Source organism: Chenopodium quinoa, unplaced genomic scaffold (assembly GCF_001683475.1).
Source record: "Chenopodium quinoa cultivar QQ74 unplaced genomic scaffold, ASM168347v1, whole genome shotgun sequence".
In the NCBI taxonomy this organism is placed as follows: Eukaryota; Viridiplantae; Streptophyta; class Magnoliopsida; order Caryophyllales; family Amaranthaceae; genus Chenopodium; species Chenopodium quinoa.
The window spans coordinates 1,548,607-1,688,276 of NW_018744835.1; the positions used below are offsets into that span (position 1 = coordinate 1,548,607).

Consider the following 139,670-nt stretch of genomic DNA (forward strand, 5'->3'; position numbering starts at 1 on the left):
ATTGCTGTTAGTGAGCCTAATACCAGACGAGCTTCTTTATGACACCGTTGCTTTTAGACTATCCATAATTGAATCATCCCAATATTGTAATTGAGAATTATTCTGATTGACAGTAGTCGATATTTTTCTACTTTTTTGTGGGATTCGTGTGGTGCTAGGGTTGATGGGTATTTTGGCTTGTTTTGAACAGTGCTGGTTAAGAGTGTTGAGCTTATGCTACGGGGATTTTCTGTTTCTTTCCAAATCAATTAAATAAGTTTCATGAACATAACGTTAATTCTTGTTTTTCTGTATAGCTCCTTACATACGACACGGTCAATAAGTACTTGTCAGCAAAGCAAGGAGAACAAGCTAAAGTCCCTATCCCACCTTCTCTCATTGCCGGGGCCTGTGCTGGGGTCTCCTCTACTATATTGACATACCCTCTTGAGTTGGTGAAGACCCGCTTAACCATACAGGTGCTTCCATTTTCTTACCACTATTGTTCTTCCAGATTATTATACACCCACGATTGATAACATGATTTGTATCATCTTTTGAGCAAAATTTACAGAGGGGTGTCTACAATGGTATAATTGACGCTTTTGTGAAGATCATACGTGAGGAAGGTGCCTCTGAGTTATACAGAGGCCTTGCCCCAAGCTTAATTGGAGTGATTCCATACGCTGCAACCAACTATTGTGCTTATGACACGCTGCGGAAAGCATATCGCAGAGTCTTCAAGCAAGAGAAGATTGGCAATATAGAAACCCTACTGATTGGCTCTTTGGCAGGTGCCATTTCCAGTACGGCGACTTTCCCTCTTGAGGTGGCCAGGAAGCATATGCAAGCAGGGGCTGTGAGTGGAAAGGCATACAATAACGTGTTGCATGCGTTGGCTATTATCCTCGAACAGGAAGGGGTACAAGGTCTTTATAGAGGTCTCGGCCCTAGTTGTGTGAAATTGATGCCAGCTGCTGGGATTTCTTTTATGTGCTACGAAGCGTGCAAGAGGATACTGGTGGAAGACGAAGATGAGGCATAGGAGAGTTTACCTACGGAATTTATTGACACATAAAGCTTTGCAGCGACTTACCTTCTGCAACTTTTGTCACAAGGCCTTTGTTTCGGGCAACTCAAATGGCCACTCGATAGGAGCTTATACTTTTTCTAGAGATATCACAGTTCCCCCCCCCCCCCTCTCTCTTTTGTTATCTTTTTCTATTATGATTGAAGTGGAATAATATGCTGAAGGTTTAATCTTGTGGTTTACTTAGTGAAATTTTGAGTAGTTACATAATTGGCAATTTAGGCTCCTGCATTAAAATGTGTAATGGTGACTTGCATCGCTCAAAATTCATTTTGCCACGATGTACATAACAGTGTCATTAAAAGCTCCCCCTAATTGTATCCCAAACAATACCACGATGACTTAAATTTTCGCTTTTTCTGGGCAAGTTCATGTTTTATAACGTCACATTGGGTTTTAAGAGTAAGCCATTTGGTAGAAGCCAACACCAACACAAAAACAACCCTCCCTCTTTCTTTTGGCGAGGGATACTGAGCCAATTTGCAAATTGTATTATACAACTAACGAGCTTGCCATGTGATAATATGAACCAAAAAAAAAATGTAGCATTATGTATAGTGAGCAGCTGAGCGCAGCAATCAATCAATATTCCTATAAGCCCATAAAGAATTGATCACAATTTGCAATGTAAGAAACCAGAAATAGAACTGTTTGTTGTTACAAAATTGATAGGGAAAGCCTTTGTAGCTTAATCCGTTAGTACAATTTACTTTATAGAAAAGACAACCCTTGAGTCCCTTACAAACCAGTGGCAAACAGAAAAATAGAGACTGAAATGACTGATAGAGCACTACAGTTTGGATATCCTATGCCTGCTCCTCTTCTTCGGCAGCCTCAGCTGCAGCAGCAGCCATCAACTCATCGAATTTCTCTGACTTCTCGAGCACAATTTCAATCTAAAGAAGAAATTAAATCAGAATTAAAACTCTAAGCCTACATTCAAAATTAATACTTTGTGTAAATTTCCTAACATGTTTTTGCTTAGTAAAATGATGCCTTTTTCTTACGAGTAATTAAACATGCAAGGACCATGTGGCAACTAATTCTAGACAACTAGAGTACTAGTGTTAACTCACTAAGACAACTCCCTTATCTGGTTCCATTCATGTTGGTCGGTAGAGAAAAAGGAACAAATGCCCACAATCCACAATAAATAAAATGCAGCTACCGAATTGTGTAAAGCCAGATACCTTAGCTTTCTCGATAGGTCGCCCCCCTGATTCATTGATGTCAACTGTTGAAGTAGCTATTTCTATCAAAAGAAATAAAAAATAGAGCATTAACATCCAAAGGCTCCAAAAAACAACCGCAACTTAGAAAAAAAAGTAAGAGAAATGAAAGACAAAGAAAAACTAACTCTTCTCAACAGCAAATCCATTGTTCTTCAAAATTTCAGCGATTGTGACAACTGTTGCAATGGCTGCAGACATTACCAGCAAATAAATGTTAGAAATAGATAATTAGAGGGAAAAAAAAATTTAGGTACAAAGGTTTGATAGAGAAGTAGCCAACAAAGTTACTATATAACTTTATAAGCAACAAATGAACAACACCAAGTAGGCAAGTACCAACAAGGAGTTAATCAGGGTTCAACATTATAATAAAGTTGATGCACTAAGCAACCTAAGCCAAAGAAAATAAAAAAACTTGCAGACAATTTTATGCTGACATATACAGTATAAATTTCAATTAACTTGAGATGCATTATAATAACAATATCTGACTCCAGCGATGCCAGGTTAAAAGCAAACTACCAAGTACCAAGTGCTTCAAGAAATCTGAGCAATCCTAAATCCCATTTTTCTGCAGGCAATTTTTTCTTTGTACTTCTAAAACACGGGAAAATCAAGACACAAGTGTTCAACATATTAAAGAGCCTTTGAAATCATTTAATTATACAAGCTCTAACAAGTACAGCAACTATCATCACACTCATCTTTCACCGTTCACCAACACAACCCTTTCCCAAAAGGCAAACCAAAAACTTAAAACTATGGAAAACACCAATAAGAGTTTGTAAATGGAAGTGGAATTTTATATCAAGAGGGGCACCATAAAAAATGAAAGCAGCCACGCACATCTGTAATTTATCAAGGAAATGGAAACCAACCAAACAGAACCAGTAAATTAGGAAAGTTGACCTATTTTCATCATATCTAGTCTGGATAAACTAGGCTTAATATGGTATCTGTGCTGAAGGAAACACTATAGCTAGCTAATTTTAATCTAGCAGACAGTCCTCCATCTGGAAGCCATTAATTAAAAATGAAAAACAATAAGGCTAACACAGGTCAAAGTTTGATTTGCGAAGAAGTCCAAAACATTCCAAAGCAAAATATAGTCACTGTTATGGATCCAAGTACGGGTCAACGGATTCAAGTGTACACTCGGCGTCCAAGGCAACAAACCATGGACCAGCAACAAAGCAGAGGGCAGCAGCAACCTTTTAGCAGTAGTGCAGGCAGCAACATCACAAGATATTAAGCAACAACATTCAAGGAACAGAGCTACTTTTTGGAAGAACCCATTTTGAGCAAGACAACAAAGGAAGCAGTTATTTCACTAATTTGGAAAGAAGACCTTGGGCTCTCCTTTTATTACTTTTGTTTTATTTCTTTTGGGAAGGTATGAGAAATTGAAGGGTAGTACTTAATCTTAAGCTAGGGGGGCAGGGGAGGATATCCAGAAATTTGTAAGGAAACACAGAGAGTGGTGGCCTAAAGCTACTCAGAGACTCATGGCCTCAAGTCATGTTTTGTAATCTGTCCTCAGTACCATTCGCACTGATTAATCAAGCCCGGTTCAGCACAACTTTACAACATAATCAATCTCAATTACTTAGCTAATTAGCTGAAGTTTTCATCATTACATTGTCATTGATACCTACAGGGGAAGAAGGCAACGTAGAAGTCGCTGGGCTTGGTCAGTAGGGTCAGTCCCTGCTAGTCACCAAAGAATGCCTGATAATACATGCAAAGAAACTTGAATGGCTATAATCAATGAGACATACGGGAGATTTGCAGGCTTTGGTCAAATCTCAAACTCATAGAGATGATTTTGTTGACATTTTTATAATGGTTGTCCCAAATCATTGGCTTGAACAGACTACTTGAGGAGATTCAAACCAGACCAAAAAGGAAAGATTCAGACCAAATCTTAAAAAATTCTACTCGTAACACCTTAAATAAGAAGAGAACATAACCTTAATAAATGCATAACCATCTAAACAGCTTTCCTTTCAACTAAATAAACAAACTATAGGTAATGCAACCATAGTTGCTACCAAGCAATATAGCTAATTAATCAGAAGATCCTTTCACAATATCCAGTTTGGATAAGCTAAACTGGCCTTGGTAGCTCAGCTGAGGGAAACCATATACTGATAAACCTGTAAGTCTAGCGACTAAACCTTCTATTTAAGTCATTTAGTACAGCTGAACAAAATTAAGGTTTACAACAGTAACATATTATTTTGCTCATCAATCCTGGGTTTCATTAAATACAAGCCACCACCATCATGAGGCTAACCAACTTTGAATCAAGACAAGCAAATAGATAGATGTTACCAAGCAACATTCTCATTGTTCTCTTCCCTTTATCCTTTCAATTTTTTCTAGGGGAGAAGTAGGGCTAGATAAGGCACCACTAGGCAACATACATTGTTTAAGATCAAATACGGAGTATAAAATTGAAGCTTAAGATTACGAAAGACCTACCCATTCCAAGAGCAGAGAGCTCCAGTTCATTGTGTTGTTGCATATACCTCTACAAAAAACATTATCAACTACATTACTTCCACTACTTAAGAAAATCAAAGCAAAGGTCAACTAACCTGACACATAGCCACATAAATCCACACCAAACAAGCTCAAATATACTATGAGCATCGAATTCACAAACACTACATAAGCAAAAACAAATTCCCTTCACTCGGATACGAAAATGCCATCCACCATTGAATACATCATCATAATTAACATAAATCATCACTACAGCCCCAAAAACTATAATAATGTTAGTGTCACATTGCAAAAACCGAATTCCAAATTAAGGCTAATCTACACACAAATAATTAATCATAGCAATAAAATCAAAATTCATCTCATACAACATTGTTCCTACAATAAATTTCCTGAGCAATTATTATAACTATACCCATTTACAATGTCGTACCAATGTTTACCCCATTTCTATAATTACATTCACCAACACTCTGGGGGGAAAAAAAAAAAAAAAGAAAAAAAAAGAGCAATAAAAGTATTCCCTTTTTTCATTGAACAATTAACAAAATTGTACTTAAAAATTAACAAAAACCCAGATAAAATTCCATCAAAAAGTCCAATAAATAGCAAAATTAACAGAAAACGTCATAAAAAAAAAACAAAAAGAAAACCCCATTAAAATTATTCTTAAGAAAATACCTTGGCAAGATTGACGTAAAAAAAGAGAGGTTTTTTGGTGTTGGAAACTTGAATACGGTTTTTCTTGTTGTTGAAATTGTTGTGGTTGTTGTTGTCATTGTTGTTGGATGAATCTGTAATGCTAAGATTGTTAACGCCCTCTGCAACTTGCTCCATTTTTAGTTTTTCTTCTTCTAGAAAACTGGTTGTTGTTGTTAAGTTGTTCAAACACCGAAAACCCTTGACTTCTTCTATTTTCTGTTTCTCTCTCCAAATTTTGGGAAGAGGATTGTGCTCGCCCACCAAGGATATCTTGAAAGTGTTTTTAACATGGGCTTCATACGGCGTCGTTTTCGCGCTAAACACTAGTTGATAGCCTTCGTATTTTTATACTTCCTCCGTGTTTAAATAAATGAAGGGGATTATTCTGTGTGGCTACACCGTGTGACTGGGGTTTCTCGAGTTATATGGTCAGGAATTACTCGGATCGAATAACTTCTCAAGTAACCCTTGACTGAATAACCCCTCGAATAACCCCTGACCGAGTAACCCTTTAAGTAACCCCTGACCGAGTAACCTTTTAAGTAACCCCTGACCGAGTAACCCCTGATCGAGCCCCTTAATTAACCCCTAACCAAGTAATTCGAGTAACTTAACCCCTAACCGAGTAACCCTTCAAGTAGCCCTTGACTTAGTAACCCTTCAAGTAACCCCTAACCGAGTAACTCGAGTAACCCCTAATCGAGTAATTCGAGTAACCCCGCATACACGGTGTTCCAAAACTTTTCTATCTTCCTTTTACATTGAATCAGCAACTTTTCTTGATAGATGAAACCAAATAAACCATGTAAGAGGTGATATTCACCTGGTTTGGTGTGAGTGTGTGACCCAACTTTTATAAGCCCATTGTTTGGTAGAGTATTTGTGCCTATTTTAAAAGTTTTCAGAAAAATCAAGCAAAGTTTTAAAGAGTCCTTGACATTGCAAGCAACAAGAAATAAATATAATTCTTGAACATTCATCTTCAACTATATATATATAGGTCATGACAATCAATCAAGAAATACACACACAAGGAACCATACTTATACATAAGTCTTATTATCTATCACCCTCCTTGTAAATTATTTACCTTCTATCTACAAATTCACTACTTTTTTTTTTCACCACTCCTTTATGAGTTTCAATAGTGAGAATTCGCTTGTACTACTCACTCTTTTAAGGGTTCTTATACTCCTCTATTTTCATAAAAGCGGGTTATTTCACATGCTCGTTGTTTTTGAGAATTTTGCATGTATTGAGGATTTATCTCACGTTAAATATTGTGTACTCATTCCTTTACTCCCTCTGTATATTTTTAATGTTATATTAAGATAAGAGGTAGATGGGTAGTAGTATTAAAAAATTGTAAAAGAAAGATAGTGGGGTTAATAATTTATTAAAAAGTAATGAATGTGATATAAAAGAAATAATAAAAAAAATGGTATTGGGTTTGAGTGAAATCATGAGATAAGAAAAATATTTTATTAAAATGTAGCTTTCCCAAAAAAAGAAGTATAACACCTAAATAAACACGGACTCATTTGATTATACGGGAGGTGATACACATACAACTGTCGTATGTGGACCACACATACAATACCAATAGAAAATTGACAACTCATCATTAGTTAAAAAAAATGAGGGGGGAAAATGAGTGGTGTTTTGGGGTTTTCTGATGTCCTGCGGGAGAGCTACAATTCCGAGACTGGAACCGGACGCCTGTACCTGCAAAATAACGGAGACTCCTGAGAGCTCCGCCTCCAACGGTCAAGTTAGTACCTGATTAAGGAGTAATTAATACAGAAATTAAAGTAATAAGGTCTCTCTAGGTGAGAGTATTTAATGTAGGTAATCTGCTTTGCTAGCGAGATCAGCCGGTTATTAGTGTGTTCCGTAATGTTTCTCCTCCGTTCCGTTAATTATTCGGTCCCTTGATTAATGAGGATTAATCGAGTATTTATAGCCTTGGGAAGCGTGCAACTCTCTAGGTTTAAGGTAAACCTAGGGCCGAACGGGCTTCTAGACTGAAATGGGCCTTGATGGCCGGTTGTCCCATTTGGCATGGGTGGACACGTGGCGTGTCTTAAGTGGTCCGTGGAGGACGCGTGGCGGAACCTGGTTGGTCCACTTGTCAAACGGCGCTTGGTGGATAAAAATCCCCTAATCATTTGCCCCTCACAGGTGGCACGCGACTGGTCACGTGTCGCCTGTGACAGGTGTCGCACGGTGACAGGCGACGGCCCGTTACAGGTGTCACCTTGCAGACGGCCGGGAGACTCTCCCGCCCAAATTTGAATTCGGAAGCGACCCTTCGCCTTCTCATTTTGCCTATAAAAGGAAGTGCTGACTTCGGTCATTTTCACATTTGAGAATTTTTGCGAGAACATTCGGACCCCTGAACTTGATCTGACATTTTCGGACTTTTTCTGCCTACCGCCTGTTCTGACAAGCCGACTGACCCGAACTTTCAGGACTTCATCAACTGTCATCCGTTCAGGTAACTCAGTTCTCTTACTCTTAATTTCCTTTTTATTTTATTTTTTTTGAAATGGCACCATGGAAGCACACGACACGCCCTAAGTTAGTGATCAGCCGGTCATTTAATCAATCGGTATTCGAACTCTTTATTCAATTTGACCAAGTAAATAGAATTACCAAGTAGCCAAGGAATTTAAGTAGGAAAACAAGCGGCGGGTACCGGTTGTTTCCCTTTATTGCCAATGTTGGCCTCTAATTTGTTATTTGTTAACCTAGCAAGAGTATTGGTTGAGAGCCTTTGTTTATTAAAAACAAGTGGACGACTCGTACCTTTTAGGCTCAGTACTAAGTTTGAGTGACTATTAAGTTAACATAGGAGTTACTTAGTCTTCGTCACAATCTTGATTGAGTAGTAAAGGTATCAGGCGGCGTAGGCCGGCTAGACCCCTTGATTCACCAATGTTTGTTGGCTATTTACTCAATAGGTTATCCAGTAGGAATAGGGGTTCGAGTGCCCTTGTTTGTATAAAACAGGCGGACGACTCAAACTTTTTAGGTTCCATACCAAATTTGAAGGAGTGACTATGAGTTAACTTTGGAGTTACTCAGTCTCCGTCACTTTTGTTTGAGAAGTAGAGGTACCAGGCGGCGTAGACCGGCTAGACCCCTTGATTCGCCAATGTTTGTTGGCTATTAACTCAATAGGTACCCCCTGCATTTATCCCAAGTAATACAGGCGGTCATCTGACTCAGATGTCAACTGCTACCACTGGTTTGGTTAGTGATAGAGTTATCCTTATCTCAAAAACGGCTACGTGGTTGCCCTTTGGGACAGTCGTATAGGTGCCGTGTAATTAGTTTATAGAACAATGTTCCACCCAAAAGGGAGCTGCTCTCTGCGACGAATTTCATCCGAATGGATGCCGCCGGACGCCTGCTATAATGTTGGGACAGGTCGGATTAGTTTTTAAAAGTTAGATCAGTTGACTAGGCGCCTGGTCTGATCATTCGGCCAGTGGCCTTGGTATGTTCTTGGTGAACGTATGTGCTAAGTAAAAGAAGGGTAGCCGCCTGTTAGTTACAGGATCGGCCAGGCCCTAAACTTTTTAGCTAAGTATTGTGAGTAAAATACTCGAGGGAGAGTAGCCGACTGTAATGGAACAGACGGCATGCCCCTGTAAAGATAAAGAATGGAGAGTAGCCGACTGTAAAGGTACAGACGGCATGCCCCTCGTAATACAAAATTGAATAGTAAGTGCCAACTTTATTAAGTAGCTCTTTATTTTACATCATTCAAAAGAAATATTTCTTAAGGTTATCTACATTCCAAGTTCGAGGCAACGGTTGTCCGTCTGGTGTTTCCAGACGGTAGGTACCGTCCCTGACTTCCGCATAGATTCGGTAGGGTCCTTCCCAGTTGGGAGTTAGTTTGCCAGACTCGTTAGCCCTACCAACTGCTTCCATTTTTCTAAGTACAAAGTCCCCTACTTTGAGTGGACGCCTGTGCACTTTTTTGTTGTATGATCTAGTCATTCTCAGGCGGTAGATTTCATGGCGCAAAACAGCATTGCCCCTCTTTTCAGGAAGTGAGTCTAATGCCAGGCGCATAGCTTCCCAGTTTGCCTCTTCGTCATATAGCATTACTCGAAGAGTCGGCTCGTAGTGTTCTATTGGAAGAACAGCTTCTGCACCATAAGTTAGGAGGAATGGAGTTTCTCCAGTCGCCCCTTTTTCAGTCGTCCTAATGGCCCAAAGAACATGTGGTAGTTCATCTGCCCATAGGCCGCCTGCTCGTTCAATTTTTTTCTTGAGACCGTCTGAGATGATTTTATTAAAGGCTTCTACCTGGCCGTTTGCTTGTGGACGGCCGACAGATGCAAAGTAATGTCCAATTCCTTGGTCTCCCAACCAGCTTTTGAGAACAGGCGTCTCAAATTGGGGACCATTATCAAAAACCATAGACATGGGAACCCCGAACCGAGTGATGACGTTTTTCCAAATGAATGAAATTACATCTTTCGTCTTGATTCCCTTTACAGCCTCCGCCTCTGCCCATTTAGTGAAGTAGTCAACGGCAACAAGTATATACCTTCTGCCGCCTGTAGCAGGCGTATATGGACCCAGAATGTCCATGCCCCACTTAGCAAACGGTAGTGGGCTGTGAATGGTAGTGAGGTCAGTAGCCGGACGGTGAATTAATTTGCCAAACCTTTGGCACTTGTCACATTTTTTCACCATCTCCATTGCCTCTGCTTCCAAAGTAGGCCAAAAGTAGCCCTGCCGCCTATATGGGAAGCACAGAAACCAGAGTGAAGATCATCTAGTATCTCTCGTCCCTTTTCAGGAGTAACACACTTTAAGAAGGGTTGAAGGTGCCCCCTCTTGTGCAGTTCCCCCTGTATCATTTCAAAACAGGAGGCTCGTTTTTTCAGTGATGCCGCCTGTTGAGGATCATCCGGCAGTGTACCGTTTGTCAGATATGCCCTGATTGAATCCATCCAGGTTGAGCTTCTGTCTAGAATTCCAATAGGATTTTCCTCGATGCTTCTCTTCTCCATTACTTCCCAAAACACAGTTCGAGGAGTATCGGAGGAGGCGGATGATGCTAATTTCGAGAGTGCATCTGCCTGGTTGTTTTCTGATCTCGGTACTTGGATCAGATGGAAATCCTCAAGGGAGCCGACTGCTTGTCGGACCGCCTGTAAATATTTGATCATGGCCGGATGTGTTGCTTCGTATTCGCCATTGTACTGACTCACTATCAGTTGTGAATCAGAACAGGCGTCTATTTTCCTTGCCCCGGCCGCCTTACACATGCGGATTCCGGCTAGTAAAGCTTCATATTCTGCCTCATTGTTTGAAGCCTGGAAACTGAAGCGTAGAGCATACTCGAACCTGTCGCCCTCTGGAGATTGACATACGACGCCTGCTCCACAACCATTTGAAGTAGAGCTTCCGTCCACATATACCTTCCAGACTTGGTCTGGAACTTGAGAGTCAGGAGGACGAGTCATCTCTACAATAAAGTCAGCAAAGGCTTGCCCCTTCACTGCTTTTCTAGGCTCGAAAGTAACTTCGAGACTCTGCATTTCTATGGCCCATTTGATCATTCGTCCGGAGGACTCCATGGTGGTAAGGGGCCGTTTGATCGGTTGGTCGGTATACACGACGACTGCATGTGCCAGAAAGTAGGGCTTCAATTTTTTAACAGCCATGAAGAGTGCAAGACCAAATTTCTCCACTAGGGGATACCTCAACTCGGCATTTTTCAGTACGTGACTGACAAAGTAGACCGGAAGTTGACAGCCGTCCCTTTCAGCAAGGAGCACCGCGCTTAACGCATGATCAGAGACGGCCAGGTACATGTAGAGATTTTCTTTGGGCAAAGGGCTGACCAGCCTTGGCAAGGAATGCAAGTGAACCTTTAATTTCTGGAAGGCGGCCTCAGCATCCGGCCCCCATTCAAACCTTGCCTTTTTCTTAATTGCCTGGAAAAAGTATAGGCATTTGTCGCCTGATCGGCTTAGAAATCTTCCCAAGGCCGCCAGACAACCTGTTAACTTCTGAACCTCTCGGACGGTACGAGGCGACTGCATGTCAATGACCGCCTGTACCTTCTCAGGGTTCGCCTCTATTCCTCTCTGGTTGATAAGGAATCCGAGAAATTTCCCAGACTCAACTCCAAATACACATTTCTTGGGATTGAGCATGACATGGTGCCGCCTGAGTGTGGCGAAAGTTTCTCGGAGGTCCGTCAGATGATCTTTCTGAAGTTTAGTCTTAACAATCATATCATCAATGTATGCCTCGACGTTTCTCCCAATCTGATCAAAGAACACTGTGTTTATCATTCGTTGGAATGTAGCCGGGGCATTCTTAAGACCAAACGGCATGACCGTATAACAGTATAATCCCTGATCAGTGACGAAGGCCGTCTTCTCTTGATCTTTCTTCCACAAAGGAATTTGATGAAAACCAGAATAGGCGTCCATAAAACTCATCAAGGCATGGCCGGCTGTTGAGTCGACCAGGTTATCAATTTTGGGCAGAGGGTAACTGTCTTTGGGGCACGCCTTGTTCAAGTCTGTGTAGTCTACACACATTCGCCAGGTGCCATTCGGCTTTTTAACAAGTACCACATTTGCAACCCAATCTGGGAAGTAACATTGCCGAATGAACCCTGCATCAAGTAATTTTTTGACTTCGGCGGCGGCCGCCTGACCTCTTTCTTCACCATGGTTCCGCTTCTTTTGCCGTACCGGCTTCTTTTTCGGATCCACAGCGAGTTTGTGTACTGCCAGATCAGGACTAATGCCTGGCATTTCATGGACTTCAAATGCAAAGATGTCCTTGTATTCTTTCAACAGGTTGTGAAAGTCATCACCAAGGTTTCTCAGAGCAGTCGTCCCAACTTTGACTGTTCGGTCAGGGCGGGAGTCGTCTAATATCAGGTCCGTATGCTCACCAGCCGGCTGAGGGCGGAACTCATCCGGCCGGTCCTCTGCCAATGATTTGCCTTTCTGGCGGACTCTGTCTGGGACGCCTTTCTTTTTCTGTCGCCTGTTTCTTGAACAGGCGCACTTTCCTTGACATTGTCAAGGTCTGTTTTTTCTCCACTTGACCTAGTGGCCTTAGCAGTGGGTTTGACATCCGAGAGATAGCACTCTCGGGCCATCCTCTGATCTCCCCTTAGGGAGCCGACTGTTCCATTGTCCCTTTCAAACTTAAGCAGCATAAGTGACGGGATTATAACAGCCTTGGCACTATTCAGGGTTGGGCGACCCAGAATCATGTTGTAGGCAGAGAGTTCCTCTACAACTAGGAATCGGACTACCATGTGTCGTCCTTCCCCTTTTTCGCCCAGGCGGACGGGTAGATCAACTCGTCCCAGTGGGTGGACGACTCCTCCTCCAAACCCTATTAAAGGGTGGGAGGCCGGATGTATGCAGTCCGTCTGATATTTCAGTTTTGACAGACATTTGCTGCTGATGAGATCTGAAGAGCTCCCAGTATCTATGAGGATTCGACCAACTCTCTGGTTGGCCACTTTACATTCAATAACGAGAGGGTCGTCATGCGGCCCCCTTATTCCTCCTAGATCCTCTTCAGTGATGACAATCTCAGGAAATGTATATTTGGACGGTCGTTCTTGGTGAACGGAATTTACATCTAACCGCCTTATATTATCTTTGTTGCCCCTAATAGTGGGGCCGCCTCCTGAGAAGCCGCCTGCAATGGTGTAGACGACTGCATCATCTGTATCGGAACTGTCGGCCTGTTGATTCTTTTTGGCCGACTGCTTTTTTGAGGAAGTATTCCCCGTAGATTTCTTGACATAAGTGTCAAGATCACCTTGATCAGCCAAGCGGTCTAGGTACCGCATGAGACTAATGCAGTCGTTGGTGTGATGACCAATGTCATCATGATAAGCACAGATTTTGTCTTGGTTCCGGTTGCTCGCAGAACCCTTCATGGGGAGCGGTTTCTCAATTGAGAGCCGTCCCCTTATTTCTTTTAGGATAAACTGGTTATCCTTGTTAAACACATACTTTGGGGAGTATGGTTTGAATTCCTTTTTCTTCTTGGCCGGCTGTTTAGAGGAATCAGCCGCCCAGACCCCTTTTCTTTTTTCATCTTTGTTGGACGACTGTTTCTGTCGTCCTTCTCTATTGTCGAACCTCTTCCCGTCCGACTGTTTCATTGTACACAGATCAGTCGCCTGTATATAGGCTTCTGCTTCAATCAAGGCCTCTTGAAGAGTCGCCACCCTTTTTCGAACTAAATCAAATTTGAAGGTAGACCCGTCTTTGAGACCTCTAAAAAAGTCAGTATAAGCTACCTCATCCGGTAACCCTTGAATCTGTATTCTCATCAGGTTGAACCGCCTGATGTAGGAACGAAGCCCCTCCTTTTCACCCTGCTGAATTGTTCCCAAATCAAGGGTCGTTTTCTTCGCAGGGATGTTCATTGCAAAGTTGGAGGCAAATAAGTAAGCAAGCGTCCTGAAACTGTTTACACAACCAGTCGGCAGGTTGCCGAACCATTGCTGTGCAATTCCCTTGAGAGTTGCTGGGAAACACTTGCACCAAGTGGGATCATCCAACCCTTGAAGGTACATCAGGTTGGTGAATGCCATCAGATGGTCTTCCGGGTTAGTAGTGCCATCATAGGCGCCTACTAAAACATTTTTTACTTTGGCCGGCTGAGCGGCTTTAGTAATTTCCTTGGAGAAGGCCGACGGCTGTTCACCAAGTCTAAGCAGCCGTAGCTGCCAGTCCATAGGTTGGACGTTTTTTGCTGCAGGTCCACCAAATGGAGGTGGCTGCATAAAATATTGTTGTTGCGGCACAAATGGCAAATTTGGTACCGCCTGCGCACTATGAAAGCCAGACTGTCGGGAGGTGCCGCCTGACTGACTCTCATGGTACGACTGAGTTGGCCTCATCGAGGCATTTCGCAAACTGTCCTGAAAATTTGAAGTAGAAGCCGACTCTGATAATCGGTCACTCTTCTTCTGCTCTAGCAGGTGCCGAGCATCTGTGAACGTTTGCTTTGACCCATCCGCCTGAATATGACGAACCGGTTTCCTATTTCCCGTAGGATAACGGAATTTTGTGAAATCAAGAGCAGACGGCTCCCGCTTCTTAGATTTAGGATGGGGAGTCGCCTCTCGCCCTTGAACTGGCTTCCTCTTCAGTGAAGTGGAAGGTTTTTTGGCCGCCTGCTCTTTGACTGAAGCAGGCGGTTTTTTGTTGATCAACTCTTGGATCTCTCCCTTGAATCCCCTCATGAAGGTCATGAGTTCGTTCCTTGTGATGGGAGCAGACCCATCAGTCGGCTGTTGCCGAGCAAGCGGTGCGCCTGCTGGCTCGCTTCCTGTTTGAAGATACTCCCGTTCCCTTATTTCAGTATGACGGGTACGGCGGGCCCTTAGGATCCCGTCTGGAGCTGTATGAGTTTCAACTTCAAATTCACTTTCGGTATCATGGTCCGACTGAACTTGAGGGTCGTCTAGGGGACGCCTCTCTTCTGGGGTCGGTACAGACTTGGATGCCATCTCTGAAGTACTCTCCCCACAGACGGCGCCAAATGTTTTGGGGTTTTCTGATGTCCTGCGGGAGAGCTACAATTCCGAGACTGGAACCGGACGCCTGTACCTGCAAAATAACGGAGACTCCTGAGAGCTCCGCCTCCAACGGTCAAGTTAGTACCTGATTAAGGAGTAATTAATACAGAAATTAAAGTAATAAGGTCTCTCTAGGTGAGAGTATTTAATGTAGGTAATCTGCTTTGCTAGCGAGATCAGCCGGTTATTAGTGTGTTCCGTAATGTTTCTCCTCCGTTCCGTTAATTATTCGGTCCCTTGATTAATGAGGATTAATCGAGTATTTATAGCCTTGGGAAGCGTGCAACTCTCTAGGTTTAAGGTAAACCTAGGGCCGAACGGGCTTCTAGACTGAAATGGGCCTTGATGGCCGGTTGTCCCATTTGGCATGGGTGGACACGTGGCGTGTCTTAAGTGGTCCGTGGAGGACGCGTGGCGGAACCTGGTTGGTCCACTTGTCAAACGGCGCTTGGTGGATAAAAATCCCCTAATCAAGTGGGAAAAAAATTTATTTTTAGGTGCCATTTATCAGAAATAGGAGGGAAGAATTTCATTGGCGCCTAATAACAATCTTGTTACTAAAAAAATATTTTACGTTACTAAAAAATACAAATTTGTTACTAGAGATAATAGCGTCCTAGTCAGCATCATTAATGAAGAGAGATGTTATTATAAGAACCGAATAACATGGATGTCTCTTCATTAATGATGCTGACTAGGACATCCATATTACAAACTACAAATCAAAAAATTATTATAAAAAAACCAATAAAATTACTTTTTAAAGATCTTTCTATAGACATCCATATCGATATATTTTCAAAAAAATTATAAAGTTGGACAATTTTAACCTTACTATAGTTTGTGATCTTATTGATAAATGTTAGTAATTAGCTAGTCGTTATGATTACTACAAAAATTTCAAACATACAGAAAATATACAGATTAAAATTTTATTACATTAAAGTAACCATATAAAAATAAATAAGTGTTAGATACAATTATAAAATTATCAAGTGGTGTACGGATTAATTCATACTTCGTACATTGGAGGATTTAATTCATGTGTTGAAGGGTTTAAATTAAATAATTGAGAATTAAAGTGAAATCACGAAAGGTTACCCATTAAAATTATGAAGGGCAAAATTGTAATTTTGGTACTTATAATTAAATATGATAATCAAGGTTAAATTTAACTTGGGTTTGAATAAAATAATTGAGAGTTAAATTGAAAAAATCAATTTATTGCTAAATAGTTGTTACTAGAAAAGTGTTATTTTTAATTTATAAGTTAATTATAACATATTTTAGGATATTGTATTTGTTGCTTTTGTTATTATATAATTTATGTTCAAATAAGAAAATTTATACAAGGGCGGTAACATATTTTTCTTGAAAAAGGGATGAATTATGCACTTGTAAGGGAGCAAACTCGGAACAATGTAACATTAGTGCTATTTTATGTTCAGCATTAGTAACAAGGATTACAAGATAAATGAAAGAAAATATACTTTGTAATATTCTTAATTGTTATGTCGGTTTAAGATATTTGCTTACCAAAGTTAATTCTTTGTATTACTTAATAATTTACAAATTAAAGTGTTCGACGTTTTTAGGGGTTATTGTGCATTTTCTACATCCTTAAGTGTGAAACTTTTTTTCCAGCCATTATTGATGTCCATTGACTCTCCAATTCATTGTAAGGGTAAATAAAAAAAATTTTGATATAGGGAAAATTATGTGCTTGCGATGAATCAAATTCGAAACAATTTAACATCAATGCAATTTTATGCTCAGCGAAAATGACTAAGATTCCGGGATAAACACCATGTCAACACATGTATGTTTAAGATATGTGCTTACCAAACATAACAGCTTGTGTTACTAAATAATTTGCAAATTAAATTGTTTGAAATTATTGGGGGGTTTTCTGCCATTTTTACGACTTTAAACCATTTTCAGCCATTAGTGAGGTCCTTCAAATCTCCAATTTACCTTCCGTATCTTACCATGTAGAAAAAAAAAAAAAAATGCCTTTGGATACTTTTGTCCCTTTAATAATTATTGTATTTCAACCCAAAATTCAAATTCAATAGAAAACGGCAGGAAGAACAAGAAGAGAAGACCCATTTCAATACTTTAATACTACGGTATATAAATAGTGGAAGAAGACCCATTTCAATACTTTTCATTGTTTTATTAACAAAATCCCAATATAATTTAACAAAAACAAAATTCATATTTATTTTTTGACAACAAAACATGAGCAAATTTATTTAAGCAACATCAACGAATTATATATTTAAGCAACATCAGCTATAACAACATGTATGTATTACAACACTTGGGGCTTCTTGCAGCCATACATTAAGAGTTCCAAGGGATAGACTAAGCTTAGCTAGAATAGATTTATTCCCATTTCTCCTAATGAAAGCAAAAGAAATAGCATTACTCTGATTCACCAATCTCCTTATATCATGTCGAAAGTCGAAATTTCTTTCTATCTCCTGCGCAATGGAGGACCACGCAGTCCAATTTCACCACAAAAGCAATGAAAACCAGCCTCCATTGCTACCTTAATTAATATGGACGAAATTTTTGAATAGGATGAAAAGTATAATTTAACAACAACAAAATTCTTGTGTTTTTTCAACCTCCATGGCCCTTGCTTTGGAAGGTTTACTGTTCATGGTGGTGAAGAAATGAACAATTTTTTTTTTCTTCATAAATTAAATATGTGCATTGGAAATGAAAAATTGTTTGAATTTCAAATATTAAATTAATCAAAAATCTCATTCGAATTTTAAATAAAATTTCAAAGTTAATGGAGTTTGGGGTCTAATTGAACAACCAATTAAAAGCTTCCATGTCAAATTGTATGAGGGGACTACATATATTGGTTGTATGTGTAGCCTTTTGCTAAACATATAATGAAGAAGATCTATATTTGATTAATTTGCTTTTGTTATGCGCACTCACCAACTCTAATACACGTATTTTTTTTTTCCTAAATATCATCTAGGTTAAGTAATGCAATATGAAATTCGAAATTTTCGATTGTATAAGGGGATAAATCGACTTTTGTATAAATGAGAGAAACTGGTCTAAATTTGTTATCGCACATCATCAGAGGCGTTGGGAATGAAAGTGAGATAAATTTAACAAATTTTGTTTTGGTGCATAGATAAATTCAAATAAATAAATATGTTAATTTCTCAATTTTTTTAATAAATTTTCTCAATATATCTTTCCGTAGGATTCTTAGTACTCTTTTAGTCCTAAAGTCAAAGAACAACTTTGGCGTACATATGTATCATACTATCATTGTATGGTATTACTACTGTGTATAATGACATACAATGATACATAAAGTAAAAAAAAAAACTCTTTACTCTTTCTTCTTTGTCTATAAACCATATTCATTTGTGGAGTACGTTTCTGTTTGGAACAATATGAGAGCCTTGCATGTTACCAGATTTGGAGGTGGAGTTTATAAGAGACATCAAAGGCTCAGTCACACTTTTTTTTTTTTTTTTTGAAAGGCAAGGCTCAGTCACACTAGTTTATTTGAGTTTTGATTTTATTTTATTTTTTTAAATCCAATCCTAACACGTTATGATTTTGATTTTAAGAAATTTTTTCAAGTGATAACGTTTACCTGTCATAAGATAATGTCATTACGGTTATAGATGACTGGTTTTTATAAGACAAATTTCTTGGAAAATAAGTAACATAATCTATAACAAATACAAAGTACTTTGTATGATTTTTTATTTTATATTGTGGTAATTTTAATTTTAATAGGAGTTACAATAATCATGGTACAAAAGATAATATTGTACAAAAGTTTGTTTTGTTTTTAATATGATTATCCAAGACTTGCTTCACTAATACAAATATTAGAATATACGATCATTTGATGCACAAATACGTGCATACATGTACGTATTATATAATAATGGTTCAAAAAGAATAGTACATTTTAAGTATGTTTTCTTTACAAATCATAATTAAAAAAAATTAAAGCTAATCGTACATAAATAACAACAAACTGAGACATGAATTTCACTTTCACAATCTCACAGATGCATTTGTAACTGTTGTAAGACCAAAGTGTCACTATCAAAAAATACAAGCAACTCAGAGCTACACTAAAACATCGTGAAGCTACTTAACAAAGATGCACTTTGGTCCCTTTGATTTCCCTTTAACTAGCACAATGAACAACATTGTCACGTCTTTTCGTGCTTTAATCCGAAGGTCGGCATTATGTCTTGGTATTTACACAAAAGCTGAGATTTTGAACCAAAAAGCGGTTGTCTATGTGAACCTTATAACTTAGAAGCAATCTAGCAATTAATACCACATTGATTACCAGCAGCAGCTTTCTCCGCATCAGTGGTGAAAGGATTGATCCGAACCCAGAGCAAGGAGAAGATGGAAGCAAGAAGAACGGACCAAACGATAACAATGGTAGGTGTCCTGTTTTGACGACCCAACAGACCCTTGAGGAAGGGATACAAATGGGCAATCACCCAGAAGGAGAAGAAGAGTTTCCCAAAGAGAGGACCCCATGATTGGTAACCACTGTTGATGGCATAAGAAACACCCGCCACAACACCAACCAAGTTCACGATCAGGACAGTGGTGGGAGGAATGAGAAGCGATGTCCATTTAAATATGTAAAGTTCTGCAAAATCACCATCTTCATCGGCTGCCTTGGAAGTAACGGTAAAGTTGGTATCAATACCAGCAAGCACCTTCAGCAAACCCTGGAAGACGGCAAACAGATGGGCTGATGTGCCTCCAATAACCCAGAACTGCTCGTTTCTCCACCAGTCTTCGATGGAAACTCCACTCCATCTAAGCTCAAGAATACCGGTAGCAGCAATGGACATAAAAAGCATGATAAACAGCACACTAGCAAAGTTGCTTAGCTGCAAGAAAACACAAGAAATTATTTCAGAATCAACCTTTCTGGAAACAAAAGACTAAGTAAACATTTTGACATGTTCTACTTCGTATAATTATTGACAGAATTCCAATTTATTTAGTCCAATAAGTCGAAAAACAATACTTACCGTGGGAATGATAAATTTATTTGTCAAAAGACAGATAGCTGGCAAAATACAGTAGGCAATAAGTGGAATAGACGTCAGTGGATAGACGACAGTGTTGATGTATGCCAATCTCTCCAAGAACCTCAACCTCCCCTTGTAACCGTACCATACAGGACAATGCCTGCTAAGCATAATCTCAATAGACCCCAGAGCCCATCGAAGGACTTGATTCAAACGATCAGAAAGATTGAGGGGAGCAGAACCCTTAAAGGCTGGTCTGGGAGGCATGCAGTAGATAGAAATCCAGCCACGAGCATGCATCTTAAATCCAGTCAAAATATCTTCTGTGACGGAACCATAAATCCACCCAATCTGGATAATAAACATTATTATGCAACATAAGCTTCTCAGTTATTTTAAACCCAAAAAAAAAAAAAAAAAAAAAAAAAACTTTTTCAAATAATGAAATCGATCATGTAGAAAAATCTTGTCAAATTTAACAAAATAGTTCTTTGTCCTCAAGCTTCACTAGATAAAACATATGTTCAATTGTCAACAAACAACCGATCTTTTATTTTTTAATCGAAAGGCTTAATTGATTCCCATATGAGTGAATGACAAAGATGAACTTACAAAATGACTGGGGATTCAAAAACATACTACCTTTTCATTTTTAATAAATAAACAGTTTGCGGGATCTTAATATCTTATACCATCAAAGAGTCAGGAAAATAAAATAAGGTGGATAAACCGTGACAAGGGGTAATTTTGTAAATATCGGCATAAACAAGGGGCTGTTATAGACAGATTTCCTGAAAAGCGTAAATTTTCAAATTTTTTCCTATTGGAATGAAGGTTTCTACTTTGCTCACCTCTTTACCCCATTCTGATTTGTCCTCGTATCCACAACTAATAACATGGATGGCTTCTTTCAGCAGTGTTGCAGGATTTGTTGTAGGAGGGATACCCCCCATTTCCATGAAGGTGGCTGCAATGAACACAGGTGACTGACCAAATCGCTTCTCTAATCTCTTCTGAGACATGAGCAGAGATTTCTCATCCTCATAGCCTGTCCAACAAAAAAATCAGGAATTATTTACCTCTTTAGACCCACAATGGCAGTAGCACCACCCAACACTAATTTTTACTCTTTAGCCCTTACTATTTAGCCACAAGACAATAAAGAGTAAAAAAAATGTTTATCATCTGTACCTTCAACACCCTCTTCAATGTCTTCCATGTTGAAAATTGGTATGGAAGATTCACTTCTTTTGGGTCCCCTCTTCTTATCCGTGTACTTTTTATTACCACTCTTCCCCTTCTTTCTTGATCCAAAACAGTTTTTGATGATGAAATTTGGTTCCAAATCCTCTTCACTTAATACTGGATCATACCCATACAGTGCTTGTCTGTTGAAACAACATCCAGTACCCACATACACTGGCCCTTGGATACCATCCTGCCCTTTCATGTTGATCTGCATAATACAAGGACAACAATTATTCAAGCTTTGATACAACTAGGAGACAGGTCTAAAACAATATTTTCAATATTAGAGAATGGACACTTACATCAAAAAATACTATATTTCTGTTAGCATATCGATCATGCAAATCTATGCCATCAAATCTTTGAGGGAATTGCACATAGCAGACTTTCTTCCCAAGAGCAGGATCCATCATGAAACACATAGCTTCTTTAAGACATTTGCTGTTGTTGAAGTAGTGATCACAATCGACATTCAGTAGGTATGCGCCATTGGTCAGTACTGCAGAAACACGAATCTGCAGAATCCAGTAAACTTTTAGTTTAACTCAAATAGTCGCTAATAAGTAAAAATAGAGAAATTATAACTTTTCCAAAAATAATGATGAAGCAAATATGATAAGCACAAGTGCAAGCTAAGACATCAGGCATCACAGAATAGAAGTTTAGGAAACCACATCAAATGTGATGAATGTGTCAAATAATACATGAGTACTAAAGAGTAAAGACTGCACATTATTTAAAAAAAGAAAAAGGTGGGAAGATTGAAGCGTATACGAACCAAAGCATTCATGGCACCAGCTTTCTTGTGATGCTGGAAGCCAGGTCTCTTCTCACGGGAAACATAAACTAAACGTGGCAGTTCATTTCCATCCATGTCAAGGCCTCCACTGTGGCCTAAAAACACCTGTATAGCCAAGGATTGTTAGATCATGAAGGGAGGCAAAATAACGAGAGATTAAATTACAGTAACTAAAGATAATGATTTTACCTGAATCATTCCTGGATGGTCCCTGGGGTTATTTCCAGGCCAGGCAGTTCCATCTTGCATTGTCCATCCTTCTTCAGGTACCTTCTGTGCTTTTGCAACAAGGGCGTTGATTCGGACCTTAAATTCTTCATACTCTCTCTGCATTTAAAAGGGCATCAATCATTACTCTCCAGAGATTGAACAGTAATGGACAGTAGGCTATTTCAAAACCTTACAGGCAAGGGGAAAATGGGCCCAGGCTTGGACCACTTGCCGAAAGAAGGATTATTTTATAGAGTATTATTAATTTAAAAAAATATTGCTCAAAAAGGTCATTTGGTCCTTAAATGGGCTGGTTTACAAAGCCGTATCTTTTAGACTAAGTCCATTGACCCAACAGTTCAAGCCGAGCCTCAACGGAGTACTACACAAATATATCTTAAATAAACACAAAATATATATGATTGTTACCTTCATTGATCTACGCTCCTTGACAAAAGATGGCTGAATTTTGTCTTTTAAGTAATCGATCTTCTGTTGAAAGTAAAATTCTGGAGCCCTTGGCTCAATATTGAACTTCTTACAGAATGGAACCCATTTCCTGGCAAACTCAGCAGTCTCAGAAAGACCTTCAAATGTCAGCATAGCAGACCCATCATCTGAAACGTAGCAAGAAACTTTGTCGACTGGGTAGTCCACTGCTAGAATAGACAGCACAGTGTTAGCTGTAATGATAGGCGGTTCTTTCAGAGGATCCACAGTACTGACAAACACATCAATAGGAGCCAACTGTGATGGCTCTCCTTCGCGGTCATGCCTAGCAAAGTACGCATAATTTTCAAGATCAGTCTTGTCCTAATGACCACAAAAATAACAATAATTTGCCAATCCAAAAATCAATAAACATATATAGTTCAAAATGCTCACAAGTGACGACACTAACAACACATACAGGAGAGAGTAAGATAGCAATGCAAACTGACCTGAATGCGAGCCTGTCAAGGTATGTCTCACGATTGATAGGATACCATTTTGGAAACTGATCCAAAATCCATGACATTGCGAACCAGATCTCACAGATAACTGATGTGAGCCACAGAGGATATGCATCCTTCACAGGATGGGTTATACGATATTGCAAGAAGAAGGCTAAGATGATCAGCCGAAGAACAATCACAGCTCGATAAGGAGTGAGATGCGATGAAGGGATAGGGACAATGCGACTCATTGGTTGACGCACATCATCAGCCCTGCAAAAGAAAAAATAAGGTTTCATTTCCCATGTTCCAACTCAAAACAAGCATGATCTAGGACCAAGCCTTTGTCACCACTTGGTGTAAGTAGAGCGTAAAATTAGAGCAAATGGGATCTCAGGAAAACATTTTAATGCAAACCTCATAACCACCCTCCTCCCCTCCCCGCCCCCCAAAAAAGATAAAAATAAATATAAAAATAAAAAAGAGAGCAGAAAAGCACAGGACAGATGCTCACATCTGGAGTTCTTCACCATTTGAACCAGAGCCTTCCATGTCACCACCTCCTTTTCCTTCTGAATATCGATTCCCCATGTGAGTCATATTTTTCTCCTGCTTGAGTTTCCAACTTTCAACTCTTTCCTTCCAGTCTACACTACCAAGCCCATATGAATTCAAGTCCTTTGAAGGGTCCACAATTCTCACAGGAACTGCCACGACATAATTTATGGCATTAGCATCAAATATAACATACAAAATGAAAATTACTGACATTCGTACCAATACAACAGCATGATTAACCAAGATTACCTGGTTGGGATGGATCAATATAAGGAAGTGAGTGGTTACCACGCTTCTCAGGACCTATAGGACCTGATGTGCTTCTCACAGATTGATTGTCAGGTGTGGCACTCGGGATCTCCCCGGACACCTGAGACAAAAAGAAAAATGAAGTAAGCAGCTAGCTTTCCAGCCATAAACAGTAACCAAAATTCACCCAGCAGATAACTAGGGTGGAAACTGGAAATACCCTATAAGTACATTGTCGAGCACATCCAATATGAATGGAAAAAGGTCCTATGGCTGATGGTGACCAAAAGGACAATCTCATTTATATTCAGAAGCAAGTAACAAACTAAATAGAATATATAACTCAAAATTTGGTTCAAACTACTTCCAAGTCAAGAAGAGAATCAACATAGATAAATCACATCACCTGACAGTGAAACATCAAAAGTCACTGAAACCCCATATTATTACCGGAATAACATTGAAAAATACACAATAGCTAATAAGTAATTGCATTTCACATAGCAATTATCAAACTAAATATCTGCACAATCAATTTGTAGCAAAGAATCACTAATTTCTCATAGACCAGTAGATTAAAGCTTCCAAGGTGCCCTGATACGGAAGACTGAATATGAGCTCATTTCCCAACCACAGTATAGCAACACAGACCATTTGGGAGACCAAACCATAATTTACAAGACGCATATAACAAGAATTATCCATCAATTAAAAAAGGAAAGAGCTGGAAGAGAAATTGCATTTGTCACTTACCACTTGACCATTGGTAAGGAGAGGAATTGGCTGAGATCCGTGTCTAGAAGATGAGGAGAGGTCTACATCTTCTCCCTGCCATTCATTTCTAGCCTTGTTGGTTCCCCTAGTATAATTGAATTCATTCTCCAAATCATCAACATCATCCTCCTCATCATCTCCTTCCACTCGAGGACTCCCTGATGCAAAACTCATGTTAAAAATTATTCTCCGGTGCTAAACAGGCAAAATTTAATAAAATAAATGAAGAATTATTGATAGTCAAAAAGATATAAAGTATATAAGCTAAAACAAGCAAACCTTTTTGTCTCTTGTATCGAGTCTTGCACTGGGGGCAACACTGATTTCCATCTTTTCTTTCATACTCATAACAAGGCCTACAAACTGGAAATGCACATTCGTTGCAAGCAACAAAGACACCACCATTTGAAGTAACTCCCACAGTATCCCCACAGATCTGACAGATTTGGCCATCCAAATTCTTCAAAGGTTTGGACTGCAATTTTCACAAAATAAAAAACCGACACTCGTCAAATGGCTATAAATTACAAAGAAGACTGCTGATCACAATGCACAAGGCTCACATCAACAGCTAGAAATTGAAATAATTGACTAGACAATAGAATATAATGACACGTCTGCAATGGAAACAATCTCAAATAAATCCTTCAACATGCATCTTGCTCCGATTCAAACAACATTTTGAATCAATCTACACCATCTTACATGACACTCATCAATTCTAAGTAATACAAAGCAACATAGATAAAGACACAAACTTTCTAATCCAATTGTTATTGACATGATCATGAACGAAATTTATAATCCACTATCCCATGAAGAAGATTATCATCTAATTAACCCGAACAATCAAGCATCAGAACTCTGATCACTCGCTGCAGCACAAAATCACACAGAACAATCATCTAATTAACCCGAACAATCAAGCATCAGAACTCTAATCACTCGCTGCAGCACGAAGTCACACACAACAATCGATCAAAACACAAATCCCACTCAAACTACCCAATTACTTTCATGAATTATCAATATAAACAACCAAAATCACTTAATTGAAGTTCAAACTTAAGTATCAAAAGTCTAGCTCATTTGATCCCATAATCAGAATTGAGCTATGAACAGTAAATTACTACTGTATCACTCGTCATAAACACTAATTAATCTCAATTTCGGTCAATTTCAGACATCATAAACTCACTATTACATCAATCATCAATTAATCTGAATTACCAATAAACAATTCACAACGTTCAATAATCAAAACAGATCAAACTACTGATTCAATCAATCACATCATAGATCTAATAATTATAATAAAACACAAATGTAAATCTAAATTATAATAATAAAAAATTAAAAAGATGCAAAATCTTGAACAAATCAAATCAAGATTAAATTTTGACTAAGAAAACTCACCCCACTATCAGTACTATCATGCCGAATCCTAACAAGTTCATTTCTATTGTAAGATCCAGCCACCATACCAGAAGTCGCCTCCATTGTTAAGCTTCAAAATTTTCAGCAAAATCAACCCAAAATGAAGCAGATTTTTTGTGGTTCAGGGGTATTTTGGGAGATCTGAAATGGGTAATTTGCTCAATTTGTAAGAAAACCCAAGCAAATGAAAAGGGTAATATCAAATCATATCGATATCCCCTGTTTCTTCGCCTCCCTTTCTATTTTCTCTCTCCTCCCCTACTCTCTCTAAGTACACAACACTTTCTCTATTAAGTGGGCTTTTATTAGTTTAATGTGTCTGCTCCTAATGCATTACTTAATTCAATTATGATTGTAATTGTAATAATGCAATATCATTACTTAATTGTATTTTGACTTGAGTGATTTTTAAGATTGAAATCAAGTATTTGTCGGTGTAGTTTTGTTTATAAAGGTCACAAGTTCAACTTCTAGTAATTTTTTTTTTTTTTTTATCTACTAATTTAAGTTATGCTCCGTAATAAATTAATACTAAGTAATTAATTTATTTTACCAAATATTATAAACTATTAAATAATATTATAACGAGATTCGATCCTATATCAAGCACTAGTTTAAAACTTCGGCTAAGTAAGGTTGTTGCATCTACAATAACATTACAATGTTACACTTCACAAAATTGAACATCATTTTAATTTAATAAGCTAGAATTGCTAACTCTGAGTTTTTTAAAATCCAAAAAGTAATATTGCTTTTGTTTTAGTTTTACGTGTATTGATTTTTGTAAATTGATCAACATCTAAATATGTATTCCATTCATTACATAAATAGCGCAACATTTTTCATTTACGTTTTTTTTATAATAATTACAACAATTTCTATTTGACAAGGATTCACCATTATAATTATTTTTCTCTCCGACAAACTCTAATTTTTTTTAATTATATATATGTATTTTACTAACAATTAAATAAATTCACACTAACTATACTTTATATTATAAAATATCAATATCGATCATCACCACATAATTGTCCTAAATTTTATGTAAAACCTAGTGTTCAAAATATTACTTTGTATGAAACAAAACTAGTAAAACTTTTACTATGTAGAAACGAATAGTCCATAATTAATTTTATTTATATTTTTAGGAAAGTTGTCCGTAATTTATTTAGACATGAGAATGTAAATGTGATACTCCTATTAAAAAGGATAATAAAATGAATGCAATTTGTGATACTTGTATTTTCCATGTTTATGGAAAATAAAAAAATGTTGGAGACAGTCTGTACTTGTGAAAATGTAGTGTCGGTAGAGTCTAGTAATATGAAAGCCCAAAAGACAAAAATGCCCTGTCGGTGGAACTCGCTTGTTTGGTGGACTCGAACATTTTTTGGCTACTTAAGATCTATCTTAATTTACAATATTGCCCTTGTAAAAGTTAAATGTTTTATCTTTGAAAACTCGGATGTCGCTGTCAAATAGCTGTTTCCAGTGAGGGTAATTTCGTCTGCAATGACTAATTTAAGTAGTTGGGTTGGATAGATACTTCCAACTGACGCTAACGTAGTAAGTAGCGTATGTCAAAATGGGAGCATCACTACAACACTCTTTTACTTTCCTTTTTTTTTTTTTTTTTTTTTTTTTTTTTTTTTTTTCACATAAATAAAACCTGTTCTTCATTTTTTTAAAAAGGTTATGTTCAGTTTATTTTTTTATTTTTTTTTTAATGTTCAATATTTTTAAAAACATATTCATAATTTTTTTTTAATCAGTGTTTAGTTATTCTTATATGAAGTATATCATTAATTCAATAATTAAAAAATTATGAAAACTACATAATACATATTTAGTTTGTATGAGTTGCTTGTAAGTGGCATCTCATTGATAGTTTCTTACCTTAAAGATTAGCGTACAAATTAAATAAGAAGGGCAAAGTGTAGTTAATTATGAAAATCAGATTAGATCAGAAAAGTTCAGATTAGATAAACAAAATTTAGTATAATTTATTAAACGTCACACATAACACTTGAGATTACGAGAATAGGGGGATGTAAGAGAATATCCTACTAGTCTACTACTCCGTACTAACCACAAGTAGATGTTGAGATTCGGAAGTTGAGGACTGAGGTACACACTATCTCTTCAACCAAGCTCGCTTGATTGGATGAAACTTAAACGTCTCACTTACGTCACTGTAGGCATGGAAAATTTGTCTTTGTGCCACATTGGATGTTGTACGGTTCAATAGTCAAATTATTTACTCGTTACTTATTAAATGTTTAATTTAAATTAATTAATTTGGGTGAAATATTTTAAATTAGTCCATTTTAATTATTAAAATCAAACATGTGTATTTTGATGGTCAAAACACAATATGATGGGTTAAGCTATGACAAATGGGTCATGATTCTTAAACCCAACTTTGAAGTTCAATGCACATCATATCGGGGTGGATCACTTTATAATTAAAGGCTTAAAGCTCTCTCTAGTTCATTTGGAAGAGGAGGACAAAATGGAGACATTCAAAAAACACAAAGTCTCAAAACCTACAACTTTTCAAGTCAAACATCTAAAGATTACATATTTACAGTAGTTTTAGGAGAGTTTGACCATTGTTCCATTCACTTGGTATTTCATAAGTTTAAAATTTAAATTATTTTTACTAAATTTTAAAATATTTTGGTTTACTAAATTTTAAAATATTTTGGTTAAATTTAAATTATTTTTACTCATTTAATATTGTATTTGCTCTTTAAATTTTCTAAAATTTATTGATTAGAAGTTGAGAACTCATTTTTAGTGAGCTTAACATATTTTTATTCCTCAAAAAAATAACTGAACTAACTATTAATAGAGTACGTATTGCTTTTGGTGTCCCTTCACAATTGTGTATTGTTTTTATTTTCTAATAGTACTCCTATATAAATTAGCCTCACAATATGAATTTCAAAAATCATAAACCAACATTGGAAGTCAATTTGCCAAAAAAAAGACTGAAAAACGTTGAAACTGCCTCATAGTACGTGTAGACAGTAGACTACTAAGAATTTGAAACTACAACTGAAAGTCACATACTTCAAGTTTACTGAAATGTAGTACATGATAATATATATGATATGCTTTGAACATGCTAAAATGCTGCCATAACAAGTCGCATCAGTTGCTTCGCACATTGAACATACTAAAAATGTTGGACGACGTCCATTGCTAATACTGCTGCTCCTTCTTGGCAGACTCTATGTCCTTCAGCATAAACATCTTCTCAATACAAACTTCAACGATCATAGCATCATCTACCAAGTAACCCTTCGGCGAATCATGTAGATCACTGAGAGAAGAAAGGCTGGGTACCCCCAACTATCATCACTTGCAGAAAACCAGTTATAACCTGCAAGATCAAATAAGGAGACTAAATTAAGTATTTCAAATTGAGGACTGTAACTAAAATTAGACATTGTATTTTCTCACAGTATAATGATCTTACAGAGTTTTTTGTGATTTTCTCCTTCGCGTTGGTTTTCCAAGTTAAGAAAATATTCAACATACAGTTTGTTACCATGAGTTAGCTCAGTGATATTGTCTAACTGCAGAAACAATGAGGTATTCTCCATTCACGTTGCGGTTCCCTTTCTTGCATACAGCCAGTTTCCTGGTAAAAGTACAGGGAAGATGCATGAATCAGAAGTTTACAATTTTAGAGTGAAAATTTCCTGTTCTATGGTAATTAAGCTAAACTAGTAATTCTTGCAATGGTCTTTTCTACAAATTTTTTTTTCATAAAGTGAGATTTGAACAACCTTCTTGTCACGCTACCTCTTAATATCATGTTTATAGGACCAACTTAGCCAAAAGGTTATGTTAAGTTGAAGTCGTCTATATTTGATTTTATATTACAAATTTACAATCCATCAAAATCGATTTCTGTTAATAAAAACACCACACTCGTGGTTAAACTTTTATTAGTATGCATGAGTAAATGGAAATGATAAATACATACCATGACCATCATATCCATTCAAACAGAACACAGGAGAAGATAACGGATCACTCGACAATGAGAAATTTTCAATTCTTCAGGTATAGCTCTTGACAAACTCCGCTTCCACAATCGACATAGTAGATATCTTTGTGGTAACTCATCATTCAGCTGTGTCTTCAGATTACTAATATACTCTTCATCATCACCTGTGATGAGCAAGTCATCAACATACACCAAGACAATAGTCTGCTTTCCAGATTTCACCCTTGTGAACATGCTGTAATCTCGAGTAGACTGAGAAAAGTCTCTTTCCTTAAGAAACTTTGTAAGTTCCTTATTCCATTGTCTCGAGGCTTGCTTAAGCCCATATAAGCTCTTCTTAAGCTTGCACACTTTCCCATTAGGAACCTTTGTATAACCTTGAGGAGGATTCAAATATATTTCTTCATCAAGGAACCCATGTAAGAAGGCGTTGTCGATATCAAGTTGGTGCAATTTTCAATTCTGGATTGTTGCAAGACCTATGAGGATTCTTACAGTAGCAAATTTTGCAACTGGAGAAAACGTATGCTTGTAGTCTTTACCTTTCAATTTTGACTTTAAAAACTAATCAACAAGAACAACATTACAACAACAACAAATGTCAGAGTCAATTTAAATGACATCCAATTAGAGGTATAATTGCATAAATTGCAAGAGGGCAATCAAATGAAAGCAACATATGAAAATGAAAGTAAATTCAATAAAAAAAAAATAAAAACAACCCTAAATCAAAGAAAACAATAAAAATTAATAGAAATCAGAAAATAAAATATAAAGATGGTAAAAATTGTGACCTGATGAATTTGAGACATTAACAAGAACAGGAGGATCAGTAAGTTTGGAAAGTGAGGTTTCGGGAACAAAAGAATGTGTAGAAGATGATGATTTATGGAGTTTTGTCGGAGGAGTAGGTGTATCGTCAATATAGACAACCTCAAGGAGGTTTAGTGGTTTGGAAACTGGAGTTTTTGAATTATTTTTATCGTTGTCGTCGTCGGAGGCGATGCACTAGATTGGTTCAGGTAACATCTTTGATCTTTTGTTGAGTGAGTGAGGTGATGTGATGGTGGTTTCTTTAGTTTTGTTCAAATGTGGGTGTTAATGGCGGGATTCATATACTCTGTATTAATAAGGTGGTGTAGAGTCTTTTGACTTCCTTATTCCTTAGTTAAAGTTGTTCATTTATTATAATTAAAATATTATTAAAAAAAAACAATTAATAAAATTTTTGGATATCTAAAAAACACTAGATATTCAATCCAATTAAAAGTAATTTATTTTAAAGTGAAAGAAAAGTTCCTAAAAAACTCCCTCGAAAGAAAGGGTTTGCTCCTTCGAAATTCGAACTCCGTTCTTGACGGTGGCTCTCCGGCTATGACTGACGATCTCGTAGAAAACTACTCTGCTTTGAATCTGGAAGAAGATGAGAATGACCTGGTGGATTTAGGAGGATCGAAAGACTCAGATTCCCATGAACAATTGGAGTTGATGCTGGTTAGAAAACTCTTGACTAATCGACCCGTTGAGGCGTTTAAGAGGACTATGACCAGAGTTTGGGCTCTGGCGAACGGTATGTTGATTCGTGTAATTGGCCCTAATCTTTGCGCTTTTCAATTCTTTCACTTGAAGGACAAAGAAAAGGTTTTGAAGGGGCGACCATCACAACTAGAAATAGGCCGATTTCTGACAGACGGTTTCCGACTGTCACGTATTTCCGTCGGAAAAATCAGAAATTCCGACGGATTTTTATTCCGTAGGAAAATTCCGACAGAGTATAAATCCGTCGGAATATATGGGCTTTCCGACGGAATATTCCGTCGGAATAAAAATTTCCAACAGAATATTCCGTCGGAAAACCCATATACTACGACGAATTTATATTTCGTTGGAATATTTGTACTTTCTGACGGAATATTCCGTCGGAAAAGGTCAAATTCCGTCGGAATATAACTTAAAAAAAAAAAGAAAAAAAAATGAAATTTGTTTAACAAACCCTAACCCTTTTCTCTCTCCTGCGCCCCTTTTCTTTTTTCCCTCCTTTCTCTCTCCTGCCCTTCTTTCCTCTCCTGTGCCCCTCCTCTCTTCTCTTTCTCTCTCCTGCGCCCCTCCTTCTTTCCTCTCTTCCTCTATTTTCTTCTCTTCTGTCCGCCTCTTTCTTCTCCTTCTTTCCTCTATTTTCTTTACCTTCTTTCTTATCTTCTCTGTCCGCCATCACCAACCACCAATTTTCATTGACAACAACAACAACAACAACGACTGACAACCACCGTCAACAACAACAACCACAACCATCGTTGACAACCACAACTACCGTCAACAACAACAACCACAACCATCGTTGACAACCACAACGACCGACAACCAACATCAACACCAACAATAACGGTGTAACAACCACCGTCACCCACTCTCAAGGTTTTTGTTTTGTAGATCTTGTTTTAATTTAGGTTAGATTGTAGATCTAGTAAATTTTTTATGTAATTGTAATGTTAATTATAAATTTGATTAGATAATTGTATTTCCTTTAATTTTTGTTGTTTAATTATCGTTTTTTTTATAATTGTTTTATGAAATTCCAATTAAATATGTAGATCTACTGATTTTGATATGAATTTGTGGTACTTTTTGATTTTGTTGTGTTAATTTTCGTATTTTTGGCCAAATTTATGTTTTTTTGGGGTTAATTTTCGATTTTTTGGGGTAAAATTTTGGTGTGGTGGTGTCGGTGGTGGTGTGTGAGGGTGGGATAGGGGCTGGTGTGGGTGGTGTCGTCCGTGGTGGTTGGTGGATTTGGTTTAATTTTCGATTAGGCTTACGGTTGGTGGTTTCTTGTGGGTTAGAGTTAGGTGGGTTAAGGGTTACGGTGGTGGGTCTGGTGGGTTAGGTTTGGTGGGTTACGGTGGTGTGTCTGGTGGGTTAGGGTGAGGTGGGTTTTTTTTAATTTTTTTTTTTAGCATTTTCCGACGAAAATTTTCGTCGGAAACCTCTCCAAGTCCGACAAAAATTTCCGTCGGAAAATTGCGACGGAATTTCAATTAAAGTAAAAAAAAAACGCGAACAGAAATAAATCCGTCGGAAACTAGCCTTCCGTCCGAAAAGGTCGAATTTCCTACAAAGGGTTTTGCGACAGACTGATTCCGACGGAAGACCATTTTCCGACGGAATTTCCGATGTTTCCTACGGATTTTTTTCGTCGGAATCAAGCTGTTTTCTTGTAGTGCATGGTGTTGGGAGAATAATCTGTTAGTACTAAAAGAAGTTGCGGGAGATGAATAGCCTGAGAATGTTTGTCTCGATTTTTCCCCTTTCTGGATTAGGGTTTGCAAATTACCATTCAATTGCAGATCTGATGATGATATTAAAGCCCTAACTGTGAATATGGGGGAATTTATGGAGTTGGAGAGTGACGTTTTGGGACTTGACATATATCGTCGCGTGAGAATTATGGTGGATATTCGAAAACCGATTCGACGGTATCAATGGATGAAAGATAAAGCTGGAAATAAAATCAAGATTGAGTTCAAATATGAGCGTCTTCCGTATTTCTGCTTTGCTTGTGGTGTGATGGGGCATTCGGAGAAAGATTGTGATACGGTGCCGGAAGAAGATAAGCAAAAGAAGATGGGGTGGGGCTTGTTTCTACGAGCATCACCAAGAAGAGGCTATTCTAAGGAGGTGGAGGAAGTGGTGTTGATCACTTCATCGAGGAAGCAACTTTTTGTTACAAGAGAGAAGGATGATGTGAGTAGAATTGTAGAAAAGTTGCAGTGAGAGGAGGGGGATCATGTAGTTTGTTTGAAAGAGAAGGAGGTTGAAGGAGACGAAAAAAGAACAGAGGATGAGCAAGGATTGGAAGAGCAGGGCAACCAATCTGAACTTGCTATTGTTATGGGGACTACTAGTGGTCCCATAGACAAACCTGACGTTGGGAAGGGTAGTGAAATAGGGGAAGTGGAAGGTGTGCAAGCTACTGCTCCGAATTTTACTTTTGGCTCGCAATTAGTGAAGGGGGTTAGGAAGACTTGGAAGAGGCAAGAGAGATCGCTGCCACAGAGTATGGATATGGATGATGATGGTGTAGGGGGGAGGCTGGAGGGGAAGAAGAGAAGTGGGAAGGTCTATGAGTTAAAGGAGGTGGATGGAGAGAAAGAGGAGTAAGACTAAACTTCGTGCTCTAGTGGCGCAATCTGTAATGACGGAAGTTGGTGGAGACCAACCCCGTCAATCATCATGAGTTTATTATGCTGGAACTGTCGGGGGTTGGGCAACCCCGAGACAGTTCGTAGGCTCCGTAAATGGAGCAATTTGATTGCCCCTGATCTAGTTTTTGTCTCGGAAACTATGATCAGTAAGGTTACGGTGGAAAAGATCAAAGATAGAATTGGTTACTCCAATGCTTTCGGGGTGGTAAGCCGAGGTAAATCTGGGGGTTTGTGTGTGTTTTGGAGTCAGAATACTGTTGATTTCACGTTAGTTTCTTTTTCCCAAAACCATATTTGCGGGGATGTGAAGAAAGATGTTGTAGTGTGGAGATTTGTTGGATTATATGGGTGGCCGGATGCGGGAAATAAATATCGGACTTGGAGTTTGATCGAGCACCTATGCGGAGAAGCTCCAACAGGGTCGATTATTTTTGGTGGTGATTTTAACGAGTTGCTTTCTTATGAAGAGAAGGAGGGAGGTGTGGATCGTGAAAGGGGGGAGATAGCTAAGTTTCGAGAAACTCTGGATGTTTGTGAGCTTCGTGACTTGGGTTTTGAGGGTAGATGGTGGACGTGGGAGAAGGGGAATAATGTTGAAACCCGAGTAAGAGAACAGCTGGACAGATTTTTAGCTTCTCCGTCTTGGGTACACTTGTATCCTCAAGCTCATGTTGAGGCATTTGTTGAGGTACACTTCAGACTACTCCCCTATAGTGGTTCGTTTGCAGCCAGAACCAAAGAAGAAGAGCTAGTAGCAAAAGAAGTTTAAGTTCGAAACGGCCTGGTTACTTGATGGGTCTTGCGAGGAGGTAATTAGGAAGTCTTGGGTAGTAGCAAGTTCTTTTGATATGGTGGGAAAGTTGAGGATGATGGGGAGGGATTTGATGGTATGGAGCAAGAAGAAGTTTGATGATCTCAGGCAAAAAATTGAGAAAGCTAAGGCTAGTCTTCATGAGGTTTAGCAGCAACCTATCACCCACGACACTTGTGTCAGATGCACAGAATTGGAAAAGACTCTAGACGACCTCCATTCGAAGCATGAAGCATATTGGTACTTGCGCTCCCGCGTGCTAGAAGTGAGGGATGGTGATCGTAACACTTTAACTTCCATCACAAGGCTTCACAAAGAAAAAAGAAAAATAGAATAAAAGGGTTATTTGATGCAGAAGGTGAATGGAAGGTGGATGAGAAAGATCTTGAGAAAATAGTTTCCTAGTACTACTCAACTCTTTTTACTTCTTCGAAACCCGAGGAGTTAGATATTCATGAAGTGCTACAAAACTTGAAGTCTGTAATCTCAAAGACAAATAATAGGGAGCTGCTCCGCCCTTATACTAAAGACGAAATTTTCTCAGCGCTTCAGCAAATGCACCCTTGCAAGGCTCCGGGCCCGGACGGTATGCATGCCATTTTTTATCAGAAATTTTGGCACATAGTAGGAGATGATGTTTTTTCTTATGTGAGTAGTATTTTACATGGTTTGATTTCTCCGAGCTCTGTAAATAATACCAATATTTCACTGATCCCGAAAGTGAATTCTCCTACTCTGATGACAGAATTTAGGCCTATTAGCTTGTGCAATGTTTTGTATAAGCTGGTGTCCAAGGCCATTGTGTTGAGATTGAAGCATATTTTACCTTGGAAATGCTCTTATTGCCCTGGAAATTTTGTGCCGAGGAGATTAATCACTGATAATGCTCTTATTGCCCTGGAAATTTTTCATACTATGAAACAGAGGAGCCGGAGTAGAAGGGGTACTATTTCTTTGAAACTTGACATGAGTAAAGCTTATGATCGAGTTGAGTGGGGATTTTTGCGAAAACTTCTTCTTACGATGGGGTTTGATGGTAGGTGGGTGAATTTGATCAGGGAATGTGTGATGACTGTGTCGTACTTTTTTATTGTGAATGGAACTATGGAAGAGTATGTGGTTCGGTGACCCCTTCTCGGGGATTACGGCAGGGGGATCCTCTATCCCCCTATCTTTTCATTCTAGTAGCGGATGCTTTTTCTCACATGCTTAATAAGAAATTTATAGAGAAGGAAATTCATGGAGCACGAGCTAGTATAAGTGGGCCTGTCATTTCTCATCTTTTGTGCGCAGACGATAGTCTGCTATTTGCTAGAGCCAACCGGCGAGAGTGCGAAGTTATAGTTGATATTCTCAACAAATATGAAGTAGCATCAGGGTAGAAAATAAATTATGAAAAATCAGAGGTTTCCTTTAGCAAGGGTGTTAGCATTGAGCAGAAGGGGGGTTCTAATGGGTGTGTTGAACATGAGACAAGTGGATAGGTACGAAAAGTACTTAGGGATTCCAACTGTTGCAGGGAGGTCAAAAAAGGCTATTTTCATTGCTCTCACTGATCGTATTTGGAAAAAGTTGCAGGGGTGGAAGGAAAAGTTGCTTTCTAGGACTGGGAAAGAGGTTCTCCTCAAGTCTGTTATTCAAGCCATTCCGACGTATCTTACGGGGGTTTATAAATTCTCGATTTCTGTGATCCAAAATATTAGATCGCTTGTGGCTCGTTTCTTTTGGGGACAGAAAGAACTTCAACGAAAGATTCATTGGAAATCCCGGGACACTATGTGTGCTCCTAAGTGTTTAGGGGGTATGGGATTCAAAGATCTTGAGATTTTCAATGATGCTCTATTAGGGAAGCAAGCATGGCGGTTGATTCACAAAGAAGAGTCACTTTTGAGTAGAGTTATGAAAGCAAAGTACTACCCAAAAATCGTCATTCTTGGACTCCTATTTGGGATTTGGAGGAAGTTATTCTTGGGGGAGAGTTTGGAGTAATAAATCCTTAGTTAAGGAGGGTATAATATGGCATGTTGGTGACGGTATGAAGGTCAATATTTGGAGTGATCCATGGGTTGCCGATGAAGAAGGGTGCTTCATAACTAGTGCTAGAGTTCGTGGCTTTTCTCAGGTGTGCGACTTAATTGATATGCAGCGAATGGAGTGGAAGGAGGAGGTGTTAGCTTCTGTTTTTAATGAGCGCGATCAAAATTGTATTTTTTCTATCCCGCTGAGTTCAAGAGTGCCTCAAGATATGCTCACTTGGGCGTTTTCGAAGGATGGTTTATATTCAACAAAAACAGCCTATATGTTGGGGAAGGGCTATAATTTTGATAATTTTCACCAAGCGTGGGTGGAAATCTGGATTATGGAAGCTTCCCCAAAAGTGCGGCATTTCTTTTGGAGGTTATGTAATCACACACTACCAACGAAAGCCTTACTCAAGCAAAGACACTTACTTGAGGTGGCTGACTGCCCGTGGTGTGGGTATGAAGATGAGACAAGTGCAGACGCTATTTTTTTATTGTGAAAGGGTGCGGAGCTGTGGGAGGAGAGTGGGTGTGAGGCCTCATTGAGAGACATAAGTGGCAGTTTCTATGACCCGCTGGAGCGATGGAAGAGCAAGGATGCAAAGCTAGTCCAACGGGCAGTGTATCTAGCGTGGATTATATGGTCAGAAAGGAATCGAAAGGTATTTGACGTACTGATCACTCCAAACAAAATACTTGTTGATAGAATAAGAAGGCTGGTGGATGAGTTTAGAGCTTATAGCAAGAAGATTTACGGGGTTACAGGCAAGAAAGAGAGCAGCAACCTGAATAGATGGATAGCACCAAGAACAGGCTTTGTGAAGCTAAATTCTGATGCGAGCTTGGTGGAGGAGGGTTGGGTGGGTCTTGGGGTCGTGGCTCGAAATAGCAAGGGTGAGGTGTTATTATATGTTGTGCGAAGGGTGCGAGCGAGATGGCCCCCTGAGATTGCTGAGGCCAAGGCTTTAGCCATGGTTGTCAAGCTTGCGAAAGCTTATGGGTTTGCTGATGTTGTGCTTGAGTCGGATTGCCAAGTCCTCGTCAATCGTTTATCAAAGGCTGCAGTTTACTTCTCAGATCTTGATGGAGTGATTGAAGATATTTTAAACTTGAGTGGTGCTTTTAATTCCTTTTCTTGGTCTCATGTAAAACGTGGTTGGAACATTGTTGCCCATCACTTAGCTAGACTTTTGCCTTTTGGGGTAGAACAAGTTTGGATTAATCATTGTCCAAATGAGGTTGCTCCCTATGTACTCTCGGACATGTTGTCCATTGATTAATAAATTTGCTTGATGCATTTCACTCAAAAGTTATTCAATCCAATTTTTAAAATTCGGATATCGGGCGGATGGTTATCCATCATGTGTTCTCGTGCTAATGCACGAGATTTATGTTATGTTTTAAAAAATAGTAAAAAAGAAAATTATAAATTCTTTTTTGTTAGTCGATTCGGAGGGGTAATGGAAGTTATCTAGAGGTTATCTACAAAAAAACACAAAATTAAAATATTGAAGTTTTGGAAACTTGTAGTGAAAAGTTAGGGAAAAAAAAAGCACTTAAATTACTGTAAAACTGTAACGTACTCGTACTAATGCAAAGGATATATTATTTAAAGAAAATATATTATAAATGATGGAGTCCCTAAAAAAAAATTACTCGTAAAATTGGGAAGTTAGTAGGATTAGACTTGGTTATTGGGTGGGTTGGGTCAAATTCGGTGCGGGTTGATTGTGGGTCAGACCAAAGAGGGTCATATTTTATAAGGCCAATAGCAGGTCAAGCCAATAATGCACGTCGCAGATTAATAATGAGCGGGCCAACAATATATCAATTAGTGTGACTGTGTGAGTAGTGAACCCAAATTTATCTATGTAATTATTTTAACATCTCTATTTTCTTTATCAATCAAATTGAAAAAATATTTTGGCCATATATTGACCCTAACTGTTGAAAAAAAAAAAAAAAAACTGTAATTATTATATAGGTTTGCTAGTATGGAACTTTTTAAAAATCTTTTATCGCAAATGTTGCGAATAAAAGACCTTTAAAGAGTTTGCAGACCTTGGCCAAGTTTCTCTTATGCTTGTTTATTTACGCGACTCTTCTTCTCCTAATCCCTCGAACATACACTTCTTTCTAGTAGAAATTAATCACTTCAACCTTAAGTATTCTTTGAAATTACTTCCTCCTAAGATTACACATTACTAAACACTACTCACACTGATTGATCAAATCATCCGTAATCCCTGACGACCTAGTCGTCGAAAAGACTACTAAGGATTTGACACAACTATTTAAAGTCATACATCAAGTTCCCTGGAATGTTGTACATGATATGCTTAAATGCTTACCATAACTAGAAACATCAGTTGCTTTTGCACATTGAACTATTAACTATTAAGCCTTTCTCATAGTATTCAGACAAGGAAATCACAGAATTGCTTGTTATTGGACATCCGGCCATGACGTGTCTTACTCTTCCTTTAATGAATCCATGTCTTTCAGCATGAACATCTTCTTAATACAAACTTCAACGATTATAGTGTCGCCTAATAGGTAGCCATTTGAAGAATCATGTGGACTTTCAAGAGAAAAAAAGGCATGGTAGCCCCAAGCTTCATTACTTGCAGTGAGCCATTTAGCAACTGTAATATAATTAAGGAAACTAAATTATGTATTTAGAGGACACTTAACTACAAGTTTAACAGAAAACTCGTAAATTGATCTTACCAAACTTTTGGTGATCTTTTCCATCGCATTGATTCTTCAAGTAAAGAATAAATTTAACATACAGTTTGTTACCATGAGTTAGCTTAGTGTCTAGGTGCAGATACAATGAGAGGCTTTTCCCCTTCTCCTCTTTGTTTCCTCTTGCATATAAGTTCAATTTCCTAAAAATAGTACAAAAAAACAACAATTCTTATGTGTCGTAAATAAACTTCTATGTAAGTAGTAAGAAGTATTTTCATGCGCAATGTTGTCTGAAATGAGTAAGAGGAAACAATAAATTCATGACACAGTTCAAAAGAATTAGAGCATCAGTTTAATAGTTGAACTATGCACATACCAATTTTGACTTAATTTTATACTATTATGTTGTAATGGAGTATATAAGTTACTACGTATTAGGAATGGATGAGAGCTTTGGACTGATGGCGTATTGCTTTTGACATATACTGTTACATTTTTCTGGTGCTATGCTTATATGATTAGTCACGCAATATGAATTTCAGAAATGATCACATACCAAAATTGTACTTTAATTGTCAATTTGCCAAATAATTTACGAAAAAAAAGATACCCAGGAGTGTCGAAACTGCTGCCTCGTAGCACAAGAAGACTACTAAGGATTCAAAATAACAATCTAAAGACATACATTAAGTTGCTTGGAACACACTAAATGCTACCATAACAAGATGCATCAATTGCTTTGCACATTGCACTATTAAACCTTTTCTCATAGAATTTAAGAACAAAGAAATTCCATGCCAGAACTGTACTTCATTGGACGTCTTTAACGCTCCTTACTCCTGTTTGACAGAAGCCATATTATCTTTCAGCAAAATCATCTTCTGAATATGAACTTCAGTGATTATGGTATCGTCTACTTGGTAGCTTTTCGAATTATCATGTAGGTCACAGAGAGAAAGAAAGGTTGAGAAGCCCCAACTGTCTGAGCTTGCAGAATACCAGTTACGACCTGCAATATAATGAAATGCATTCCGGAGCACATTGAGTAAAAGTTAAACCAACACCTTAAACCGGAAAATAGATGTTATATCTTTAGGTAAAGCAACCAGTAAAAGTTATCTTACCAAGTCTGTAGTGGTCTTCTTCTTTGCGTTGATTCTTTAAGTAAAGAAAATATTCAACATACAGTTTGTTACCATGAGTTAGACCAGAATTATTGTCTAGCCGCAGAAATAATGATAGGTGTTTTCCCTTTGCATTAGACTGCCCTCTTGGATGTAAAACCAATTTCCTGGATATATATAGTACAAAGGTGAGGAATGAAAGTATGCAATTTTAATCACGTACACTACTACAGTGAAACTAGTACGGAGTATGTTTTTTTTTTTTTTTTTTGGTTCATATGAGCCACTTAGGGCGGGGATGAGAATTGATCTCAAGATCACCTGAAATCGGGAGGAAAACTCTTACCAACTGAGCTATCCCTCACTCTCCTAGTACGGAGTATGTAGTATATGTCTTGGAATGATGTTGTCTATCATTATAATTCATCCAATAAGTTATTAATTGATCGAAAGCAACCCTACGTGTGCATTGCATTCTTATTTGCAAGGTTGTTTAAAATGAAGATATTAAAGAGAATACATACCATGACCATCCATTAAAACAAAATCTTGGAGAACTTAACCGTTTACTCAATGATTGGAAGCTCTCAATTCTCCAAGTATAGCTCTTGACCGATTTCTCTTCAACAATCGACATAGTAGATATCTTAACCTGCTGGTTGTTTATGACAAGAACCTCGGCACCAAATACACAGCAATCATCAACCAAAAATCCATAATCCGCATCATTGAATGTGGAAATTGGAACAAATTTGGGAACTCCCCATTTATCTTTCAAAGCATGGAATCGCCTCTCTCTTACATCTACATCAAGTTAACAATGCAACTTATTAAGCAGCACACTAAGATACAAGTACTAAGGGGTAGACTCCTTGATTTCTAAGATATTTTCCAGGACTCAAAATATATACATTGAATTGGCTTACTTTAGAAAGAATGTGACAATTAAACTATATAAAATGAGAGAGTCCAAACCTAAGACAGAGAGATAGGCATCCCTTAGGTGATCATGAACAAAAAATCGAAGCACCACATCGACAAGGCTACCAGGTTCGAGTTTATCAACCAATGTCACATAAACTGAGAGATGTTCATCTCCTTGTTCTGGCTCGTTCCGTTTGGGACACACAGATAACATCCTGAGTCAAACGAACATTAACTAGAAACATTCAAACATATCTTATAAAAATTACAAAGGACAATTATTGAGATGTATCACTCACCATGTAAAACCCCCCACGCTAAATTCTGTTGATTCAAGATAGTCTTTGTTCTTTCTAGACACATACGCATCTTGAAGTTCAGAGAATGAATCAATTTTTAGAATGCAATGTGCTGGCGCTTTTTCTGACAGTAATCTCACAACTTCTGCAAAAGAGCATAAGTACATCATTTTACAGGCACTAAGCTAATACTCTGAACAAGTGTCTACATTTTTTAGCCTCAACCTGGCCCGGCCAATGATCACCTCTACTCCAAGAGCATCCCAGGCCTATGTACAATGATTGGTGCTTATATGTATTCAAGGCCCTGTTTTCCATGCACCAAAGAAAGCTAATACTATGATTTTTCAAATAGCCTCAGTTTCACTAAAGCTACTCATGACCGACATCCATAACTTCTTACTCGATTGCAATTTCCGGACATATTTTCATAAACCATTACAAGTTCCTATTAATCTAAAAGTGATCTTACCGAGTTTGTAGTGATCTTCTTCTCCGCGTTGGTTCTTTAAGTAAAGAAATTATTAAACATACAGTTTGCTACCATCAGTTAGCCCAGAACTGGAAAATCAAGTCCGGACCAAAACTAAAATTAAACCTGGTAAACTTTTTTTTTTTCTATGGTAATTGATATTATCGTTTAGCAAAACAACTCCAAAACAGTTCATACTTTCATTTGTAAAAACTAAAACCCTAGCCGACTAGCCGCATCTTTTCACTTCAAGCACTCCTCACTTCCCCTCACTCCCTTAGGCCTCATCCAACCGGAATAATCCCCTCAACAACAGTGCCTAACTATCTCTGATTGCCATTAATAATAATAATAATAATAATAATAATAATAATAATAATAATAATAATAATAATAATAATAATAATAATAATAATAATAATAATAATAATAATAATAATAATAATAATAAAACAAATAATGTTGAATCTGCCTCATAAGACGAGTAGACTACAAATTCAAAAACAATTAAAAGACATGTCAAGTTCCATAGAATACATGCTTGGAACATACTAAAAACATAACAAGACACATCAGTTTCTTAAATTGTAAAATTGCACTACTAAATCTTGTACTCTTGCACAACCAAATCTTGAAACTACAAAATCTTGAAAAACTCCTGCTTCACAGACTCCACATCTTTCAGCAAAATCATCTTCTGAATACAATGAAGAATGATCATAGTATCGTCTACTAAGTAGCCCTTCGAAGAATCATGTAGATCATTGAGAGAAATAAAGTCTTCGTAACCCCAACTGTCAGCACTTGCAGTGGACCAGGACTTGCCTGAAAAATATTTGTAAACTAAATTATTATGTATGTATTTCAGACACTAGCTATAATTTTAACAAGAAATTTATTTATTTGTGATAGAGTCGTGAGAAAGAGTGTGATGGAAAGCTTAATTATATTAATAAATATAGTACAAGATTAAGATTAAAACGTTGAACATATCAAACTATGACTAGATACGATATATGGCTAGGTACGTTAGCTAATTATAAGGGATATACTTTGACTATCAAGTTAAGGAGTAAATCAAGGAATTTACATATTCTAAAATAACTAATAACGATAATCATGATATAATCATCTTTATCCTTTATAATTTGTAAGTTGATCTTACCAGATACTTTGTGTTCTTTTCCTTGGCGTTGATTCTTCAAGCAAAGAAAATCTGTAACAAACAGTTTGTTACCTTGAGTTAGCCTAGAGGTATTGTCTAGTCGCAGATACAATGAGAGGCTTTTCCCCTTCTCCTTCTTATGTCCTCTTGCATACAAAAACAATTGCCTAAAAGCAGTACAGAAAAGATGCATAAGAGAAAAATACAGAGTTACAGTATGGCAGGAGTAAATCAACCAAGTTAGCTTTAATTAGAATGACATGTTTCTGATTTTTTTTAAAAACGTATTTTGGTGTTGTCAAACTTCTTATTAGCATTTTTTGTTGACATTATATTACAATAATTAAAAGGATGACGCTCCCATTACTCAATGTGAGAAACGTTTTTGTTTTCACAGTGACAAATTTGTAAATATTTACAAAATGGATGATAAAATTGTACTACTTTAGTCACGGCGGTATATTTTATTTACGAAACTGTCACTGTGAGAAACAAAAACGTTTCTCACAGTGAGTAACGGAGATTTACTGAATTAAAAGTACTCATAGCAACATATATATATTGCGGAACTACACTAAATTGAAAGTATGATTTTTTGTAAATTTTATGTCTCACATATAATACCTTTTATCGCAAAATTTTCAAGCTTGATATTGTCTAAAATGTGTAAGGGGAAACAATAGATCTATGAGGCAGATCAAAAGCTAAGCTTTTTATATATATATATATACTTCCTCCATTCCTTAATAGATGACACGTTTTTTTTATCACGTTTGTCAACGCAGAATTTATACGAGTTATATCTTCCATTATAAACATTGTAAAATTATAAAAAGTGGATATTAATAAAATAAACATTAAGACGATTCAAACAAGATCCCACGTGATTATGTTTTATCGTAGTTACAAATCACAAAAGCTAATCAAAGTGTTGTTTGTAAATAGTGCAAAAGTCAAACCGTGTCATCTATTAAGAAACGGAGGAAGTATATACATACAACATACAACATACCATGACCATCCATCAAAGCAATATAAAGGAGAATACAATTCCTCATTCAAAGTCGAGAAATTCTCAATTCTCCAGGTATAGCTTCGGGCACAATTTTCTTGCACAATGGACATAGTAGATATCTTAAAATGGTTGTTTATGACAAGAACCTCAGCACCAAATACACAGCAATCATCGACCAAAAAACCATAATCCGCATCACTGAATGTGGAAATCAAAAGGAATTTAGGGACTCCCCAAGTATCTTTCAATACATGGAATCGCCTCTCCCTTACATCTACATCAAGATTAACATCGACAAAGAAATGTGATCAATGTGCTTAATGAAGCAAAAAAATTAGAATACATAATATGAATCTTTGAGTTAAAAGGAAAAACAGTCCAAACCTAAGACAGAGAGATAGGCATCCCTGAGGTGATCATAAAGGAAAAACCGAAGCACCGCATCAACAAAGCTAGCAGGGTTGAGTTTATCAACCAATGTCACATAAACTGAGAGGTGATCTTCTCCTTGTTCTTGCTTGTTCCCTTTGGGATATACTGAGAGAACCCTGAGGCAAACATCGACACAACAATAATCAGGAGCCACATATAACTTGAACCCCCTAACAAGCTTCTCGTAGGAGACGATTCCGATCCAAAGGTCTGAAAGAGGAAATTCCCTGTTTCTCATAGTGAAGTGAGAAACAAATTCATAGAAGCATTTTCGTGAATAAATCAACAACTTTTTTATTCTTGTAGGCTCACAATTGAATAAAGTTGAATAAAATTGCTGGTATATTTACAAAAATGTTATTTCGAGAAACTTGGGCTCCCTCGTATGAAAGCATTCAGTTTTTACTCATATACATTACAAAGTACAATAACGGACAAAATTGGGGTATACCACTCACCATGTATAACCCCCTGCGCTAAATTCTGTTGATATAAGGCAATCTTTGTTAGATCTAGACTCATATAATGCATCTTGAACCTCAGAGAATGATTCAATTTTGAGAATGCAATGTGCTGGTGGTTTTTCTGTCCTGAGTCTCACTACTTCTGCAAATGAAAGTATTTAACATCTGTTTGGGTACTAAAATGGTCATACCCATTTTATTCTTGGGTAACTCTACCCATATAAGCCCAAAGGCCATAAAAAAGGTATAAAAGGCCCCAAATAAGTCAAATAAATATGGCCTTCAACGGCCCACATGTGTAATTTTAGGGCTCATAAACCCACTTATGTACTCATATAAATACCCCTCAAAGGGCATAAGGTAAAAGAAGGTCACTCTTATCATCTAAGAGGACCATACTCCTCCACTCTCTCCCCTAAACTCCTCTCAAAATATGCATTGTTTGGCAACTAACTTGGGCGTCGGAGGCTCCGCCCCGGGTTCAACCCCCGGGGCTCGGGGTTCATTTTGCAGGTCCATTCAAGGCCCAAATTCGAGGTTCTCAGACACCCCTTCAAGGCCCGGTTAGCTCATTTTTTGCCGAAACAACATCATTAAACAGTCACTAGTGCAAAGAACAGTACCGAAAGTTGAAATAAAAGTAAATAACAAAATACAAACATCACAAAGTGTAAGAGCAGTATGATATGTACCCCCATCTTCGTCCATAAGAAGTTTGCTATGCTTCAGAGGGAGGAGTTTATCTTCCATTGAAATATGATATTATAAATTGAATGAATGAAAGCAGGGTTCTCTTATTCCATAACTAAGATGATGCTAATATAATATGAATACTTCGAAGTATAAATAGAGGATTTGTTTCTTAGAAAAAAGTAAAAGTGTACGTTATGTTATAATTCATCATTAACCCCTCCAATTTAATAGTTTTAAGCAGATAGAATCAATAATTCATTAAAGTGTAAAAGTGATTGTTTGTGTCGCAAGTTTAGAATTAGTAATAATAGTACTCTATGTCTCCATATAAATAGTATCAATTTCTAGCCTTACATTTTTCCTGGTTTCATATTAGTTGATACCTTTTATTTAATTGCATTTGTCAATATATAACTTCAAACAATATAACATCTTTAATTACAAAAAATTATGAACTTTGATGTTTAGAAAATAAATGTCGGAATGAATAAAAAAAATCACTCAACTATGTTTTTTCTTAAAAATAAATCGCAAAATGAAGTCAAACTAACTTTGTATGTGAGTAGTGGTGAAAGTTAAAATGGTAAACTAAATTGAGATGAAGTATAGCTGTAAAGCTGTATAGTAGTTAAAAAATAAATTGCTTATGAGTTGTCTTGATAAATAAAGGTCATAAACTAGTTATTATTTGGTAAATGGAAAAAATAAATAAATAAACCATATGACCACGTGTGTAAGTCAATATCTATATATCTATATTACGAGTACTATATAAATACTGATACTTCACATAGTTGTAAACTACTGAAGTCACATAATTATCACGATCTCAAAGGAGAATCGATCTCCATACCATGATTAATTTGAGTACAAGAGTACAAGACATGTCTTCAAAACAATTGAACCGTCCTTATCATGTCAGGATACGAATTGAGCATCTCACACTCTCACAATATGAATTTCAACAATCACACACCAACATATTATAGTAATTTAAATAAAATGAACTCGAAAATGTTGAAACTGCTTCATCATACGTGAAGAATACTAACTGAGAATTCAAAACAGCAATCTAATACGTCAAGTTTCATGAAATGTTGTACCCTTGTGATATGCTTGCGTCAGTTGCTTTGCACATTTAAAATCACAGAATTGTTTTTTATTGGACATCACTTCTGCTAGACAGAAGCTATATTATCTTTCAACAAAATCAACTTCTGAATACGAACTTCAATGATTATGGTATCGTCTACTAGGTAGCTTTTTGAAGTATCATGTAGGTCACTGAGAGAATGAAAGTATGGGAACCCCCAATCGACTGAACTTGCATAAAACCAGGTACGCGCTGCCAAAAAAAAATAAAAAATTATAAATTCCAGAGGACACTAGCTAATTTTTTAAATAAGAAATAAGATGTTACATGTTAAAAGTTACGGCAATTTCATGAAATGCCACTTAGCACTTAAAAAATTCATGAAATGCCATCGTGTTTTCCAGAATCATTAATGGCATGGCATGACATTTTATTGTTTGTCAGTGACATTTGGTGAATTCTGGAAAACACGATGACATTTCATGAATTTTTTAAGTGCTCAATGGCATTTCATGAAATTGCCGTAAAAGTTATCTTACCTAGTCCATAGTAGTCTTTTCCTTGGCGTTGATTCTTCAAGTAAAGAATAAATTCAACATACAGTTTGTTACCATGAGTTAGCCCAGAACTATTTGTCTAGGTACAGAAATAATGAGAGGTATTTACCATCATCAGACTCTCCTCTAGGAAATAAGTGCAATTTCCTGAAATATTACAAATCAGAGAAAGTAATAAGCATTTTTATTTGAGTGAAATTTTCCACTTCTTATTTAAAGTAAGACTTAAATAAGTACAACATACCAAGACCATCCATCAAACCGAAATACAGGAGAATACAATCCAACATTCAAAGTCGAGAATTTCTCAATACTCCAGGTATATCTTCTGTCATCATTTTCTTCAACAATCGACATAGTAGATATCTTGAGTTGGTTGTTTAGGACAAGAACCTCGACACCAAATACACATACATCATTGACCAAATACCCATTTTTCGCATCATTGAATGTGGATATTGGAATAAATTTTAGGGACTCCCCATCTATCTTTCAAAGCATGAAATCGCCTCTCTTTTACATCTACATCAATATTAACATTGCAACTTATCAAGCACTAAAATTTAACTACTTAATTTAACAATAGTGTGATGATAATAAAGGGTACCTACCTAGACACCTTGTTTTCAAAGATTAACAATAGTGTGATTAATTGTTCTAAAAGAATTAATACCTCCGTTTCATATTCAAAATAGTGTGAGTGAAAATTGTATAATCGTTGCAAATAATATATATATAAAAGGAAGCTGTAAGCCTGTAAATACATAATATGAATATTTAATTCAGAAGAAAAGAGTCTGAACCTAAGACAGACAGATAGGTATCCCTTAGCTGATCATAAAGGTAAAAACGAAGCACCGCATCTACAAAGCTACCAGGTGTGAGTTTATCAACCAATGTCACATAAACAGAGAGGTGATCTTCTTCTTTTTCTTGCTTGTTCCCTTTAGAACGACTTACTGACAACACCCTGAGGCAAATGTCGACAGTCGACACCATGATAATCAGGCCTACAAGTTTTCAGTTAATGATAAAATCATACATGTACAACAATTGCATTGCGAATTGAGATATACATACCATGTATAGCCCCCAACGCTAAATTCCGTTGATTTAAAGTAATGATCTTTGTTAGAACCAAATCCAATCACATCTTGAAGCACAGAGAATGAATTGATTTTCAGAATGCAATGTGCTGGCGGTTTATCTGTCATTACTCTCACAACTTCTGCAGAAGACTTTACAGAACAAGTATTCATATGATATTTATACCCGAGATAAAAGATAAAAATACACATAAAAACAGAGTAGATGAGCAGTTTCAGAGGTCTGCTTCGCTTCAAAGGAAGTTGATTGACTTTATTCTCTTCCATCTTGGTTGCAGTACAACACAACAATTTCGAAAGTATGAATTTTATAATAATAGTAGCACAACTTCGACGAGATAGATAAGAATTTATATACGGAGGTATATGTTATACCTTAGATTTCGCGAAAAACTCTTATAGATTTAAGATATATAAAAATATATCATAAATCTGTGACTAATGTTATCTTGCTTTAATATTTATCACACCGTAGTCTTATCGGAAAAAAGGTTATACGTGTATATAAAAAGAACACGCTCCCTCAAAAAAAAAAAAAAAAAATAAGAACACGTAGAACCCTAATGTGACCCAAACAACCTTTTCTCCAACGAAGTATACTATTGCTAGGAATACTGTACTAGTGCTATTGGAGTAGTGTGTCCTTCGAATTTTTACATTGTTGTAGTGTGTCCCTCAAATTTTTACTTTGTTGTTTGAAACGAATGTCATATTTAGGCTCCGTTTGTTTTGAAGCCCATTTTTCGTTGTTTGGTTAGTAAATGATGGACGAAAAAAAATTCTCCTAAAGGTGGAAAATTAGTTCTTCACAATGCTTCATATGTGACCATGCATGTTTTATCAAGTCTATTATCCTAAATACTTCATTCTTCTCCATTACAGCTTTATAAGATACATTAACAACGACAAATCTCTGGTTATTTGGCACTGACATTTACACTAACAAATATCGAATTGAAGCATGTTGATACTTCTTCACATTGTTACAAACTACTGATGTCACATAGTATTCGTGTTCTCAAAGGAGAATCTCCATACTAGGCTATCATATTTAGGCTCCGTTTGTTCTGAAACCCATTGGAAAACAATTCTCAAAGGTGGAAAATCTTTACAATGCTTCATGCATGTATTAAGTAGTCTATTATCCTAAATGCTTCATTCTTCTCCATTACGGCTTTATAAGATACATTAACAAAGACAAATCGTTGGTTATTTGGCATTGACATTTACACTAACAAATATCGAAGCTTGTTGATACTTCTTCACATTGTTACAAACTACTGATGTCACATAGTATTCGTGATCTCAAAGGAGAATTGCCATATCAGGCTATGATAAATTTTGAGTACAGCACATGCCTTTATCATATCGGTTAGAAAATGAGCATCTCGCACACTTCAATCAATTAATCAAAGCCTTAATCCCATAAGTGGGGCTTCTAATATGAATTTCAAAAATCACATAACAACTTTGTAATTAACTGTATTTGTTTATAAATTAAAATAGTAAATAAAAAGGAAAGATATTGAAACACCTATGTTAATGTTGTAATGCTACCATTACATCAAGACGCATCAGTTGCTTTGCAAATTGCACTATTGAACCATTTCACATGGTATTAAGAACAATGAAATTAAATCGCGGAATTGTTTCTAGCTTGTTGGACATGCTTAAAGCTCTCCTTACTCCTATCTAGTTGACATCAGACTCCAGATCTCTCAGCAAAATCATCTTCTAAATATGAAGTTCAATAACTATAGTCTCGTCTGCTAAGTAGCCCTCTCAAGGATCATTTAGAACTATGAGAGAAAGAAAGCTTCTAAACCCCCAGTCGAAACAACTTGCAGAAAACCATTTATCAACTGCAATACAAAGAAACTAATAAATTATGTATGAATTAGATATTATGCCCTGAGGTAGAGCAGCCAGTAATAATTATCTTACCGGGTTGTTGGCAGTCTTGTCCTTGGCGTTGATTTTTTACGCGAAGAACATATTCAACATACAGTTTGTTACCATGAGTCAGTTTAGAGCTATTTTCAAGCTGCAGATACAATGAGAGTATTCTCCCTTCACATAAGAGTCCCCTTTTGGACGTAAATCCAATTTCCTGAAAATATACCGTACAAAGATGGCGAATCAAATCAAGAAAGTTGTTATCTGAATTAAAACACCCCTACTATAACGACGAAATTAACAATGAATACATACCATGACCAGCCATTAAAACGAATCTCTGGAGACATTAACCGTTCACTCAATGATTGGAAGCTTCAATTCTCCAAGTATAAACGAAACTTGCAGGAACAAAAATAATAAGAACAATGTTAAAAAAAAAAAAAAAAAAAAAATCATTATCAACGTCCCTTCGTAGCAATATAGGAAAAGACCAAATGTTGCATGAATATAGGAAAAGACCAAATGTTGCATGTTGTACGCTTATAGTTAACCTCATTGGTAACTTCATAATTTCATATAGAAAAATATCATTCGTAACCTCATTATATCTAATTTTGATTGGTAAACTATAATATGAAAATTAAAAATTAAAAAAATAAAAATAAAATAAAACAATATCAACCAACCACATGACCATGCATGTATTATTATCCTAAATGCTTCATTCTTCTCCATTACAGCTTTATAAAATACATTAACAAGGGCAAACCTTGGGTTTACACTAACAAATTTTGAAGCTTCTTGTTGATACTTCTTCACACTGTTACAAACTACTGATGTCACATAATATTTATATCTCAAAGGAGAATCTCCATACCATGATTAATTTTCAGTACAACACATGCCTTCAGAACAATGGCACTGCCCTTATCATGTCGAATTAGAAATTGACCATCTTTCGGATCCTGCCCTTTAAGCCTTCGTGTTTCTGGGTGCTCGTGTATTTTCGCCACCAAGAGCATCCCAAGCCTATGTACAACACGGTTGGTGTTTATATTTTAACTCACATTTAATATTCAAGGCATTGTTTGGCATACACCAAAGAAAGTTAACAAGCCTCCTAATTCCAAAAGCGGCCATTCATGATCTTTCAAGTAGCCCCAAGCTTCGCAAAAGCTACTCATGACCGATGACCATAAACAGCTACGTACTCCAACAAGGTAGCTTTTGTGTGTGCCAAACATAGCCTAATTCAGTATCTTCATTTGTTGTATGTGCTAAAACGCTATCCGAAATCTGAATCCCTGCGTAAGGGTAACTTTAATGGAAAGGTTGTATTGTTTCGTAATGTCACAGGGATGCATCACCATTAGATCCACCTCCTCTACGGCCTGCCGTTGTGTTCTTCAGTATCTGCATTTCACAACCACAAAAGCATATGAAAATCTCCATGTGAAAGAAGTTTGGTCCATCTGATACTGATAAGAAGCAAACATAGACAGTCATATTTACTGGCTTTACATCCAAAAAACAGGATAAAGATAATCTGATTGTTCTCTTTTGTCTTTATACCCCAAAAAACACTGGATCACATGTGGCTGTATTTTTTTGTACTTGTATACAAAAAAAGCAAGCTAAGAAAGTTTATCACAGTTTGCTCTTTTTAGCTATAAAAATATACGTAATAACTCTAATGAGGACCAGCAAGTTCAGATAAGATCAACTTAGCCACGAGGAGTTGTAGGAAGAGCTCAAGTGCCACTAAGGAGAAAATACAAGATTATCACTTATCAAACGACAAAAATGGAAATTAATTAATAACTTTTCATTAAACATAGGCCCCAGATGTATTGATACACTTACAATTTTGCCACTTAACTGGGGCTTCCTCGCTGCTAAGTTCAAATAATGGTTTTAAGATGATAAAGAACAGCTAAATGGTTCATATTCTCACTATTCATAATCCTCATCATAAATAATCTAAATACAGTTATATCAAAGCCATTATATCTCATATATTCAACAAATTCTTGCAAATGAGTGAAATGACATTTATCTCTTACGCAGTCCTCAAAAATAACAGTTAACAGCATCAGTGTTTGGGTTATTTACAAATACAGTATACACATGCAAAGCTTTACTACTGAAGTGAGAATAACTGAAATCACAGTAGGCAAAGAATTATATAAAATGCCACATGTACACAGCTAAGGCCTTGCTCTCTTTGAATTATTTAGACAGACTTCAGGCAAAATGTATACAGATAAGTTCAGAAGTATAAGTTTAAAGTTTTGTAACACAATCACATGTTTAGCAAATTTCAGATGAATCAGATCAATAAGTTAATTTTAGACAATTAGTCAAATACAATAGTCCCTAATGTGCACAAACCTCCCATTATAGCACATACTAGCCTATGTAAGTCACTTAGTCATATTAATTGCTTATTAGCAAATTAAAATGCATAAATTAGCATACAGACGTGGAAAGCTACTAAGTAAATCCTGGTTCATGATCATTTACATTATCCTGGTTCATGACTTCATGATCATACACTGCCAAAGTGCATTGGATAGCCAAATACCTTAAGACCATCCCTCCACCCCACGGTCCCACCACAAGCAGAACAAAGAAAGCAAATTGCACATTATGCAAAACTGAGCCAACCCAACATGTTATTTCATTGAATCCATGTGATGCATCTACACAATAATGGCGGCCAAAGCTAAAATAGATGATAATGGAGATAGTGGCAGTGGGCCCCATGAATGAATATATCATATCATGAATGACATCCATATCCTTAAATGTTAAAAATGGGCCTTTTGTCTTAATTTATCATCCCTACAGGAGCATTCGGCTCAATGGACCATTTCATATATCCTTGACATATGTAACTATGTAAGGGTGTTTTGAGATTATCTTGACCTGGTTTGATTCTATTATGAGTTAATGAGTTATTATCTAGTCTCCGAGATAGGTTAGGTTTCACTCCTCGGCCCAAAGCAGGTTACCGGTCCTTACCATTCTCAATCTGACGCTATTGGAATGCCAAAACTGTCCCTAACAATAAAGATATATGGCATAGGTTTGTAACCACCATATAACATCAATATCACACCACCATATAACATCAATATCACATATATTCTTTGAGGGGGGTAATGAGATGATGCTGACCATATTCTGTTAGATGACAATAACTGCAAATATGCAACTTACAGATTGTGACAACGACTCACCCTATTTCGAAACAAATGTTCAAAAGGTATCATTTACACACAATTACGTAAGTGACCGATAAAGACAATATTGTTGCATCATAATTTAGCCCAAGCAATTAATACTACATTGATATTAAACACAACAAGTGTTATGACAGCAAAAGGTGATTAAAAAGTAACACGGTGTACCAATAATTTTAGACACAATATTAGCCAAAAAACATGTATTGCAAGTAATCGAACTTACATGTCTAAGCATCTGATTCTCATTTTGCAAAGTAGATAATCTCTCTTCCAACTCAGAGTTTTTGTTCTCCAAGTCTTTAACCCTTGTTTCTAAATCACTCAAATATGCCTTCTTTCTTTCTCTTGCTTGCTGAGCTGAAACTCTATTCCTCAACAACCTGCCCATATCAAATAAATCACCACTTTAACCCCGTAATCCTCAACAGTAAATCATCAATTAACCTCAATACCTCATATTTTTACCATTAGAATTTCCAAAATGTCCTAATTTACCAAATTGAAAAGCAATTGAAAGGATATAAAAAATTAAAAATTGCAACTTTAGTTTTACCTCTTCAAACGTTTGCTTTCTTTGTCAGCAGGGCTTCTACCCCTCTTCCTTTGGCTCTGTCCTGATGCTTGAACCCGGTCTGGACCGGCTGCAGAACTGGTGTCGCGGCCAGAAGCTGAATTTACTCCTGGTTCACCTCCCATCTCTGGTACTCTCCGGATTTCATCATCACTCTCCACACCTAACATCAAAACAAACACCAAAAACAGTGAAAATTTTGAACTCCAAAATTTTTTTTTTATAAAAAAAAAAAAATGCTCCAATTCCCAAGATATTATAGCCTGCCCTGGAAATTCTAATCGATCCAATTGAGAAGCTCTCAAAACTTCTTCAATTTTCTACTAGTACACTTCCAAATTCTTAATACTCACTCTTTTATATATTTTCATTTATTCTAGTATTACTTTTATAAATATTTCTGCAAGAAAAAACATAAGCATATCGGGTCTAATTATGATCCTAGTTTTAAATTATGAACTTGTTTATAATTTTTATTAATACATGATCAAAGATATCGATATGTGAATAAAAAATCAACTAAATCACATTGTTAAAACCATGAATTTCTTCAATTCCACATTAATTAAATAAGAAAGTTCACAACTTTATCTTAAATCTGCCACCTTGGACAATTCCAACAGAGAATTCAATTAAACATGTAACAATAAACTAACAAGACATGTGATCGAATCCCGTCTACATCATTACCCTTTTCAGCTCTTCTACCAAAAAAATTTTAATTAAAAAACAAATTTCACACCTAAAACAACAGCTATAACTTATTCAAAAATCAAAATTCACATTAAATTTCATGAACAAAAATCAATTGGGTAGTCAATTTTCCTCTACCCAAAATCTCAACTTTTTTAAAATTCCCAAATAAAATAAACTTGAATTTCACCAATTAAATCAAATGGGTATTCAAATATATTAAAAAAAAAAAATTCGATGCCAAAATTCTAGAAATAAAAAATTAAATTTGAAATTAAAAACAAATAAATAAAACTAACCTTCTTTATGATCAAGTTGAAGGGCAGAGCCAGAAGATCTCTCACTACTAGAAGGCAAAGAATTAGCAGCAGCAGAAGTAGCACTTGTTGTAGCCTGTTCTTGCATATTTTCCAACGTTTTTAATAATACAAATTTATTAATTCTAATTTTAATTATAATAAAATGATGTAATCAAATTAAATTAAATTAATAAAATAAAAAGTGTTTTTGTTATCCTCTGATTTTCCTTCTTCTTTCTTGACTTCATCTGTATTTTTTGGAAAGAGAAAAGGCGGGATATTTCCAGAGTTTACTCAAAAGAGTAATAACATTTGGGAAGATGGAGGAGATACTGAATCTGAGCCGTTGGATGAGGGTGTTCTTGATCAACGGTGGAGAAAGAAGGAACGTGGAGGTTATATAGCCATACACACATTTAAGTAATCAAAGGTTTGAAGAAGAGGATCGTGGATGTTTTAGAACCGTTGATTTGGAGAGAGGAAGGGAGGAAATCAAGGGTTGTGATTGATTTGTGAATATTATTATTTTTATTTTTTTTGAGATGTGGAATAATAATAATGGGATGATTTTCTGACGTGGACATGTGCTGGTTGAAAAGGGTATGAAGCCATGGAGGACAGAATACAAATTGACTTTGGGTTTTTTTGGGACATGTTGTTTATGAAATTACAAAATTAACCTTATTAAATTGTGATGAATTTGGTTGTTGAATGTTGAGGGACAAGGGCAAACTCATTGGAACTTTTATTCTTGGATGATGACAATAACTAGACATACCATGAGTCCATGAGCAATTGAGCATGAAAAATGAGAAGAAATTAATAAAATTTATTTTAAAAAAATGAAAATATTGAGAAAGAAAATAATTTTTTTTACTCTTTACGGAGATTTTTGTTTTTTTTTTTTTTTTGGAGGTAAGATAAAGGATCCTATCAGACCGACACTTCACATGAGTCAACCCGACCCCATTTAGCGGATTAGACAATTTGGGAAAGTGGGGGGAAGGTAAGAGAATCTCATCCTCAAAATTATCTGTAACGCCTCAACTTCTCGTACCTTAATTGGCGTTACTGGACCATACTTAACTCGTCATTCGCAGCGGAATTTATCATAATCATAATCTTATAACCTGTGGGTTATGGACCCACAAATAAACATACTCCTTAATCAGAAACATTCCTTTAAAATAATATAACTTCTAGAAATAAAATTAATCTATCTCTCGATAGAACATTATCCATGATACATAAACTCTTGGCTCTGGTTGTGTAATTCCTCAATAATATAAATTCCCTTAATCCCTTTGCCTTTGACTAACTTGAGCTCCATCATCATCATACATCATACCTGTGTATGTCCATAAAAATAGAAAACAGAGAAAACACAGGAAAATTCCAAAAATGAGTGGAAAACTCAATAACATTACTCTACCCCGTAAAACAGTTTATTTTTCAAAATCATTTGAGCACATATCATATATAGATATTTGTTCATAAATAACTTAATATCATTATCTTTAAACTTGTGTTAGCAAGGATCATTCCCTTTACATAGGACTATTGGTAAGTACAGGTTTTAGACATAACATAACTTTCATTCGTGAGGGATTAATTCCCCATTTCATTAACGTACTTTCCTCCACCTGTAACTCACCCATTTACCACATTCAGTTCATTTTTCAATGCCGACAAAAATAACATCATATCATATTAAATCATTTCTGAACAACTTTATACCTCATTTAAATACATAAGCACATTTCATAATCATTCATTCATAACAACATTTCATAATCATCATGATCGTTAAACATTTAACAAAGGTAGGACGTCTCCTACTATAGGGGGAGCCAGTGCTCCTTACAGGGGAAGCCATTGCTTAATCATATCATATTATATTTACAATTCCTTATTAAAGATCATATATCATATCATTTGCACATAACATACTTTTAAATCATAATTTACCAAACATATACGAGCATACACACGGCCACATACTCATAATTGCTAGACATAATTGGGGATTGAACTTTAAAAGGCGTTCTCTTTTCCACTAGATCAAGCTTAGCTTGGTAATCTTTTACAGAGCATTAAAGGAGGACTTATTGTATGTTGTTGCATTGCTTGAATGTTTATTTGAATTTGTATGTTTAATAACTTTAATTAACTTGTTATAATCAAATGGTTAAATAGGTTCTAAGGGTGCCAATCAGAAATGTTGCAAATTTGGACAATTAATTTTGCTCAAGTGTATTCGTGTTAACGAACGGGATATATGTAACATGCCCGTTTAAAAAAAAAGTTGTATAAGACAAAATACAAGTAGGTCTCAAGATGTATACAATTGGTCTAACATACTATACCCACCTAATTCTCTACCGACTACCTTAGAGGTACTCATGGATTAAACCAACATAGATAGGAATTGGGCCAAGGTCATATGATCAAACATTTTAAGTATCATCGTCTTCCATTTCCTCATATTCTTAATAATCTGGAAACCTTAAATTTCAAAGAATTCTTATTTCAAGAACCTTTAATAACATTATGCTGAGACAACTTAAAAGATCTCGAAAATACTCTATTTCACTCTCATTTCTAGTTCAAATTATGTATCAGTTCTTGTGGACTCTTCACAAGTCACAACCATTGCATCATTTCAAACCAGTACCCGATTGTGAAGCAGCAGCAAATCGGGAAGTTGAGATTTATAATTATACTCGTATCTGACTATGAAACCAAAATTTGCAACATTGACAGGATTGGGAGCCAAATATCAAGCATTACAAACGCTGTAATATGTTCACCCTATAGTACTAGTATTTATCACCAAGTAATTCATAGTGATACAGATATCATGTTCACATATCAGTTCTTCCTGCATTTGATCTGATCTCAATAAGCAAACTGGAGAGCGCCTCCCGTTGCACATCTTATCAAGCTAACATGGTCACTCTCCCAAAGTTGCAGGAGAACTGAGCGCATAAGCTCACTCCAAAAAAGGGTCTTGCTCCGCCATATAAGTATTGTGGCTCAGGTCCATATGAATAGTGTTCAATCTGTAACAAGCATTATAAACAACCATGATATCATTTTTTTTTTCCTTTTTCTTACTAGGCAGATAATAATGGCAACGGTAAAGGGTATATGTTGTAGCAGAAAATCTGTTTGGTGTTTAGGTCATCATTACAGTATCAATTCATTTAGATCTCAACTAAGCCTGATACGAGTATATTCAATAAACACTAAGATCAGAAAAAACAGCATGACATATACCTGTCTGAAAGGACTGAAACAAAACATACATTGCAGTTTCTGAGCAAGGTTGAAGTTAAAAATGCTATGCATCTTCATCAATAAGAATGATTGATTCATTTCCAACTCCAACATCAAGCAAGGAATCCATTTCATTATCAAGAAGTATTGGTAACGGTGAGCCCTGCAAGGGAAGCACATGCATGTGGTAAGAAATTTTAACTGTCACAGAAGTAAACATTGCAGATGTCTAGATAGAGAACAACTAGATGGTGGATAAAAATAATCAGCTAGCTACTAGCCAAGTTAAAAGGGAATTTGTGCAAATTTTCTTTTCAGATCATACATCACAAGTTATGGACTAACATGCAGCAACTAAATGTGATGAAATTCAGCTAAAAATACTTTGGTGTCTAAAACTCCTTTCTCTTGATCACTTGCATTAACAACATAGTTCATTGGAAAGTGTCATTAAACTATTTTATGCGAATTTGCCTTAGTAGTATCTTACATTCACGTTTTACATACAACAATAGCAATCACATGACCGCTTAATATGGATCCTGCAGCTGGCAGGTTCAGGTGAATATAAGATATATGCTAACATGCGTCATGATGCAGAACTAGTACAATTACATTGGTACATAGATGAGCTATCACCTACAATATTTAAAAGAGGTTATTTTCAAACTTAAGCAGATTACATCTATCAACGACCAAAAAGAAACAAATAGGGCATCACTTAACCCTCTAAATTCTGTCCAAGGGATTAACTTTTCAATTTTTAAAATTTTAAAGTCGAACATTGCTATCAAATCCACAATATCTGTGAGGTGAAAGCGTATAGAGCTTGAAGACCATTTAGTACCTCTTCTTGCAAAAACAGCTTTAACTTGATGGACTTCAACTTGAAGAATGTCTCACAAAGAATTTTCAGCTTGCCAACCTTGCAATAGCAAAACGAATGAGAAGTTATGTCAACTGTCAATGTTACCTATAGAATGAACCAAAACAAAGAGAATGGTAATCCTCTGTACGCTGCAACTGAAATCCAACACATGGATCTGCATTCAACTCTTTGACAAGGAGAAAGAAGGAAGGTCACCAGTTCATCAAAAAAATAAAGGTGAAACAAATTACAGTAGTAGTAGCTGGCAACTTTTTAGTCAATGGTGGCTTCTCTCCCATTGATGCCCCAACACACTTCAGAGTGACACCTGCCAAGTTAAAATGTGTGTAAGTGACAAGAAAGGCATCTAAATAGCATACTTCAAACCAATAGATCACAAGTTCATATACATACTAAGAAGTCCAGAGCTCATTTTTTGAGGTCCTTTTGCTCCATTAGACGGCCTCTCATCTTCTAATCCGTGCAAACGTTTGAGTTCATGAAAGCTGTAATATATATAATAAAAGAAGTTTTATCAGATTATACATCCAAAACTATCGTTCTCATAGCAGCATCTACAAATCCTTACGTGTTCTGCATATCTCAATTTTAAAAACATAAATGATAGATTAGAGAGCACTATCATCAAAGAAACCAGGAGTCGAGCAACAACAACAAAAAAATACAATTATTTTAATTGAACCCAATTAAAATTTACAAACTCATTTTTAGCCAAATAACTGCAAAGAAACTTCACTGCATACTTTGTTTTACTCATTGTCATAGTGAAAGGAGCCACTTTGCTAATAGAAGCAAAAGGAGAGGATTAAAGTATTAAACAAGAACTTACTAGACCAAGAGATGGAAGTAGTCTAAGAAACAGTGGCAAAAAGGGAAATACTCGATCAAAGAAACAAATGTAAAACCTCCAAATCTTGAAAGGCATAATCTAGCAGAACATGGAAGAAAATAGACTGAGTCATGGAATCAGAAATTCACAAATTTGTTCATTTCCTTACAGTTTGGCCAACAGAGTTACTATCCAGGCTTTCATGTGTAAACTTCTGGTGCTGTGGCCAGAGTGGAATGATAGGATAATCGACAATAGCCGCACAGGGAGTGTGTTTTAAGTCAGAGCTTCACCCTGTCAAGGATGTAATGAAATGTGTTCTGATTGGAATAACAATTATCTTTTGTGATTTTGTAAAAACATTATTACAAGATGCAGAGTAGTATAAAGGCATTGTTTTTCCTGTAGCCCAAATGGGCGACGCCCTCTTGGTCTCTTATCACCAAGTTAACATCTTTCATCTCAAAAAAGATGTCTCCATAGACTTTTGACAAAGTTGAAAATTAACTAATCTTGTTGATGTATTATGCCAATGTTAGAGATATACTGAATCATGTTTCATTTCAATCATTAATCTAGGAAAACAGCAAGGGTTGTATACTTGTATGAGAAGTTGACCAAAATAAGCAATGACTTTAATCTATCGGCTCTTAGCTAAGTGGACATGTTATGAGGACATTTCAAATAGGAATAGTAGGCATTTTGTGAGTTGAGAAGAGCACACGTGCGTGCACACACACATTAACTTGTTGTTAGTTTAAGAAAAGATTGTTCATGGACCTTCCAATCTTCCATGGTCCTCTCAAATGTAAATTATTTCTCAAGTACTTTGAGCATAAGATAAATATAGAATAAACATATAACATAGGATGCATCACTAGAATAACATGACAACATGACCATGGTGGATGTATGGTAGTCTTTATTTTCTTTGGACAGCAGGCCCATCACCTGTACTGTCCTTCCTTGGACTAATCAATTATGGTAAACAAATTATCAAAGCTTCAAATGATTCAAACAAAAGAAAAATTACCGGGGGTGGGAACGCTTAATTTCCTCTTGATTATCATGCAGCTTTGACATAACTAAGCGTACATACCTGCAACAAAGATGATGACTCTCATATATCAGCAGGAAAAGTCAATGATATGCAGAAAGAGTCTTGGTTATTAACAAACAACTCTGTATTTTGCAAGGTTATCGATATATATACTATCTGGAAGCATGACATTCATTATAGTAATCCTAATCTTGTTGATATAATTTTTCTAGGAATCATTTTCATACAAAAGAGAGAAATTAAAAATATAAAAATTTTAGTACATGACTAGCAGTCCTTTCACAATGCATCCTGTGGATGATATTTCAATTCAGCAAAATCATACATCATGCCAATAATGCAAGTCTTCATTGGGTAGCACAAAACAGCCAACAAAAGCAAGCGCATTTATTCCCTAGTAGGGGCATAAAATTTGAATACTGCTAAGAGCCAAAAGTGGCAGCCAACAAGTACTATTGGCTAAAATGAAACACTCTCTTACGAATAAAAAGATGTGCTCTGTATTTGGATTCACCATGAAAGCTATGCAATTTTTTAGAGCACAAAAGAATAATATGTATCCAAACCAGATGTGTTTAGCTATACAAAAACCTCAAAAGAAAAAGAAAAAAAAAAGAACTTGAAACTTGACAAGGGACAGATAATCCATTGGTTTCTTTCTTCTTAACTGGACCACGACATTGGCAACCTTTCTTCATCCATATTTCTATGCTTCAAGAACATCTTTAAGTAACAAGGTTGGACACAGTTCATCCCTAAAAAGGCTAGCCCTAGGGCAGAAGAGTAAGAAGATGATGAACAGAAACTACCTCCTTTAGACACAAACTACAATGACTTGCAATGAAACTCATCTCAGGATTGCACAACTATATGCATCATACTATCACGAGGACATACTTAGACTTCATATCAATATCCTTCCTTTTTTTAGTCACAAAGAGCTCAGAATCACAATAATCTTCTGGCCCTGAAACACCCTTGTCCTTACTTCTTTATACTAGTTAAAACAAACTCCATTTTGAAGTTAATTTATCTGCTCTTATGATTATACTCCTGTTAATACATTCTATCTCAAATACTGACCTACCTGAAATCTTCCCCCTTTGAAGTCTTTATAACAATTGTTAAATTGAGATTGCCAAAGAAAACAATCAAACCCGGAATTTTTTTTTATACCATCAAACATTCTTCCCACTTCGGAAAAATTGACACTGGTTAAGAGTTTCCCAATTAGTTATTATTTCCTCACCATAAAATTGACCAAAATTATTAGTATTCCAACATAGCTTAACATAATGACGAACAAACTTTGATGTTCTTCAAAGTACCAGTTACACCACAAATGAAACATTGCTTTAAATCCAATTTGGTGAATATAACAATAATGTTTAAGAAACAGGTTAACCTTCAGAGAATCAGAATTCCATATAGAAGTATATTATCATAGAAAAGCAAATTAGATTAAAGAGCATATCAAGAAAAAATGTCTTAATATGAGCAATAATCATAGTATGCACACCAATGAATCAACGAGTGAAAGTAATTAGGGAAATTTTACCGGATCTCAGACTCTTTTCTTTCACGATAGCTCACCTGCCATGATATAAATATAAATTACTCATCTAATCTTAAACTCATTCTACATGAATAAAATATCTAGTAGACGAGAAATTTTTGAAACTCACCTCACTTCCATTTAGTACTTCAACTTTTGCTAATCGGGCAATCAGAACAAATCTGGGTATTCCACCTCGTCCTGGATCAGCAATGGGATTCTCAGAGAGCCTAACATCCTACATAAATCCATACAGAAACAAAGACATAATTACTACTGACAGGAACAGTATAGTGTGCTTAAAGGAAAGAATGTCGATATATTCATTTACTCCTGAGTCCTTAAAGCAGTGATGCTTTCAACTACAAATAATTTTTTTTTACAAAATTCAGAGTCTACCTCCACTATTTGATGTCAACCATACAAAAGCAAATGCAACAAGATAACAAATATTTCAGCCTTTTTTCATTGATAATTTAGTCTTGAACTAAGCAGACTGGATGTCAAAATAGTAACTGGTAACTTGTAAGTAGGACCATGATATAAACAAGGCTATGTCAAATTGACAACCCCCAAACTCAACAAACGGCACAGTGCAATGACTTCTTGAACCCTGCTAGGCCCCCCATGAGTCCATGACCACCAAAAGAGAGACACTATACAGAGGCATTTCACAACAGTATCTACAGGGATCACATGATAGTTTAATGTTCGATAATGGCAACCACAAGCATATCACTACTCCTCACCAAACTCTAAATACTTTGATTTAATTTGAGAAACTGTGTGAACATGAGCATTGAGGGTCGGGAAGGGATTGAAAGACATAGCAAGTTGCACAAGAGGTACATTCCATAATTGTGCAACACCAATAATTCATCAGTTGTTTCAGGGATTCCTGCAGGTCCTAATATCATTGTTTGATTAATTCGGGATAAAATCGACTTCTTCCATCACAAGTTTACAACCTTATTTTATTTTTCTGTTTTTTCACCACCTTCATAAAATTCTTGACTGAGTGCTAGGTATGTCAGGATCTTCATTTCCATCTACTTCTCCATCAAGTCAATCTTCTGTTGTGATGCTGAATCTTGCGGTGAAATGGTTAAATCTTAGGTGTGTTTCACTATCTTCCTGTACGTTTTAGAGGTTATCATCATAATCATTATGGTTCCCTAACAGAGTCTATACTACTCAGCAATATTGGAGAAAATAATGGTATCATGTTGGAATTTCTGATTGTGATACGGTATCATATGCAGCCTTTCAATCCAGAAAATTTACCCCTTGTTCAAAATATCAGCAAGCATGTAATGGAAACATGTGCATCTAAAGCTCAACTAAATTCAACAATTCAGCTGTGGAAGAATTTAGCAGAAGCAATTTCAATCAAGTTGGCATTAAACATACGAGTGACAATTAGCAGCCTGTGTATTGATTTATAGAAAGTAGAAACCATCCTGTGTCACATACTGCTTCATGTTCTACCTAAGATATATAATTCAATCCCATCAATTGAGCTTTGATATCTAGCCTTCTTCTAACTATATCTTGAAAAGTGAGAGATATTAAAAAGGAATGCTAGACAAACATGAATGCAGCAATGACGCTCCCTGGCAAAGCAAACTGTACCTTCTTTCAACCATTCAATCTTCTTGAAAATTGTGAGATAACAAGCTCTCAAATTGTCTCTGAGTGTGGATTGCCTCCAAGAGGAAACCCCAAAAAAGCTAAACGGCCAATTCTAAATCTCATACCCCACCACAGTAGAAACCCCCAAGATCATCCCAGATAAGTTAAATTCCTTCTAAACTACAACTTGAAAGGTATTTGCTAGCTAAGATCAGATAATATAAACTAAAGAAGAGAAAAAAAACACCTAGAATTTCTGAATACAACACACACTTTCTTAGAATTTTGTTTCAAACCTCTAAGTGACAAGCATGTTTGACGAAACAACTTTGGATATGTTCTAGAGAAATCTCATCTTATCTTGCTCGCTATACAGGAATAGTCAGTAATGGAAATAAGCTATATCCAACAAACAAACACTCAATAACAAAGCATGCAGTACTCTATAGGTAGAATATACAAGATTGACAAAACCCCACTCTTAGGGTTTCACTAAACGCTCTTGCAAACCCATTCTTTTCATGTCATTTTGATTACCTCCATCCAAGTCATCTTAAGACTCCTTCCACAGCCAATCCTCCAAAAACTGACTTTTACGCACATCAAGCTCTGTCTGGCCATTGGAAACAATACAGGAAATCTAGGATACAAATTTTCATGGGCTAGAAAAGAAGTCTGAAACCTTACAAGCATAAGGAGTCTAGCTCAAAAGAGAATCAGCATGACGACTTTCCTACTAAGAGATGTTTTTAGACCAAAGATTCACAAGAGCCAAGCCTTACTCCTGGTTGGGTATGTGAATGCGGAGACTAGATAACACGGCAAACAAGAGAGGCAAACAAATTAAGGGTAGAAAGTTCCTAATTGATCCATGAGATACTAGAATTGCCTATACTAATCCTCAACCCTGGAAATATATAGAATACTTGCATGATAGTAAAGAGCATTCTTGCACCCGATCACATCAACCAAAAGGAAAAATGTAGTATTATCCACAAATTAGAGATAGTGGAAAAAAGGATACCATCCCCTGTACCCTTAAGGCCTAACGCCCTTGACATAACCCAAAGCCTTCTCTAATAAGAAAATGTCAAACAATCAACAACCAAAGTGAAAAGGACAAGGAACCACCCTGTCACATACCCCTGGAAGTCCCTATTTGTTGTTTAATGTTATTATTAGGATTTCTAGTGATAAAACATGCAATTATTAATCATATAAACATTTATTATAAGATCTAGTTTCCACATCTATATTAAAATAGTTTTACAAAGTTCAAGCAGTTTATAACCAATAAAGGCAAATCATGCCACAGTATTTCCATAGTATGTTTTGATTATTAATGACTACATTTGCAGAGTTATTTTAAGGTTTTACCTCTCTTTACGTTTTCTTCTACCCTGTCAGCATGCATTAGAGGAGTAAAGTCAAACTAAGCATGAGAGATAGTCGAGTGGGGCATTGAGCAAGAGTCTCTTGTCCCGAAAGCTCCTACCTTTCCTTAAATCCTGTGTCCTGGCCTTTCTGGGTGATTCTAATCAGTATATACATGCACATTATTGACTGTGCAGATGATTAAACCCAATAAAGACAAAGATTTCAGAGCACAACAATAAACAAACTACAAGGACCAACATTATAAATATAATCAATCATAAGTAATAGCATGTAATCATGTATCACCACACATCAGCACCATTTGCTACACAATACTATATTTAATCAGTGATCACCATAAGCATGTAAAATAAGTAAAGGCACAAAGACATACTGTTAGGCTTGGGAAATAATTTAATGAATCAACAGAATCTAGATCTGAAATGCAGTTAGCACCTGCAAGATACAAAAAGGCATCATATAAAGTTCAGTTTATATGAAAGCGGAATTCAACATAGACAAATATTCTACAGAATTGCTCACACATTACCTAAGAGAAGGCAACGCAAATTTTGAAAGGCTTCAATGTGGGTGGATTTATCCATAGAGTTTGTAAATGGGTAAAATACTTGGCTTATGTTGTTCTTGCTTAAATGAAGCTGCTCTAGACTGGAAAAAAAAAAATGCATTTACTTCAGACCTAGTCCTCTTGAACATATAGCAGGTAAGAAACAAGCTTCCAGTTCCAGATACTGCAGCAGACCCATCTATTCCCTCTCATTCCCCTTCATTTGCAAACAAAAAAGCATACATATAACTTGAAAGCAAAATGTTGTCCACCAATGACTTCATGGAGAACATTAATACCTAGTTAGCTCTGATAACTTCAAAACCTCACCCCACTCAGATATACAATTTTCTTCCAAATTCAGAATGCGCAGAGAACCAAAACTTTGAGCAGTGGTTGACGTGGGCTGCAAGGAACATATAAAAATGTAGCTTTAGACAGAGATAAACTTGAAAATGTATACCCAGCGAGCTGAAAGTTAATAAAAAGAAAATTAAGTCATTGGTTAATGTTCAAATCAAAGATAAGACTCATAATAGTAAATTAATTCAGCTAGAGCACCACGTGATAATTAGCACAGGCATCCAATCCCAGTTTTTAAGCACTAAGCCTGGAGCTGAAATTCTTTTTCTTTTTGTTTCTTTTTTGTTGGGGGAGGGGGGGGGGGGACCAAAAAAGCTCAACGAGTTCCCCGCTCATTTCCAAACTAGCTTAACGGACAAATGACCCTTTTTCTTCATAGATGAAAACTTATAATCAAACAGGAAAAAAAGCAACAAGAAAATTTTGTGCAATGCTAAAGTTTCCACTATAGTTATAGGCAAAGAGACATACAGCCCAAAGGTATCTCATCATCCTAGAATATGAAAAATAAAGGACGAGGACTCACTAGCATGAATATGTCAGACAATACAAAAGAGCATGCCTATCTCGTGATAATTCTATATAACGAATCCCAAAAAGGCACCCAAACCTGGTGCAGAGTCCTCACAGAAGCAAAGGAAGACAGCATGATCCCAAGGTAAACATGACTCCTGAATATATTATTGTATCACATAATCATTCAGTCCCTCCTCTCACCAAATAATTTTGTTCCGTTATAAAATAATTAAGATATAATTCATTCAATAACAATAGAAATGAGTAGACTCCAGTGTCCAGAAGTCCACCAAGAAAAACACTTTAATCTCGCTGTACATCAGAAAGGGCCCCATTGAGAATCATCATTCATAAGCCCCCACAAAGTAACCATATACCCCGACCATGTTAAAAATATCCATTTTTTATCGTCTCTTTGTGCAGACAATTTTTAGTTTCCAAGAATAGTGCTACTGTGAGAAAGCATTTAAATTCCCAAAAGAAACTTCTGCTTATTCGCTTATATTCATGTTTCCCAATAATTGTCAACATAATTAGGATAGAGGGAATAGCGTATTTCTTTCGATTACACCATCCTTAGAGCTGCAGAGCAAGGAGGGGGGAAATTATATTCAACAGGACTCACATGCAGTATCACAAGGAGACAATATAAAGAAAATTAAATATAAAGCAAAGAAGAATGCAGAAGCATCAACGGCATACCGTAATTGCACTGATTTTATTCCCCATCAGATGTAATTCTTCTATAGATGGTAAGAAATTTTTGAGAAACTCAACCTGTGGAAGTCATAAATAAATAAATAAATAAATAAATAGCTCAGCTTCAGTTGACATATGCAAAACTGGAGGGGGGAAAAAAATCAAAACTACAATAAATCAGGATCCATATTACTGTATGTCACTAATACAGTAATACATGCACCCCTCACTCATCAGACTTGTGATTAATGAAAGGTTACTCCCAGGTTAAACCCCACAAGAGATGATCTAAACAAAAGAGCGCACCTGTGTCCATTTTATACCACTATAATTCAGCACCAAAACACGGATGTTTCTTAGAATCGGTAGGCATGTCACATCCTGCGACATCATATTGTTCGACAAATTTAATGCTGAAAGAAGTGGTAGCTCTTGACAGACAGCGGCAATATCCTGAAAAATTACAGATTGACCAGCATTGGTTTATTGTTCTTCACAAAGCATTAAACCTAAAAAAATTCCAGAATCGATGAGCATAGTATTGGATAAATTTTCATGTTTCACAACGATAGAATCTCCTGGTCTGCATTACTACTGGATCACTAACCATTTAGCTAACAATAAAGGAACATACATTAAATAAAAAAAATTCTGATATTGCAAAAATTTCTACTGAAAAAATAGAAATTTTCTATAGCTACAAAACTAAGCATGCCTAGGCATTATGTACTTTATTACGGGTGACATACATAAACAAAATATAGACCCTCCATTCCAAATTAGTCAAAATGTTTTTTCAAGGTCAAAATTCACAAACTTAGACCATATATTTTCACCTATACATGAAAAAACAGTCATGAGATGTCTAATTATCAAAATTTGTAATTTTTCTCAATATGAAAGTATAGATATTAATTGTCAAAATAGTGTCTTAGATATCGTGAATAAGTGTTTGTGGCAACTAACTTGGGACGAGGGAATTAATAGATTGATAAGTCACATTTCCGAACCATATGGCCACCAATTGGAAATGATGTCCGTGGCTGTAACCTAAAGCATCCAAATAACTTCATCTCAACGACAGGTATATTATGGTTTGTGAAAAAAAATTTAAGTTATGGAAAACTGACCTTCCAGTCTGAAAGCAGGTTTCCAGTTAAATCAAGCTCCTTCAGGTCTGTACAAAACAGAGAAGTATCAAGAAGAAATTCTAGATATAGGTTCCTTCAATATGTAATATAAAATCAAGTAATTCAAACATTATGGACTGAACTTTCATAGGTGAGTAATAATCCACTTTCAGCATCCATGCCATCCAAGGCATGACAGATCAACTCTCAAGGAACTAAATATCATGCAGCATTTTAAACAAACGTGTACTGATCATCCTATACATGCGTGCTGCATTACACTCTACTTTCAGTATGTCCTAAACAACAGCCACACAGACCAAATTGAGGCAAATCCATAATATATTCGGTTTATTTTATTTCATTTTGCAGTGTGCTGCATTACACACTACTTAACTTTTACCACTTTGCTGATTCAATTTTTTCTAACGTCTAGAGCACTATATTTCAACATTCACACCTTCTTCCCATATCTTTAACATTATACTTTTCCTAAGAGTAATTTTTTCAATCTGAATTTCTTTAGCATTTTCATACAGAAAATCATTTCGCCTATCACATTCATATAACCATTTAAAGGAATAGCATTTCTTTTGCATGGCATCCAAGACTTCATGTGAAAGAAGAAAATAATATGAAAGGAGAAATTGTAGAAAATTAAAATGAATAAGAAGAGTCCGTACTGGATCTAATCAGAATATAATCTTTATACTGCGTTTCATTTCTGACTAGTAATTCACTAACTACTAAAAATTTTCTCTAACAAAGGCAATCAAACATATTTTTCAGCTTTTTTTTTAGGCCACCAGAAAACAGCCTTCAAACAGAATCAAGATACTGGAGACAGTTTTCTCAAGAAATTTCTTTCTTTGGTGTTCACATAAAGCTACCAAGGAAAATTACGTTCATGGAACATGCTAAAACGGAGCTATGAAAATTCAAAGTTGAATCATCATAAGCAAAAACCAACATAACATAAGCATGGAAATTTGGCAATGGCATAACTTAAATAAATTTTTAGAAATTACATAGAAAACAGAGCACGCTTTGTAAACACATTAACTCCTAATTAGGCAATTAGCTACCAAAAGAGAAGGTATCCCATTGCAAAAAGAATTGGTAAAAGAAGATGACGACTTACTGGGTACAATTGAACTGACTTGAGATGGAGGTCCAGCAGAGCTAACCCCAAGATAAGCTAACGAGGCACCGCATAGCTCTTCAAATTGACTTAGCTTATTTTGAATTTTGTCTTTCCCAACAAGTTCAATAGAAACTTTTTTGTTGCTTGCTGAAAGGACATACATTTCCTCTGCATGGGGAAAGACCAGCATATAAATTTGAGAACTACTAAACTAGGGACAGTAAGATGCAACCTTAACATACACATAGGCAACAAGAAACAAAACCACCCTCAAAGAATCATCAAACATTATAGTACATGTAATGGGTTTAACCGTTTAAGTCAATTCGATGCAAGTTTGGTCTATCATCTGGTTACCTCAACTTTAATTCCCATTCAAATCATAGTCACATTTGCTTAAATTTCTGCAGGTTTCCATAGCTTCACATTTTATCATAATTCCACATAAATTGGTTCCCAAACATGGACCCATTTAGAATGTGATAAACCACAGTTGATAAGTTCTACTTGCATTATTTTGTTTAACAAAATCAAATTAGTGAATTGCCATACTTTACACTTTGCCCAACTTCGCCGAAAAGCAATCAGAATTACCACATTATAGAAAACACAAATAAAACAGTATTCAATTTTCATCATTTCCATTAAATAAAAGCTCATAACAAACACAGTAATACCAAAATCAATTGATTCTCAATCAACTCATATAACAACAACAACAACAAACATAAGTAAAAATAATAATCTAGTATACCTTCCTCTTCCTTGGTGGTTTCGCCTCGATATCGAATCATAAGGGCTTCCAACAATGTAATACCAGAAGACAGAAGATGGGGTCGAACAAAAGAAGCTGATTTCTCAAATTTAGCTTGAAAATATCGAACTCCATTAATAGAACCATCATTTTTACCATCACCATTATCCCAATCGACACCAACCCAGTCCCCAGAATAACCTTCTACTGGTCCAACATACTTCACCGTTCCAATTCTTCGAGTATCTCCAATTGAATGAACTCTTTGCTCGATTTTAAACATGGGTTTTGATTCACCCATTTCTTTCTTTCTTCCTAATGATTTGAATGAAAATTGCTTAAATTATATCCAAATTTCCATTTATAGAATATTTCTTTCGAGATTTTTGGGTGGATCGTGGATGAACCAAGAAATATTAGTGTATCTGTGTATGTCTGTATTACTGTGTGATTTTGATTTGCCAGGTATTGGTTTATAGTCCCTCCATTTTGCAAAAATGATGTCGTAAATACGGTATATTTATGTACATCTTTAATTTTAATACAACTCCGTACTATTTAATGGAATATTAAAATATCATTAATCATGTTGAGTTTCGTTCAAAAAAAAAATTAATGTTGAATTCCACCATCACTCTTTACTCCGTTCTTAACTACTTGCAACACAATATTGTGAGTCTTGTGACACGCTATGAATCTCGTGACGCGCACTTTGAGGTCAAGATTATATGAACTATGAATTATAATGTATACGGACTAAATATTCAAATTAATTTTTACACATAATACCTAATCCTACTCTAATCCTCATGTTAAAATTATTTAATAAAATTACTCATTTACCTTCACTAATCAATTCCTAAAAACTACGTGCCTAAAGGAGTAGTGCAATTAAAAAATATATATAGAGAGAGGAAGTATTTATTAGTGGTAGATAGGTTACCCCGATATACAAAGTTTTTCCTACCAGTAAAAATGTTGAGCAAACAAAATGCCAAGTATATAACGCCAAGTAATGATTTGATAATGTGATTGATAATTTAGTGACAATATTTCGGTAAAAGATTTCAAACTCTAACCTTGACATCTAAAGTTTCGAAATAAAAAAATAAAAAAAACCTTGACATCTAAAGTGTAACCATTTTGCGAATACAATTTTTAAATTTAATACAATTTTATTAGTGTATAATAGTAATTTTTAGTTTTTTACTACTCCATATATTACCTCCTCGGTATAATAGTAATTTTTTTTTATAAATTCTAATGTATAATACGGAGTAGCCTTTTTTTTTTCTTTCAGTACTCCATACATTACCAAATACAGTACTACCTCCTCGGTTCCTCTTGGCCGAACAGGCACAAAGTACATAAGGTTATTTATCAATTTTAGATATAACCATACATGAAGCTATTTCACAAAATAAACTACAAGTCACTAGGATGACAAAATTATTGGGTAAACACAGATTCAGAAGATGAGCGTCGATAGGGGCGTTGCTGTGCACTTGCAGGGTCTGCAGGCACACCTTCATCGGCACGTTTGTCTTCAAACCATTTCAATATTCTCCTGCGAGGAAGGTTTGTCACATGGGCAATGCTGCTGATCATCGTGTTCTGCACATTTTAAGATCCAGTCTCAGTCTTTCTAACAAACAACTAACTAGTACAGGAACTTTACCACAAAATGTCGAAAGAGAAGTAAGAGAATGACCAAGGAAATATTTTTTGTATAAAGTTAAATCAAAGCTTAGCTTTTTATTGACTAGATGCTTTTTATCCAAAAAAAATTGCATGTTAAACACACTGCATACTAGTTAAAGGAAATATTGCGAGATCAAATGAACTAGATGCTTATTATCCAAAAATACGGAATCTGATGATAAACACACAGCATACTAGTTTCAGATGTATACTAAAATTAAAAACAATCTTCAACATTCAGGCTTTGTTCTCTTTACTTGAAAGCTCTTATATTAACTTAAATGTTATTGACCCTCTATTAAATTCATCCTAGTTGTAAATTAGACTTCAGTATAACTTGTCTTAACTAATAGGCACTTATCCAAACTATTTTTTCCTTAAAACTTACTTGTTAAAGGTTAAATGAATAAATTGTCAATAACAGGTTGCGTCAATGATTATTGATGATATAAAAGATGAGCAGCATATAAGCTCTGGTTCTGGTTCTTTGCAGAATGCAGAAAGCAGTGCAAAGAACAGAATCCAAACAGATAAATACTAGAAGGACATAAACTTACTGTAGGACGCTTCGTACGCCTGTAGACATTTTCTAGAGTTTCAACTTGCACTTTCTTCAATCTCTTTCGCGCAGACCAGCTGCCTTGCAGGACATGGATGGGAGTTTCAACCTTGGGTTCAGGTTTTTCAGAATCAGCAATCACCTCAGAATCAGCAATCACCTCAGAAGGAACAGATGGCGTGTCTTCAGAGTCTGGAATTGTGACAACAGGCTTTGGTTTATCAGGTAAAGAAGCGCTCATCATTAACAGATTAGGTGGTGGCTCCCGCAGCAATTCTAAAACAACAGCCCTATCAAGACATAACTCAGCTGCGAGATTTTTTATCTGCGAGGCAAAAGGTAACTTTGGTCAATGGTGAAACCATAATAGTTTAGCAACAAAGATAGAAAATTATTTATCATGAGCTGGGAATATCGTAAAAAGCAACGTCCCCTTGACAAATTAACACCAAAAACTACTTTGAACTAATACCATAATACGTACATTGGTGCATGATAAGTCACTTTTCTTTCATACACCCTTAACCTAAACCTTTTGAAAGGAGCTTGTTTCGAACTGATTGTCTTGTTTCCCATATTTATGAAACGATTTCACAATACACAACACAATGTGTGAACACATCAGTACATGTGCCTAATGGAAGTATATCAGCGTACTCCAAAGGCAAGCCTTTAACTAAGCACTTTTGGACAACATAGAAATGAATGTCACAATAACAAAGGCCCAGTTAATTGCTCATTTCAAAATGATGGCAACCACAACTTTATATCAGTCGATTTCAAATTGCAAAGACAGTCAATCCCTACCCATTTTAATTTTTGCACTGAAATGGCTTTCAAAGTATGTTTCACCATATCTCCTGCTCACTACAATCTCCATTCTCACTCAACATTTTCTGCTCCAAATTCATCTACAAGTATAAATTTCATCCATATCTTAAAAGATTTTCTAACACAAAGGTCTCGGACACTGACTATGACTCAAGTACAAATGGTTTTGATAACAAAGAGTGCATGACTTACACTAGTTTTACGGCGGCCAACCTTCAGCGCTTGTGCCAATCGACGAAGTTGCCAACCTTTCAGTTGTACTGGTTCCTCTTCCTCGTCATCGTCCTCTTCTTCATCATCACCAGCATTATCTTCTCCAACTTCCACTTCCTCTTCCATTTCTTCTTTTGCACTTTTTCCTTCGGCAGCATCATTTGTCATCACACTCAACAACGCCGACATATTTTCATCTTCTGCAAGTGCTTCTTCTAGCTCCCGTTCGAGCATGGCAAGCTCTTCTTCAGAAATCTCATCCTCGCCATCATCTAAAAACTCCTCATCTCGCTTGAGATCTTCTTCAAGCTGCTTAAAAAGAGCCTCAAAACCATCCTCATCTATATCATCATCTTTATTAGAGTCTTCTTTTTTGGGACTCTGCAAGCAACAAGAAGAAATCATGCTGCTTCATTGTATAATGTAGTTCTTACCATTATCTATAAACGAAAATAAAATGCAACAGCAAAGGCAATCAAAGGAGATGAAACACACACAGCAGTCTTATGTCAATGAGACTGATTCTCCCTCATCATATAAGGCACAATTATTAGCAAACCACAATAATTGCAGAATAATGCAAGAAAATTTTGTGCCAAGGTGCTACAATCCTATTACTTCAAGAGGTTGCAAAAGCATTCTCACATCATAACTCACAAGGCACATTGCATGATTGATGGTGCCACAACTGCCACCCAGCAATCCAGCATTTAGCTTATCTGTTCTCACTTCAATTCAACTACCATTTCCACTATACCGCTTTCTCAGAAAATCATCAATATATAAGACCGCAGATTAAAACTTGACTTGAACTCACCTTACCAGGAGTAAATCATAAACCTGGCAGGCAATAGCCAATACCGACTAAAACTTGACTCGAACTCAGCTTACCAGGAGTGACTTAGTGAGTACCCAATAACAAAAAACTCACCCCACATCTATAGACTATTAACATACTAAACACTTAAAATCACATCCAAAATTGTTGGCAAACCTATGTTACTTGAACTCGGTTATAACTCCTATAAGTGTCAAACAAAACTTCCTCACGGAAATTTAGCATGATTTTGGTCCAAAATGAAGTGTCATATAATCATATCTATATCCAATTGTCAAGTATCCGACACGGTTATTCGAGGAAAAATGAATTGTTGGAGTAATGGATTAACATAGGCTGCTAAAAGAGGAAAATGCAACAAACCTAAGTAAAATACAGTCCCAATTGACTCAACAACACACTCATCCAAGTTCAATTCACTAGTTAATTCCATACTGTTGATATTAAATACCTTCACAATAATCCCAGAAATTTTTTTTTACAAATTTCCCATTATCCACAAATTCATGGGAAAAGGAAAACTAAACAAAAACTTACAATTATCATATATAAATGGGAAAAAATCAAAATTAAGATTATAAATAAGAAAAAAAAAAAAAAAAAAAACCTTGTTTTTCTTGGAGGAGGAAACGGGGCGGCCGGAGTTGCTGCGACGGTGGGCAAGGCAGAGGACGGAGCGGGAGAAAGGGACACGTGGAAGAGAGAGATTGGATGGTTTGGGGTAGTGAGATAAGTTGTAATTGTTGTAGGATTGTGAGGAAGAAGATGAAGAAGAAGAGGAAGGTAAGGATGAAAGAGTAATGGAGGATGAATTATTATGTATTGAAGTGAAGTTCATCTTTTTCTCTTTGTTTTTCTAAACACTATTCTACTATTGAGGGGTTTTGATTTTTGAGAGATTGTGAAAAGAAAGGATTATCCTTTGCATTTGAAGCATGGACTGGACTTGAAAGAGCTGCCTAGTTTTAGCTAGGCTCTCACTTTCTTTTTCGTTTTGGTCCCTTGTTCATTAGAGGCTCGAGCTCTGACTTAGCCCATGGGCAAGCGCTAGGGCATGAGTGCACAACCTTCGTAGGAGAATATAGGATGATAGGTGGGTATACTATTGTAGAGTTCACATTCAACTCGTCTTAAACTTTATTGGAACAAGTTTGAGTATATAATTTAAGTGGGTGGTGTATAGTTGACTAATGAGCTGCATATATTTATGACTTATCAATTGGTTATTAGAGGTGGGTGGGAGAGAGATTTGAAAGTATACTCACCTACATTGTCTCATTTTAGCTCGTTGTCAATTATTCCCCATACATTTTTATACATAACAATTTTGAAATTCATGTGCTTTTTTAAATAAGCATGTTGTTGATATCCAATTGAGTGGTAAAGCAAATGCAAATTTAGATTTCAATGTTGAATTTGTATCTAATGATGCATAGGTGGTTGATATAACCTGTGATTGTACGAGGTTTTAGTTTGAGTTAATTTGTATAACTACTTTTAGAAAATATGAAATGGGCCTAGGCAACTTGAATGAGGAGGAGAAGAGTTTAGTCCACAAACAAGACTAAAGAGATTCCATACTAAACTAATTGACAACAATAGGAGTAACTACTCTACCTTATAAAGTGAAACCATCTTTCCTCTTTCTCCAATGCAGGACACTCACAAGTGAGCTACAGTAGGTTTCTACAGTTTAAGATACTTGTTTAACATGTGTTGATTTGTGTGTCTTGCTAATTAGTTTTAGCTTTGAATTATTGTATTATTCTCTCTGACTTTTAATTCTTCATTTGTATTTTAGCGGGGTTTCCAAAAAATTTCAGAGTTGTGATACTAGTTTGCGAAGCAAACACCCCCTAAATCCTCCATTAACAATTATGGCATCCTCATTGATGTCAGTGTCCTACGATCATCTTCCTTAATCTTTGATTTGCCGCCTGTTCTTGGTGTCTTTGTTCAGTGACGGATCTTGAAACCTTTTCTTTCATGGGCCAATTCAAAAATATAATATGAATGAAAACAAGAAACTAACTTTAAGATACATTCATTAGTGACTAATTTGTTAATTATCAATGCATTACAATTCACAAATCACAAGTGTAAATCAAAAGTTAGAAATTATTTATCAATCAATTGATAAATATTAATAGAGAAATAATGAACGACATACTGAAGGTAAAAGTGCTCATGTGGTAAAGATCTTTCACTCTCAAAGTCTCAAGTGCCGCAATTGGAAAGGGTTACAATTCTAACAATATAATGATGTACTATATGGATACATATACGGAGTACCGTACATTCAACGCCAACGTTGACTAAAGCCGAGTTAAGAAATCGAGATCAAATTTTCTCTCTCCTCTCTCGGCCTGAGATTGCCAAGTGAAGCAGCAGCAGCATAACAATGGCGATTTTATCGAGCAAGGGTTGGACCAGCACCAGAATTTCCACCATTGCTTCTCGCGTCTTCTTCTTTGTCATCTTCCTTCAGATCCCTCTCTTCAAGTTCGTTACTCTCTCTCTCTCCTCCAATTTTCTTCTGCTAATTTCTCAATTCGCTAAATCTGCCATTAATTTTTTCCGATTTTACACAATTTTGAACCAAATCAGTTGTCAAATTTAATGAAACATTTTAAGATCTTGTTCTTCGTTGATTTGCATTTTGTGTTGAATTATTAATGCTTGCAATCGATTCAATTTAAAGAATGTATTTCTGAGCTGTAATTATTGACGTAATTTGCATAAATTTTGCTTCCGGAAAACTTGCTGCATTTAGTGCTGAATTCTAGTTGTCGACCTCGTTGTTACAGATAATAATTACTCTAATCAGGAAATTTCATGAGTTTTATTGATTCATAGTATTGCACTCCGTAGTTTCATTGGTTTGAGTGTATATTTTGTTTGCCATGAACTGCTAGAAATAACGGCGCAAAGAAAATCTGTGATGATTGGATTTGCTTAGCAGTGCTATGATTTAAGATAGTTTGATTAATTGGCCATCGTTATGGTGTCGAAATGGTTGGATGTCAGGATATTGTTGCATCATACACGGTCTTCAGTTCTCGTTGGACTTGACGTTTGTGAGATAGACTCTTGAACATGATTATTGTGCTGTTGTATGGTTTTTGTAGCTGTATATGTTTGGTTCTTAACTTGCACAATGTTTTGCAGTTGCTACCGATGGTGGCATTTATTGCTCCTTTGTTTCTTATCCATGAATTTAGAGAGTTAGATTTGAATTCGTCATGCATGGAAAGCGTGGCTGAGTTGTTCACACTGGACTTGACTGTTGTGCAATGATTTCATGCTGTATGTTTTAATAATAGTTATAGTTTGGTTCTTTACTTCCGATAAAATGTTGTGCAGCTGCAATCCATGGTGGCTATTATTCCTATGTTTTCTGCTTTTTGTAATTCATATTTATTCATCAGTATGGTAAATTTTATTTCGTAGGAGAATATTTAAATAGATCATAGCCTGCATGCTGTAATTTAATTTCCGTCCGATTGCTTCTATTGATCCTCATAATCATACTTACTACTCCATATGCTCTTAATTGATTGCAACATATCTTTCTAATGGACTCCAATGCAAACTTTGGCCATTAATGTCTATAACTATGTTTTAAAGATTATATAAAGTCAATCTTTATACCTTAAACCGAATCTAACAAGTCTTATTGATAATAGAGGTTTTACGGTCGAAGTGTGTAAAATTTGAACACCATAATATGTTGTAATTAGTCAAGGGCGGACGAGGTATCTTCATTCTTATGATCATTTCCTACATGCATTTCCTTATGTTACAAATTACAACATTGTTGGTGCCAAACTATTTGAAGTTGTTGGTCTTAGCTTGAATTCTTGCTCTTATGAAATATTATTTGTAGTTGTTTATATCGAAAAAGGAAGGTATTCAAATGTTATTACTTTCATGTATATGTGTCAGAATTGTTAATTTAAATTTAGTTACTTGAAAAGGAGAACTTATTGAATGGAGACTTGCAAAATAATGTTGGTGAAACCATTTAGAGCAGTACGTTATTGGATCACTGTAACTATTATGTTACTTGTTTTCTAGGAATATCAATGTCTCAGCTGTCCTTAACTTTTCGTTTATATATTTGTAGAGTACCATGCAGATCTGGTATGTGCACAACCCCAATTCACGTGACATCTTCTCAATTAATTGCCAGTGATATCATTCCTGTACCGGTTGTAAAAACCCTTCTTTTTCCTGGAGCTGTGGTACATGGACTTGTCAAAAATTTGACAATCCCTAGCTGGAACAATCTTGTGGATATCTACAATCTAACTAGCGTCAAAGATGCCCCTGTTGCACTTGATTTGAAGCGCTTAGAGGTACAAATTAATAATCTATCTTCTATTTGTCAATTATAACCTGAGAAATTTTAAGATGTTATATGTGCTAGATTGTTCTCAGATATCAGTTGCTGAAGTGATAGTCAAGGCTATTTTCTCGAATATTGTAACTGTTGGTTTTTGTTAGCTGTCCTTTGAATCTTGGGCTTTGTTCATTTATTGGTCTATCTGAAACTTGGGTACAAATGCCCAGAAAATTCCTTCATGATCTTCAGTTTAGGATTCTATGGTTTATCCACATGCTCCTTTCTTGTTTAAATAGTTATTTCTACATAGAGTAGATTTCAACCATATGAAAAGTTCCCTTTTAGTCCCATTTCTCAATTTTCTGCTTAAAAAAAATTAGTTGCTGCTACACCTAGTCCATATATTTGGCACCTTTTAATATGTTTTCAATTTCTACATGTCTAAACATCGTAGTAATGGAAAAAAGGTGATTGGTATGTCAGATGAGTACTTTACAGAGTTTGCACCATATGCAATCTGGTGATTCGATGGTACTAAATTACAAAATCATGCAATTTTGATGCATACGTGAGAACAGTTTTGCAACTGTGCTTTGTTCAGTACATTAGAATTGAGTAATCTTGATTCATTAAGGGTAAGGTTGCCTACATCTTGACTCAATAAACCCTGCAGTGCTTCAGACTTTTTTTTTTTTTTTTTTTTTTTTTTTTTTTTTTTTTGGGGGGGGGGGGGGGGGGGTTGTGTTGAATTTGTGCAACTGGAAAAACTCAAGACATTGTTTCCTTGTGCTAATTGGCAAACATCTATCTATGGAAGTTTCTTTTATAGAAGGGTTTGCATGGATGTCAACTGTTAATTGCAATGCCATACATACCTCTGATGAGCAGTTTATGTTATCATTGTCTTCATTACTTTGCCCATTGCAAGAGTTTAGCTTTATAAATTCCCTTCTGGATTCAGTTGAGTACTAAGCACTCTGTAATAAGGCCATCAAATTTTGTTTTAGCTGCATTAATCTCCCCCTTCCCCCCCCCCCCCCTTCATGTGTCGTGGACTCGTGGCCATACCTGACTATATGTAAAGACATTGTCTGCTCCTTGATTGTAAGCTATGTATGTTGGTGAGTCAGTCAACACAATTTTAAGATTCTGCCAACACGTTTTTATGATAATAGAGTAGGCTCGTAGTAATTTTTTTGTTGAATTTCTTATCAGAGTCTGGTTGTCTCTTTGCTAGTCTTCTTGGACACAACCCTCTTGCTTTTCTACTAAGGATCTTGGAACATATACTTTGACTTAGGCAACTGTTTGTGCATGATTGAAAACTTGTTCATGTCAGCACTCAGCACTGTGATTTGTAGAAATCTGAATACACTTATGCACATCAGAGCTTCCCCCATATCGCTATTCACTCTGTGAGAGAGATTAGATGCAGCATTATATTCATTGATTTTTTTACTATTTTTTTTCATATGCTCTACATACTTATAAACTTGTGTCTAGAATTACTGCAATGACATTACTTGCCTGACTTAGCTTTCTTGGGCTGTTTTTTTCGTAATTCTCAAGCTAATTTGCTTTCTGTATTGTGTATTCAAATGCTATCTTAGTGATCTATGCCTTTAGAGAATTGATAGTTTTCGGCAATGTCAATAACTCAATATTAAGATGATTATGGTTGTCGCCTGTACTTTTCTTGATGATATTAATGGTGTGCAGTTTGTGCTTTTGTAAAATACTGAACTTCTGGTTCTCTTTTGTGCCTTAATTTTCCTTCAAATTATAAAAATCTGGAACTTGTTTTAATGATCTATTTTCATGAACTCCTCAGGTTTTGGCAGGCAGCTACTTCTGTGTGGCAGGTGCTCTTATCGGCATCCTGAAACCGGGAAGAATGAGCATGTTTGGCACACTCCTGATTGTTTGGGGTCTGGTCAAGGAAGGAATTCTTGCACGACCAGCAAACACAGATCCTACACAATCTATCTATGTCTATCCTACGATGCTGCTTGCCCTTGTATGTGCTTTCGCATCTGTCAAGTATGATATTAAGAAGGCCATGAGAAAACCTGCTCCTAGACCCACTGCAAAACCTCTTCAGAGCTCTTCAAAGTCCAAGCTGAAATGAGCTACACTGTAAACCCACATTACCCCGTTTCCTCTTGCTTCCTGTCTTATGAGCACGAACTTGCTTTTTCAACTTTCTACTGTTCTTCATTCAGCGGATTCTTTGTTTTGACGGGAGAGTTGGATCCAGAATAGAGTAGTTGAACAGATACAAGGTGTTCATTTTCCCGCATCATGTTGAAAGAAGATTGGAAGAAACAGACCACTCGTGATGCTGCAATTTATTTCCGCAGCCCTAAGCAAACTTTCACTTGAATATTGTTGGCTTCTTATGTCAAAACATTTGGGGTGGTGGTCCTTGGAAAATAGCGTGTTTATAATTTCATTTCGTTACTTGATTCTTTGAATGGACTCAAGTTTGATGAGTTGAAGTTTGTTCTTGGCATTTTGCTGCTGCTCGTAAAACATACCTATGCAGGCCAACATGCTATTTTTAAAATTGCAGGACCTATAAGTACTTTCAAATTACAAGGCCTACCAGTATTTTGAAGATTAATTAACTATTTTTTTTGTTTTAAATAGTAACATTAATTCACCAAGCAAACTTTGGTGGAGTTGGTGGGGAACTCACCTTGTGACCTTAAGGTCACGAGTTCGAACCTCAATAACTACAAAATGCTTCGAGTTGGGGGATTCCCTTACCTCCCCCTTTACTCTAGGAAAAATAAATGTTGAGCTAAGATGGTTAAAAAGCCAACTTTGTTATAAGTGGGTTGGGTGTTTTTATAGACGCCTTTTAATATATTAGTAATTAGTATAGATAGATGCATTACTATTTAAGAATTTATTACCTTTTAAGTACAATTCTTAGCTATTTGGCGTTGCTTTATTACCCCTTACTTTGTATGAAAGTTCCCTTGAAGTTGGCTGGTACTTGGAAGGAAATGGTGCCTTCGAATCTAACTTTTTTGTTGTTAAGGTTATAAATAACTGCTTCTTACAAATTCCATGAAGTCACAGGTGGTGTTTTAAGTAGCAAATGATTCAACTTCATTTCAACCCAACATCAATTTTGGTAAGTTTATATTCTCCTGCAATTATTCATATGAAATAGCATTGATGTTTGATATGTGTTCTTTTCTCTTGATGAGCCCTTATTCAAACTCATCGGAAATCATCTGAACTTATTACTGTAGAATTTATAATATATTGTATTCTTTTTTTTTTGTTTTTTTTTTTTTGTAAATGACATTTTGATGCAAGTATTGAAGTATTGGTAGAGTGAATGGAGTACTGAAGTATTGGAATTGTTCATCCTTTTTAAAATTAAATTAGGGGATTAGTTTTACCTAATTTGCTTGTATGAGATTTAGTACGAGTTCACTATTCGCTACCTAATTTGTTAATTGGGTTGAATTTTACCAATTTGCTAGTATACTTTGCTATCTAATTTGTTAGATGGACTGAGTGTCTGGGTTCCATTGTGTGTATCAGTATATTGATGGATTGAGTCAATTGGGTGGAAATCCAGCTAAATACATGTAAAACAGTAGAAATATATTTAGATTCCGTACTGTCACAATCTCCTGTTTATTGGTGATTGATTTCCTTATAAATTACAAGTATGGAGTAGTAAATCATGGAGTAATTAAGTGGCTAATTGTCACGGACCAACTTTAATTTTTTTGTTGAGATAGTTGTTTATTTGATTAGTTTTTCTTAAAGATAAGTTGAGAATCTTTTAGCTAGTGCAGATGGTTTAAACTTTCCGTGGTGGAGTTAAAGGCTCATTCAGAAAAGGGGCTGGGGGGTTTGGATGCACTACGGCAGGGATACAGGGTGTTATTATATCTAACCTTTTCCGTGGTCTTGAGTTAAAGGCTCATTCGGGAAAGGGGCAGGGGGGTTTGGATGCACCATGGCAGGGATACAGGGTGTTATTGTATTTAATGTTAAGTGGTAGTGAGTAGATTATTTAGTGTTCGAAAGCAAACTGGAAGAAAGAAACCAGCTTGGTAATATCAGAGTAGAATACTCACTTTGGTGAATTTTAGTCCCCTTTTACTTTTGATCAAGTTCTACATTTGTAAATTAGAGAATAATGATTAAAAAGAAGAACAAATTTGATAGGAGATGTGAATATATCAGTTAAAATGCAGATTATTAGTATAGTATAATACCTGTCTTTCTATGTTTGTTGTTTTCTGATCATAAGCTTGGGCAGCCAGGCCTCATCAAGAAACTACGCTTAAAGTGAGAATTAAATGTGATTTTTTGTTGAGCTTTATATGAAGGTAATTATAATTTGATAGTGAACAACTCAGTAAGCCTTTAAACAAATCAAAAAGTAAGAACCAAAAAAAAAAAAAAAGAAAAAGAAAAAAGGAGTATATTTGAGCTTGATCTGGAGAACTTTACTTGTCTCACTGCCTCTTTTCCTTTTGCTAGGAGAAAAATAAAATAAAGTAAAGCATGGCTGATACCAAATGGGTGGCTAATTCAATACTGCACAAGATTGCATCATTGCCAACAGATTCCTCAAATTGTTGCATCTACAAAGTCCCTGAAAATCTTCGAAAGGTAAATGAGGAGGCTTATCGACCTTTGCTTGTGTCAATTGGTCCAGCCTACTATGGTGATCCAAAGCTGATAGTTATGGAAGTACAAAAATTGAGGTACTTGAAATCTTTTCTTCAACGATCCACTTCTTACAAGTTAGATAATTATGTCGAAGTTGTAAGAGGATGGGAAGAGGTAGTTCGCCAAAGTTATGTTGAGACAATAAACCTACCTAGTGAACTTTTTATTGAAATGCTGCTCCTTGATGCTATGTTTATCATTGATCTCTTCCTGAGGAGTTGTTTCCATGAGTTTATAGATGAAAATGATCGTATATTCAACAAACCAAGGATGATCTTACTAGTCACTCGAGATATAAGGGTAGAAGAAAACCAACTACCATTTTTCGTTCTGAAGGGCCTTTACGACCTTGCCTTCAGGCCCTCTTCCCAAAATAACCAACTTCCTTTCCTTGATATTACTTATAAATTCTTCATGGGAAAAGATGAAGTTGTTCCTCCAAGGATAGCAAGTGCGGATGTAAAACATCTGGTTGATTTTTTGAGAATATGTTACCTTCCTTCTGCCTTGCGGGATCAATTACCTAATACCAAGAAGAACTTTGAGTTTACTTAAAGTGTAAGTGAACTAAATGAAGCAGGAGTCAAACTTGTGACGAGCCAAAGTAAGAATTTACTTGACATGCGATTTGTAAAAGGGGTTTTGGAGATTCCAAGGATTGTGGTGACAGATGATACAGAATCGTTGTTTCGGAACATCATGGTATTCGAGCAATGTCATTATTACTTTGACTCTTACATCATTGACTACTTTGCGTTCTTGGATAGTTTGATCAACACCCCAAAGGATGTGGCCATACTTGTTCAAAGTGGGGTAATTAAAAACTGGTTAGGGAATAATGAAGAAGTGGCAAATCTTTTTAGCAACATATTCAAGCAGACGGGGCTTAAAACTTCAAAGTTCTATTACTCAGGTATATGTAAGGATCTCAACGCATATGCTGGTACTCATTGGAATAGATGGAGGGCCATACTCAAGCATGACTACTTCAGCCATCCTTGGGCTGCTATTTCTGTAGTGTATGCAATTGTAATGTTGATTCTTACCGTTCTACAAGTTGTAACTGGCTTCAAATAAGTACTTAGCTTGTGATTGTTGCAATTGGAAAGTTGGAGACTTGAATAATTAGCTTGTGATCATTTGCAATTGTGATTTTGATTCTGTCTTTGGTTTTTATTATAACTAAACGCCTAAAAGAGATGCAATGCTATGATCCATATACACAGGCTCCAAAAATTATCCTTGCCCATTAACTTCACAATTTACAATGAGATTCTTTACAACAGAAGTGGGTGCAATATGATTAAGTGTTGCAGAAGCATTGCCAGCATATAATTCCCCTCAATAGAGGAGCTAAACCCTGTACAGAGTAATACTCTGCCTTTCTAACTCACTGTTATCAGGTGACAGCAGATCCTGTCAAAAGAATCAGTACAGTAGTTGTCTAGACGGAAAGCTACTGAGAGAATTGGTACATCTGGCTTATACTTGATATATAGCAATCTATTTGGTCATTATCCTCACAAAGTGATCACAACAATGAGCTTCGCCTTACATAAGTTCGAAGTCTTCGAACAGTTAAAGATGCAAGACTCTCCAGTGAGCTCATAGGCAAAGCCGAAAAGGAGTAGCTCTTATCATCTTTTATAGATAGGAACAGCTCCATATTCAAGGGACAATAGAGTCTGCCTCATTCTTGCCCATTTACAATACGATTCTTTTCAACAGAAGTGGGTAAAATACGATGTAAGTGTTGCAGCAACATCACCAGCATATAATTTTAATATGACTTTTAAGAATAGATAAATAAAGTATATACTATGTACATTTTATATACAAGTATATTACTAAAGTTATTTTGTTTTTTAATTGAAATAAAATTTTTGCCAAAATATTGAAGTAGTAGAAAAAAAAAAAAATTGAATTATAATATTATTATCTGTTGTAATTTTGGATAATAATAATATTCATTCTAATATAGTATATGTTACATATGTTAGTAATTTTTTTTGGAAGAAAATTAAGTAAAGATACTTTTCATAGATAAGCAGTTAATAAAAAAATATATAGAGAATGATTTTTTATTTTTTTATTTTTTTGACAAGAAGAAAAAGAAATTTCATTACGGAGTAATAAAATATAACCAAACGGCACTTACATATAATTCCTAACAAAACAAGAATTTCAACACAAGTACACACCTTAAAATTAAATACATCGTAGATTTGATTAACAATCGCCCCAATAAAAAATTTCATCTGAAGCAATACAATCTGTGAGTTCGCATGGATTTGGCTTGAAATCCACTGATGCGTAGTTGTTTGAGTGAAAATACTCATGTGGTCCTCCGGATTCCTATAGAGATTATAAAACCCTAGATTTTCAATTTTTGCCATACAAACATAAAAAGAAAATAAACTCAAGATAAAAATCATCATCTCAAGGATGAGATTTATATATTGAAAGCAATTAAAATGTTTTTTAGGGGCTTACCATCGGTAAGAACACCAATGGAAGCCCCTACAAATATTCACTAGAGAATGAAAATAATAATATAGCGATTGTATATTTTTTTTTCATATGTAAAGGGCTTTAGCTGAAATTTTTTGAATAGAAAATGACATATGTCATTTTTGATTTTTGATCTATGCTTTATTATTGTTATATACTCCGTATATGGATAAATAATAATTATACTTATTGAAGTATGACTTTTGTCTTTTTAGCATCATTTTGATCTAAACTATTATGATTGTAAATGTAATAAGAAAAAAAAAAAAGTCAAGCATTGATAAAAATTCTATGATTGGTGTGTCAAAATTTTTACATACATTTAATATGCTAATTTAACAAAAATTATAGAGTTGTTTTATAATTTATGCTTTTAAAACTATTTGATCCTATCAAAATATAGGTAAAAATATGTTCTATGTATTTTTTGTTAGTAAAAGTCATTTTATATCCTTGGAAATAAAACTTTCCATGCTTTATGTTAATTTATACGGAGTACAATACTAAGTAAATAAGCTTACCATAAATCAAATCCGTTTGATTGAAATATTTTAGAAAATTATTTTAAGTTAGTACTATTAATATTACAGTAGTACTAAGCATCTTTTATTGATAAAATATTCGTAAAGTCTATAAAGGAAAATAGAAAGAAAATAAAGTGGAAATACTTTTTTGGAAATGGGTTTTGGTGGGAAAAAATACACCAAAGTTCAAATCTTGTATAAATCGTATAGGAAGCCAAGAGAGTACCACATGACATGGACTTAATTCAGATTTCCATTTAATATATACAAATTGAATCCATTATTCAAAACTCCATCTAATATATACAAGTAGATTATAGATTATAGACTGAATCCACAGTTTCCTATAACTGATTACGTTATGTGGTTGATTTTTTTTATTTTACAACGTTAATTATTATTAATTGAAAATAAAATTATGTCTATGGGTTGACTAAAATTATTGTTTCATTGCTAAACTGATTTTTTTTTAGTCATTGAATGATTAATGAATGGTCTATGAATTGTTATGATTGGTTTACATTTAACTTTCATTTTAATTGTTACTTGTGTGCTGATGTAAGTATGCAAGTGTAAATTTTCTTATGAGTTATGACTATGAATTTGTGAGAAAGAATTTCTTATTGAAAAATCGTTCAATTTGAAGTTTTGAATAAATATGATAGGACGAATGGTACACCTAAATCAAAGAAATATATTCAAGGGAACTGAATACAACTTGATCTTCGACAATTGATTTTCAAGAAGTTGACATCTTAAGGGATTGCTATTATGTAATTTACGATGTGACATTCCTCCAATAGTTTGTTGGGCGGCTTGATGTTCTTAATTAATTAATATGGAGTAATAACCTAATAATTATGGAAGTCATTCTCTCAAATTCATCATTCGCCACTTATTTAATTTCTTCTTCTTTCATTCACAAATCATAAAAGCTCTAAAGTCTAGCATATTCAAGTATCCAATTTTCCCATTGTTCAAAAAAAAAAAAAAAAAAAAAATCTAATTTCCCAAAGGTTGTGGTCAAATTTTGCACATATTTGGTTTCCATCAATTAAGGTAAAAACATATTAAGGATTTTGTTTTTTCATTTTTATGTTTGTAAGTAGTCTAATTTGCTTGAAAGTATAGACTTAATTAAGTATAAGAATAATTTTAGATACATATTTTCAATGTTTCTATGATTTTTGGATATGATAAATAATTATAAGGAAATTTTCACTTTTGCTACCACTACAACACCCCTATTTCACTTTTGCTACCCCTCTAAAATTTTATTTTATTTTGTTACCACCTAAAATCACATGATTTATATTTCACTACCACTTAACGGAATTCCGTAGGGTTCCGTTAAGTTTATTCAAAAAATTAAAAAAAAAAATTAAAAAAAAAAACCCAGCCACCCTCAATTGCCCCCCTTCCCGTCAGTCAGCCTCCCCCCTGCCTGCGGCCGGCATCCAAAGCTTGGGCCAACGCCGGCGACCCCACCCCAATCCTTTTCCCCCACCTACGCAGCCACCCCCCTCCCTTTTCCCCTTCTTGCGCCTCGACCCCCACCCCGAACCGGAAACCACCCCCCCTCCCCATTCGCCCCACCAGAGTCGGCCCCCTCCCCATCCACCCACCAAAATCGACCCCCCCTCCCCTTCCCCTACCCTTTTCGGCCACCCTAACTCTAAACCTTTTCGATCTCCGGCGACCCCCTCGAAACCCCAACTACCCCACCCTCGAAACTCTCACCGTCGCCGGAGTTGGGGTTATGGGGTAGTTTTGCATCGATTTTGGGGAGCGGCAGAGGAAGGGGAGATGCGGGCCACGTGGCTGGGGGGTGGAGGGTGAGTGGCAGGGGAAGGGGATTGGTGGCTGGGGAAGGAGGAGAGAGAGAGGCAGGGTTGAAGTGGGGCCTACAAACGGCAATAGTAACAAATTCCGTCAACTGGTAGCAAATTTTAATAAATGTGATTTTAGGTGGTAGCAAAATAAAATAAAATTTTAGAGGGGTAGCAAAAGTGAAACACATGTGTTTTAGTGGTAGCAAAAGTGAAAATCTCCTAATTATAATAATAAGGTGAACTAGAAGTAAATTATGATGGTATGTAATAGAGTATATATAAGCAGTATGTATTGTATTTTGTATATAATATGTCATTAGTAATTAAAAATTACAGCATTGCAGAATGGCAGCTGAGACCAAGGTTGTGGAATCTTCAATACAGAAACAACTTGAATCCTTACCCGAATCCTCCTCCAATCGTAGTATTTATAAGGTACCTGAATATATCCGCGAGGTAAAAAGAGAATGTTATCAGCCTTCAATAATTTCCATTGGTCCCATGCACTATAATACTCCATCCCTGAAACCTTGTTTAAATTTAAAATTGAATCATCTCAAATGCTTCCTAGAACTTGCAACTCATACGAATGGCAATCGAGCTTTAAGCTTAAGCCAGTACATTGTCATGATAAAAGACTGGGAGGAGGAAGCCCGTTCCTATTACGAAGAAAAAATAAGTCTCACTAGCAATGAGTTCATTGAGATGATGATGGTTGATGCTGCATTCATTATTTACTTGTTTATGTGTTATACAAATAACCAATTTAATATCCAAGAAGTTCCTATTAAGGAAAAGATTACATGGATGGTGAAAGTAAAACAAGATATATTTGTTGAACACAATCAACTCCCCTTTTTTGTTCTCAATAATTTATATTGTAGTTTTATATCCGGCAGTTCTTTACTAGGAAGAGAGGTTGGACGTATCAAACTAGGTAAGGAGAATGTAGAGAAGATCTCAGGAATCAAACACCTTGTGGATTTTTTGAGGGCCTGCCACTTACCTTCCCAACTCCGAGACGGTAAAAGAATAGAAATTACTTTACCCCCTAGTGCAAAAAATTGGAGGCTGCTGGAGTAAAGTTTAAGGCAAGAGAGGGTAACAATTTACTAGATATTGAATTCTCTGACGGAGTATTAGAGATTCCAGTATTGACAATTTCAGATACCACAGAAGGTTTAATTCGCAACATCATATTTTTCGAGAGGGAGCCCCATTTCCTCATTATGAGAAATACTTTTGTTTCTCATAATGACATTTTGGAAAATAATGTGATGTTTTTCACTGGTGGGGACCACATATGTGTCATGAATGAGAGTCCCAGATCTTGACACATACCCCATGAGAAACAGAGAATTACCCATTTTTCAAACAATGCCACCGTTATTATTATGAAAAAATTCTTACTTTGTGGATTACGTATCCTTCCTTGATGCTTTGATCGACACTCACGAAGATGTGCAAATACTAGTTCAACATGGCATAATCGAGAATTGGCTTGGGAGTGATGCCGAGGTAGCAACTGTTGTGAACCAACTCACTAAATACACAATGGTCCGTCCTAATTTCTACTATTTTGATATTATTAGTAAAAAATTGAAAGCGCATGCCAACACCAGGAGGAACAAATGGATAGCTGTATTAAGGAAAGACTACTTCAATCACCCATGGTCAATCATTTCTGTGGTTTATTTAGTGATACTTCTTATTCTCACCGCGTTACAAGTTTATACTGGTTTTAAGTAATAGTTCGTTACTACAAGCTGCTATATAGTATTACTTTTTATTTTGGCTTATTGTACGATCACTCTTTTTAATTTACTGGTTTGTAATTAGTATACAAGTAATAAGACAATTAAGTATTACTTTTGCTGCTTTAAATTTGTAATGCTAATCGCAATTTTTTAAAATGGATGGCTAAGATTATTTATTTATTTTTAATAATTTTAATTAAAAATCATTTTAAATATATTTTAATATCCAGAAATTATTTTATGATATTTCAATTTTTTTTCTTTTATAATTTAACTACTGTTTATTATTTATCAAAATTTACATTAAATAAAAAAAAATTAAAATTAAAAATTTGTTCATGATGTTCTTCATTGTTCAACCAAAATTAGAAATCCGCGATTAGTAATCATAATACACATTAATTCGTTTCGTTTACAACGTGTTTCTTTTATTAATCGCTGCTCATCTGTCATAGATCTAATGGTTTGTTGGGTTTTTGCAATATAGGGTTCCAATTCAATTATACAACAAGTATATGAATTCTTAGATTGACAAAAACAAAGATAAATCCGTGATTGTACGTTAGCTTATAATGTTAGTCGACAGGTATAACGAGTTAGCTTTTTACGTCTACACAAAACATCTTCCAATAATTGAAACTGCTATAAATTAAACCACTAGAGTAACTAGGCCCCCTTAATCCCTTATGTACTTGAATCTCCACAATTGGAGATTTGGAGCACACTTTTTGGACTTTATTATATGGCCTCAGCTCCAATTTCTTTGATTCACATTAATTTGATGTGACATTCCTCCATTCCATTATTTTTGTCGGCCCATATCCTTGCTCATTTATACTCTCAAATTCACAACCATCACTCATAACTTATCCTTTCACTCACAAGATCGAGTCACAACTCACAAGTCTACATCCTTTAGTTTTACTTTCAAAACATATCAGATTTCTTCATTTCCTTAAGGTTAGCTGGCTCAATTCAATCGATGCATATGGAGCATTTGATTTCCATTAATTGAAGAAATTTTTTGGAGAAAAGACATACCTTTCTTCCTTATGTATCTTAATGTCCGAAAACAGAAATTGAGGTAAAAATTATTCTTCTTTCTTTTTTTTTTTTTTTTATTTTTTTATTTTTTTATTTTTTTAAAAATATTTTTATTTATTAATGTGCCATTTGCTTAAAAGTTTATGAATTTCAGAACAAGATAGTTTAGATTCTTTTTAATGAGTGTTTTAATTTAATTTATAATGAGATGAATTTTCTTTATAGAGACTTTTATGGGGGGTAATTGGTGCCATTTGCTTGACACTAGATTTTTTATTAGTTCTTAAATTTATAATTAAAAATCGGTTTATAGAGTTGTAAATTTACAAAAAAGTCATACACGGGAAGCATAATAATTGTTCAATTATAATAATTTAATAGTCCAGATTGGTTCTACGTTCTCATTTTAGAGTATATTATCATTATAACATCAACTTCATTAATTTTTATTATGATAAATCAAACCCAAAATGTGGAATCTTCAATAAAACACAAGCTTAGTTCTATACCTAATCATTTCTCTAATCATTCCATTTATAAAGTGCCTGAACATATTCGCAAGGTAAATGAACAATGTTACCAGCCTTGGATTGTTTCAATAGGTCCTATCTACTATAAAAATCCATCCTTGACATTTTCACAAGAGTTAAAATTGAGCCATCTCCAATGCTTCCTTGAGTATAGCACCCATGTAAATGGCAACCAATCTTGTTATAGCGTAGCCAAGCTCATAGACAATATAAAAGAACGCGAGGAGGAAGCCCGTTCCTACTACGAAGAAAAAACTAGCCTGTCTAGCAATGAGTTCATTGAGATGATGTTGGTAGATGCTGCATTCATCATCTACTATTTTATGTGCTACGATGGTAATCCGGTACCACTCCGAAGAGATCCAATGGTAAATAAAATAGCATGGATGATGAGAGTTGAACAAGATTTATTTATAGAGGATAATCAACTACCATTTTTTGTTCTTAATGATCTGTACAATGCAACATTTGGTTCAACTTACGGCGATACATCTTTCAAGGATGTTATTTGTAGATTTATAAGTAACACTTATATTCCTGGAAGAGAGGTTGCACGTACAATAATAGGCAGAGAGAAGGTAAAGGAGGCGTCTAATATCAAGCATCTTGTGGATTTTTTAAGGGTATGTTGCCTACCTCACAAACTTCGAGATCAACTCAACCTTGAAGACTCTCACATAGTATTTCCCTCAAGCGTCAAAGAGATCAAGGCAGCTGGTGTTAAATTTATTGCAATTGAAAGTGAGAGTATACTCGACATTGAATTTTCGAAGGGAATCTTACGAATACCTACATTAGTAATTCAAGAAAACACGGAGGCTGTAATTCGGAGCATAGTATTTTTCGAGCAATGCCACCATCACTACAACTCTTATTTCATCGACTATTTATTCTTCCTCGATGCTTTGATTGATACTTCTGAAGATGTTCGAGTACTAGTTCAACATGGAATAATCAAACATTGTCTAGGAAGTAATGAGGAGGTGGCAAATTTGGTGAACCAAATCACCAAATGCATATTGATTTACAATCCCAATTTCTACTATGCTGGTATTAGTCGAGATTTGAATGCGTATACTGCTATGAGGTGGAATAAATGGAAAGCCATATTGAGGAGAAATTACTTTAATCATCCATGGTCAATCATTTCTGTGATCTATTTGGTGTTCCTACTTATTCTCACAGTGTTACAGGTTTATACTGGTTTTAGGGGATAGATATTGTACTTTACAATTCGTGTTTCATGTGCCCTCACTTACTAATTTATTGTAATAGATTCAATTTCAAATCTTGAGTATCACCTTTTTACACATTACTACTAGGGTCATATTTTTTCTGTAGATCCGATTTGAGGTCAAAATTGACAAAAATATTATCGAAAATGTCTCATTTTACATGTGTCACACAAATCGAGGTATTTTTTAGTACGTAAAACAAGGCATTTCCAATCATTTTTTTGTAAATTTTGACCTCAAATCGGACTCATAGAACAAAAATGGCCCCCAAAATCTTTAAAGAGCTTGTTTTTGGTATGAAAATTGAAGAAATTTCTATAAAACGTTAGATTAATAGTGGTGAAATCTGAATTTTTTTATTATTTATTTATTTTTTTTAATTTTTTTTTGTCTTTTTTGAGTGGTATTTTAAAATAATATTTTTTATGGATGATAATTTCAAAAAGTCGGTTATTTGTGAGTTGTAAAATCCAAATTTTCCTTAGATTGGGCTAATATCTTAGCTCTATATTGATGTTGTCTAGTAAATGCCAAATTTATTAATGATCATGTTCAATGAAAAACTTTTAAAGTCTAGTATCCACAGATTAATCCAATGTTTTCCTATATCTATGTTCTTCAATCTCCGCACTAGGAGACTATTTTGACCTAATCTTATTCTTTGATTGACATTAACTTGATGTGATATCCGTCCAATCCATACTCATTAATAACTCCCAAGTTACAACCATCACTCATAACTCATCTCTTCCTCACTCACAAAAGTCACAACCATCACTCATAACTCATCTCTTCCTCACTCACAAAAGTCACAATCACAAGTCTACATTATCTGTTTTTGTACTACCCTTTAATATTACTTTCAAATTAAACTAGCTCTTGCTTAAATTAAATCACCCTCTTTACTCTATACTCTCGTACATTACACAACCTACTGTTTGTTGGATTTTGAAAATTGCAATCATATGATATCAGGTTACTTAAGTTCCTAAAGGTTATTGGCTCAATTGATGCATACGGCCATACGGGAGCATGCATTTGGTTCTTATTAATTGAAGTAAAAACACTGTCTTGAGAGAAGTCATACCTTTTTTTGATAGTGTATCTTAACTTCAAACAACGAAAATTGAGGTGAATAGTCTTTCTTTTATTTATTATTTTCTTTACTTCAAATTTTCAATGTTCTTCTTTAGATATGTATTACTTTGGTATCCTTTTATCTACAATTTTCTGAGTTTATTATACTATTCGCATACTTCACTAACTTTGACCGATTTTAGTGATTTATAGTTAACGAAAAATATGATTAAGTAGAATCTTGTTAAATTTGTCTCAATCATTTTTCCATAATATATATATCAATTTTTAGATTTATATATACTTTTTGATAATTAAAAATATTTTTTATTCAAATAATATACTGGCAAATGTGAAATAGATTGTGCTGCAAATAAATAGAAATAAAGGAAGTATCAATAACTATATACTAAAAGACAAACCAGCAATGACACGTGTCATCTCCTGGTGTGTCCTTAGTATTTTTTTTTTGAAAAAAAAATCAATTATAGTATAAAATAATAAAATAATCTTATACAAAAATAATTTTTTATATATGTTAATAACAAAGATAATTACTTGAAATAAATAAGGTTTGATATACCTTTCAACACAAACATTTATGACTATAATAAAAAAAAAATATTAACATGATTTGCGACATATTTTGATTTACTTCAAGAAAGTATTCATATTTATTCCCTAATAAAAAATAGTTGTTTATTTATTGATTAGAATTCACATCAAACTAGTGTGCATATTTTTTTAATATTTTAAAGATTTTTTTAACTTTTTAACATGAAAAGTTGATAGTAGCTTTTTAAAATTACCGTGTATGGCACGGGACCTAAACTAGTATATTATAATAGGTTAGATGAAAGGAAAATAAATGACGGTTAAAATAATGATGATGATTTACTTTAATATTATAATATGCTTCCTAAAAAATTTATATACATCTTGTTACACTTGTAATATCTACTCATTATTGGCAAATGAGCAAAAAAAACCACTCTTAGTTGGGTGCACCTACCTCTATGTGCATCTAAATTTTCTCCGTTCTTTCAAAATTGCACCATATTAGCTTTCACTCTTGCCAACGCACAACTTTGAGCGTTATTATGCTGAATTTTTTAATAAATAAAATTTATTAAAAAAATGTTATTTTGAAAGTACAAGTCAAGACGTTCCAAAAAATCTCATTACATATAAGTCACGATAGTTAGTCAAAAGAGAGTATATAAATAGTGTAAAAGTCAAAGTGGTGCAACATTCATTAAAATAACATATAAAATATAATGTATTCCATATATAACATGTTATCTATAATTTGAAATTACAGAATGACAGCCAAGGAAGTGGAATCTTCAATACAAAACAAGCTTAGTTCCTTACCCAATATTTCCTCCAAATGCTGCATTTATCGGCCTTCGATTGTTTCAATTGGTCCAACGCACTACGATAATCCAATCCTAAAATCTTCGTTAGAGTTAAAATTAAATCATCTCAAATGGTTTTTAGAACTTGCAGCCCATACCAATGGCAACAAAGCTAGTAGCTTAAGGAAATGCATTGACTTTTTAAAAGGTTTCGAGGATGAGGCTCGTTCCTATTACGAAGAAAAAATAAGTCTCTCCAGCAACGTTTTTACTGAGATGATGATGATCGATGCTGCATTCATCATTTACTTGTTTATTTGCTATAGTGAAAAATTTCAAATTCAAAAGACTCCTATTAATGAAAAGATTACTTGGATTATGAAGGTAAACAAGATATATTTGTAGAAGATAATCAACTCCCATTTTTTGTTCTCAACGAGTTATACAGCATAACATTTGGTGGAGCTTACCGCGGGATTTCCTTCGAGGATCTTACTTGTAATTATATATCTAACAATTCTGTTTTTGGACGTACCAATCCAGCTATTCGTAAAGAGAATGTTGTGAGAAACACATCGGAAGTTAAGCATCTTTTGGATTTTTTGAGGGTTTGGCACTTACCTTCCAAACTCCGAGCCGGTAAATCAATGACTGAACTTACTTTACCCCCAAGTGTTGAAAAATTGGAGGTTGCCGGAGTAAAATTCAAGGCAAGTGAGTAAAAATCTATTGGATATTGAATTTTCAGATGGTGTTTTAGAGATTCCAAGATTGACTATGGAAGACAGTACGGAAGGTCTTCTTCGCAATATTATATTTTTTGAGCAATGCTGTCATCATTTCTATGACAAATCTTACTTTGTTGACTATGTATCGTTCATTGATGCATTGATTAACACTCGTGAAGACGTGCAAATATTAGTTCAATATGGTGTAATCAAGAATTTGCTTGGGAGTGATGATGAGGTAGCTAATGTCGTCAATCATCTCTGCAAAAATATAATGATTAATCCTAATTTCTACTATTCTGATATTGCTGAAAAATTGAATGCACATGCCAACACTAAGAGGAACAAATGGATGGCTATATTAAGGAAAGACTACTTCAATCATCCTTGGTCAATCATTTCCGTTGTCTATTTGATGATTCTTCTTATCCTCACCGTGTTACAAGTTTATATTGGTTTTAAGCACTAATTGTTCTTTGTTCATCTACAAGCAATGAATTAGCTTCTACATACAGATTCCATATTCCAGTTTATTGTTGTACAAGACAATTAGGAATTTGATGCGTATTCAAGGCATCAATATCATCATTTTATTAGTTGTATTTATTTTTATAGTCGTCTATTAATCATGAGATTGAGTGGCGTCAATCCTAAAGTTATGCGTGATTAATCGAATTAGAGTTGGGGTAGAATTAATAATTTGATAAGATATTATTTTCTAATATTATAAGAAGATAATTTTTGTTATTTAGAATTAGTATTTAGTATTTATATCTTATATATTCTATTTTATCTTTTAGTTATCCTAACGGCATGGGATGTTTGCCTATACATATTCTTTATTTTCATTAATGAAGGGAGATAAGTTTTGAGTTACAATTGATCAATTCGTATGAATTGTTTTTAGCAAGAGAATTGCATATGATATTTTGCTGAGAAAGCTACCAATTTAGTTCTTATTTAGTCTTGGTTAGATTAAATAGCTCCATATCCTAGTTACAATTTGATCTTGCTTAGATTTAATTGTTCCATAGATTTAGTCCCTTTATCCCAAAATTGTGCAAAGTCTAAAACTACAATCCATCTAAGGTCGGAATTTTAGTGGAGCCCATCAAAATACGGATCAAATTGGTGTGGTTGCTGGGATTTTTATGCGTATTTTTATGGGCTCCAATTTGATTAATCACGCGTAACTTTAGGATTGATGCCACTCAACCTCATGATTAATAGACGACTATAAAAATAAATAAAACTAATAAAATGATGATATTGATGCCTTGGATACGCATCAGAATTTTTTTTGATGCTTGTTTAATGCTAGAATTTGTTACATTAATGATATGTTGATTGAACTTTTGTATATGTGAGCTAGTACAAGGGAAAATCCAAATAAAATAGCTAGGGGGTGCAAAATTAGGCTCAATCTAATATATATAAATAAAGTAGGCATTTTTGGAGAGCATTCGGAGCGCCACGTAAGAAATATACTTATTTTGACCAATAAGAAGAAAGATTTGTATTTTATTTTTGAATTAAAAAACTATGTCGCCACCTAGATAAAAGTAACGAATTAGATTTGATATATCTAAAATTTTAATCCCACGTAAATTATAATCCACGAATTAAATTATTTTAATGAAAAATAATAAAGTAAAAATATAGGAAAAGATAAATTTATTAATTCAATACTACGAGTATAAGAAATCCAAAAAAAATATACTAAAAAATATTTAAATGATAAACGCTTATAATAAAATCTGATACCTATCATTATAAGATAAATTTTGATAGTATTTATGATAAGAAATACAAATTGTTCGTTAATATAATTAAATTAAAATTTGTAATACCTGCCATTATAAATTGACACATCATACAACACAAAACAAAATTTTGTATCAAAAAATAACCCCATCAAGTGAATTTTTTGTGTTAGTAATTTTGTGTTAATTTTTGGTCATCAATGGTCGGGTAATTTTTAGCCTAATTTTTTAAATCCTATGTTTAAATTAGTATTACTAATTATTACTTACATTGTATTAATTTGGGATACTCAATGATTAAATGTTTATGTTTTATTTACTAAATATTTTTTTTACATGCAAATCTAACACATCATACGACACAAATCAAATTTCGTATCAATACAAAACCCCCATCAAGCGAATTTTGTGTTAGTAATTTTGTGTTAGTTTTAGTTCATGAATGTCCGGGTAATTTTTAAGATCTTATGTTTAAATTTATATTTGTAATTATTAGTTACATTGTATTTATTTAGGATACTTAATGATTATTTGTATATGTAATGGCATACGATTAGATGTTGTGTACTTAATATGTGGATGGCTTTGGTTATTTTTGGAGATGATGAAAAAATTCCAATGCATAGATTTGATTTTATGTCGCAACAATTTTTCATTTATTGGTAAATATATTGATTTATTTTATATAAATGTAAAGATTTAATTTATATCAATTTCAGTTTGGCTAACTTTTCACGGTTCAATTTATCCATTGATGTAGTAGGTTAGTTGTGGACGAGGTTGGTGATTCTATCGAAATAAAAGATATGGTAAAACAATGAATAATGATTTAAGATTTAAATTATTAAAAATTTATCATTGCACATTAAAGATTTTATATAACGGAAAAATTAACATATTTACAATTTATTCATATTTAATAAATTCATTATAAATTATAGTAAAAAAATAAATATTAAACTTTTGTAATTTTGTCTGAAATTATTAAGTACAATAAATCAAATAATTAAAAAATCTTAGATGAAAAAACCATACATCGCACGAGCTTCCATCTAGTTTAAAAAGAAAAAAGAAGGAATAATATGTGGAGTTCTATCATTTAATTTTTTGCCGACTTGAATTTTGGTTTTTATTTAGATGCCTTCTAGATCCACCACTGGACAAAAGTCAACTAACGTTTGGAGATTGGCCCAATGAAGATCCGCCTTTATTATACGTCCCTCATATAACAAATAGCCCATTACCCACTAGACATTGCACTTGAAAATTTTACCCTACACCCTAGTGTAGGGTGTGTTCCCTACACCCCCCCTATGCTACGTCGTTTTGTAGCTGGTATTGAGTTCTCATGTGCAGCTTCTTTCCTTTTGCGATTCTTTCCTTTTTTTTTTTTTTTTTTTTCCTTTTTTTCTTTTTTTCTTTTCTTCCTCTTTTTTCCTTTTTCCTTTGATTCTTATTATTCAATTTATGTATATATATGATTTTAAACCCTATTTTTTCTCTCTCTTCAATTGATCAACCAACCTCCATTTTTGATCTACATTTTTCTCTCGCTAATTCATCTTCTTCATTTGATTTTTTGAACGAATTCGTTAATTGTTACCGATCATCAATGGCGAATTCTGCATCTGGAGATTGCGTTGATTTTGATCGCGATTGCGAGCGTGTGTTTCCTTCTGGACTTCGTTTCGTTGATTCGTTTGTGCAACAATGTGAGTAATTGTGATCATAATTTTTCAATTTTTAATTATCCCTAATTTGTTCTGTTATAATGCTCTGTTAATTTGAACTTAATTGATGTATTATTATTCACTTTCGATTTTTGAATTTACTACTTTGATTACATTATGATGAACGTTTTTGGATTGTTGTACTTTGTATGAACATTTTGTTGCTTCATTTGTTGTTTCATTTGTTGTTTTCTCTGTGTTTTAGAATTGTGTGTTTTTGTCGTATATTTTGTAGATTATACTTTCAATTAATCGTTTATGTTTTCTTATTCATTGTTACTAATGTGTTTATGTTCAGTCTTAAAGTCATTTTTGATCATTTATTTTTACATTTTTATATCGATATTATGTGTAGTGGTAAATAATGAAAATATTGTTCAAAATATTATGTGCTGAAATTCTTTTTGCAATTGATCATGTGCTGTTTTGATATTGAACATTTTACTTATTTGTTATTGTTCATTCATGAAACTCTTTATGATCATTTATAATTGTATATTGTGCAGTGGAAAAAAATGATGATATTATGTATTTAGAAGCAGAACAGTCTGAATTAAAGGATAAAGAATTTAAATCTGAAGATGAAGCTTTCGAAGCGTATAATGAATATGCTTTTAGGAAAGGTTTTGGAATTCGAATTGGGAAGAGTAAGAGAAGAAGAGATGATTCTTTTTTGATGAAAAGATTTGTTTGTTGTAATGAGGGATTCAAAGATAATAAGTGTAAGAATAAAAGGATTTATGAGAAGTTGGATCATCGAACTGGTTGTTTAGCTTTTGTGCAGTTTCATATTGATCATTTAGGGGTCTATACATGTACAAGACATGAAATGGTTCATAATCATGCTATGATTCCTCCTGAAAAAAGGCATTTGATAAGGTCTCAAAGAGATGTGAATAAAGAGCAGCTTCTTTTCATTTCAACAATGAAATTGAGTGGAGTCAAAGTTACTGATTCTTTGAGGGTTCTAAAGAAGGAGGTTGGGGGATCTCCTAATCTTTGTTTTACTGCTTCTGATGCTTATAATGCATTGTCATCTGAAAAAGCTGCCCAAATTGAAGGATGTGATGGTAACCAATTGATTAAATATTTTGCCAAGAGACATGTGGATGAGACAGATTTTTATTATGATTTTGAACAAGATGATAGTGGTGCTTTAGTTAGTTTTTTTTGGCGTGATGGTAGGATGATGAGAGATTATCATTACTTTGGAGATTTGTTGGTTTTTGATACAACTTATAGAACTAATAAATATGGAATGATATGTGCTCCATTTGTTGGGATGAACCATCATGGTAACAATGTCATGTTTGGTATGGGTTTTATTCTTAATGAGCGCACCGAGTCTTTTGATTGGTTGTTTGATACATTTTTGCACTCAATGGGGAGGAAAAGTCCCATTACAATTATGACTGATCAAGCACAAGCGATTGCAGCGGGTATAAGAAACATTTTTCCTTCAACTGTTCATCATCGTTTATGTGTATGGCATCTTGAACAAAATTCTAAGAAACACATTGGAGCATTGAGAGCTTTGGAAGGCTTTACAGATTTGTTTGGATATCTTTTGAAGTATTGTGAAACTCCTGCTGAATTTGAATATTTCTGGAAAAGGTAAATTATTGTTTTTTATATTTATTTTTTATTTTTATTATGTGATATATTTGATTATTATGTGATATATATATGAACATTTAGTGTTTTACATATGATCATACAATTTACTTTGTTATGTATGTTATCATAATATTATTAGTGTCCATATTGTTTATGATCATTATTCTTTACACAAATGTACATATTTTAATTTATATTTTGTTCATTTTTAAATTAATATATGATCATTTCTGTTATACAGGATGTGTGATAAATACAAATGTGAAAATGATGATTGGTTATGTGATTTGTATAAAATAAAGGAAATGTGGTGTCCTGCTTATTCTAAGAAGTATTGGTCTGGTGGTATATTGTCTTCTCAACGTAGTGAAACTACTAATAAGTCAGTTTCACAACGTCTTAATAAGACTCAAGGTTTATGTGATTTTTATCATGTTTTTCTTGATGTCATTTCTGAGTGGAGAAGTAAGGAAGGTGCAAGAGATTACAATACTCTGAGGGGTAATAGGCACCTAGCTTTTGCTAATATTGGTATATTAGTTCATGCAAGATCATTGTACACTATTCAAGCTTATGTTCTTTTTGAAGAGGAGTTCATTAGGGGGACAGCTTATGATCATGTTGATAATGGTTTGCGTTTTCCAGAATATTCATATCTTCTTTGGAGGCCTGGGAAGGATATAATTAAGCATGAAGTTGTTTTTAATAAGGAAACACATGCAATTTGTTGCACATGCATGTACTTTAGTGAGACTGGTTTACTTTGTTCTCATTCTCTTCGAGTATATCATTTGCATTGTGTGCGTAATATTCCACAAGAGTATATAATGAAACGATGGACAAAGGCTGCCATGTGTAGTCATGGTATTGAAGAACCTACTTTGAGGACAAATGTTGTGGCTACTAGTGTTTGGAGGTCACAAACAATCAGAAAGTTTGTTAAGTTGATAACAAGTTGTCAGAATTCTTTGAATGCAAGGGCAGAGGTTGAGTGTTATTTCAATCTGTTAAAAGAAAAGGTTGAGAGTGTATCAGGTGTAATTGACTTTAGTGAACCTGTTAAAGAGGTTGAAATTGTTGATCTTGAGATCAAGAATCCTCCAAAAGCTAGGCCTAAAGGTGAGAGGAATGTAAGGCCTAAGAGTACCTTGGAGAAGCAGTGTAACAAGGCAAAGGGTAATTTCAAGAGGAAAAAGTCTCTGTACACTCCTTACAAAAGGGGTATAGGGCAAGCAGTTGTACAGGTATATGATCATTTCATATTTTCAAATTGATCATTTCAGTTTTCGTAAATGATCATTTATGTTTTTTTTTTAAATAGGAACTTGATGAGAACGGTTGTGCTGTTACTTATGCTAATTCTATTAGTGATCCCATTGAATTGATTGTTTTGAGCAATAAACGGGCTCAGGTAAATTCAAATGTGCCAAAAAAAAACATTTTATTTATATTTTATTAATATTGATTTTTATAATTTAAAAATATAGGTCGGCTTAAAATCAGCTGTTGTAGAAGAAATTCCTTCTAGTTCTAAGGAATCAAATCATAGTATTTCCAATGATTTTGATCAGGTATATGAACATTTATGATCTATATTATAATTTTTTTTTATTTAATTTTTTATTTTTTATATTTTTTTTTGGTTTTTTTGTAGGCTACTGGTGAAAGCTCTCTTTCATCTATCATATCTATTGATGTTGATATTTCATCTATTGCTAAGGTTTTTTTTTTTCCATATTTGTTTGTATAAGTGTTTGTAACTGATCATATACTGGTTTATTAATGATCAATTTAATTTTTTTAAAGGCGAAGGATTTAAATCTTGAAGGTGTTTCTGCTGTTCAACCTTGTTCTAATTTTGGTGCAAATGAAGGTGCTTCTGGTGTTAAAACTTACTCTCAAATTAATCCAAGAGTTCCAATTCATACTAGTGCGTCAACAAAATCTCCTGTTGTTATTCAACCTACTGTTCCCAGGAATGTTCAAAATCAAACTCAGAATTGTTCAAACACCAATCCAGAAATGATCATATCCAACTCCAGGAATGTTCAATCAACAAATGTTCAAGTTATTTCTCCTACGGTTCAAATAAATGATCAAGGATTTCCTGTTCAGAATGTTCAAGTTACTCCTCCCACAGTTCAAAGAAATGATCAAGGTGCTCGTGTTCCAATTCTTCAATCAAGAAATGTTCAATTAGGTTCTAAAAAGATTTCTTCTAAATATGATAGGTTGTTAGCCTTTTTTGATACAAGTGTAGCTAAACGTTTGGCTAATAAAGATAAATAATTAGTATTCCAGAACTTTATAAACATTAGACTTTTTTGTAATGTTGATTTAATTACTATTTTGTAATTTTGAATTTTCGATCTATTATATAAAAAACTTTCATTCAAAGATTAAAATGAAATATCAATTACAATAATATTAAAATAAAATCCATAAGTCTACTTCTAAAAAAAAAAAATAGTCATATATAAGAAATGAACATATACATAGTTGTAAATGAACATTTGAAACTACAAAGTTGCAAATTTTCTAGCTTTCCTTCTATTTGCTCTTGATTCAGTGTTTTCTTCAAATAACATCAGTTCTGCTGTGTATTGGAGCCTTAGATTTCTAATTTGTTCCACCTGTTGAACAAAATGAATTGTCAAATTTTAATTAAACAATCTTTACTGTTTCATAAATGAATATTATATCTTAAATAATTGATCATTTATAACTCTTACATTGTTTGGTTTTAAATCACAAATCCAGCTCTCATTAGGATCAGCAGTGAAGGTTTCCATATGCTTCATAATGTAAACTCCACAGTTTGTATAGTCATTGTTGCTACGCCATTTCATCTTTTCCAAAACAACTGTGTAGTCTTCAATTCTTTTTGCATCTTGATATCCAAGGTGTTTCATGTACTCTGCCAATCCTTTTAACTGATAGAAAAAAGAGTAAAAATTGTTTAGAAGTTTGTATTGTGATGAAGACATGAACAATTAATAAAATATAATTGATCATGTAGTCAACTATAAATGAACACATTATCTCACCATCATTTTTGGTTGTTCTTCATATTTTGCTTGGACTGATACCTTTTTTGGTAGTTTTCTATTGTCAATTATATGAATTTTGTCTTCTATATGATTGACGCACAACAGAAAAAAATGTTGAGAAGTTGATACTGGGAAGAAGACCTGAACAAATTATATAATGTTATTGGACAATATATTGAAGGTAATTGAACATTTGTATTAAACAAGAATTAATACCTGTTTATATCCAACAATGCTGTCAATTTTATTCAACTTCAGTTCATTGTCAATTCTTTCTATGAAGGCATTAATTCTTGTCTTCATTGATGATCCTTCTTGACAAACTTTATTTGTGCACATAATGTGCTGTTGAAATACAAACAAACATATAGAAGTTAAATGAATTTTTAGCAATTATTTATCATAGGAAAATAGAATCAATAATATAAAAAAAGAAGAAAGACTAACATGAAGCACTGTTGAGAAATAAATCTTGTTTCTCGGCTTTTTATGATTAAGAAACCTTGCCCATCCATCTATGACACAATTTGTCACTTCAACATCATCTCCAAGAGTTTTCATTTCATTTCTATTGATGAGATTCAAGCCATCATAGTATAAGAGTGCACTGCATTATGAACATTTAATAATATGAATGTGAACATATTTTTATAAAAGATATTAAACCTTAAGTTTAATTAGTGTAAGTAATTACCTTTCATCTTTTCCACCAAGAGCAAAGTCTACTGCAATTTGGTTCATGGCTTTCTCATCTTTAAACAGATCCTTGTACTTGACCAAGTAAGGAGATCGGAAAGCAGGAGGAAGTGTTTTCTTTTCGCGTTTTGGTCTTGTTGTTCAATATAAAATATTGTTAAATTAAGAAAATTATGAGGAACATAAATGAACATTTGAGTGTATATAAATAAATTTGAAATTATACCTTTCAACCTTTTCCTTTTCAGTTTTTTTCTTCTTTTCTGCAATTGACTTTTTCTTATCATCATTCCTGGTCATATTACATAACACAAATGTACATTTAGGTATATGAAAATGTTCATTATTATTTTTGAACATTTACTTAATATAAATAATGTACCTTTTTGTGACTTTTGAGGATGAAGCAACAATCTTCTTGTTTTCACTGAAAAGTGAAACAATGTCAGTACATATTAATAAAATAAAAGCTTCTTATGTAACACCCTGAATCATTTTCAATTCATAAAATGAAAGATATTGATTTAACATAAACCTATTGATTTAACATAAACCACACATTCATATTACATATTCAACAAAATAATGTTCACACATACAATAGTTTGAGAAACACCAGTTTCAAGTTACAACACGATAGTAACATAAGTTAAATTGTTCCATCTAGATATTTTATCCTACACCATTACATAACCCTAATAGTAAGACATGTCTTCAGGATTTTACCCCTCCACTTTTTCATCATTTTTTGTTTTTTCAAAAACATCTTCCTTGTTTTGTTTTCCACCTCCAACTGTGTTTTTTGGATCATCAATTTTTTCACCACCATCTGACCTAGGGTCAGCATCAACCACTGAACCAGATCCTGCATCTAAGAAAAAATTTAATTAGATATAATATAATTTCTTTGTAAATGAACATTTGAGTATTTATAATTGAACATTATACCTGTTCTAGGCAATCCTTCATTATCTGACCTAGTGTCAGCATCAAGTTTTGAACCAGTTGCTGCGTCTAACAAAATAATACAATTAATAATGAATATTTCTTGTTTGTAAATGAACATTTTACACTTTTTAATTGAACATTATACCAGTTCTAGAAAATTCTTCAATTCTTTGTTCTGAAGCTGCTGAAGTTTTACCCACATCCTTTTCTCCAGCTGTATTATAAATCATCATTTTGGAGATACACTAAGTTAATAGTATTTACACATAATAATTAGAAATGAACATTTCTACTTAAGTTTATGTACATTATTATTAAATATATGAACATATTACCATTTGTTGAAATTATTGGTTATTCAATTATATCACCAAGTGTTGAAAAGGTGGGCCCTGTTTCTGTTTAGGACAATTTAGACCACAAATTTAGAATTTTTCATATAAAAATTAGGATATATAGTCTCTTTTAGTTAGAATTTACCAATGGCTGGAGAAGGTGGAGTCAACCCCAAGCTGAAAGCTTTTCTGATGTCATATTCTTGTTCTTTTTCCTTTCCCTTTTTGGTTAATTTCTTCCCAGTCATTTGCTTCTCAGTTGTTTGCTTTTCAGACCCTTGCATCAGATTCTTCTCAGCTTGTGCAAGTGCATTTAGGAAATCCTCACTGCCAAAGAATTCTTCATCTTGGCTTAGAATTGATGGTTCCCTAGCTACCACCTTTCCTAAAACTTCATCAACTTTTTTCACCAAGTCATTTCCAGGGAAGATATCCTTTGCCTTCACCAATTTTGAAGAAAGCTTTGACAGGTTTGAACAAGTTGTTTTTACCAGGGAAACAAAATCATCCATAAAAACCTATATGAATGAATATTAAAAATTATGCAGTTGAACATTTCAGATTATACAAATGAACATTTATGTTAACAAAAGTGATCATTTTATAACCTTAGGACTTTCTTCAACTTCTGCAGCAATCCTTGGTAGAATTTTCCCTCTCCCAAATCCCAATTCTAATTCAATCTTCAACCTCTCAAGAACCATGTCTCTATTCCATGCAGATATGATAGGAATTGTTCTTGGAGGCCTTTTGTCTAACCTCTGAACTCTATCAAAATAGAACAACTACAAGAAAAAAGAAAACATGGAACAGAACATAAACAATAAAAAAAAGTGCATTTATTTAAATTTAAATGAACATCTTGTATCTAAGAATATACCATCAGAAATTGAAGAGGGCCTTTGTAGAACCCCTTGCCTTGCTGCTTTCTCCAATCAACATGACATTTGATAAGTGAGTCATATACAAACTGACACCAGTTCAAATTTTTTATGTTTTCTTTGTCCATCATAGAATAAAGAAATTTGAAATGGCATTGATTGTTTGATACACATTTCATCAAGCAGTTCACAGCCACTGCTAAAAAGTTAGTAATGAAATGTTCACTTGGTGGTCTGTTGTTGGTGAATTTATCATTTATGTATCCATTCACAATCTGCAAACAAAATGAACAAAACATTTATACTTTTGATCATTTAATGTATTTAAAATGAACATTTAAAACTGATCATACCTGACTCACTGATGGAGTTTTTCCTGACCATGATTTTCTCCATTTCTTCAGAAATTCTGCATACTCCTCACTAATTTTATCAGACTTTGGCTCAACAATTGGAATTTCTCCTGTAGGCAAGCCATAAACTACCCTAACATCCTCTACCTCAATTTCTATTTTTTCATTCTTTGGTAGTTCAAAATACTGGCTATTTTCTTCAAAACTTCCCAATAACCAGTTACAGAACTTTTGATCAAGTTGAGGTAAACTAATGTCAAGAAGTGATCCTAACCCTATATCAATAATTTGTTGTTTTTGGGTAGGTGTCATCTTTTTTATCCATGCAATGAACTTCACATGTCCTCCTCTCTTTGAAGATTTCTCTTCCTCAAATTCATCTTCCTGAATTTCCTCAACTTCATCAGTTTCTATTGCTTGAACCATTTCAGTTTTCATTTTCTTTTTTCTCCTACCTTCAATCTTTCCTTCATCATACAGTACCATCTTTTGCTCCTCCTTTTCAACCTTTGCCTTCACTGAATTCCCTTTCTTTGCCTGTTTCTTCCTTGGCTTTACTTCTTCCTCTTCCTCCTCTTCTTCCACCTCATAATCATCCTCACTGACAGGCTCTTCTTCTGCTCTATAAACTGACTCTTCACTATCATCATCACTGTCAGGATCTTGAGAGGGTTCATCTGATGGTACTTCTTGTATTTTTTTTCTCTTTCCAGCATTTCTCTTGGCAGGACTGACATCTGAAAATTAAATATATAATTTTGTTTAAGTATTGAAAATGTACAGTAAGCAAATGATAAAATGAACAAAATTGTTTTCTCAAATGATCATTCTATATATAGAAATTGAACATTTATAATATATCATTATATACCTGCTTTTCTTTTGCCAGCAACCTTAGAAGTTTTCTTCACTTCTAGAGTTTTCTTTTTCCCACCTATATATTGAAATTGAACATTAATGATATACCATCATAAATGATCATTCTATACATTAAGATTGAACATTTACCCTTTTTGCCTTGGTCTGGAGGATATTCAGCAGGAGCACCTGCCATTTTTTTTATTGGAGTAGGTGCTGGAGGTGGTGCATCAGCTTCCTTTTGAATAGGAAAATTCCTTGTAGACATTCTTCTCTTCTGTCCTATTTTTGCGGTTTCTTTAGCAGGCTCAACATCCTTCTTCAGGCTTCCCTTTTTAGATTCATCTAACAGAACATCTATTGTTTTTAAAAAAAATTATGTTAGTATATTTGAAAGTGTAATATTTATTGTGTAACAGAAAAGTATTATGATTACCTTGGCTCCTTGTAATTCTACCACTTGGCACAACAACAAGGCTTTTGTTTTTGTTTTTCCTTGCAACCATTTTGTATCTTGTTTTCATTTTGGTTGACTGATCACTTTTTTGTGATGATGGAGCTGTCTCCTCACTAAGTTTTGTGGAAACTTTATCATCATCTTGATCTAGAAGATAAGTTTCATCCTCAATTTGAACAAAATCAGGTGCAATTTGTGCTGCATATGAAATGATCAAATATAAAAGATTAAATAAACATTATTAAATTGGATGACAAAAGTTTACTATATACAATATAAATGAACATTTCAGGTAATGAATATGTACATTTTCCACTATTTACCTTTCGGATCTGTTGTCTTTGTAGACTCATCTTCCACTGTTTTCTCTTTAGGGATTTTCTCCTTTTCAGGCTCTTTTTTTCCCTCTTGTCCTTCTATGAAAATTTAATTAGTTAATATTTATATATTTTTTTAATCTTATTGAACATTCAATATTATGTAGATCCAATATGAACATTTTATGTAATAAAAATGTACATTTATAAATTTTTACCTTCTACATTTGTTGTCTTTGGAAAGACATCTTCCACAGTTTTGTCTTTAGGGCTTTTCTCTTTTTCAGTCCCTTTTTTTCCTTCTTGTACTTCTATTAAAATTTATTTAGTTAAAATTTAATTTTTTTAATCTTATTGAATATTTAATATTATGCTTTTCCAATATGAACATTTTTTGTAATAAAAATGTACATTTTAAAATTTTTACCTTTTTCCACAGTTTTCTCTTCTATTGGCCCTTTTTCTTTCTTTTTTGCTTCACCTTCAAAAGTAATAGTATTGTTAAAATTGATATTTATGACTATTAAACAAAAATATTCAATAAATATGATCATTTACCTTTCCTGATTTCCTTGCTTGCCTTTTCCATTCTTTTGAGATTTCTCATAATTCTGATTGTCGATTCTTTGTACTTTCTGTAAATGTATGATATTAACTTTGAAATATATTCATTAATTGATTAAATTAATTTAATTATTTAAATTTAAACATACTTTGGGTTTCTCTCTATGTCTAAATGTATTTCTTGCATCTTGTCCTTTAATGTTGTTATTCTTGAATCATCTTTGGGTTTTCTGATATTTCATTAAAAATATGTTTGAATTTACAATTTTGATTAGTAAATAAAAAAATGAACATATAACTTATATTACTATTGGCCATGAGCAAACTTTTTTGTACTGATTTTCAAATGAACATATAGTCTATCTAAATTGAACATTTAAGTTTTCTTACTTTTGGCCAAGACTATTCTTTACTGGATTGCTTTGCACTTTTGGTTGAACTTCTTCTTGCTTGCTGAAATCAATATTAAGAAATACTTTAAATAAAAAATGCACATAAATTGTACATAAAATATACTGTTATAAAAATGAACATTTGTTTATATAAAATTGATCATTAGTATACCTTTCATCCCTGCTCTCTTTGTCAGTTGTGTTATGTGTAGCAGACACACTCTTAGTTGTTGCATTAGTAGCAGGAATGTTCTCACTTTGTTCACTTAAAAAAAACAGAATTATTTTATATAATATGATATTAAAGTATGAACTAATTTATACAATGAAGAAGATAATTAGTTATTTTGTATAAAGCTTTTATACCTTATTGTTTGATTTGTCTCTGGTGGTCTTGATTTTGACATAACAAATTTCACTCGAACCTTTTTTTTTTTCACTAAAATTTTAAGAATTACCTAATAAGTTTGGTATATATATACAATGTACAATAATTGAATGTAAAAACAATTATTTTATACATATAAACTTACTTGTTTAAAGTGTATCTTTCATAACTATTACCATATTCATTTTGTTGTATAACCTTCTTTAGAGTTAATGGTTCAGATTTCCCATCTCTAAATTGAAGCAAGTGTATCACTCTAAATGGCACATCACTACATTATAAATTAATTACATGACATTAGTTTGAATGCATATCACTGAAATGATTATTATCATATTTATATATGTGCATGATGATTTAATGAAATGTATATTTGTTATTTAAATCTCAATGACTACTCAAATGAACAAATATACATATATGATCATAATTATATCTATAAATGAACATTATGAGTATCAAATATGATCATATACAATGATGTTTCAATGAAATGTACTTTTGTTTTTAAATCTCAATAAATACTCATATGAACAAATATAAATATATGATCATAACTATATCTATAAATGAACATTATGAGTATCAAATATGATCATATACAAATAACATATTAAACAAAGATAAAACCAATTTTATCAAATACAACTAGCATATTAGACATGAACATAATATATTCTGTAAATGACTAATTACCTTGGTAGTGGAGACATTGTTAAATCCGTACCAATTGACTTGTCAATATCTTTTAAAAGTTCCGGATCTACAATTGGATCATTTTGGCGGTTTTTTTTTCAATTTGTCTACTCTTGACTGAAGAGGTACATCATCATCATCGTCTCTGTTTTATTTAATAAATTGTTAATGTTTTAGTTATTTTCAGTAAAATCTTAGAACAATTACTACAATCGCAAAAAATTTTAACAAAAATTAGGTTTTACAAAAGTTAGGGTTCATACATTTCTTCAGAAATTTTCAACAAATTACTCGTCTGTGAAGTATTTTTCTCCAAAATCATACTACAATTGCAAAAAATTGAACAAAAATTAGGTTTCACACATAAAATCGCACTATAATTGTCATCGCAAGAATATGAACAAAATTACTTACTCTTTGGTAACATTTTGCTCTGATTTTCCAGTTTTATCTTCCATGTTCTTCTCTAAAGCGTTTTTTTTGCAAAATCACTCTACAATCACAAGGAAAAGAACCAAAATTATGCTTCATACAAAAATTGTACTAAAATCGTAATCAAATGAACAAAATTACTTACTCTTTATCAAAATGCTGCTGCGATTGTTTAATTTCATCTCGAATATCAGACATTTGAAGTAATTATGAAGTGTTTTGAAGCAATTTTGCAATAATTTGAAGAGAATTTCGTTCCGATTCGACGGTGTTGATGAGAGAGAAATTCTACAAAAATGAAGAAGATGGTTTTTAGAGAGAGAATAATTTGATATGGATAGTTTTTTTTTTTTACTGTGGTTAGTGGGGGTAGTTACTGTAGTTTGTGGGGGTAGGGGAAAAACGCAAAACGCTGCGTTTTGTAGGGGGTGTAGGTTATGGTACCTACACTAGGGTCTAGTGTATACTAATTAACATTGCACTAACAAGTAAGAACTAATAATCACTAAACAATAAGATTTGAAGCCTATTATGTGCGTAGATCAATGTTAATTGACTAATTCGGAATGGATGGAGTAATTAATTTATATAATGCATGCTTGATAAAGTGTATAATCAAAACAATTTTAGAAAATTCAACCACCAGCTTAGCTTAAACTTTTGCTTGAGTTAAATTTATACAAAAGTTAGTACGACAAATTAGTCACAATTTTAAATTTCATTCACCTCTAATTTTAAGTGGAAAATTTAGTGTTAGATACGAGCAGACTCATGAAGCGTACATATTTTAATACCAATGTCTTCTTATCATAAATAGCCCATTACCCACTAGACATTGCACTAACAAGTAAGAACTAATAATCACTAAACAATAATTGAGTTAAACACTTAGGACAGTTACGAGTATAGAGCTCTATCGACGGAGTAGCCTACCCGAGTGTTGATTTGGCTATATCTATCGTACCCTCTATTGCTCTAACTAATACACAATGTTGTAAAATGTCCTAAACGAGATGAAAAGGTAGCTTAGCCAACATTTTTCTGGGCATCGTTTAAAGGTACTCTTGGGTTTTTTTGGGTTTGTTATTTGTTTCTCCATTTTTCTCAATTTATTTATTATTATGCTTTGCTAGCTAATCATATTTATTGGAGTGTACATGTTAATTATATATATAATTTTAAAAAATATAGTACTTCCTTGCTCAAAAGATTCAAGGATTTCTCCAACTACCAAACCTTTTGCACTCAATATAACATTTTGTGAGCTATTTTATTTTTATAATTAATCAAGTGGGGTTTATTGACCTCTCTTGCTTTAAGGTCAATCTATCCATGCTTCTTTACTTTTTTTCTATATTCTATCTACGTGTATGAGAAATTGAGAATGGATGTTCGTGGTCATAGATTAAATCAATGAAGATACGTGTCGCATGTGTATATGATTTACTGAATTTTATTTTGTATCTTGATCTATATGTAGCTATAAATCAATTTCACTTACATTTTGGTTATGTAATTGGAGTTTTATTTATACAAAACCTTTTGGTTTGTTAATTTTTAAAAAGACTGTACTAGGTGTACTTATTGTTATGCCGTATAGTGCACCACAAACTTCAATTTGATTTCTTTCCTCTACTTTGGTTATTCCTATTTATTGGGGAAAAAAAAAAATCTAATTTGAAATTTTCATGCATGGTTAGTTCTTTATGTTCACTAGATATTATGCATTTATCTTCGATCAATATTTATAGAAGTATAGAACACGATTATAATGTGATTAATTATATTCTACTCTTAAATTAAATGAAAATCATGCTTAGTGTGATATTTTTTTTAATCAATACAGAATGGCTGGTAGAATCAAGGATGTGGAAACCTCACTACGACAACAACTCGGATCTTTGGCTCGATCTTCCTCTAAGCATTGCATTTATAGGGTGCCTGATCATTTACTTAAGGTAAAAAGAGAATGTTACAACCCTTTAGTTGTTTCCATTGGTCCTTTATACTATAAGAATCGAACCCTAAAATCTTCCCATGAGCTAAAATTGAGGCACCTTAAATGCTTCCTAGAGTTTTGTAAGTATACAAATGGCAACAATAATGCTACATCCTTAGGTGAATTCATTGATATAATTGGAGAGTGTGAGGAGGAAGCGCGTTCCTATTATGCTGAAAAAATAACTCTTTCTAGTGATGAATTTGTTGAGATGGTAATGGTTGATGCTACATTTATCATCTTCTTACTTATAGAATTTTCCGATCAATTTTCACTCGGTCCTCATCCTATGGAGAACAAGTACGACGTGATGCTTCAAGTGCACCAAGATTTATTTTTAGAAGAAAATCAATTACCCTTTTTCATTCTCAACCATCTATACGATGTAGCATTTGGTGAAGCCTATCCCAATATTTCCTTCAAGGATATTACTTGTAATTTCATAGGTTTTAGTTTTTTCCCGGGAAGAGAAGTTGCACGTAGTGCAATAGGTAAAGAAAAGTTAATGAAAGTACCAAAAATTATGCACCTTGTTGATTTCCTAAGGACTTGTTGCTTACCTACAAAACTTCGTTACCAATTGCCCGAGTATACCAATGGTGTAGATTCTGATGAACTTCCTTTAACTGCCAAGGAATTAAAGACATTAGGAGTTAAGTTTATGGCAAGTGAAAGTAAGACTTTACTTGATATTACATTTTCAAAGGGAGTTTTACATATTCCGACATTGACAATTCAAGATACTACCGAATCAACTCTTAGAAGCATTGTATTTTTCGAGCAATGTCACCATTTTTGTGATTCTTATGTTATCGACTACTTATTCTTCCTCGATGCATTGATTCACACCCAAGAAGACGTGCAAATTCTTGTTCAACATGGGATAATTAAGCATTTTTTTGGGAGTAACGACGAGGTGGCTAATCTCTTTAATCGAATTACGAAGAACTTAAGTATGAGAAACCCGGGCTTCTATTACGCTCAAGTTTGTCAAGATTTGAATGCATATCTTATCAAGACGAAGAAGAATAAATGGAAGGCTCTAATGTCTAAGAAAGACTGTTTCGATTATCCATGGTCAATCATGGTGGTTTTTATTCTCTTAGCATTACAAGTTTATAGTAATTTTATTAATTAAAATTGTAGTTATATCTTGATTTCAACAAGGCACTCGATATTGTATTATCCAAGAAAATGAGGGCTATCCAATTAGCTTATAAATCCAAGCCGAATCTAGCCACTCATATAGTCATCATATGATGTACTTCGTATTATCTATCTTTCAATCTTTGTTGCTCTAATAATGTATGTCTTTTTCACTAAATTGTATTATCTATTTTTTGTTGCTCTAATAATGTACGTATTTTTCAATAAATTGTATAACTATCTTTGTTGCTCTAATAATATACTTTTTTTATTAATCGCAACACATCAATTTTTCTTATGTTTTTTTTTTATATAGGATTTTTTTTTAATAAATAAATCTATTATACTTTAGTTTAATAGTCACATTTATTAATACTTAATTAGTTTTTAACCTGGCCTTAATATATTTAGTTAAGTATTTGGGTTATTACACAACAAGTATGTACCAAACTTCAATAATTACTCCTCTAACGTAACAACTTCTACGTCAACTCAATATACTAATTAACCATAGCATTACAAATATATACAAAGCAAGAGAGGGAGATAGCTCAAGTGGTTAGAGCTCCCCTAGCTCTCGATTTCAAGAGATCTTGGGATCAATTCTCATCAGCCGTCCTTGTGGCTCTCTAAACACCAAAAAAAACAAATATATACAAAGCAACAATTAAACTTGCATCCGAATTACAACTGAGTTTATTCATTGCTTTTATATGAAGCTAGGGAAAAATAACTACGACGACTTAAAACTAGCTAGTATAAACTTGTAACACATTGAGGATAAGAACTATCACCAAATAACAAACAACAAAAATGATTGACAATGGATAATTGAAGTAGTTTTTCATAAAAATACTTGGACTGATTTATTTTGAATTTATAATATCTTGTATATTTTCTAGATTTTCTACCCTCAAACACTTGATGATTGAGTATTGGATATCTTGCCCTGAATAACAAAATAACAAATTAGAGTGTAGTAGGGGATCGGATGGAGAACTCAAGTTTTAAATGCATACACATTGTTAAAATATTTTATGTACTCTTTGAAAGCATCACATCTAGTTGCTTTGGAGTTTAACAGCATAGGATGAGATGCTTGGGTAAGAAATAATGAGATACATTAACATGTTTTCGTTCTCTTGCTTGGTATCTTTGAGCAGCTGAAAATTTGTTAGGAATTTGGACGGAATTATAACATGCATTGATCTTGAACTTTTGATAATATTTATCAGCCAATGTTTATTTGATCACTTTCTTAGTCTCTCTTATCTGCTTGTTAATAGGTTGTAGTTACGAATTACCTTTTTTTGCTAAAGAATGATGAAAGTTAGTTAGTACCTTTCCTTAGCTTAATTAATTTTTTGGTAGTTTTGACAGTTATGTTCTTGAACTCTATTACAGGTTTTCTTTTGGCCTACCAAGGTACAATAACCTTGTTTCATGTAGTGTTTCTATTTAAAGTCTGCATTCCGACTTGGTATTAAACCACTGCCGCTCCATCTAACCATTTTCAAGTCTTCTGTTTGGAAACAACCAGCTCACTGCTATCTTCCTTGCTCAACATTATTGTTATTGTTGTTAAGATTTTGTGAAAATTTTAGCTTTGTCTTCAAACTGTGTTCTCTAACACACTGATCTGACATGGTGACCCCACTATCCATGTAACACCCTAGAAATTCTTTCCTTTAAAATACCTGTTTTACCCTTTTTAAAATACGAAATAGGAAAATCTAAGACATTACCACCACCGTGATAACGACTAAGACATTTATCAAAGACACACAGCAGAAGACATTTTCAAAACCTTTCAAAACTTGATTTGTAAAATAATAATGAGGCAAAGCTTGATTTGTATTGATGTGAGATGCAAAATATATAGCGTACAAAAGAAATCAGTGATAGACTTTACGAAACTACCAAATATTCCTATAAACTATCCTATGCCAATAATATGCCAACTATACAAATCAATGCCAATCAAATAATATCATATAATATCCTAACATCCCCCCTCCTCAAGTTGGAGTATAGTGAGGATAAAAAATGCCCAACTTGGACAAAAGTGAATCAAACTATCGCTTTCCAAGAGCCTTCAAAAATTTCTGCAAGCTGGGAATCTGTAGTCACATAAGAAGGAGCCAAAGTACCATCTTCAATTGCATCTCTAACAAAATGACAGTTAATCTCAATATGTTTTGTGCGATCATGAAAAACTGGATTCTTGGCTATATGAACAGCAGATTGACTATCACAAAACAAAGGAATTGCCTTAGGATGATGTACACCAAGACTCAACAGCAAACCCTTCAACCACTTCAATTCAAAAGTAATAGCCGCCATAGATCGATACTCGGCCTCTGCAGAAGACTTCAAAACTGTATGTTGCTTCTTCGTTTTCTAAGAAATAGGGGATTTTCCCAAGAAAACCAACCAACCAATCAATGATCAACGAGTAAGTGGGCGGGCTTCCCAATCCAAATCACACCACCCTTGAAGAGTGAGATCACTATCCGCCCGAAGCAAAATCCCATGCCCCAGTGTTCCCTTCAAATATCGAACAACCCTCAAAGCTGCCTCCCAGTGCTCTATTCGAGGTTGTTACATGAATTGAGATAAAATGTGTAGGGAATATGCCAAATCCGGATGAGTCACAGCAAGATATACAAGTCGGCCTATCAAACGACGATACCTTTCTAGATCCTCAAAAAATGCACCATTCGCATAGCCAAGTCGATGGTTCTGTTTATGGGAAACTCAGTCGGTTTTGCTCCTAATAGACCAACCTCAGAGATAATATCAAGTGTGTATTTTCTCTGACATAAAAATAAACCCGTTGCACTATGAGCAACCTCAATACCAAGAAAATATTTCAAAGGGCTTAAATCTTTCATTTTAAAGCAATCAGACAAATATGGTTTGAAAGCAATCAACGCAGTGGAATCATTTCCAGAAATTATGATGTCATCAACATAAACCAGCACATTTATTTGAACAGAACCCTGAGAATAAGTAAATAATGAATAATCAGAGTAGGATTGAAGAAACTCATACCCTTTCAAAGCTGCGACCAATTTTGCAAACCAACATCTCGAAGCCTGTCTTGAACCATATAACGACTTCCGTAATCGAAAAAATAGATTTGAATTTTTATGTTCAAACCCAGGAGGCAGTTTCATGTACACATTTTCCTCAAGATCTCCATGAAGAAAGGCATTATGAACATCCATCTGATGTAGCTCCCAATTCTTTGATGTAGCAATAGCTAGAAAAGCTCGAACTGTGGTCATCTTTGCAACCGAAGAAAAAGTATCATTGTTATCAATCCTCTATGTTTGATGATTTCCCCAAAGAACCAATCTTGACTTCAATCCCTCAACTTCACCATTCGAACGGTACTTTGTCTTGTACACCCATTGACTACCAAGAGCACATTTACCTGTTGGAAGAGGTTCCAAAGTCCATGTTCCATTGTCCTCCAAGGCTTGAATTTCTTCTTGCATTGATTTTCTCCACCCCTCATGCTTCATTGATTCTCGAAATGATTTCGGATCTTGACCCGAAATAATTGCTGCCAGAAAATTACGATAATTTGCATAATAATTGTCACAGTTAATATAGTGTGCTATGGGATAGGGAGTAAGAGGAATGTCGTGGAGAAGAAAGTAGTGGGGATGGAACGTTTGCAATGATGGTGTGAGTAACATAATCCTGTAGTTTAACAGAAGGAATTTTCTCACGAAACCCACGACCAAGCTGCTGAGAATTAGGGACTATAGGCTACGGCTGTGCTGCTGAATTTAGCTCGGAGGCTGATCGTATTTGTTGCAGGTATGAGCTCCCAGCTGATGTTAACTCTCCAGCGGGCTGGTCAGTATCGTGGCCCTGCTGGAGCGTCGCCCAGCCATCTCTTGCTGGCTCTGGCGCTAAACATTGCTAACGGGCGCTGGATTACCAGCGGGCTGGGCAGTGTCTTCGCCACGCTTGTCATCCTTTATGCCATCGTCCGATGGTTCCCCTGCAGTCATATTTTACGCTATATAATCATCATCAAAATTCGGGTCAACAGGCACACCATTCTCCATCGAAACAATCCTCTCAGGATCAATATTCCCCTCATTGGGATTTATAAAGGGAAACACATTCTCATTAAATTTCACATCTTGGGATACAAAAAAATCTTTCAATTCGTTTCTAGATCAAACAAAGTCTAACCCTTCTTTCCAAACGAACGAATCCTACTCTCAAACTTATCCCCTTTTGTTTTTTTATTATGTGCAAAACACAAGCACCCAAAAGTATGAATTGTAGTATAAGAAGGAGGAAAACCGAACAAAATTTCAAAGGGAGTTTTGTTGTTTAATTAGAGAGTGGGTGTCCGATTAATTAAATGAGCAGCCGCAAGCACACACTCCCCCCAAAAAAATATAGGCAAACCGGCTTGAAACCGAAGGGCTCTAGACATTGAGAATGTGTTTGTGTTTCCTTTCTACCCTACCATTTTATTGAGGCGTACCAACACAAGAAGTATAAAATAAGACCCCAGTAGCATTGAAATAACCACGCAAACAACTGAATTCTGTCCCATTATCACTTTGAGAAATTTTATTGATTGTGAAAATTGACAATCTACCATAGCAACAATTCAAAAAAATACGAAAGACCTCTGTTTTATCATCCAACAAATAAACCAAACAGCACGAGAAAAGTCATCAACAATAGTAAAAAAATAATGAGGCCCCACAAGACGAATTGAAGCATGCTTATAGGGACCCCATAAATCACAATGAATTTTCTCAAAAATACGACTTGCTTTATTATCACTACTAGGAAATTTATCTCTAGGATGTTTAGCCCAATAACAGACTTCATAATTCTTATCTAAGCTACCCTTAAGATTATCAAGAGAAAGCAACTTCACTACACTTTTGAAGGATGTCCCATGCGTTTGTGCCATAAAGCCAACTGTGACGTTGCTCCATTTGCAGAAATATGTTGCACAAAAATGACTCATCCGAAGTAATACAGTCCATCCCGTATAGCTCCCGTTCCAATCAGCCTCCCCGTTTGGTCCTGAATAGCACACATAGATGAAGTAAAATTAACTGTACAATGCAAATTATCGTTTAATTGAGACACCAAAATTAAATTACAACTAATTAATTGAGGGACATAAAGAACATGAGTGAGAACAATAGTATCAGATAATCAAATCGAGCCCTCCTTTTCTGCTAAAACAGTGTTACCATTGGGAAGACCAACCAGACAATCGAAATATGAGTTGTATCAAACAACCAAGATTCATTTCGATCACATGATGCGTTGCACCTGCGTCTACTGATAAGTAGTTTATTTGACCACTTATTGTAGTGATTTTAACCCGATTTTGTAATCGTTTCCCCTCTTTCTAACCCATTTTGTAAATAAGTCTTGCATTTTTGGCATTGCCCTCTCTTTGTGTGTTTGTGTACATGACTTGCAGGTGTAGGTGAAGCTTTGGTGCAAAAATAGCTCTTTAAGGACTTGAGATGGAGCTAGGAAGAAGAAGGGAGAGCCCACTCCTGGTGGAGCGGGCGCTTTTTCATCTCCCCAAACAATTTGCAAAGTTTTGAGACCTCAAGGAGCGGGCGGGCGCCCCTCTTTGGTATTTTGAATCTGCCAATTTTCTGAAGAGCAGGGGACCGGGCGTGCAAGTATATGGAGCGGGCACTCCGAGCTGAGGAGCGGGCGCTCCTAGCTGGTATCCGATTTTCTTAACGAATTTTCCTATATAATTGTTTTTGGGGGTGTAAATACCACCCTTGGCTTCATTTGTACGAACCTTCTTCTCTCTTAACTCCCTTAGGCTTATTCTCTTAGTTAGTGCATAGTTTTCCTCTCCCTTAATTTAGATTCTGAAAAACACAATCATTTGTAAGATTTAATTGAAGTTTGTTCTACCAATTTCAACAACAATCATTCTCAACCCTGAAATATCAATTAGTAATCTCTTTCTCCCTCCTTTGTTGTTTAATTTTCTGATTTTATCCTTGTTATATGCTAGTTCTTGTTTAATCTTTGTCAATTGTTCTTGCATGCTTAATCCATCCTTGTTTTTTCTCTCTCTTAGTTTATTTGAATTCATGATAACCCTAGATTTTATTGTTAGCTTGTTTTCCACCATGTTTAGTGAGTAGTTCCTTAGTTATGGGTTGGGTGAAAACCCAACCAAGCCATGGTTGATTGACTTGGATTCCCTCATGTTGTACTTTGGATTGATGTCTCTTTGTGCTTAAATTGATTATTGCATGTGTATTTTGGTGGCCATTTCATGCTCATGTGTTCATTCCTTTACTTACATTGAAAGATGGGGTTTAGTAGTGAGTCATTTTTTGTGCAATTAGATTATGCTACTTTCATGATTATGGATGTTTTGGTTCCATTGAATAGGATGTTTTAGTGTGGTAATTAGGTGAGAATTCTCAATTATTTGTGCTTCATGATAGTTCGGAACGATCGAGAGACAAACTCGAGCTAGAAACCCACTTCCTATCATTGAGACTTACTCTTATTCATGTTAGTGTTTGATCTAGGGAATACTTATGTTGTGACTTTGAAAGAAGACAATGTTAAGTTCCTATTCTACCACCCATGTATGTTCATGATTTATCCTTGTTATTAATTGTTTGATTTGGTTGGCATTGAATCTCGTTTTCCCTAACGTTCGTCTCTATAGAAATTAACTAATTAAACCCCAATTTGTGACCTAATTAGCTTACAACCGTTTCATACTCTTGGTGTTCTTTACCCATTCCCTGTGGATACGATCCTCTACTTACCCTAGACATGTCCTAGGTTGGTTTAGGTAGAAATATTGTTTGGCTTAGGGTGATTGTCCAACGACCGATTTGTCTCTCTACCATCTACTATCCACATATCATTGTTGAACTTACCATTCAATCTGTTCTCTGGAACCTTAACTTTACCCACTACTGCCTCAATTGCTTTCCATTGCTCCACAGAAAAAATATTTGTGATGGAGAGGACGAGGTTGACGACCCATTATTGCTGCCAGTAACTGCACCAAGTAGCATTAGCCGAGCTTGTCCACGACCTTGACCCGATCCATAGCCTCGGCCACGCCCCGTACCATCCGAACGAGATTAATCTTCTCATCCTTCTAAATAGCCATGAAGTTCATAGCAGCCATTAACATCATGATCGCGCTTATTGCAGTGGGTGCAAAAGAGCAGCGAATAGCAAGAGGCTGACTCATGCTCGACCTTTTTACAATGTATGCAGGGGGTACGATCTCCACGGCCACGCCCCCTTCTAGCAATCGAAGGTTCTGCTCGTAAAGCAAAGCCCACCGCATCGGAGGACTTACTCTCAAGTTGTGTTTTGGCTTGTCTGACCCTTTCATCTTAAACCGCAAGATGGAATGCACGATCAAGAGAAGGCAGGGGGTCTTGGGAAAGGATATGCTCTTCGATGGTGTGAACAACTTTAACATACTCAATTATAACTAAATGAATGTTAGACTCATAAATATAAGAGAAACTATGAGTTGCATTATCAAAAGCATTTAAAACATCACGAACAAAAGAAGCATTAGTCCAATGACTTTCGGTTATTAACTCCGTAGGATCAACACGAGTCTCATTGAAAAGTTGGGTCAAAATGTCAGGCTACTTTATAGCATCATTCAACAAATTGAAAGTAGAATTCCAACGGGTAGGGGTATCAACAGACCATTGTCTTTTCTTAAGACCTCTCTCTTTACACGTAGCTATGTACTTTCTTCTAACTGACTGAGTAATCCTAATCCATTTTATAACAGTTCTAATTGGGTTTAGCAATGGTTGCAACTCAATGAGACCCTCTTGAACAGAAAATTCAAAATATGAGCACAACATCTAACATGCAAGAGATACCACCCAACAACAAATGCAACTCGGAGTCATTTTTCAAATAGTCAATACACTTTGTGTTTGCAGTTGCATTATCAAGTGACGAAGAAAAAACTTTATTATTCAAGTGAAATTCTTTTAAACAATCCAAAATACGAACTTTGATGTTAAAACCGGTATGCCTTTCTTCCATAGCTTGAAAACATAGTATACGTTTTTGAATAAACCAGTCATCATCTACCCAATGAGCAGTAATGCAAAGAAAAGATTCGCCAAACTAGAAGTCCATGTATCACTTGCAAAACTAACACGACCATCAAATGTACGAAATAATTCAATCAAACCACTCCCATACTTGTGATAAGAAGTTTGTGTATAATGTTGTAGGGTATTTCGGGGGACACGAGTAATGCAGGTTGTAATGCAACTTTATTAAAATGCTCAACATTTGTATTGTCACCGTAACTAAAAGGGTATTCATTAGTAATAACTAAAGTACTCATTTCATCAATCATTCTATCTTTATTATAAATGAAAGGTGTACCTCCGCCGGGTAAATGGTTCATGTATCCACCCAATTGTATTTGGACGGGCAATCCAATTGTGTTGGATGGGGGCCATTTTCGAACAAGTCGTGTTTATTTTGCAAATGTCGACTCAAGGTTCTGGTTCCATCTCCCGTTTTTCAACTATATGACTTGACATTTGCACCTAGCGCCTTGCAAACTAGGCATGTACACGTGAACCTCTTTGGTTGACCGAGTTGCCATCCCGGGGATGTGACGTCAACTTGTTCAAAATGTTTCCACACCCAAGAAAATTGTGCTCGACCTCTACTTTCACCGCCACCACCTTTCATAAATGAAATTATTGAAATTAATTTTTAAACGCTATTCATGAAAATAAGCTTTTAAATTTTAAATATTTTAATTATAATTATTTAAACGCATTTCTCATGGTAATTATAAATCATAGAAAATTGGAAACTAAACTAACTTTATAATCATTAATAATAGTTTTTTTAAATATTCATAACAATAAAATTAGTTTAGAAATTACCTTGAGATGAAGGTTGAGATGTTGGTTGTGATGTTGGTTGCGATGGAGGTGGCATAGTTGAACTCGATGATTGGTGGGAGAAATGTTGTGGTACGGTGGAGACATTTGAATATTTTGCCCATCTCCTAAACCATAATCTCTATATTCATTGACAAATTGGTCTAAATTTTCCGTATTAATTTCATACGAAAAATTTTCACCACTGCTCCTTTGGCCACCACTTCGACCACCACTTTGACTCCTTCCCATTCCTCCTCTTGAGCCCTTTTTTTTTATTTTTTTTTATTTTTTATGGTTACTAATTATAATATGGAGAAGAATTTTTTTTTTTTTAGAATCTTAAGAATACTAATAATAATATTAAGGAGATTTTTTTAACAAAAATAAAACTCTATATAACACTAAATAACACTTGAGAATTTGAGAACATGTAAGAATTTTTAAGTAAGAGAGAAAGAAAGCTTGAGTAGTGTGGAAATTTGAGTGAAATGAAATTGGTATTTATAGGAAAAATTGAGGGGATGATCATGCAATACAAAAAACTAGCCAGTAAAACTAGTTGTTACTAACAATTAAAAGTAGCTGTTAACTTTGTTCATCAAATTCATAAAAATAAAAGTAGTCGTTAGTTTTGAAAAAATATTTGGATTATGGCTGTTAGGCTAGGCGGGTTGGGTGGGCCATGCGGGTCAGGTGGGTCGTGCGTGCGGGTAGCCTGAGTCGTGGGCCGTGCGGGTTAGGGTGGGCTGGGTCTTGGAAGAGAGGTTGCACGTACAATAATAGGCCGAGAGAAGGTAAAGGAGGCGTCTAATATCAAGCATCTTGTGGATTTTTTAAGGGTATGTTGCCTACCTTACAAACTTCGAGATCAACTCAACCTTGAAGTCTCTCACATAGTATTTCCCCCAAGCGTCAAAGAGATCAAGGCAGCTGGTGTTAAATTCATTGCAATTGAAAGTGAGAGTATACTCGACATTGAATTTTCGGAAGGAATGTTACGAATACCTACATTAGTAATTCAAGAAAACACGGAGGCTGTACTTCGGAGCATAGTATTTTTCGAGCAATGCCACCATTACTACAACTCTTATTTCATCGACTATGTATTCTTCCTCGATGCTTTGATTGACACTTCTGAAGATGTTCGAGTACTAGTTCAACATGGAATAATCAAACATTGTCTAGGAAGTGATGAGGAGGTAGCAAATTTGGTGAACCAAATCACCAAATGCATATTGATTTATAATCCCAATTTCTACTATGCTGATATTAGTCGAGATTTGAATGCGTATACTGCTATGAGGTGGAATAAATGGAAAGCCATATTGAGGAGAGATTACTTTAATCATCCATGGTCAATCATTTCTGTGATCTATTTGGTGTTCCTACTTATTCTCACAGTGCTGCAGGTTTATACTGGTTTTAGGGGATAGATACTGTACTTTACAATTCGTGTTTCATGTGCCCTCGCTTACTAATTTACTGTAATAGATTCAATTTCAAATCTTGAGTATCACCTTTTTACACATTACTACTACTAATACAAGTTATAATAATAATACATATTTCACAATTAAATTAATTAGTGTTTCGAATCAAGTTCACATGACACTTTTTCGGCCTCTTTTGTTGACTATTATTCTGTCTTTTATACGATTCGGGGGTCATATTTTTTCTGTATATCCGATTTGAGGTCAAAATTGACAAAAATATTATCGAAAATATCTCATTTTACATGTGTCACACAAACCGAGGTATTTTTTAGTACGTAAAACAAGGCATTTTCAATCATTTTTTGTATGTAAATTTTGACCTCAAATCGGACTCATAGAACAAAAATGACCCCCAAAATCTTTAAAGAGTTTGTTTTTGGTACGAAAATTGAAGAAATTTCTATAAAACGTTAGATTAATAATGGTGAAATCTAAATATTTAATTTTTTATTTATTTTTTTTAATTTTTTTTTGTTTTTTTGAGTGGTATTTTAATATAATATTTTTTGTGGATGATGATTTCAAAAAGTCGGTTATTTGTGGGTTGTAAAATCCAAATTTTCCTTAGATTGGGCTAATATCTTAGCTCTATATTGATGTTGTCTAGTAAAATGCCAAATTTATTAATGATCATGTTCAATGAAAAACTTGTAAATCTAGTATCCACAGATTAATCCAATGTTTTCCTATATCTATGTTCTTCAATCTCCGTACTAGGAGACTATTTTGACCTTATCTTATTCTTTGATTCACATTAACTTGATGTGATATCCGTCCAATCCGTGCTCATTAATAACTCCCAAGTCACAACCATCACTCATAACTCATCTCTTCCTCACTCACAAAAGTCACAATTCACAAGTCTACATTATCTGCTTTTGTACTACCCTTTAATATTACTTTCAAATTATACTAGCTCTTGCTTTAATTAAATCACCATCTTTACTCTGTACTCTCGTACATTACACAATCAACTGTTTGTTGGATTTTAAAAATTGCAACCATATGATATCAGGTTACTGGCAAATATGAAATAGATTGTGTTGTAAATAAATAGAAATAAAGGAAGTATGATAATAGGTTAGATGAAAGGAAAATAAATGATGGTTAAAATAATGATGATGATTTACTTTAATATTATAATATGCTTCCTAAAATTTTTTTATACATCTTGTTACGCCTGTAATATCTACTCATTATTGGCAAATGAGCAAAAAAAACCCACTCCTTAGTAGTTGGGTGCACCTACCTCTATGTGCATCTAAATTTTCTTCGTTCTTTTAATATTGCATCATATTAGCTTTCACTCTTGTCAACGCACAACTTTGAACGTTATTATGCTGAATTTTTTAATAAATAAAATTTATAAAAAAAATGATATTTTGAAAGTACTAGTCAAGACGTTCCAAAAATATCTCACTTGATTGCATTATTCATTACATATAAATCACAATAGTTAGTCAAAAGAGAGTATATAAATAGTGTAAAAGCCAAAGTGGTGCAACACTCATTAAAATAACATATAAAGTATAATGTATTCCATATATAACATGTTATCTATAATTTGAAATTACAGAATGACAGCTAACACCAAGGATGTGGAATCTTCAATACAATACAAGCTTAGTTCCTTACCCAAAATTTCCACCAAATGCTGCATTTATAAGGTGAAACCTTGTTTAAATTTAAAATTGAATCATCTCGAATGCTTCCTAGAACTTGCAACTCATACGAATGGCAATCGAGCTTTAAGCTTAAGCCAGTACATTGCCATTGCCCGTTCTTATTACGAAGAAAAAATAAGTCTTACTAGCAATGACTTCATTGAGATGATGATGGTTGATGTTGCATTCATTATTTACTTGTTTATGTGTTATACAAATAACCAATTTGATATCCAAGAAATTTCTATTCAGGAAAAGCTTACATGGATGGTGAAAGTAAAACAAGATATATTTGTTGAACACAATCAACTCCCCTTTTTTGTTCTCAATAATTTATATTGTAGTTTTATATCCGGCAGTTCTTTACTAGGAAGAGAGGTTGGACGTATCAAACTAGGTAAGGAGAATGTAGAGAAGAACTCAGGAATCAAACACCTTGTGGATTTTTTGAGGGTCTGCCACTTACCTTCCCAACTCCGAGACGGTAAAAGAATAGAAATTATTTTACGGGTAATTCTATGTTTCTCATTGTGAGAGACAAGTTTTGTTTCTCATGGGGTATGTGTCAAGATTTGGAGTTCCCACTCATGACACATATGCGGTCCCTACTAATGAAAAACATCACATTATTTTCCAAAATGTCATTATGAGAAACAAAAGTGTTTTTCATAATGAGGAACTGATGCTCCTTCTTTAGAGATTTCAGTATTGACAATTTCAGATATCATAGAAGGCTTAATTCGCAACATCATACTTTTCGAACAATGCAACTGTTATTATTATGAAAAAATTTCTTACCTTGTGGATTACGTATCCTTCCTTGATGCTTTGATCGACACTCACGAAGATGTGCAAATACTAGTTCAAAATGGCATAATCGAGAATTGGCTTGAGAGTGATGCCGAGGTAGCAACTGTTGTGAACCAACTCACTAAATACACAATGGTCCGTCCTAATTTCTACTATTTTGATATTATTAGTAAAAAATTGAAAGCGCATGCCAACACCAACCAGGATGAACAAATGGATAGCTGTATTAAGGAAAGACTACTTCAATCACCCATGGTCAATCATTTCTGTGGTTTATTTAGTGATACTTCTTATTCTCACCGCGTTACAAGTTTATACTGGTTTTAAGTAATAGTTCGTTACTACAAGCTGCTATATAGTATTACTTTTTATTTTGGCTTATTGTACGATCACTCTTTTTAATTTACTGGTTTGTAATTAGTATACAAGTAATAAGACAATTAAGTATTACTTTTGCTGCTTTAAATTTGTAATGCTAATGGCTAATCTTGAAGCTTGGTACATGTTAGTATGCATTTTAAAAGGTTTGATGTTCATTTGTAAGTTTGTAACTATGAGTATATATAGTTCATTATATTGTCATTAGTAATTTAACCGTATGTATTGTAATTTGTAATAGAGCACATTAGAGGAAAATGACGTCCATCTTGGTACATCTTAGTACGCCTAAGTTATTAAAGGGTCGGAAGTCACGGAAGAGGTTGTTCACCAAAGTTGTGTTGATACTATAAATCTACCTACCGAGCATTTTATTGAAATGCTGCTCATTGATGCAATATTTTCCATTGAGCTCTTCCCGAGGAGTTATTTCCACGAGTTTATAGATGAAAATAACCCTATATTCAACAAACCAAGGATGATCTTACAAGTCACTCGAGATATAGGATGATTATAATATATATAGTCATATGAGTTTTGACTATCGCAATTTTTTAAAATAGATGACTAAGATTATTAATTTATTTATTTAATTTTTTGATAATTTTAATTTAAAATCATTTTAAATATATTTTTAATATCCAGAAATTATTTTATGATATTTCGATTTTTTTTTCTAATTTAACTACTGTTTATTATTTATCAAAATAAACATTAAATAAAAAACAGTTAAAATTAAAAAGTTGTTCATCATGTTCATGTTCTTCATTGTTCATGATGTGCATCTATCATTGTTTAACCAAAAATAGAAATCCGGGATTAGTAATCATAATACACAAAACATCTTCCAATAATTGAAATGCTATAAACCACTAGAGTAACTAGGCCCCCTTAATCCCTTACTTGAATCTCCACAATTGGAGATTTGGAGCACACTTTTTGGACTTTATTATATGGCCTCAGCTCCAATTTCTTTGATTCGCATTAATTTGATGTGACATTCCTTCAATCTCCGTACTAGGAGAATATTTTGACCTAATCTTATTCTTTGGTTCACATTAACTTGATGTGATATCCTCCAATCCACAAGTCACAACCATCACTCATAACTCATCTCTTCCTCACTCACAAAAGTCACAATTCACAAGTCTACATTATCTGCTTTTGTACTATCCTTTAATATTTGTTACTTTCAAATTAAACTAGCTCTTGCTTAAATTAAATCACCCTCTTTACTCTGTACTCTCGTACATTACACAACCTACTGTTTGTTGGATTTTAAAAATTGCAACCATATGATATCAGGTTACTTAAGTTCCTAAAGGTTATTGGTTCAATTCATGCATACGCCAATAAGGGAGCATACATTTGGTTCTTATTAGTTCAAGTCAAAACACGGTCTTCAGAGATAGTGTATCTCAACGTCAAACAACTAGGTAAAAAGTCTTTCTTTTATTTATTATTTTCTTTACTTCAAATTTTCAATGTTCGTCTTTAGATATGTATTACTTTGATATCCTTTTATCTCCAATTTTCTCACTTTTATTATACTATTCGCATATTCACTAATTTTGACCGATTTTAGTGATTAAGTAGAATCTTGTTATATTTGTCTCAATCATTTTTTCATATATATTAATTTTTAGATTTATACTTTTTGATAATTAAACACATTTTTTTTATTCAAATAGTCAAATATGAAATAGATTGTGTTGTAAATAAATAGAAATAAAGGAAGTATTATAGTAGGTTAGATGAAAGGAAAATAAATGATGGTTAAAATAATGATGATGATTTACTTTAATATTATAATAGGCTTCCTAAAAAATTTTATACGTCTTGTTACGCCTGTAATATCTACTCATTATTGGCAAATGGGCAAAAAAAAAAACAACTCCTTAGTAGTTGGGTGCACCTACCTCTATGTGCATCTAAATTTTCTACATTCTTTTAATATTGCTCCATATTAGCTTATTTCGCTCTTGTCAACGTACAACTTTGAGCTTTATATTATGTTGAATTTTTTAATAAATAAAATTTATAAAAAAAAATGATATTTCGAAAGTACAAATCAAGACGTTCCAAAAATATCTTACTTGATTGTATTATTCATTACAAATAAGTCACAATAGTTAGTCAAAAGAGAGTATATAAACAGTGAAAAAGTCAAAGTGGTACGACATTCATTAAAATAACATATAAAGTATAATGTATTCCATATATAACATGTTATCTATAATTTGAAATTACAGAATGACAGCCAACACCAAGGATGTGGAATCTTCAATACAATACAAGCTTAGTTCCTTACCCTTAATATCCTCCAAATGCTGCATTTATAAGGTGCCTAGGTATATCCGAGAGGTAAATAGTGAATGTTATCTGCCTTCGATTGTTTCAATTGGTCCAACGCACTACAAAAACCCATCCCTAAAATCTTCGTTAGAGTTAAAATTAAATCATCTGAAATGCTTTTTAAAAATCGCAGCCAATACCAATGGCAACAAAGCTTATAGCTTAGAGAAATACATTGAAGTTATAAAAAATTGGGAGGATGTGGCTCGTTCCTACTACGAAGAAAAAATAAGTCTCTCCAGCAACGAGTTTATTGAGATGATGATGATCGATGCTGCATTCATCATTTACTTGTTTATTTACTGTAGTGAAAGATTTGGAATTCCAAAGTTTCCTATAAATGAAAAGATTATAAAACAAGATATATTTGTAGAAGATAATCAACTCCCATTTTTTGTTCTCAACCTGTTATACAGCATAACATTTGGTGAAGCTTACCCCGAGATTTCCTTCCAGGATCTTACTTGTAATTATATATCTAACAATTCTGTTTCTGGACGTATCAAACCAGCTACTGGTAAAGAGAATGTTCTGAGAAACACATCGGAAGTTAAGCATCTTTTGGATTTTTTGAGGGTTTGGCATTTACCTTCCGAACTCGGAGACGGTATATATAGAACTGAACTTACTTTACCCCCAAGTGCTGAAAAATTGGAGGTTGCCGGAGTCAAATTCAAGGCAAGTGAGAGTAAATATCTATTGGATATTCGATTTTCAGATGGTGTTTTAGAGATTCCACGATTGACTATGGAAGACAGTACGGAAGGTCTTCTTCGCAATATTTTATTTTTTGAGCAATGCCGTCAATTTCATGATGTTTCTGCCAGTTCTTACTTTGTCGACTATGTATCGTTCATTGATGCGTTGATTAACACTCGTGAAGACGTGCAAATATTAGTTCAACATGGTGTAATCAAGAATTTGCTTGGGAGTGATGATGAGGTAGCTAATGTCGTGAATCAACTCCGCAAAAATATAATGATTAATAATCATAGTTTCTACTATTCTGATATTGCTGAAAAATTGAATGCACATGCCAACACTAGGAGGAACAAATGGATGGCTATATTAAGGAAAGACTACTTCAATCATCCTTGGTCAATCATTTCCGTTGTCTATTTGGCGATTTTGCTTTTCCTTACCGTGTTACAAGTTTATACTGGTTTTAAGCACTAATTGTTCTTTGTTCATCTACAAGCAATGAATTAGCTTCTACGTGCAGATTCCATATTCCAGTTTATTGTTGTACAAGACAATTAGGAATTTCTTTTGATGCTTGTTTAATGCTAGAATTTGTTACATTAATGATATGTTGATTGAACTTTGGTATATGTGAGCTAGTACAAGGGCAAATCCAAATAAAATAGCTATGGGGGTGCAAAATTAGGCTCAATTTAAAAAAAAATAATAAAAATAAAGGAATAATATGTGGAGTTCTATCATTTAATTTTTTGCCAACTTGAATTTTGGTTTTTATTTAGATGCCTTCTAGATCTACCACTGGACAAAAGTCAATAACCTTTGGAGATTGGCCCAATGAAGATCCGCCTCTATTATACGTCCCTAATATAACAAACCATTACCCACTAGACATCACACTAACAAGTAAGAACTAATAACCACTAAACAATAAGATTTGAAGCCTATTATGTGCGTAGATCAATGTTAATCGACTAATTTGGAATGGATGGAGTAATTAATTTATATGATACATGCTTGATAAAGTGTATAATCAAAACAATTTTAGAAACTTCAACCACCCGCTTAAACTTTTGCTAGAGTTAAACCTATACAAAAGTTAATGTGACAAATTAGTCACAATTTTAAATTTCATTCACCTCTAATTTTAAGTGGAAAATTTAGTGTCAGATACGAGGAGACTCATGAAGCGTACATATTTTAATACCAATGTCTTCTTATCATAAAATATTAATATCAATCTACAATAGAGGATCATAATAAAGGTAGAATAGGTGAGCAAGAAGTAGTAACCACATGGCCACTTGTGATTTACAAATAAACAATGAAAGTCAATAAGTTTGAATGCAGATGCTTGAATGCACAACTTTAATGGCAATTATGACTAATATTTAGTATGAACAAGTTGATCGTTGACTTTACTTATGGATTGTCAACGTACACTTCCAATCAAACTGATAAAAATGAACGAATCTTCCATGCAAAATACTACTCCTATATCTTTGTATACACAGTAAGTACAAACAAGTCAAGTCAAGAAAGACAGCTCCTATTTAGTATCTATAATACGTAGTATATAATCAACTATCAAGACAAGTCAAGAAAGACAGCTCCTATTTAGTATTTATTATATATAATCAACTATCAAGTCAATAATATTATTGTATATAGAAGTTAGTTAAATTATTACTTACAAAAGTAATTAGCTAGACTAAGATCAAGAGTATGTAAGCATATACTCCCTATATATATAGTTAATTAAGGAAGTGAAGTGAGTTAAACACTTAGGACAGTTACGAGTATAGAGCTCTATCGAGGGATCGGAGTAGCCTACCCGAGTGTTGATTTGGCTATATCTATCGTACCCTCTATTGCTCTAACTAATACACAATGTCGTAAAATGTCCTAAACGAGATGAAAAGGTAGCTTAGCCAACATTTTTCTGGGCATCGTTTAAAGGTACTCTTGGGTTTTTTTGGGTATGTTATTTGTTTCTCCATTTTTCTCAATTTATTTATTATTGCTTTGCTTGCTAATTATAATTATTGGAGTGTACATGTTCTAATGCAATATATATTTTTTTTATTTTTTTTTTATTTATTACGTTTTTTTTTTTTTTTGCAGTGGCGGATCTAAAATATTGTTTAAGTATAATAGTTATATATATATAATTTTTAAGAATATAGTACTTCCTTGCTCAAAAGATTCAAGGATTTCTCCAACTACCAAACCTTTTGCACTCAATATAACATTTTGTGAGCTATTTTATTTTTATAATTAATCAAGTGGGGTTTATTGACCTCTCTTGCTTTAAGGTCAATCTATCCATGCTGCTTTACTTTTTTTCTATATTCTATCTACGTGTATGAGAAATTGAGAATGGATGTTCGTGGTCATAGATTAAATCAATGAAGATACGTGTCGCATGTGTATAATTTACTGAATTTTATTTTGTTTATACGTATTATAAATCTTGATCTATATGTAGCTATAAATCAACTTCACTTACATTTTGGTTATGTATTTGGAGTTTTATTTATACAAAACCTTTTGGTTTGTTAATTTTTAAAAAGACTTTACTAGGTGTACTTATTGTTATGCCGTATAGTGCACCACAAACTTCAATTTGATTTCTTTCCTCTACTTTGGTTATTCCTATTTATTGGGGAAAAAAAAAAAATTTCTAATTTGAAATTTTCATGCATGGTTAGTTCTTTATGTTCACTAGATATTATGCATTTATCTTCGATCAATATTTATAGCAGTATAGAACACGATTATAATGTGATTAATTATATTCTACTCTTAAATTAAATGAAAATAATGCTTAGTGTGATATTTTTGTAATCAATACAGAATGGCTGGTAGAATCAAGGATGTGGAAACCTCACTACGACAACAACTCGGATCTTTGGCTCGATCTTCCTCAAAGCATTGCATTTACAGGGTGCCTGATAATTTACTTAAGGTAAAAAGAGAATGTTACAACCCTTTAGTTGTTTCCATTGGTCCTTTATACTATAAGAATCGAACCCTAAAATCTTCCCATGAGCTAAAATTGAGGCACCTTGAATGCTTCCTAGAGTTTTGTAACTATACAAATGGCAACAATAATGCTACATCCTTGGGTGAATTCATTGATATAATTAGAGAGTGTGAGGAGGAAGCGCGTTCCTATTATGCTGAAAAAATAACTCTTTCTAGTGATGAATTTGTTGAGATGGTAATGGTTGATGCTACATTTATCATCTTCTTATTTATGGAATTTTCCGATCAATTTTCACTCGGTCCTCATCCTATGGAGAACAAGTACGACGTGATGCTTCAAGTGCACCAAGATTTATTTTTAGAAGAAAATCAATTACCCTTTTTCATTCTCAACCATCTATACGATGTAGCATTTGGTGAAGCCTATCCCGATATTTCCTTCAAGGATATTACTTGTAATTTCATAGGCTTTAGTTTTTTCCCGGGAAGAGAAGTTGCACGTAGTGCAATAGGTAAAGAAAAGTTAATGAAAGTACCAAAAATTATGCACCTTGTTGATTTCCTAAGGACTTGTTGCTTACCTACAAAACTTCGTTACCAATTGCCCGAGTATACCAATGGTGTAGATTCTGATGAACTTCCTTTAACTGCCAAGGAATTAAAGACATTAGGAGTTAAGTTTATGGCAAGTGAAAGTAAGACTTTACTTGATATTACATTTTCAAAGGGAGTTTTGCATATTCCGACATTGATAATTCAAGATACTACCGAATCAACTCTTAGAAGCATTGTATTTTTCGAGCAATGTCACCATTTTTGTGATTCTTATGTTATCGACTACTTATTCTTCCTCGATGCATTGATTCACACCCAAGAAGACGTGCAAATTCTTGTTCAACATGGAATAATTAAGCATTTTTTTGGGAGTAACGACGAGGTGGCTAATCTCTTTAATCGAATTACCAAGAACTTAAGTATGAGAAACCCGGGCTTCTATTACGCTCAAGTTTGTCAAGATTTGAATGCATATCTTATCAAGACGAAGAAGAATAAATGGAAGGCTCTGATGTCTAAGAAAGACTGTTTCGACTATCCATGGTCAATCATGGTGGTTTTTATTCTCTTAGCATTACAAGTTTATAGTAATTTTATTAATTAAAATTGTAGTTATATCTTGATTTCAACATGGCACTCGATATTGTATTGACCAATAATATGAGGGCTATCCAATTAGCTTATAAATCCAAGCCAAATCTAGCCACTCATATAGTCATCATATGATGTACTTCGTATTATCTTTTAATCTTTGTTGCTCTAATAATGTATGTCTTTTTCACTAAATTGTATTATCTATTTTTGTTTTGATCTTCAATTCCATAATTCTTTTTGTAATGATTAGGCATCTATTGATCTATTAATGATTACGTACATGCCTTATGTTTCCTAGAGGTGTCAAATCTGGTACCCAGATGGAGTTTGGGTTGACCCATGACGGGTTGGAGTGTTTGGGTCGGGTAATGACGGATCATTTTAACCTAACAGACCAAATCAAATCGGGTTGAGTTTATTTAGATTTGGGTCAAAGTTGGGTTCGAGTATAGTTGGTACAAATCGAATTTGGGTCAAGTCATATTCGTGTCAAGTCATATCGAGTTCAGATAAACTCGAATCCGGATTTTATCGGATTTACTTAGGTCAAAACGGATTTATTAGAATTTAGATCAGGTGATTTTGGATTCGATAAGATCTCGGTTCAAATTAATTCAATTTCGGTTAAAAGTTGAGTCGCTTTACTTCAATTATTAGCTCATTCTCGGCTAGAATTATTTTAGTTTCGATTTTTGAGTCGTGCAATACGAATTCGAGGTCAATCTCAGTTTGAGTCATTTTGGTTTCAACTATATTCATGTAGGTCATGTCATTTTTGTTATTGCTGGAGATTTCAATTCACATATACTCGGTATCATTTTTTGGGCGGGTTTCATTTAAGTTTTGCATTTGTTTATATTAGTATAAGGTTGACAACTCATGTCATTAAAAAAAATAATTACTTATCGCCTTATTGGGTGTTTATCACGTCATTATGATGTCTTTTTTCTTACCATTTTGCATTTATCGTCTTTGCGGATATTTATCATCATCAATGTATTAGCAACTCGGTTATGGTCATGAAAAATATTTACTTAGGTTAATAATGAATGGGTTGGGTTTAATCACTATAAGAAAACAACTTGATTCCAACGGAAAAAATCCGTCGAAAACATCGAAAAATCCGTCGGAATTAGTCTGTCGCAAAACCCTTTGTAGGAAATTCGACCTTTTCCGTCGGAAACTAGTCTTCCGACGGAATTTCCGACGGATTTATTTATGTCGGCCCTGTTTTGACTTTAATTGAAATTCCACGCAATTTTCTGACGGAAATTTCCACCGGAAGAGGTATATTCCGACGGAAAAGGAATATTCCGACGGAAATTTTTGTCGGAAAAGTCAATAAAAAAAAAACCAGCCCACCCACCCACCCACTCAGACCAGACCCCCCACCCCATCCACCCACCCACTCACTCAGACCAAACCCCCCACCTTGACCAAAATCTCGCCCACTACACCCAGACCAGACCCCCCTACCCAGAACAGACCCCCCCACCCCACCCACCCACCTATCCTCACCCTGACCAAATCTCCCCCACCCACCCCTGACCAGACCCCCACTCAACCCCCCCTTATCGAGCCACCACCACCCCACCTAACTAAACCCCTAACCCACCCACCCAGAAAAACGAAAAAAAAACATCGGGAAAACGTGAGAAGAATGGAAGATAGAATCCTGAAACAAAATCCGAATCGAAAAAAATAAAAACGTAAAATCCGAAACAAAAATTACCACAAAAACAAGATCTAAACCAGTAGATTACAAGATCTACAATTACAATTACAATTACAATATCTAATAAATTTATAAATTATAATTACAATTTATTACATTTCGGTTGTTGTTGGTTGTCGGTGCTGTTACGGTTGTGTTGTTGCGGCGGTGGTGTTATTGCGCGGCGGTGCTGCTGGTGTCGTTGGTTGTTGGTGTCGGTGTGGTGGTCGAAGAGGACGAAGAAGGAGAAGGAAGGAGAAGAGGAAAGAGGAGAGGAGAGAGAAAAAGAAGAGAGGCGGAGGAGAGGAGAGAGAAAAGAGAAGAGAAACAGGAGGAAGAGAAGGGTTTGGTTCTTTTATATTATTAAATTTCGACGGATTTTAATTACATTTCCGTCGTAATCTTCCTACGGATTTTAATTCCGTCGGAAAACCCCTATATTCCAATTTTTCAATTTTTTTTTTGTTTTATGTGTTCCAACGGATTTTTCCCTCGAAATTTACAGCTTCCGACAGAATATTCTGTCGGAATATTTCCGAGGGATTTTCCGTCGTAATTTACCTTTTCCGGTGGAATTTTCTGACATACTCAAATTCCGTCGGAAATTTCCGACGAAATTTGGGTCCGTCGGAAATTTCCGACGAAATTTGGGTCCGTCGGAACGTTTCCGTCGGAATCCGACCTTTTTCTTGTAGTGAATTATACCATGAGTAGTTTCTGAAAGGAATGGTGTCCTTCCAACAAGTGTATTATTCCGATAGAGGGTTTAGAATTATTACAGAGCTAATTCTTCAGTAAGGTCAAGTGATCGGAATGCCTAGGTGGAGGCCGCTTCCGATCAGTAATATCAAGGTATAATTGATATTACAGCTTAATCTTAACTGAACCCTTCGGGTCGAACCCAATCGAATCTCCGATCCGAGACGTCGAATTAATCCGAAAGGATTTAATGAGTCGACAGAGTTTTACGAATACAGACGTCGGATATCGAGCCTAGGGCGCCGAGACCGAGCGTCGCAAAATCACAAGCACCATCGCAATGCCAGTGGCATGCGTGTGTGTGTGTGCGTGTGTGCC

At 34.8% G+C, this 139,670-nt stretch overlaps 20 protein-coding genes and 1 pseudogene across 30 annotated transcripts in view; 12 read left to right on the forward strand and 9 right to left on the reverse strand.

Moving 5' to 3' along the window:
- The window catches only part of LOC110704483 (adenine nucleotide transporter BT1, chloroplastic/mitochondrial-like), a 3,829-nt gene extending 2,381 nt beyond the window's left edge, over positions 1–1,448 (forward strand). Inside the window, exons 2-3 of the mRNA XM_021882267.1 lie at positions 297–458; positions 554–1,448. Coding sequence (XP_021737959.1) covers positions 297–458; positions 554–1,024 — 633 coding nt within the window. The 3' untranslated portion in view covers positions 1,025–1,448. The remainder of the gene's footprint in view (positions 1–296; positions 459–553) is intronic.
- A 146-nt stretch (positions 1,449–1,594) lies between these two features.
- On the reverse strand, positions 1,595–5,788 carry LOC110704484 (uncharacterized protein At2g34160-like). Its single transcript, XM_021882268.1, has 5 exons — positions 5,491–5,788; positions 4,786–4,834; positions 2,427–2,489; positions 2,260–2,321; positions 1,595–1,965 (listed from the first exon to the last, which is right to left on the reverse strand). The coding sequence occupies exons 1-5, from the start codon at positions 5,644–5,646 to the stop codon at positions 1,876–1,878; spliced, it is 420 nt and encodes a 139-aa protein (XP_021737960.1). The 5' UTR covers positions 5,647–5,788; the 3' UTR covers positions 1,595–1,875.
- Positions 5,789–19,014: 13,226 nt separating this feature from the next.
- LOC110704485 (cellulose synthase A catalytic subunit 1 [UDP-forming]) lies at positions 19,015–26,448 on the reverse strand. The gene is made up of 14 exons (XM_021882269.1): positions 26,365–26,448; positions 25,228–25,423; positions 24,928–25,106; positions 24,175–24,295; positions 23,882–24,074; positions 23,374–23,640; positions 22,862–23,207; positions 22,412–22,549; positions 22,202–22,327; positions 21,726–21,938; positions 21,367–21,631; positions 21,027–21,223; positions 20,176–20,526; positions 19,015–20,031 (listed from the first exon to the last, which is right to left on the reverse strand). Exons 1-14 carry the CDS (start codon positions 26,446–26,448, stop codon positions 19,444–19,446), a joined length of 3,264 nt encoding a protein of 1,087 aa, XP_021737961.1. The 3' UTR covers positions 19,015–19,443.
- Positions 26,449–36,814: 10,366 nt separating this feature from the next.
- Positions 36,815–37,411, forward strand: LOC110704377 (uncharacterized mitochondrial protein AtMg00310-like). Its single transcript, XM_021882158.1, has one exon. It carries the CDS (start codon positions 36,815–36,817, stop codon positions 37,409–37,411), a length of 597 nt encoding a protein of 198 aa, XP_021737850.1.
- Positions 37,412–37,457: 46 nt separating this feature from the next.
- On the forward strand, positions 37,458–38,723 carry LOC110704378. The gene is made up of 2 exons (XM_021882159.1): positions 37,458–37,799; positions 37,947–38,723. The coding sequence occupies exons 1-2, from the start codon at positions 37,458–37,460 to the stop codon at positions 38,721–38,723; spliced, it is 1,119 nt and encodes a 372-aa protein (XP_021737851.1).
- A 1,192-nt stretch (positions 38,724–39,915) lies between these two features.
- Positions 39,916–42,651, reverse strand: LOC110704379. Its single transcript, XM_021882160.1, has 7 exons — positions 42,482–42,651; positions 42,234–42,397; positions 41,783–42,062; positions 41,259–41,425; positions 40,972–41,143; positions 40,174–40,334; positions 39,916–40,088 (listed from the first exon to the last, which is right to left on the reverse strand). Exons 1-7 carry the CDS (start codon positions 42,649–42,651, stop codon positions 39,916–39,918), a joined length of 1,287 nt encoding a protein of 428 aa, XP_021737852.1.
- Positions 42,652–50,950: 8,299 nt separating this feature from the next.
- On the reverse strand, positions 50,951–56,956 carry LOC110704486 (transcription factor HY5-like). 2 transcript variants are annotated; one of them, XR_002507963.1, is made up of 7 exons: positions 56,189–56,956; positions 55,179–55,359; positions 54,849–55,005; positions 52,255–52,790; positions 51,690–51,775; positions 51,423–51,588; positions 50,951–51,340 (listed from the first exon to the last, which is right to left on the reverse strand). XR_002507963.1 is itself a non-coding variant. In XM_021882270.1 (4 exons), the coding sequence occupies exons 1-4, from the start codon at positions 56,292–56,294 to the stop codon at positions 52,728–52,730; spliced, it is 507 nt and encodes a 168-aa protein (XP_021737962.1). In that variant the 5' UTR covers positions 56,295–56,956; the 3' UTR covers positions 52,055–52,727. The 2 variants fall into 2 exon arrangements, 1 of the variants encoding a protein (XP_021737962.1); XM_021882270.1 differs by lacking the exons at positions 50,951–51,340; positions 51,423–51,588; positions 51,690–51,775 and having other exon boundaries at positions 52,055–52,790.
- Positions 56,957–58,918: 1,962 nt separating this feature from the next.
- LOC110704487 (tubulin-folding cofactor E-like) lies at positions 58,919–72,497 on the reverse strand. 2 transcript variants are annotated; one of them, XR_002507964.1, is made up of 16 exons: positions 71,984–72,495; positions 71,227–71,397; positions 70,086–70,132; positions 69,262–69,408; positions 68,959–69,033; positions 67,677–67,783; positions 67,360–67,478; positions 67,204–67,265; positions 63,931–64,038; positions 63,804–63,838; positions 62,219–62,284; positions 60,750–60,841; positions 60,587–60,663; positions 60,315–60,392; positions 59,468–59,630; positions 58,919–59,250 (listed from the first exon to the last, which is right to left on the reverse strand). XR_002507964.1 is itself a non-coding variant. In XM_021882271.1 (16 exons), the coding sequence occupies exons 1-15, from the start codon at positions 72,282–72,284 to the stop codon at positions 59,532–59,534; spliced, it is 1,584 nt and encodes a 527-aa protein (XP_021737963.1). In that variant the 5' UTR covers positions 72,285–72,497; the 3' UTR covers positions 58,919–59,250; positions 59,497–59,531. The 2 variants fall into 2 exon arrangements, 1 of the variants encoding a protein (XP_021737963.1); XM_021882271.1 differs by having other exon boundaries at positions 59,497–59,630; positions 71,984–72,497.
- A 641-nt stretch (positions 72,498–73,138) lies between these two features.
- Positions 73,139–77,060, reverse strand: LOC110704488 (protein OVEREXPRESSOR OF CATIONIC PEROXIDASE 3-like). The gene is made up of 4 exons (XM_021882272.1): positions 76,733–77,060; positions 75,267–75,668; positions 74,242–74,568; positions 73,139–73,597 (listed from the first exon to the last, which is right to left on the reverse strand). The coding sequence occupies exons 1-4, from the start codon at positions 76,961–76,963 to the stop codon at positions 73,433–73,435; spliced, it is 1,125 nt and encodes a 374-aa protein (XP_021737964.1). The 5' UTR covers positions 76,964–77,060; the 3' UTR covers positions 73,139–73,432.
- A 1,360-nt stretch (positions 77,061–78,420) lies between these two features.
- LOC110704492 lies at positions 78,421–83,062 on the forward strand. The gene is made up of 3 exons (XM_021882274.1): positions 78,421–78,627; positions 80,252–80,483; positions 82,302–83,062. The coding sequence occupies exons 1-3, from the start codon at positions 78,527–78,529 to the stop codon at positions 82,596–82,598; spliced, it is 630 nt and encodes a 209-aa protein (XP_021737966.1). The 5' UTR covers positions 78,421–78,526; the 3' UTR covers positions 82,599–83,062.
- A 560-nt stretch (positions 83,063–83,622) lies between these two features.
- Positions 83,623–86,302, forward strand: LOC110704491 (annotated as a pseudogene).
- A 6,082-nt stretch (positions 86,303–92,384) lies between these two features.
- LOC110704490 (UPF0481 protein At3g47200-like) lies at positions 92,385–98,428 on the forward strand. The gene is made up of 2 exons (XM_021882273.1): positions 92,385–95,741; positions 97,009–98,428. Exon 1 carries the CDS (start codon positions 93,297–93,299, stop codon positions 94,590–94,592), a length of 1,296 nt encoding a protein of 431 aa, XP_021737965.1. The 5' UTR covers positions 92,385–93,296; the 3' UTR covers positions 94,593–95,741; positions 97,009–98,428.
- Positions 94,871–98,242, forward strand: LOC110704380. Its single transcript, XM_021882161.1, has 3 exons — positions 94,871–94,904; positions 97,430–97,759; positions 97,806–98,242. Exons 1-3 carry the CDS (start codon positions 94,871–94,873, stop codon positions 98,240–98,242), a joined length of 801 nt encoding a protein of 266 aa, XP_021737853.1.
- Positions 98,429–100,780: 2,352 nt separating the features above from the next.
- LOC110704493 (protein FAR1-RELATED SEQUENCE 7-like) lies at positions 100,781–105,195 on the forward strand. 4 transcript variants are annotated; one of them, XM_021882276.1, is made up of 7 exons: positions 100,781–101,248; positions 101,773–102,880; positions 103,125–104,127; positions 104,205–104,294; positions 104,371–104,454; positions 104,538–104,603; positions 104,690–105,195. In XM_021882276.1, the coding sequence occupies exons 1-7, from the start codon at positions 101,014–101,016 to the stop codon at positions 105,170–105,172; spliced, it is 3,069 nt and encodes a 1,022-aa protein (XP_021737968.1). In that variant the 5' UTR covers positions 100,781–101,013; the 3' UTR covers positions 105,173–105,195. The 4 variants fall into 4 exon arrangements, with proteins under 4 accessions (XP_021737968.1, XP_021737969.1, XP_021737970.1 ...); XM_021882277.1 differs by lacking the exon at positions 104,538–104,603; XM_021882278.1 differs by lacking the exon at positions 104,205–104,294.
- A 128-nt stretch (positions 105,196–105,323) lies between these two features.
- Positions 105,324–107,369, reverse strand: LOC110704494. The gene is made up of 8 exons (XM_021882280.1): positions 107,356–107,369; positions 106,856–107,056; positions 106,628–106,762; positions 106,381–106,540; positions 106,150–106,278; positions 105,931–106,074; positions 105,616–105,816; positions 105,324–105,516 (listed from the first exon to the last, which is right to left on the reverse strand). Exons 2-8 carry the CDS (start codon positions 106,987–106,989, stop codon positions 105,403–105,405), a joined length of 1,017 nt encoding a protein of 338 aa, XP_021737972.1. The 5' UTR covers positions 106,990–107,056; positions 107,356–107,369; the 3' UTR covers positions 105,324–105,402.
- Positions 107,153–107,933, reverse strand: LOC110704495. Of its 3 annotated transcripts, none has more exons than XM_021882281.1 (4): positions 107,913–107,933; positions 107,723–107,791; positions 107,578–107,643; positions 107,153–107,494 (listed from the first exon to the last, which is right to left on the reverse strand). In XM_021882281.1, the coding sequence occupies exons 1-4, from the start codon at positions 107,913–107,915 to the stop codon at positions 107,315–107,317; spliced, it is 318 nt and encodes a 105-aa protein (XP_021737973.1). In that variant the 5' UTR covers positions 107,916–107,933; the 3' UTR covers positions 107,153–107,314. The 3 variants fall into 3 exon arrangements, 2 of the variants coding, with proteins under 2 accessions (XP_021737973.1, XP_021737974.1); XR_002507965.1 differs by having other exon boundaries at positions 107,444–107,500; XM_021882282.1 differs by lacking the exon at positions 107,913–107,933 and having other exon boundaries at positions 107,723–107,899.
- Positions 107,932–113,305, reverse strand: LOC110704381. Its single transcript, XM_021882162.1, has 17 exons — positions 113,233–113,305; positions 112,819–113,141; positions 111,907–111,999; positions 111,733–111,795; positions 111,492–111,572; positions 111,337–111,413; positions 111,206–111,259; positions 110,997–111,089; positions 110,785–110,877; positions 110,441–110,659; positions 110,155–110,361; positions 110,018–110,080; positions 109,147–109,883; positions 108,793–109,068; positions 108,521–108,697; positions 108,058–108,430; positions 107,932–107,975 (listed from the first exon to the last, which is right to left on the reverse strand). Exons 2-17 carry the CDS (start codon positions 112,833–112,835, stop codon positions 107,932–107,934), a joined length of 2,667 nt encoding a protein of 888 aa, XP_021737854.1. The 5' UTR covers positions 112,836–113,141; positions 113,233–113,305.
- Positions 113,306–114,244: 939 nt separating this feature from the next.
- Positions 114,245–116,410, forward strand: LOC110704349 (UPF0481 protein At3g47200-like). 2 transcript variants are annotated; one of them, XM_021882133.1, is made up of 2 exons: positions 114,245–114,328; positions 115,097–116,410. In XM_021882133.1, exon 2 carries the CDS (start codon positions 115,098–115,100, stop codon positions 116,385–116,387), a length of 1,290 nt encoding a protein of 429 aa, XP_021737825.1. In that variant the 5' UTR covers positions 114,245–114,328; position 115,097; the 3' UTR covers positions 116,388–116,410. The 2 variants fall into 2 exon arrangements, with proteins under 2 accessions (XP_021737825.1, XP_021737826.1); XM_021882134.1 differs by having other exon boundaries at positions 114,245–114,308.
- Positions 116,411–123,815: 7,405 nt separating this feature from the next.
- Positions 123,816–126,776, forward strand: LOC110704383 (putative UPF0481 protein At3g02645). The gene is made up of 2 exons (XM_021882163.1): positions 123,816–123,868; positions 126,182–126,776. The coding sequence occupies exons 1-2, from the start codon at positions 123,816–123,818 to the stop codon at positions 126,774–126,776; spliced, it is 648 nt and encodes a 215-aa protein (XP_021737855.1).
- Positions 126,777–130,802: 4,026 nt separating this feature from the next.
- On the forward strand, positions 130,803–133,468 carry LOC110704496 (UPF0481 protein At3g47200-like). Of its 2 annotated transcripts, XM_021882284.1 has the most exons (3): positions 130,805–131,124; positions 131,941–132,052; positions 132,177–133,468. In XM_021882284.1, exon 3 carries the CDS (start codon positions 132,302–132,304, stop codon positions 133,217–133,219), a length of 918 nt encoding a protein of 305 aa, XP_021737976.1. In that variant the 5' UTR covers positions 130,805–131,124; positions 131,941–132,052; positions 132,177–132,301; the 3' UTR covers positions 133,220–133,468. The 2 variants fall into 2 exon arrangements, with proteins under 2 accessions (XP_021737975.1, XP_021737976.1); XM_021882283.1 differs by having other exon boundaries at positions 130,803–131,124; positions 131,941–133,468.
- A 957-nt stretch (positions 133,469–134,425) lies between these two features.
- LOC110704497 (UPF0481 protein At3g47200-like) lies at positions 134,426–137,101 on the forward strand. 2 transcript variants are annotated; one of them, XM_021882285.1, is made up of 2 exons: positions 134,426–134,721; positions 135,599–137,101. In XM_021882285.1, exon 2 carries the CDS (start codon positions 135,600–135,602, stop codon positions 136,887–136,889), a length of 1,290 nt encoding a protein of 429 aa, XP_021737977.1. In that variant the 5' UTR covers positions 134,426–134,721; position 135,599; the 3' UTR covers positions 136,890–137,101. The 2 variants fall into 2 exon arrangements, with proteins under 2 accessions (XP_021737977.1, XP_021737978.1); XM_021882286.1 differs by having other exon boundaries at positions 134,426–134,701.
- Positions 137,102–139,670: the final 2,569 nt, after the last annotated feature.

Excerpts from the sequence above, each read along its gene's own strand:
- LOC110704486 (XM_021882270.1), bottom strand. The coding sequence starts at position 56,294 with ATGCAAGAACAGGCTACAACAAGTGCTACTTCTGCTGCTGCTAATTCT. Across the intron at positions 55,360-56,188 it reads TCAACTTGATCATAAAGAAG|GTGTGGAGAGTGATGATGAA; the intron begins GTTAGTTTTATT and ends TTTTGATGTTAG. Across the intron at positions 52,791-54,848 it reads AGAATCAGATGCTTAGACAT|ATACTGAAGAACACAACGGC; the intron begins GTAAGTTCGATT and ends TGTGAAATGCAG.
- LOC110704377 (XM_021882158.1), top strand. The coding sequence starts at position 36,815 with ATGAAAAATCAGAGGTTTCCTTTAGCAAGGGTGTTAGCATTGAGCAGA.
- LOC110704381 (XM_021882162.1), bottom strand. Across the intron at positions 111,260-111,336 it reads AAGCAAGGAAATCAGGAAAG|GTGAAGCAAAAAAGAAAGAA; the intron begins GTAAATGATCAT and ends TTACTTTTGAAG. Across the intron at positions 108,431-108,520 it reads AAGTTGAAGAAAGTCCTAAG|GTTTTTATGGATGATTTTGT; the intron begins GTTATAAAATGA and ends TCATTCATATAG.
- LOC110704380 (XM_021882161.1), top strand. The coding sequence starts at position 94,871 with ATGGCCCCCAAAATCTTTAAAGAGCTTGTTTTTG. Across the intron at positions 94,905-97,429 it reads CTTTAAAGAGCTTGTTTTTG|GTAAACAAGATATATTTGTA; the intron begins GTATGAAAATTG and ends TGGATTATGAAG. Across the intron at positions 97,760-97,805 it reads CGGAGTAAAATTCAAGGCAA|AGATTCCAAGATTGACTATG; the intron begins GTGAGTAAAAAT and ends ATGGTGTTTTAG.
- LOC110704495 (XM_021882281.1), bottom strand. Across the intron at positions 107,644-107,722 it reads TGAAGAATTTTCTAGAACTG|ACGCAGCAACTGGTTCAAAA; the intron begins GTATAATGTTCA and ends TTATTTTGTTAG. Across the intron at positions 107,495-107,577 it reads TGAAGGATTGCCTAGAACAG|GATCTGGTTCAGTGGTTGAT; the intron begins GTATAATGTTCA and ends TCTTAGATGCAG.
- LOC110704484 (XM_021882268.1), bottom strand. The coding sequence starts at position 5,646 with ATGGAGCAAGTTGCAGAGGGCGTTAACAATCTTAGCATTACAGATTCA. Across the intron at positions 2,490-4,785 it reads GCTCTCTGCTCTTGGAATGG|CCATTGCAACAGTTGTCACA; the intron begins GTAGGTCTTTCG and ends TAATGTCTGCAG. Across the intron at positions 1,966-2,259 it reads GACCTATCGAGAAAGCTAAG|ATTGAAATTGTGCTCGAGAA; the intron begins GTATCTGGCTTT and ends TTTCTTCTTTAG.
- LOC110704493 (XM_021882276.1), top strand. The coding sequence starts at position 101,014 with ATGATTTTAAACCCTATTTTTTCTCTCTCTTCAATTGATCAACCAACC. Across the intron at positions 102,881-103,124 it reads TTTGAATATTTCTGGAAAAG|GATGTGTGATAAATACAAAT; the intron begins GTAAATTATTGT and ends TCTGTTATACAG. Across the intron at positions 104,128-104,204 it reads TAGGGCAAGCAGTTGTACAG|GAACTTGATGAGAACGGTTG; the intron begins GTATATGATCAT and ends TTTTTTAAATAG.
- LOC110704496 (XM_021882283.1), top strand. The coding sequence starts at position 131,942 with ATGACAGCCAACACCAAGGATGTGGAATCTTCAATACAATACAAGCTT.
- LOC110704487 (XM_021882271.1), bottom strand. The coding sequence starts at position 72,284 with ATGGGTGAATCAAAACCCATGTTTAAAATCGAGCAAAGAGTTCATTCA. Across the intron at positions 69,034-69,261 it reads GTGGTATAAAATGGACACAG|GTTGAGTTTCTCAAAAATTT; the intron begins GTGCGCTCTTTT and ends TGACTTCCACAG. Across the intron at positions 60,664-60,749 it reads AATGAGCTCTGGACTTCTTA|GTGTCACTCTGAAGTGTGTT; the intron begins GTATGTATATGA and ends TTAACTTGGCAG.
- LOC110704379 (XM_021882160.1), bottom strand. The coding sequence starts at position 42,651 with ATGATGTACTTATGCTCTTTTGCAGAAGTTGTGAGATTACTGTCAGAA. Across the intron at positions 42,063-42,233 it reads TGCCTATCTCTCTGTCTTAG|ATGTAAGAGAGAGGCGATTC; the intron begins GTTTGGACTCTC and ends AACTTGATGTAG. Across the intron at positions 40,335-40,971 it reads ATGGCTTCTGTCAAACAGGA|GAAATTGAACTTATATGCAA; the intron begins GTAAGGAGCGTT and ends TACTATTTTTAG.
- LOC110704349 (XM_021882133.1), top strand. The coding sequence starts at position 115,098 with ATGGCTGGTAGAATCAAGGATGTGGAAACCTCACTACGACAACAACTC.
- LOC110704497 (XM_021882285.1), top strand. The coding sequence starts at position 135,600 with ATGGCTGGTAGAATCAAGGATGTGGAAACCTCACTACGACAACAACTC.
- LOC110704383 (XM_021882163.1), top strand. The coding sequence starts at position 123,816 with ATGCACGATCAAGAGAAGGCAGGGGGTCTTGGGAAAGGATATGCTCTT. Across the intron at positions 123,869-126,181 it reads AAAGGATATGCTCTTCGATG|GGTATGTTGCCTACCTTACA; the intron begins GTGTGAACAACT and ends GGATTTTTTAAG.
- LOC110704494 (XM_021882280.1), bottom strand. The coding sequence starts at position 106,989 with ATGTTCAAAAATAATAATGAACATTTTCATATACCTAAATGTACATTT. Across the intron at positions 106,541-106,627 it reads CTTGGTGGAAAAGATGAAAG|TGCACTCTTATACTATGATG; the intron begins GTAATTACTTAC and ends TTCATAATGCAG. Across the intron at positions 105,817-105,930 it reads AAGAACAACCAAAAATGATG|TTAAAAGGATTGGCAGAGTA; the intron begins GTGAGATAATGT and ends TTTTTCTATCAG.
- LOC110704378 (XM_021882159.1), top strand. The coding sequence starts at position 37,458 with ATGAAGGTCAATATTTGGAGTGATCCATGGGTTGCCGATGAAGAAGGG. Across the intron at positions 37,800-37,946 it reads TTATGGAAGCTTCCCCAAAA|GGTGCGGAGCTGTGGGAGGA; the intron begins GTGCGGCATTTC and ends TTATTGTGAAAG.
- LOC110704488 (XM_021882272.1), bottom strand. The coding sequence starts at position 76,963 with ATGAACTTCACTTCAATACATAATAATTCATCCTCCATTACTCTTTCA. Across the intron at positions 74,569-75,266 it reads TTGGCCGCCGTAAAACTAGT|ATAAAAAATCTCGCAGCTGA; the intron begins GTAAGTCATGCA and ends TTTGCCTCGCAG. Across the intron at positions 73,598-74,241 it reads GGCGTACGAAGCGTCCTACA|AACACGATGATCAGCAGCAT; the intron begins GTAAGTTTATGT and ends TAAAATGTGCAG.
- LOC110704485 (XM_021882269.1), bottom strand. The coding sequence starts at position 26,448 with ATGGAGGCGACTTCTGGTATGGTGGCTGGATCTTACAATAGAAATGAA. Across the intron at positions 25,107-25,227 it reads TCGATACAAGAGACAAAAAG|GGAGTCCTCGAGTGGAAGGA; the intron begins GTTTGCTTGTTT and ends GTTTTGCATCAG. Across the intron at positions 21,939-22,201 it reads CTGGTGCCATGAATGCTTTG|ATTCGTGTTTCTGCAGTACT; the intron begins GTTCGTATACGC and ends TGGATTCTGCAG.
- LOC110704492 (XM_021882274.1), top strand. The coding sequence starts at position 78,527 with ATGGCGATTTTATCGAGCAAGGGTTGGACCAGCACCAGAATTTCCACC. Across the intron at positions 78,628-80,251 it reads CTTCAGATCCCTCTCTTCAA|AGTACCATGCAGATCTGGTA; the intron begins GTTCGTTACTCT and ends ATATATTTGTAG. Across the intron at positions 80,484-82,301 it reads TTGATTTGAAGCGCTTAGAG|GTTTTGGCAGGCAGCTACTT; the intron begins GTACAAATTAAT and ends TGAACTCCTCAG.
- LOC110704490 (XM_021882273.1), top strand. The coding sequence starts at position 93,297 with ATGATAAATCAAACCCAAAATGTGGAATCTTCAATAAAACACAAGCTT.